Here is a 140,565-nt window from a genome sequence, read left to right on the forward strand (position 1 = left end):
TGTCCACTTCTACCTCATAGCCTGAGGTGCAGGCAGTTGAGTCCTTCGGATAGAAATGTTCCTGTTTGAAGCCTTGCACTCTCCCAGGCCTCTGGAATTTTTCTTCTTCACGAACAAAGGCTGTGTGTAGGTCACTCTCTAATCCCCGTCTGCCTCCTCGTGACCTACCCACGTGTTCGTTTCAGAAGCGGACATGCATGAATGCAGCATTTCAGGGTTAGGCTGTCCCAATTCACAGAGATGATGGCATTCAGAAGTATGTTTTTCATGCTCCCCACCGGTCTCCAGCTTCACAGGCCGGTCACATGGGGGTTTTAACTTGCTTATGTGCTTGCCTCTAGTCTGTCCAGCTTCTCAAGAGCCAGGAAGTGTTGAGGCTCAGATGAGAGGTGGTGTTGGGAGAGTCTTCCTCCCTCACCCGCTTCTGGAGGGAGTACCTGGAGGCTGCTCGGACTGCTGCACTGGGCACTGCTGGGTCTGCGAGCAGGAGGGCGTCTGAGTGAAGCCCTGGGCCCACAGGAGAGGAAGGGGCTCCACGCGAGTCAGAAGGTCTCCCGTGTTCTCTCTGGCACAGTGCAGGCTTCCTTAACTTGTGCATGTTTCTGAGAGGGACTCTTATTCTAGCAGCTTGAGAGAGAGGAGAGTTCCCTGCAAAACCTGTACGTCAGGAGTGTCTGCGACAGCGCCCTTGGGAGGGCCGGCTGCTGGCTGCTGAGAGAGCGTGGTTCTTGGGGCACTTGGAAAACAGCAGGAAGGCAGTGGCGGACCTGCCTTGTTACCAAACATTGGCCTTCCCCTTTAGCTCTCTGTGGGTTCAGGAGCAGAGATCTGGGATCTGTTTCGACACTGGCATGTTTATTAGGTGGTTGAGCCCAGCAGTGTGGGCCGGGTTGGAAGGGCTCCCACTAGACACCCTGAGTGCTTCCTGTCAGTCTCCAGTGAGAGCCCCAGGAAATCCCAGATGAAGACCCCGGGGCCCACTGTCAGGCCCAAGTGAGCTCAGTCAACTAATCCATCAGCGTGGATCCCACGCTGACCCGGAGCTCACGCTCTGATAGCCAGACTATCGCAGACTATCAGTCGGCCCTGGGAGGGCTTTCCCCTCACACTGGCTTGTCCAGCCTGCCCAGGGCCCTGTTCCTGTGACACGGCCCTGCTCTCTCTCACCAGTGTTCATAGGGCCTGAGGTGTGGCTCCTCACTCTCAGCCTGGAATGAGGACCCCAAGACCACCCACCCTCCTGGATGAACCCCCTTTATCTACTGCTCTTCCTGGTAGTAACCCTCATGCATTTTTCTTGAACCAAACCTGCTGCCACTCCCAACTTTTTCTGGCTGGCTCTCCATTGATCCTACCTGACTTTGCCGTGGCCCGCAGATGAGTCCATCTGTCCATTCCTGCCACCATGGCCACCCCAGCCCAGCACCCCAGCAGATGTATCCGGAGGATAGGCTCCTGCCATGTCCTGCTGCCCTGAAATAAATAACACCTTTGCTTCCACCCTTCCCTGAGGCCTGGCTCTCTGCAGACTGTGCCATGGGGCTGCTCCCTCCCATCCTCTGGGGGGCCAAGAGAAGGCATCCATCTCTCTCGGCCTCCATTGTCTCTCCCTGACCACTGTATCCTCGAAGAGTGGCCTTTCCCCTTGGGACGTCCAAGCCATCCATATATGCCATCCCTGCTGATGTTCTTCACTCCCCATGAGACCCCTGGGTCTCTCCCTCTGCCCATTCCACTACCTTAAAATCCTTTGTAGAAAACCTTTAACAGTCTAGCAGTTTCTTCAGCATTCATACAACAAAGCTGCTCACTTTAACTCCCCCTCTCAGCACCCAACCGTAAGTGTGCCCCTGGGAGCCAATCATCACCCAGACGCTGCTGGACCTCCCTCCTGTCACAGCCTTTGCATCCCCAGGCGCTGTGGCCCTTTGATTTCATTGCATCCCTCCACCCTGCCCTCTTCTGCTCCCTCTCTTGGGATAGCTTTACTCCCTCCCTCGCCCAGCCCAGCGTTCCTCACTGTCTGCCTCCTGGGACCTAGTCATGTGTTTCCCTTCTGCTCTGTGAGGCTCCCTAGAGTCTGTCCCACGCATCCTTCCTCTGTCTGTGCTTGGTCTTGGTGGGGGCAGCCTAAGCCCTCCCGCTCCTGGGCTGCAGATCCTGCAGGAGGTTGCTCAGCCTGTGCTGAGAGGCCAGTGCACATTGCTGCCACCCACCGGGTGGGCCCTCAGGACCTGAGTCTGGCTCTGTGCATGCCTGGCAACCCTCCTGGGAATGGGAGAAGTCCAGGGAGACTCTGGCTCTGAAATGCTGTGGTCAAGTGGCTGGAACATTCAGATCCCAGATGTATGGGCTCTGCCATCTTCCCCACAGCCCCAGGGTTCCCTAAGCCTGGGCTGAATTTGACTCAGGAAGCTGCCAACAGATATGGATCCTTGAGAGCGCTCAGGAGGCTGCAGTGCAGAGAGCTGGGAGATGACGCTGGCACCAGGATCTGTGCAGCCACTGTCCTTTACGGCCCCTCGAGAACTTCTGGGAATGAGTCCAATCTCCAGGGCCAGGCCCAGAAGGAGAGTTGGTTCTCCTTGACCCCAATTGTTCAACACACTGTTCTTGGAGAGTTACCTAGAGACCAAGAGAGGCTAGGTAAACAACACCATCCCACATCTACTGAGCACTTTAAATTTAAAAAATGCCTTTGAATATATTCTCTTCTCTCTTTAGGTCATTGTAGCCACCCTGCTTTGTGTACTAGCAGTAGCTCGGCCTGATTAAGAAGAACATGAGCCATGAGTTACCTCCATGCTTCAGTTTCCTAATCTGTGAAAGGGGTAGTCACAGTAGTGCCCTCCCAGGGTTATTGTGCATAGTAAGGGAAATAACCCATGCAAACTCCTAGAATAGCACCTGGCGGAGAGTAAGCGCTCACTAAATGTTAACTACGGAATTTATCACTGAGCACCTCGTCGGAGGGAACCCTGTGGCTTGTTCTCACAGCCTTAGTTCTCAAGTGCTTTTCTTGTCTTCTCCCTGTTATGTTCTCTCCTGCTTATAATCCCATCTCTCCTTGCCTTGCCCTTCAAGCCAAACACTTGGCAACACTTCCTAGCCATGCCACTGGCTGCCCTGCCAACAAACCGCATCTGGTTCCCCACTGCAGCTGGTCTGCCGGGGCCGCCTCAGATAACCACACCATGGATGGTGCTCCTGCAAGCTCACTCTGGGGCACCCGGTGCCACCAAGACTTTCGAAGCTGGGCCACATCCTGTGGAGTGGGCAGACAAAGTATTAATAGCCCCATATCACAGGTGAAGAAATTGAGCCCTGCAGAAATTAAGAGACTTGCTCGGGGACCACACAGACACGCAGAGACAGAACCAAAACGCAATCTGCATCTTTTGACTTCAAACCAAGTTTCTTTTCCATTCTGTGACACAAGTTTGTCTTTCTCTTAAGTAGCTGATTCTTAGATGGTCTAGAAAATCTTAGCAGGTATCAACCATAAGTCCAATCTCCATTTTAAAATATTTACTATTGTCCTGCTCTGTGCCAAGTACTGTGCTTTGTTCTGGGCATACAAAGTTGACTAAGACAAACTTTCTACCTTCCTAACAGAGCCCGGCACAGCGGCACAGCAGCCCAGAGCCAAGCTGCTGCCTCAGTTTCCATGCCCTCCCATCATCTGCTGCCCTCGTTCCCTTCATTCCTGCTAGGGCCGAGCCCTGCCCAGAAGCTAGCCCACGGAGTGACAATAATCCATTATGAGTGCTTTATTGATGTGATCTCATTTGATTTTCACACTAACACCGAAATAGAGATTATTAACCCATTCTATAGATGAAACTGATGAAACTGAAGCCAAGTGAGATGGGAATTTTCCCAACTAGAAAGTGGTATCACCACGCCTGACTACGTATTTTGCTCTTCTCAGGGTATCACAGTGGCCTCCCTGGGCCTTGGCATCCAGCCTGCTGCTTGCCAGGCTCTTCCTCCTGCCAGGGGCTGGAGCCCCACCTTGATGGCACAGCCACACACCCTTAGGAGGCTCACCTGTGTCCTTGCCTCCTGTGCAGGGCCATGTGCTGAATTGGGCATGCTCGTACCAACCCTTGTTTGGGTGGTACCTGGGCCTGCTGGGCCTGCCCAGTGCCATTTTGCAGATGGCCTTCTGCTCCATCTGTACCAGCCTTGGTGGTAAAGCCAGTGTCCCCAGCCCTGCAGTCTAGTTTCCTCCCGTCTCCTAAAGGTATTATTCTCTGGCAGCCCCTCCCCACGTGGTGGCCCACCGGGCCCTGCAGCCCCACCTGACAGTGTTACATTTAAGCAACCGCAGCAGAAAGAAGCCCCTTACTCCCAGGAGGGCCAGCCGATGCCACTGGGTGACTGCTCTTTGGTCTTATTGGCTCAATTCAGGCAACAAGCCAGTCCCCCATCTAATCCCTGTGCTCTGACTGGTCAGACCTGAGACACGTCCACACCTGATAAGAAGGTTAGATCAGTAGCACCTCAATCGTGTAGACTGAGCTTGGAAAATCAGGCCCTGTTACCTGAAACAGATGGAGTGAATGCTGGACTGGCAAAGCTGCCCGAGCACACTGTATAAAGTAGCATGTCTCCTTAAGACTGGGCAATAAGACAATAAGACACACTTCAATTTGCACCAACATTTATTTTAGGTTCACTACATGCTATGAAAACGCAGAGATCATTAAGTAACAGACCCTCCTAAGGGAGAATGAAAACCAAGGTGAAACAGAGCAGAAAGCAACCATAATCCTGTGGTTGTGATTTTTACTGAGTGAGGACTGCAGTTTTGGTGGTCTTCATGGAGGAGGTGGCATTTGAGTTACACCTTGAAAGATGGTTGAAACTGCTAATTAAAGAAGAAGGGGAAGGACCCTCCAGGCAGAGGGAACAGCACAGAAGAGGCTGGAAGTCTTGAAAGGGGAAGAGTGTGAACATAATGCAATTAGGCTAAGGTGCTGCGGGGGTGTAGGCAGAGCTGAGAAAACACCATCGCCTCCGCCCCGAGCAGGTGAAAGGGAGAGCGTGGGGCCCGAGGACGAGCGGCTGCGGCAGCGAGCCTGGTCTCTGCAGCTCATTACTCCTCCCGACCAAGGGTTTTTGTCCAGCTGGAGATGTCCTTGAATGGGAATGAGCCGATTTTCCCTCTCCCAGCCCTCCCCTCCCTTCCCTTGAAAGCATGATTTGCCCCAGATTGCCCTGCTCCAGCTTCCTAATCTTTATTCTGTTTCTAAATAGGGGAGCCTGTGGGGAGCCCCAGGTCCCTGCCAAGCGCTCCATCTGTAATCAATCCCGCCTCTGAAATCCAGCCCGTCAAAAATTCCAGCCTCACAGTAAATGTGCCGAGAGGTCCGCGGGGACTCGCGTTTACGGTGAATGAGAAGCGGGACGGCTGCCCGCACTATTGATTGAGAACAATGGGAGTCGGCGGCGGTGCTTGCGGGAGGGGCACATCCCGGCCCCAGCGGCTGGGCGCCGGCTGCCGAGCCCGCCGGCTCTGGGCCACAGCTGTCCCCTCGGCCCGCCGGGCACCATCCCCAGGCCGGCCCCCTCGCCTTAGCAGCCCTTGGTAATGGATTTTATATCTGCTCAGTGTGACCGCGGCATCTTGGCAGCCTTCAAAGACCTGCAGAATCTCCTCCCGGCCTTCCAATGAGAAGCCGCAGCCTTCGGCAGCGTGTCAGCGCCCAGGTGGCTCTCCAGCCAGCGCTTTCTTTAGCATCTAGAAGACATCCCTGGGCGGCGGGGGCTTCATGAGGACAGTCTGAGCCTGCTGTGAGGCCTCAGGCTTGCTGTCGGGGTGGGTCCTGCTGTCCTTGGCTCTGCAGGGAAGCCAGGCCTGGCAGACCCATCCCCATTCCACACTGGCGCCGAGACCCACGTGGAGCCGGCTGCAGCCCTGTGACCTGTGGCATGCGCGACAGAAGGCCACCTGGCTGTGGAGGGGACGTGAATACTGGCTTGGCTCTGCCAAAGCGTTTAATTAACTCAGATAATCGTTCACAGCTTTGGACACCGACAAGCCCCAGACTCCCCATGCACACTTAGGGGGCCTGTTTCCCATCCACACAAAGGGATGGATGAAAATAGTTCTTGCTATTTTGAAGGGTCAAGATTTCTTTAAAAATATGGAAAAAGTTCTGGCTCCTTTCCTCAGAAAGCATACACACATACACATGTACACACACCCCTATACACACATGTTGTGCACACACGGACACATACATGTAAAATGTACACGTGTGCACACCCGTGCACGTGTATACAGACATATACGTGTGACACGCACACACACATATGTACATGCACACATATTCATATGCACACACGCTTGCAGCTTCACATCCAGTGGTAGGGGTCTCACATTTCTTGGTCCAGCAGGCCTGGATGCCAGGTGAAGAAGCCCTGAAAAATCTAATTTCCCCCTCCCCAGGAACTTCTAATAACTCAGTGTGGGGAGGAGAGCAGAAATGAACCTCCCCAAGTTGAGGTTTACTGTATCGTAGGCTGAGCAGGCTTTTGTTAAATTTTATTTTCTATAGCTTGAAATAGAATTTGAAGTCTGAAAATTTTAGCAGTTCTAATTTCCCAAATGTGAAATATCATAATGTTGAAACATTAAAAACCATACAGCTTGCGGCAGCCCCAACTAAAAAGCCTCTTCAGGTATTGGTGCCATGATCTAGCCTCTTCCCGGAAGTTTCCTGCAGGGGATGCCCCAGGACCCTCATGTGGGGAGCAGTGCCAGTCCCAGATGCATTAAGAAGTGCCTCGCTCACATCCCTAAACAGCCGATAGCGGCACTTTCCTGGAGGTCTCTGGAACCCTTAACTTCGGCAGGGATTCAGGAGTGAGCTTTGGGAGGATTGCAGGGTCTCTAAGATGACACAGCTCTCAGTACTAAGTAACTTGCAATTTCACGATGCAGACTTCCATGAAAACTGTCCAGCCCTTAGAAGTGTACGACACTCCCAGAGCCCTGAGAATATAGTCCTGTGGATGTAGGGGCCCACTTCCCACAGCAAGACTCTCAGAGGCCCCTCTCCCACTCCTGGAAGCTGGGCACACCCACATGTCCCAGGCTTGGCCACTCAGGCCTGGCTGGAATAAATGGTGCAAAGATGAGGTTCCGTTAGAACCCCTTGGTGGTGGGGGTGTCTTGGTGAAGGGAGTGGCCATCAGGCCAGCGTTCTGCTACAAGATAGCTGCTGTGCTTTATGGGTCTTGGCCTTCTCGGGCTGCCTCAGTTCCTGCCTGCTCTCCAAATCCGTCCTTGCAGCCTCCTTGGAGTCCCCGAGACCCCAATCACCTGCCACTAAATTCCCTTTTTGCTTAAGAGAGCCCAAGTCTGCACCTGTTACAACAGGGAGCATCCTTGTTGCACTCACAGTGTCTGAAACTTGCTTTATTTCTGCAAGCAAATGTTGCCCATGCCCCAGCAACGTCACTGCTTCTCAAGGCAGCGAGGGGTGGAGGGACCAGGAGAAAAGAGTTGAAGGTACCCGGTGCCACAAGCCAGTGAGCCTTCCCTACACCTCCGTGTCCAGGGGAGGGGGTGAGGAGGGAGCCCTGAGCCAGGAGCCTGGAGATCCACAGTCAGCATATTCTGTGCTACCAACACCCTGTTTTTGATCCCAGTACCTGGGGCTCCACTTCTTTCTCTGTACAGTGAGGTGCTGGGTCCACTTCTAATTATTTAACTTCCTCATTGGCATAGGAAGCCCTCACCCACTTAGGAGTCGCTCCCAGGGACTTCGAATCTGAAAACAAAGAGCAACGCCTGCCCCCTGCCCAGCATCCTGTCCATCCCGTGCTTAGCGCTGCACCCAGTGTGCCTGTCCCTCCCTTCCTACATTTCAGGACTGAAAGTCCAGGCTTCCCAGGAATACTGACCTTAAACCCTCTGCTTTCCTGTCTTTGGAAAGGGATTCACATAAAATGACCAGAGGGGATTTCTAGAGCTGCCTCTCTATTCACCTGCAGCCCTCCTGGGCCAGGATGTGTTGATGGATTGCGATCAGCAGGTAATTTAATTGGCATCTGCCTGGTGAAATGTCTCCCACCGTGGTTTACCAGGAGCTGCTCCGAAAGGGATCTTTCTTCCTGAAAGGCTGCGATGCCTGGAGTCCCCAGAGTGTCCTTATACTTAGCAAATAATCTAGTATATCTTTAATAAGTGAAGTCAATTCACTTTCAAAACCCTTGTAAAATTCAGCCTTTTAGTTATTCTGACCATAAGCATTCAGATTCCAATGTGAATAGATAGTGGAGCAGCACAGGAGAGCAGCCTGAGGGGTGTTGCGTTGGCAGCTGGGAGGAGGGAGGTGTTGATGGCCCGGGGAGGCCTCTCCTGGGCCAAGGCGCAGCATCTGTGCCCTGGGGAATCCTGTGGACTTTGCTTTTCTACCTGCCAGGGCACCTTGCGTGGGGCTTTGGGAAACCAGGTCCTAGCCAAGCTGCAAACGCTTTGGGCAACTTGAGAGTGTAGTGCGGGCAAGGCGGTGCAGAGTGTGGGCAGGCGGTGAATTGCTTGAGGCTGCACCCGCAGTGAGTGGCAGAGCCTCACTTCTGGGTCTCCTGGGTCTTGTTTTTGTCTTAATTTTTCCTGTCCTCCCTCCGGTGCTTAAGGCAGGGCCCTGTGCGTCAGAAGGCTTGGGTTAGCTTACTTGCTTCACCACTTATTGGCTGTGTGCCCGAGAGAAAGATACCCAGGGTCTCTGATCCTCAGTTTCCTTATCTCTAAAATGGGAATGGTCACAATAATGCCTCCCTCGTTATGTTGCTAGAAGTAAAACATGAAAAGCACTTAAAACACTTCCAGGCACACAGTAGTCACTCAGCAAATATCTGTCACTGTCGTCGTCGTCATTGTTATTGTCTTGTTATTATCACAGGAGAGGCTAGAGCAGACCTGAGGAAGAGCTTCCCAGCCAGCCTCTCCGTAAGAGGTCTCGGGGTTTTAGCAAGGTCTGGAGGCAGGAGGCCAGAATGACCCTTCCTCAGGGGTCCCTCCCCCAGGGACTCTGTCTTGGCATTTACTCCACAGCTTCCTGAGCCCTGAGCAGTGTGGGGTCCTCTGTGGGGATCAAGGCTAACACACTGTGAGATCTGTATCAACAAGTACAGAGCTGAGCAGTGCAGGGGGGTGGGGGGGGGTGGCTGTAGCCAGAACTTTCACCACACGTGGGCAGTGGGGCCGCCAGGGGTCATTCCCGTGGTTGTACAGGAGGCCTGACGGCAGCTCAGACCTCCCACCTCCTCTGCTCTCTACTGTCCGCTGCGGAGGTTTGCGGGGGTACCATTGTGCTGGGACACGGAGGAGAGAGAGAATTTGTATCCCAGGCCAAGGTCCCGGCTCAGCGAGGCAGCAGCTGCAGGGCTGACTCGGTGGGAGACTGCCAGAGCCCCGGGAGAGGCGACGGAATGTTCTGAGCCAGCGCACCCCTGGCTGGAAGTCAGAACACTCAGGTCCTAAACTAGGGCAGAATCGCTGCCCTGCTGGGGCCTTGGCCTTGCCATCCGTCACTCACTGAGCAACCTCCCTGAGAGCAACTAGGCGATGCGTTGCTCAGGGGAAGGTGCATGTTCTGACAGCTCTGCAACCTGGTGCTGGGAGTGTGCCTCAGAGAATCCCTCCCGTGGGGATCTGAGACGCACCGGGGATGTTCGTTCAGCAGCATTTGTAGCAGTGAGGAGCTGTGAACCGAAGGGGCCATTAAAAGAAAAAAAAAAAGATGAGCTGTAATCACATTAACTGCCTAGGTTGGTGGGAGGCCTTTAGCTGAGGCGCAGGACAGTGACACCAGTGCCATTATATCCTGTTCTGTGCATCTCTGGTTAAGACAAAGTAAACAAAGAAGCTTTAGGTCTGGATGATCCTCTGGGCCTTCCCATACTATGTCCCGTGTTTCCGCGGTACCCGGCCAGCGCGGCCAGAGCTGGAAGCTCCCTGGCATCTGGAGCAAGGACGGTGCCTGAGCAGGAGGAGCGGGAGGGGAAGGCAGTACCCGAGGCAAGGTGTACAAGAGCCATGACAGGTGTAGATGGTACACTAGGCGCAGATAAAGCCAGCCTCTATTACGCAACCTGTTTACGTAATCTGGCTATGATTTCCTGCCCCTGTCCACGCTGTTGCATTAGCAATCGGGAGCCGCAGGCCATTTTCCCTGCTGATCTGTTGCTTTTTTAGCGCCTCATCATCTACAACTGTGTTTGGCTTTCTGAGTTCTGGAATCTGTCATAAATAAACAGCGCTGTGTGGGGGGCAGGAGAGGGGAGCCCGAGGCTGAGGTGAGAGCCTCTGCACCGCTCCTCCCTCCTCCAGGGAGCCCGGCTGCCGGCTGGCTGGCTGGCTGGGCGTAGCGGACAGGCCAGGGCTACCTTTGCAGCACAGTTTTGGATTTTTCACCTACTTTCTAATTCTTGTTTGGTCTAAGTATAACTTGAAGACAACGGAGCTTGCTTGGGGCCAATCTCAACAGTCTTGACATTAAACAAACGCAACACACAGCTCTTAAGGCAGAAGCTGAAGCTGGAGGAGGAGGGGGAGGTGAGTTGTCGCTGACGGCTGTGGACAGTGGAGGAGCCGTCCCACTCTCTGTTTCCCAGCAGGAACTATTTGGACAACCTCCCTCTTTAACCAGCTTGTTCCCCACGGTCCCCCTCCTTAGAGCAGCTGCTGTATGTTTCTGCTTCCACTCAACTACCCTTTGTCTTGAAAAACCTACCGCACAGCCTCTCCGGACCCTCTCCCCAAAATCCCACTGGGTAAGAGAGAAGCCAGCTGAACGGCAATCGATGAAATGAAATTCGGGCGTGGCCTCAGCTCATCTCCGCGCTCAGGTAATAAATGGAGTAACAGATGCCCACTCTGGAGGAGAGACAGAACAGACTACAGTCAAGTAAGTCTGAGGAGGTCCCGTTTAACAGGTTCTGCAAGGTGTCTCCAAGTATCTTTTGAAAACACCAAGGATATTGGCCCGTGAATGCCGCCTGGATCTCCCGGCCTTCCCTCGTGGCGCAGAGTGGGAACGCAGTCTGCATAAAGGAGAGCTTTCGGCTTGGTCTGCTGGGTGGGCGTCTGTGCTGGCTGAGGGTCCTTACACAGGGTCTGGGGATCTCCTTAGGGGTTATTTGTTGATCTTAAGGGTATCTTCCTGCCTCTGCAGGAGACCACAAATGATACTCTTGGTGACCCAGTGCCTCCTTTATTGCATCTGCTGCGAGGGTGAGCGAGGCCACATAACCGCTGAGAAGGGGCTCTTCCCAGAGGGGATTGGGACAGGCAGGGTCTTAACCCTTCTTGGGGCCGAAGGTTGAAGCACAGACTAGATACGCCCCAGTGGTGGCAAGGAAGAGAAGAACCAGCTGTGGCAATGGAAGGGCACATGCCACTCAGTGTCCCTGGGGCAGTCTGGGGCAACACGACAGTGGTGAGAACACACCAGCTCCTCTCAGAGCTAGCTATTCTGGAAGGTTCCAAAGAAAAGCATCTGTTTCTGGGGCTGCTTTTGTGATTGGAGGTGGGCCCCTCGGCAGTGGACACCAACCAAGGGGCTTTAAAGTGTGAGAACCAGTGAGGAGGGGGCCAAGAAGAGTAGAGACACTGCAGGGAGGGAGGCGTCTCCCCTGGCTCTGGTGAGAGAGAACAATGTGACCTAGGCAGAGGAAGCAGAACTTCTCTGTCGTGGTCACCTTTGCTGAAGTGCTTGACCTGGCCCAAGTCCTGCCCCAGGCCTCCTTCCGTCAGCAGTGGATAAGTCCCTTGACCCTCTATTGTCCTGCTTCTGACTCCCATGCTGCTCAGAAGGTCAGTATCAGAGAGCTGGGCAGCAGCCATGCCAGGCCCAGCCAGCATGACAATGCCAGACTCCACCTGTTGTAATGTGTCCAGAAAGAAAGGGAGTGTAGCCTGGCGTGACTGCATTCCATGGGGCCATGTTGGCTCCTAAAGACTGTCACTTACCTTTCCAAATGCTTGGATTCCACCTGTCCAGGAGCAATATCCTGGCCTCGGGTCCGTCGTGTTGAGGAGTCATCCCAGCCAGCTCCTACCACCTGCCTGGAGCCCTCCCATCTGTCCACATCTGTGCACACACCATCCCAGATAACCGGAGCACGGGCCACTGCACATTTTTGTTCCAGTTCTCAGAGCTGTAATGCTTGGCTGGGCCTGGGAGCAGTTGGCCACTCTGGAAGCAGAGCCAGAACAGACTGTGGTCAGAGGAAAGGGCCTGGGCAGCAGGTCCCGGAGATAGCATTTGGTCTGGAACCCTGACACTGTCATTCTCGTCACAGAGCTGGGAGGCCCAAGAAACACCTGCTGGCTCCTGCTTCTCTCTCCTGCAGGCAGCCAAGGTCAGCATCTCTAAATTGCTAGGTATTCTTTTCTTCAATTAAGGGCAATTCTACTGACATAGGAAGTTAACTCCCACGGCTTAATCTAATGGCCTTGAGCCCTGAAGTGTTAGCTCCCTCTGAAGGCAGGGCCAGACTTCCTCAGCAGCTGGTAATGGCCAGCACATTCAGGGGCTGCTTGGGGGCCCAGGGCCCCACATTCCCTGTCAGACTCTAGATCAGCGCAAGGGGACTACATTTCAAACAGGGTGAGGGTTGTGGTGGTTCACAGAGGGGGAGCCGTGGATTGAGTCTGGAAGTCCGTGGCCATGTGGCAAGTCCCCTCCATCTCTAGCCCATTGCCTTCCCATCTGAGAAATGACGGTGTGGAAGGGGTCTGGCTAGATGACTTCCACAATTCCCATCAACTCAGCACCTCCCCTTAACTGCTCCACCCATCCTCTCCCAAGGGTTTGTGGTGAGGGGATTGAGTGGTGGGGAGGGGTCTCAGTGCCCACCTAGGATGCATCTTCCCTGAGCAGAATGTGTTTGCCTGTGTGTGTATGTGTGAAGGCGTGCATGTGTGTGTATACACACAACTCCCCCCCCCCCCCCCCACGGAGGTGCCAGGAAATAGCAGGGCCCCTGCCAGACTGTGGGCACTATTGCTGCACCAGCCAAGGGTCCGGGGAGGTGCTCAGACCCAGGTGTGGCCCCTGTGAAGTAGCAATATTGTTCCTCTGTGAGCACTCACACCCACAGACCAGGCAGCCAAACCTGGACACTATCCAGGCAGTCAGGCCTCTGATGGTGCCCCACCTGCAGGGAAGGGCCAGGGCAGGACAAAGCACAGGCCTGAAATCTACTCCCGCTTCACCTTGAGCACCAAGCTTTCTCAGAGTCCATTTCCTTAGGTGTAAACTGGGGATGATACAATAGACCTCAGAGAGCACCTGAGGGCTAGCCCCGGGCACCCTGCTTGTCCAGTAAGTATTCATTGCTATTCCCTTCCCCACCTCACCCCAGTACTGGGGAAAGGCTGCTCTCTCAGCTGGTGACCAAGGCACACACTGGAGATCAGCTTTGCTTTCCCCCGACCTCGGAGCTTCTGAAATTCTGTCTGCTCGGGTCAACACTGCTGTCTGGTTCTGGGATCCAGAGCTCTTGGGACTGAAGGGTTTCCTGGGATGTGGGACTTTCAATACTACCAGAATGATTGGTGAAGCCACGCTAGGGCTTTTGGACAGGGCCCTTGGGGAGCTTTGGGTTTGTTGGGTGAGGCATCAGAAAAACTCCTAGGTGGGTCATAAAAGACACAGAATTCAGCTCAAATGAGGGAAAACATTCTCACGATCGGCACCACCCAAAGATGGAAGAACTCTCGCTTGAGGTACTGAGTTCCCTGTCCTTGGATGTGGCCCAAGAGCTGAAGGGCCACTTGGTGGGGAGTTTGTGGGTGGTCAGAGCCCTAGAGGGGGTGCTGGACTAAATGCCCATCGAGGCTCCTTTGTGCTCCATGTGTGCCCAGTTTCCATAGAGGGGATGAAGGAACCCTCGAATCGGGGCCACGGCTAGCCCAAGGATGGAATTATCTGATTTTCCCGGGAAGGTTGGTGGTGGGACAGGGTTGGGAGGGTAACTGGCTGCAGATTGTAACTGGGCTTTAACCATTACCAATTCCTCAGAAGGAAGTAGAGTGGGGAAGAAAAGTCATTTGAGGAGTCAACTACCCACTACCCCTTCCCAGCAGCAGGGAGCCAGGCTTCTGGCCTGGGGGACGCTGGGAGCTGCCAAAGGCTGGTCAGACATCTGTTGGGCCCACAGACCTGGTCTGGCCCTGACCAGGGAGAGGACTGCTCTCCCCTGGGATCTGCACCTGGCTACCACCCAGGCCCCACCGGAACAGCTGGCCAACTTCTGCCCCTTGTTGGGGCTGGACTGTGGATTCCTGGCTGCAGAAGCCACAACCCAAATATCCCCAGCCTCTACCAGGCCTGTTCACCAAACTGTGGGAAGCCCAGGTGTGGGAGGTGGGGGCGGGGGGTGCTCACAGCTGGGTTCCTGGCCTCCCCAAACTCTGCTCCAGCCAGGAGTCCCGGGGGGGGGATCTGCCTATGTTGTACTTGTTCCTTTAGAGGTGAGGGCATAGGAATCCCTTCCCTTCTGAGCCTCGGTCAGACCCTAGAAATGATCCAAGTTCTGGAGTGGGCGCGATGCAGGGGCCCATCTCTTGTTGCTGATCTCTGGACCCACCTCCTCCTCGGCTTCCTGGGAGCCTCCCTGGGCCCCTTCTTCCTTCCTCTCCCCTCATCTCTGCTGGCTCAGTGACACTCCGGGTGCCAGGCTCTGTGTTTCTAGGCTCTGAATTTTTATCTTAATTTCTCCCCCGCCGGCGGGTCAGCCCCGGGGTGGTGTCTCCGGCGCCGTGTCTCAGCGGCTCAGCGCCCCTGACCCCCAGACCCCGCCGCGCCCCCGCCGGGACCGCAGCATCCCGCGCCTCTCGCGCCGGCTCCGCGCCCGCCCGGGTCTCGGTCGCCGTCCGTCGCGCCCGCGCGCTGCGGTGGCCCCGCGGGCCGGGCCGAGCGGGCTGGAGCGGGGCCGCGGCGCGGGCGGGTGCGGGCCCGCGGGGGCGGGTGGGGCGCCTTCCTCCGTCAGTCCCTCCCTGGCGGCTCGGGGGGGGGGGGGGGGCGGCGCGGCGGCCGCTCGGCGCCTTTAAGGGAGCGGGAGGGAGCGGCGAGGCGGCGGCGGCTGCGGTGGCGGCTGCCGCGCGCGCGGGGTGGGGGCGCGGGGCGCGGCGCTCGGAGTCCACTCGGGCCGCAGGCGGCTCGGAGCCGGGGCCGAGCCCGGGAGCCGCGAGGAGCGGGGCAGCTCGGCCGGAGCCCGCCGCCCGGGACATGGCCAAGGCGGGCCGTGCAGGTGAGGGCAGGCGGGCGCGGGCGCGGAGGGCAGGGCCGGCGGCTCGGGGGAGGGACCCGCGCTGCCCGAGGGGGGGCCGCCGGCCCAGGTGCGCCCCTCGCGCAGGTGGGCGGAGGTTCGCGGGGGCCGCAGGGGGCGGCGGCGAGGCCGGAGGGGGCTCCGCGCGCCCCGCGTCCTTGCTGTGCCACAGTCACCTGGTGGGACACCGCGTCCCCCTGGCCACGGCCCCGCTGGAAAGGGCCAGGGCTGCGGCGCCCCGGTCCTGTCGGGCTGTGGGAGCACTCACCACCCTCCGGAGGACCTGGGCAGCCCCGGGCTCGGGGACCGAAGGGTCTGTCCCGCGGCCGCCGCTCCATCCCACGCTCCCCAAGCAGGACGCGCCCCCAAGCCCCGCCGCCGGCTCCATCCAGGACGCGACAGCGCCCCCCGCCCCCGCCCCCAGCTCAGCCGGGGGACGGAGATTTCCTCTTGGCGAGGAGGGGTGCTCCCGCCGCAGCCGCGGGTGACCGTCCCGCCCCGCCCCGCCCCGCCCCGGGGAGGCAGAGCCTCAGGTGCGGAGGTCTGAAGGTGCAGCCTCTTTGGGGTCCCGTGGGCGGGGTCCTCCCTCCGACTGGCGGTGGAGCCTGCGGTGTGAGGAAGTGGGCGTTAGTCGTTCGTTCATTCATTCAGCCAGACGTTCATTCACCAGCACCTGCTCCGTGCCAGGTCCCCAGCTGGGCGCTGGGGATCAGGACGCGGACCAGACTCGGCCCCCGTTGGCACACGGTGGGCCCGCTGGTGCCGTGGGAGGCTCGGGTTGAGGACAGTCCAAAGGGCTGGCCGTACAGTGGGGGCAGCAAGCCTGGCCTCCCGCAGGGCTTGTGAGGCTGGCATGTGTAAATTAAGCTGCCATGAACTCCTACCCAACCTGTGACGTTGGCAGGCGCCATGACATCCGCTGGGACTAGGCACTGGCCTGGCATGGACCCCACCACTCCACCCATAAGTGATGAAAGTGATGGAATGAGTGTGAATTCACAGGTACACGCCCTCGGTGTGAACACCACTCTGCTGTGTGTAAATCCACTGCCGCCCCACAAATGCTTCCCCGAACCCTGGACTGGGTTCACATCCCCCCTGTGTACCACCTGGGTGGATGATTTGGGTGCCTGAGAATATATGAATTCCCATTCTGTCCCTGAGGAGCCCTGTTGAGGTGGGGCTGGTTGTGTGTGAGACACAGCAAGTATGGAACACATTTAAACACCCCTTTTCTCACTTCCCTCCCTCCTCCCCTCCTGGGGGAGGCACGGTGAGATGACACCATTGAGGCTGGAAAAGGCTCTCTCTCTCCTTCCCCCACTGAGCTGGGTCCTTACCCACCTCTCCTCCTCGCAAAGGCACAGGACAGGGTGTGGGTCCGCCTACCGCTCCCGCTCTATGTGGGCATGTGTGTGCGTGTACATGCTCACCCAGGCACCCATCACCTGCCAGGGCAGTGCCAGCACAATAGCAGTTAATACTTGCTGCTTGTACTGTGCACCAAGCAATGTGCACGGTGATCCTGGGAAACAGGAAATGTTACTCTTCCCCCTTTAAAAATATCTGGAAACAGATACTCAGTAGTAGCTCCCTCAAGGTGGCCCAGAGAGCCTGGGCAGAGCCTGGACTAAAGAGCAGCTCTGTTGGACTCTTAGGGCTCTAAGTGGTGGGATTTCTCCATCACTACCCTGATAGGTCACTGCTCTCCTGGAATGGGGGTGCTGTCTCTGCCTTGGCCTGTGGGTCCTTTGGTCCCTAGGCTGAGAGTCCATGGGAATTTGTTCCGGCGAGAGGTGAAAAAAATTGCCCTGATTTGAGCATCAAGCAGTTTGTCTTTTGTGCTGCAATTTCACGCTTGGCCCTTTCCCTCCGGGCAGCAGACTCCCCTCTGTGGATCAAACTGTCCAGGCTCTTCCCTCCCATGCTCAGCTGCCACCCCACGCAGCCTGTTGGGATTGACCCCAGCACAATTGGATTACTCCTTTCACAGCTCTTCCAGGCCACTTTGCATTTTGCAAATGTCCCTTTTCTTTAGGCTCCTAAACCTACTGAATTGAAAACAGCACCAGTCTTGTGCATGGGAGTCACTCGTGAGCATTAGAACAGAGGGAGCCCTTGGAGGCCGAAGCCCAAGTCCCTCTCTTTACAGCGAGAGAAAATGAGGCCCAAGGGAGATGTAACCCAGAGAGGGATGGCTATTCAGGGCCATCTACCTGGCATGAACAGACTGGTGGTTAGAAATGATCAGGCATTCACTCTGGGGACAGACGACATTAGAACCAAGGAAGGCCAGGGGTGGAGGCTGTGGGAACCTGGCCTGTGAGTGAGGGGTCGGCTTCATGATTTGTGATGTATTCCCTCTAAAAACCGCCTGCTGAGGGAAGAAATAGGGGTTTGTCCCCAGGGCCACCATAGTGCCTGACTCCAGGGTCATCACAGTGTAGTCGGTGCATGGCATCCTTGGACCCGTGCAGCGCACAGCTCAGCAGCCAGCCATGGCTGTGTCAACTGTGCCAGATGTGGGCTGAAGGGAGGCAGTGAACGCTCTTCCACATGCCAAGAGGTCCCACGTCCCAGAGAACATACAATCAGGTCCCAGGCTGGATTGGATTCATCGTGGAGGGTGGATCCCAAATGGGCTATTACCAGTTCCAGATCTTTGGGGAGAGTTCAGTCATACAGAACAGGATCAATATGGTGCCCGAGTTCAGTTTTGAGAGGAAAGACAAGAGGAGAGCCCTTGTTCTTGCCCTGAGGCAGCTCTCCCTCTGTGGACAAAGGGGGAGAGAGGCCTACCTTGGGGATGAAGGGCTGCTGTAGGGAGGTGGGGGCTGGGGTGGGGAAGGACCTAGGAGGTCCATTTAGGAAATGGAGCTACCCAGGGGCAGGCCTCAGTGCAGTACAGACAGAGGAGGCCAGCGGGGGCTTGAAATGGAGAAGGCCGATTTCTCTAGGAGTTGGACCTCAGAGACTAGCAGAATTTGGACAGAAAGGTGATGAGGAGTAGGCTTCCAGGTGGGGCTTGGAATGGGACAGATGTAAGTGAGGAGGGACTGCTGCTGGGTAGGAAAGGGGTGAGTGGGCAGGAGCTGCTCAAGGGTGCAGATATCTGTCTGTCTGGGATGGCAGGTTGCTAGGGGGCCACAGAAGGTTGCAAGGAACTCTGGGGAGCATTGAAGATGGGAGCAGAACAGTGAGATTTGGGTGTTTCTACACGTCTCTTTGGCTGCTACATGAGGGCTTCTGGGAGGGTGGAGAGAGGATCTGCCAGCCTGGGGAAGATTTGTTCTGCTTCCTGCCAGCACACTGCCCCTCCCTTCCTCTCTATACCCCTGGGGCTCTCCCTCTACACCCCAGCAGGCTGGCAGGGGTGTCTGCCAGCCCCAGGGCAGGGCAAGTGGGAGGTCCCTGGCCAAGCAGGAATAGAAGGAGCAGCCAAGAGGGTCTTAGAACCTCTCAGGCTGGGTGGGGCAGGACCGTCAGGAGAGGCTGGGCTGGGGCTGCAGGGCTGGGCCTTCCAGGCTGGAGGAACCAGTTTATTTGCTTCCAGGTGTTGGCCTCTGTTCTGAGGGAAGGAGCCATGGGCTGGAGTATATTGAACCCAGTAATACCAGTCAATAAAATACTGATCCTACAGTGGCACAGCTGGAGGACGCTTCTGGATACCCATTTTCAAAGCCCTTGTCAACAGGGGTACACTGAGGTCATACAAGAAGGTGGTGGCAGAGCTGGGCCTAAAACCTGCCTTTCTGGAGTCTCAGTTTGGATCTTGCTCAGATGTCAGCTGCCTTCTCACCATCCCAAAGCCAGACCTCCTCCCAGGCCCCCTGCTCCTTGGCTTTCAGAGGGGAGGGGCGAATAACCCAATGTCTCAGAGGAGGGGATGTTTGGAAGCTAGGGGAAGGGACCAGCACTGGGATTCTTAAGATGCTGCATAGGTGCCAGGGGATTGAGGCAGGACTCTTGAGAAAGCCACAGGCTCATGGTATCAATGTTGCTTTGGGATGCATCTTGGGAAGGGCATCATGTCCTGCAAGGAGATTGCAAATTCACCTTTTCAGGTGCCCAGGGGGAAGGCTAGGGCCCAATTGGATGCCCATGTCCTGACTCAGGGCCATCCTAAAGCTCTGCCTCCAGGAAGCCTTTGTGGACGTCCTTGCAACCCGGGGAGCTCTTAGAACTTGGGCAGGTCTTTGTTCTTCGGCTGAGTTACTTGTCACAGCAGACCTGGCAGGCCCCAGCAGGCCCCAGCTTGAGACCCTTTGCTGCCTCTTAGCTCTGTGGTTACATGAGTCAGACACAGTGCAGCTCAAACAGAAGCCCCACCTCAAACCTGTGACCCTGAGCCCAGAATCCCCTGTCCCTGCTGGAGGCCCCTGTGGCCAGCTGGTATTTGGGAGGCCAGTGGAGCAAGCAGAGTGAGGACATAGCTAGATTCCCCTTGTTGGGGCCATGTCTGTGTCCCACTTGTTGGAAGGTGTGAGGTTTTCTTGTATACCTTATTATATTGTGATAGCTCATTGCTGAAAGAGGCCTGGAGGTCTTCAATCCTACCCGTTCATTGTGCAGGGTGGGAGACCTAGGCCAGAAAGGCAACGGGTTCTTCTCTGAGGTCTGGTGTCTTCAAGGACAGAGGGTGTGAACTCCCAGAGACCAGTGAGGCTTTGAGGATGAGGGACTTCCTGGTAGGACCCGACTGCCTCCCAGGAATTCTCTGAGATTCCAGGCTTGTGAGAGGGAGGACCAGGTCAGAAATTAGCATCCTGAGAACAATCTGGCTCATTTTTTTGGCAGCGGTCCTCAACAGGTTTTCTTGTCTAATGGATTGACAGGATCTCTTTGAGGTAGGGCTGATGTTATTCCCACTTTATGGGTAAGAAAACTGAGGCCCAGAAATGTTAAGTGTGTGGGTCTGGAATCACACATAAAGTTAGAGGCAGAGCTGGAATCAGCACTTGGGTCTCTTCTACTCTGGGAGTCAGCATTTCTAAGAGTTAAATTGTGTAACAGAGAAGAGACCTGGCTCTGTCACTAGTCACAACCTTGAACTACTCCTCTGGGCCCCAGTTTCCTCATCTGTAAAAGGGGAAGGGGAGGGGAAGAGCTGGGGGTAAGAATGAGCTTTAAGTCAGCTCCAGCTCTAACACCGCTCCTTCTTTTTCCAATTCCCTCCTTGCCGGCTTTACTGTGCCTCAAGGGGACCCTGTCCTCCCCTCTCTTACCCCTCAAGACCCTCCCAGAAGGGTTGTGGGGATGGGGGAACAATTAGGTTGCTGAGGACTGGGACATAGAGAGCACCTGCCTCCTGGGGAGCCCAGGCCCCAGCCTTTTACTAGATCTCCAGCCAGGAGCCATGGGGAAGGGGGTGGCCAGAGGCCCCAGGGGAAGGGCTGGGGGTAGGAAGGGGCAGGAGAGAATGCATAACAATGATTTTGGAAATCAAATGAGATCTGAGCTCCCCACCCACTCCCTCAAATCTCTCTACACTCTTGCTTTTAAAATTCTTGTTTTCTAAGGAGAAAGAAATGCTAAATTACACCCCCTTTCACAAAGGAATAGGAGCCTTAGTGAGTCACTGAGGAGGTAATACCACCTCCAGGGCCCCCACGTCTGCCTGCGGCCTGCACAGCTGTGTGGCTACCAGCCCCCTTGGAGTTCAGGTGTGGAGAGGGTGGAGAAGAGGGGGAGCCTCCTGCCTGTCAGTGGCTCTGGGTAGGAGCTGGGTCCCTGCAGCGGACCCCACCCTGCTTCCTCTGGGCTCTCTCCAGGACTGCATTTGTGAGGTTCACTTGGGGATGGGGCCCTGCCTCAGGCTGGGGCCAGGCTAAGAGCCTGTGTGGCCACATCAGGGCTTGGCTCAAGACTGGGGGTGGCATGTAGGGGCTTGGGCTATGGCCTGCCTGTGGGGGTGAATTCAGGACCCTGAGGGAAAGTTTTGTGGCCGTGGGGAGTGAGTCCAGGGCTGGCAGGGAGCAGGTGCCTGTGCATCTGGGAACCAGAGTTCTTGGGTGTTAAGCTGTCTCCCTAGGTGGCTTGGTAGGGTGACCTCCAGGGCTGGTGAGCAGGAGAGCGTGGAGCTGGTGCTCTGCCAAGGGAAGGTGCCAGGAGGCCTGGGGCCTCATCTTCTGGGCTGGTTGGCCTGTTTATTTGCAGACCTGGGGCAGGGAGGCCAGCGAGGAGGTGTTCCTCCCTCCCAGATGACCCGTTATTCTGGAGGGAGGGGAAGTAGCCGACTGTTAGCCAGGGATGCCAAACAAGGGTTGGAAGCAAAAATAGCAACGCCGGGCTCTGTCTGGGAGGGGCCCGAGTTCTGGCGGAGCTGATGAGAGACCTCTTCTGGGCGTCTGCTGCGGAGGCCTTGTTTGCTTGGCTCTCGGTGTTTGCTGAGCACACCCGCCCCACGCTCCTGACCGCTCTCCTCCGAGGGGCAGAGACCTAGGTGTGCGGGACCCAACGGGGAGCTCTCAGGGCTGCAGCTCTTCTAGGAGTCTGCTTTGCCGGGTTTGGAGCGTCTGGGCCACCCATCACTCACACACCTCTGACCTTTCCTGGACCGCTCCAGAGTGGTTCAGATCACTACCCTCCAGTGGCTTCCTTCTCGTTTCCCCACCCCCACTTCCCGCCTCTTGCCTCCCGTGAGGCTGGTCCCAGCTGAGCAACCTTGGACTCATCCCTCGTGGTAAAAACAGCTATTTTCAGCTCTCCTGTTACTGCCCAGTGGGGGGGATGGGGCTGGTGTTTATCCCTCGCTGCCTGTTTGTTTCCTTCTGTACAGTGTAATCTGAAGCAGTCATGAGAGCATATGTGGCCCCGCATCCGGGGTCCTGGCTGGCAGGGCTCAATTCTTCACGCTGCGATTTGGCACCAAATGGAGAGCTTGGGGGTAGAGGCCACCTGAGGTCCCATCTTTGCTTAATAGCAGCCTGGAGTGGCAGGTGGTAGGAATGGCCCCTGGGGAGTCACCTAGGTCCTTGTTGGGGGAAGGGCTGCTCTCCAGCTGCTTGATTCAGGCTCATGGTGGCCTTTGGTACCCTTACCAGAAAGCTGGCTCAATCATTGAGGTGGGGGTCCCTGAAAGCGGCTGGAATCTGTGACCCCGCCCTGGCCTTCCCATACCCTGGTTGGGTGCCTGGGTCCCTAGCCTCTGTTCCCCACTTCCCATGGGGTCCTGGGATGATTGGAAGGAGTGCCTTCCTGTGGATGCTGGGGGGACCCTCTTTTCCCGTTTTGGGGCTCTCCCTGCTCCCAACTGCCCTCCTGAGGAGCCTGCCGGTGGCAGAGTCATCAGTGGCAGATGCTGTGGGAGCTCCCTTTAGAGGGAGGAGAAAGTTTCTTCCTTATGGAGCACGAATCTGGAGGGACAGAGGGGGACATCTGGGGCTTGGGAGAATTGTTCCAAGTAACTCAGAACTGTTAGGAGCTGAATTGGCAGAGCAAATGAAAGTACAATAGATAGCCAAAGCTATTAATCACTAATTAGTTCCTAAATAAGGTAATTAACGGGTATTTAAATGGCATATTTATGAGATACCAGCAGGTCTTCAAAAAGCACATCTTTCCCAAAGCAACTGATTTGGCCAACTATGTCCTGCTGGGAAACCAGGATCCTAGTCCCAATCAGCCCACCCCCGGGAACAAGGAGCTGACAGCGGGCAGGTCAGCTATCTCCTCGGAGGTTCCCTTTTCTCATCTGCAAGCAGGGATCATGGCCCTTGTCTGTACTGACCTTGCTGGGCTGTTGGGGAGACAATAAGAAGTGAAGGCCACACACAGATCCCTGGCAGTGGTGGGAAAGGCTGTGCGGATTTTAGTGCTGGCCGTGAAAACACCCTTGAAGTTATTGGATACGGTCCCTTGATGGCACCTAGTCCTGTTTATGGCCCAGGTCAGGCTGAAGTTGGCGGCTGGAATCATTGCTTGGTGGGTTGCCGAATCTGTGGCAGGGTCCGTGACTAGATTCATAGTTTGGTTTGAGATTGGGGTCTGGTCTGCAGTTGGGTCTCAGCTTGTTCAGTGATCATGATTGTTCCTTGATCTGTGGCCAGCTCAAGGTTGCGACTGTGGCTAATCTCAGGATAATTCTGCAGCCTGGAGACACAGCCTCAATCCCTGAGTCCACTGCTGGACTGATGGAGCTGCCTGGTTGCCCCAGAAGTTGGATTCCTTTGGGGTCCTTCAGCATATGGCCTTCAGGTGCCGGGAACCCCAGCAGACAGGCCCTCCTGGGACTCCTGGCATGTCCCCTGAAACAGCCTAGCACACAAGCTCATCAGTGGCGCACACAGCAGTTTGGGAGATAGTTAGGAAGTGTTTCTATAGCAACCAACCCCCAACCAGCACTGGTTTCCTTCAGTAATGCCTTTTTCTGGAAGCAGCATCTCCGGGCCTCTCAGGCCTCCCTGGGTGGCCCCACAGCCCCTCAGCATGGGTTGGTTGGCCCTGGATCCACCTGATTCCCACACTCATACTGACCCAGAGAGGGGGCCTGAGGACCTGCTTTATGGGACACTTCCCTGAGGGGGCCCTCCTGAGATCTAGCCCATGCTGGGCCATGCCGAGTATAACAATAGCTCTCTCTGTGCCCATCTCTGGACTGGGAGAGGAGAGGCTATGGGCCTGGAGAAGATTCTTACCAAGTGCCTGCCCTGGGGGAACCCATAGCCTAGTGGGGCAGGCAGGCCTGGACCCGGTCTGGGGATAGATGCTCTCGCGAGCACAGGCAAAGGATATTTGGGGACATAGCTCAAGATTTGGGGGGCAGATGAGACACAGCCCCAGGAGGCTATGCTGGGGGAGGAGACCAGCCATGTACCAGGAGCACCGCATGAGCATCAGGGGACAGGTGCCCCAAGCCTCAGGAAGAGGGGGCAATTCCTGTTTGGCCCTCTGGGCTCTCATTCCAGAGGCCTCAGGAGGAGAGGGGCTCACCCTTGGGAGTTTTCACATAGGAAAGAAAGGCCCTTGGGTAATCATGATTATTTATGTTATTTAACAAACGCTCTTGTAGCACCGAGTGCCAGGCATTATTCTAGACCTTTTCCAAATATGCATTCATTTAATCCTCATAGCAACCCTATGTAAGTACTATTTTAACTCCCATTTTACAGAGGAGTGAACTGAGGCACAGGGTGGTGGATAGTGACATTTACTAAGGTCACCAGTTGATAAGTGGCAGAGCTGGGTTTGAACCAGCTCTAGGAGTGGGACAGAGAGGAGGAAGGCCAGCTCTTGGAGGAAGGCAGAGAGGAAGGGCCTTTAGAGTCACTGGCCTGTGGGAGCCACACACAGACTCTATGCATCTCACACTCTACGTCCTGTGTGTGGACCCCTGGGACCCCAGGCCAGGACTGAGAAGACATGAAGTATCGTCTAGATGTGTGTTGTAAGGTTTTGTGTGTGTATGCGTGTGAGGCTGTGTGTGTGTGAGGTCATGTGTGAGAGGCTGTGTGTGTGTGTGTGTGTGTGTGTGTGTGTGTAAGGTTGTGTGTGAGAAGCTGTGTGTGTAGAGAGGCTGTGTGTGTGTGACTGTGTGACAGAGACAGAAGAGATGGGTCCACCTGGATGAGTTGCAGCCAAGCCGCCAAGCACTTTCCCCTCAGCCCCCTCTCCTGAGGCACAGGCTGCTTGAGTCCCGCAGGCAGGCCAGGCCATGATTTCCCGTGCAGCCTCACAGGGCTGGGCACGAAACTGTGGCCACAGTCATGGGAGGCAGGTCCAGCGTGGGGCACCCGACCTTGGCCCGTTCAGAGGCACCTGTGGCTCCCTGGAGGTCTGGGAATTGGCAGGTGTCACTTGAGCACCTCAGGACTGTGGCTGTCACAGTAGACACCCATGTCCCCTCTCTTGCTCTGATGAGCCAGACTTCTTACTCTGAAGGAGAAAGTTCTAGACTCAGCTTCTCCTGGAAGTGGCCTGATTGCTTTGACCTGTGTCTGTCCCCCTTCCCACCCTGCCTCAGCCTGGCCAACCCTGCTCACCCTTTCTTTAGGCATAGCTCCCCCCCCCCCCCAGGAAGGCCCCTGGCCCCCCGGCCTACAGAGTGTCTGCCTCTGGGAGGTGCCGCCCACACCTAGGGGGTTTGGGGAATATGACATTTAGTCCAGGGGTCAGGCTGCACTTCTTGTTTGTCCTGTGCTCTGTGCAGGGTTGGTACAGGACTGGGCCTCAAGGCTGGCACCCCGGGGGCAGGGACTGATCCAGTTCAGCTTTGTCCCCAACTCCTTCCTCTTGGGCACCATCTGGTCCAAGGTCTGGCTCAAGAAGCATCAGCCAATGCCCACATCCCTCACTCTCCTGTGCCAGGGCTTTTCAGGCAGTGGAACAGTGTCCCCTCAGACCCGACTCCTGAGAGCAGGGTGGGGCTTCCCTCTGGCTGGGGATTAGGGTCCTGGTATAGAGCAGAGCACCCACAGCAGGCTCCTGTCCATCTGTCCACCTGCCTGTTCCTGTGTCCCTGGGAACCAGGGTTGAGATGGGAAAGGTGGTTGGAAGATGTGTAGCGGACAACTTGAACCAGGACCTCTAGCTATAGCCATTCTGGGGAGATCCAGCCTGTGACAAGGTGCAGGAGACTGTACTGGACCTGCCGGCACTGGGGAGATGGGCCAGGAGAGAGAGAGGTTGACTCCAGCTTGGAGCTCTGTGGGGAGATGAGGGCATCGTGAGTGGCAAAGCGTCACTTGTTTCTTTGGATTGCGGGGGCAGGATTGGGATAGTCCCCTTTCTCTTTTTTCTTGATGTAGTTTTAAACAAATGTGGTAGTCAAGGTGGGACAGAAAGACAGTCTGCTGGAGGGTGTAGGCTGGGCCTCTGAAGATACAGAGGGACTCTATAGCCTTGGGGAGGGGCCCTGGAGGCTGCTGGGGAGCCCACTGGGCATGGGCGGCTGCCAGAGCCCTGCCTAAACCTTGACCTTGTAGCCGATGAGGCCACGGTCTCCCGAGTGCCAGGCACTGCTGGACACTTTAGTGGATGCTCTTAGTTAAATCTCCTAACAGTGAGGTAAAAATTATGATACCCACATTACAGATGAGAAAAGTGAGGCTCAGAGAGGTGAATTTGCTTCAGGTCATAGACTAGTAAGTGGTAGCATTGAACCCAGGTTTGTATTTTCACCCATGACTGGGAGCTGTTGTGTGTGTGTGTGTGTGTGTGTGTGTGTGTGTGCGTGTGCGCGCGCGCGCACGTGCGGGTATGTGTGCACGCGTGGGTGTGTGTACGTGCCCGCACACATAAAAGAGTGGGGAATGAGGGAGAGAGTGCATGGGAATGTGTGCATGGATGTGTCTCAGGGATGGGCTCTGAAAGGGGAGTGGCTGGTTGGGGAGGCTCACACTCTCCAAGGCATGTGGACCCACATCTAGATGGATTTTCACACAGATGCGAGGACACGCAGACACTACTTTGCAGGCTTGGTGGTGGGCAGATGGTTCTAGAACTGGGATAGCTGCCCCCCAGAGCTAGGGCCCCCAAGAACTGCCAGGAGGAGGCCTCCAGCCCCCTGCCCAGCTGTCCAGTAGCAGGTGGGAGGATTATTTTGGTCAAGAGAGAGGAAGATACCTGGGACCCCGCTCTGAGCACCCAGCATGGTGGTCCTGAACACATACCCTGGAGCCTGGTGGACCTGGGTTCAAATTCTTACTCCTTACCTACTAGCTTTATGGCCCTGAGCAAAGCATGTCCCATCTCTGAGGCTCGATTCCCTTAGCTGTAGGATGGGGAGTCATGCTCTCCACTCCACAGGGCTTGGTTAGGATGGATCCTACCCAAGAAGCAGCTGGCAGAGTGTTTTTACTCACCAGGCCATTTTTATTAGTTCACTTCTTTGCCAAAACCACTCTTGGCCCTGTCCCTCCTGGGACCACAGACTGGACACAGACAGTGCAGAGACGGGTAGGGCAGGGACCCGCCTTGGGTCACTGAGCTACTGGGCCTTCGCCCTTGTTGTTTTGGGATCATGGTGCCCACCTTTTCTGACTCTCAAGACCGTGTGGCCTTTAGCACACCTGACCTTGCCCCGCACCCCACCCCTCAGGAGACTCCCTGACCCTCTTGGGGGCATCTGTGTTCCCTCTTCCTGAAGTGTGTGGGTGATAGACTCTGGGTGGGGGTTGGCACCTTAAAAGCCACCTGTTCCGAGCTCCCATCCAGGACAGGCCACACTTCTGGCTCCATTTCCCGTCCCGTCTCCGCTTCTGCCTGTCTCCCCCTCGATCACAGCCTCCAGCCACATGGCTTTCTTCCTGCCCCTGGCATGTGCCAAGCTCACGTGCAAAGTCGCCCTGCAGTCCCTCCTCCCCGGAGGCTCTCACCCGAGCCCCTGCCTGTGCAGCACGCACGTGCGTGTGCAGGAGCTCGCGTGCACGTGCACACCCGCACTCGGCACACCTGGCTCCTCATCATTCAAGCCTCCGCTCCTCTGACACCTCGGAAAGGTCTTCCCATACCCTTCCCGAGATATTCTGTCCAGCGCGTTTTTCTTTTTTAGAAATGTGACCTTTGCCGTTTGCTAGCAAATCTGCAAGCTGGAGGAAGAGCTGGAGGGAGTGTCTCCCCCTCAGGCCAGGGGACGGCTGCTCCCCAGCAGTATCTGTTTGTCCAGGTTCTTTTTTATATAAGGGCAGAGAGCTGAGCTACCCCCCTGCCCCCACTTTTCCAGAGATTGTTTCGGGCGGTCCCTGCCTGAGAGGAAGGAGAGACTGGTAGCACATTTAAAGAGACTTATAGTATATGTTTAAAAACCAGTTCATTTTTGCTTAGAGCGTTGGCCCTCGAACGGAAAGGTAGCAGGTTTGATTCTCGGCCTGGGGCTCATGTGGGAAGCAACCAATCGATGTGTCTCTCTCACATCGATATTTCCCTCCCTCTCTCTCTCTCCTTCCTTCCATCCTGCCTGCCCTCCTATTCTTTCTTAAAAACAAAATCCATGGAAAAAAAATATCCTCGGGTAAGGATTAACAAAAATAAAATAAAAATAAAAACTAAAAACCAGTGCATTTTGAAAACGAGGGTAATAGTAAACAAGATAAAATATGCCTTTGCAAAGAAATTCACTTATAGATTTTGGCCACAAAGGAGAGTCAACAGTCAGGTGAAGGGTCATCTGAAAGGAGAGACACAGTGTTAGTTCAGCATTTGTAACCCAAATAGGTGACACAGTTCTTTTGATGACTGGGGCCGGTTCCCTCAGCCTTCTCACTAGGTGGATGTACAGACCCGCGTTCGCTCCTGCCTACCCTTTAGGCTTGAGGCCGGAGGACATGGTTGGGATAGGAAGGGAGAGGTTTTATTTTCTTCATAGCACCTTCTGCTGCTGAAATTATCCTTGGTGTGTGCTTCTCCAGGTCTGTCTCCCTCAGCCCCCTGCAGAACGTAAGCTTTGTGAGGGCCCCGATTTGTCCCTAATGTTCCCCAAACCTGACACAGTGCCTGCGTGATGGCAGATCCCTTTGACACCCTAAACCCTTCCCTCTCTGCCCACCTCTAGCTGGGAAACCATCTCCCTCAAATGGAGCTGAACTGGCCTCCCTGCAGCCCTCCCATCTGCCCAGTTCTCCCTGATGGGACTCCTTTGATGGCCAGCACAGCACGCATGTTGCGGTGACCTAAGACAATGGTGGCCTGAAGGGATGGACGCGGTGGGGGTGGTGAGGGAGGGACAGGTTCTAGAGCTTTCCTCCTTTCTTCAGGCTCTATCTAGCACACGCTATTTGTGAGGGGGACGTTGGCAAGAATGTCCTTGTCTTTGTTCTTGAGTGGAGTGTATGCTGTGCAGGCATGAGGGCCACCATATCTAGGAACTTCTCCCTGAACCCTCACTCTTCAAACTCAGGAACCAAATAGACTCAGATAAATCTTCAGATGAACTCGTCACTGCTTAAATTCTTGCTGCTCACCACCCAAAACTCAGGAACCAAATAGGCGAGGATAATGCTACTGTCTTGACCATCCAAATTCTTGCCTCTTAGGAATGGAATAGATTTGGACAGCAAGGGATATTTGTATATTAATAAAGAATGTGTGATAGTTTTTATACCTTTAGTATCTGTTGATTGAGAAAACATATAAAATTAATGTAAATTCAGAAAGAATTTACATTTAAGCGATAGTATTTTTTGAGTCACAGAAATCTCTACATACATTTGATTTCTATCTAACACTTCTTTTTACTTTGTTGATTTTTTTTGGTGCTATTATAAATGGTATTGGCTTTTAAGTTTCAAATTCCAGTTGTTCATTTTGGATATAGGAGTGCAACTGACTTTTGTGTATCGATCTTATATCTTGGGATCTTGCTATACTCAATTATTAGCTTTAGTGGGGCTTTTAAATAGATTTTGTAGAGTTTTTATTTTCTATATAGACAATCATGCCATCTGAGAATAAAGGCAGTTTTTTCATTTTAATATGTATACTTTTTATTTCTTTTTCTTGTCTTATTGCACTAGCTAGAACTTCTTCCACAATCGTTTGGTAAATAGTCCCATATCCACATTAGAATTACTCAGTTATGCTGCCTCTGGATTCTCAAACTCCCTTACAGCAAACCCAAGGTCCAGGGGTAGAAAATTGCTGACTAGCCTGTCAAACTGTCCACACTGGTGACTGGGAATCAAAAGCTTAGATGATCCTCACAGGGAGTGGGGGACAGACCCAGCTTTGCACCCAGAGGTGACCCCTGGTCAGTGTTCCCTGTGGCTTCTGCCTTTTCTGTGTCTCCAAACATGCTTTTGCCTGGCTCCAAACCATGGAGTTCATGCTGGGTGTGTTTTGGGCAGCTTGTGGTGGGTGGGGCAGGAGGGACAGGCAGGAGGGCTATGTCCCTGGCCTGACCTGGGCTGGCCTCTTGCTTCAGGAACAGTTTATGTTCTGAAATCTGGACTCAGGGAACAGTGCTGGCATGCTGCAGGGTGACAGGGTGTGGTGAGCAGAAGCTGCAGTAGGTTCTCCAAGGACTTCAAAATAATGTGAACTGTAGCTGTGGTGAGGGGGAATGCCCACTTCTCACTTGTTTATTGTGCCAGATGGGCTCCTCAAACATCAGTCAGAGTTGAAAAGTTTCAAGGAACATTCTCTGTTAAGGTTTTCATTGTACATACGGGGAAAACTGAGACAAGGGCTTTGTTGATACAGGAACCCAGATCTCTCTGGAGACAGGACATATGTGCTTGGTGGCCAGGGCTGAAGTCCCAGAGAAGATACACCCTATGTGCCTGGTGGTTTTACTGTTTTCTATTTTAAGATGCACCAATTATAAGATACCCCAAGAAATAACAAACAATGCCAATTAAATTGCGACATACCATCATGTAAGATGCACCCCAATTTTAAAGATGTTAAAGTATGAAAAAATGTGCATCTTAGAACTGATGAGATGAATTTATAAAATCAATAATCATATAAAATTACATGTGCAGTGTAAAAACTGAGTTTTCCCTGGCTCTTCTCATTAAATTCTACTCAGTAGCGATAATCTCTATTGACATTTTGGTGCATGTCCTCCAGACATTTTAATGCATCTGTAAGTATATTTATACAGTAATTATTGTTGTGAACACTTGCAATATGCTAGGCCTTGTGTTAAGCACTTTGGTGCATTTTATTTAATCTTTACAACAGGCTCATGAGGCAGGTATGAGCTATCCTCACTTTATAGCTAAGGAAACTGAGGCACAGGGAGGTGAAGGGACTTACTCAACATCACACAGTTTCTACAAGGCAAGGCCTGAGCTTGAATCCAGGCCTCTTCAACCTCAGAGCCTGAGCTCTTAGCTAACATGCCGCATGTGTCCTCAGTATGCAGATATGAGTATGTCTGGATGGGGTCAAAAGGTACATACTGTTTTGGGATCCACCTGCAATTTTTCCCCCTAACCATACTCCATGGGCATCTTTCCATGCCAATACCTAAGGAGCTACTTTATTTTTCTAACAATTGCAAAGAATTCTCTCATGACTGTATTTGAACGTACATCCAGTTCTCTACAGCATTTCTTTCAGTTTTCTGGTATTACCAGAACACTGAGATGATCAGCTTCCACCTTTGTGTCCCTCTCTGATGATTTCCTCAGGAAAATTACCAGGCTGATTTTCATCTAACAAGTTTAGGGTTTCAATTTTTACAATTAGATCTTAATCCATCTGCAATCCCCAATATTTCATGTGTCAAGAGAGCAAGCAGAGAGGCTCATGGATGTGCTGGGCACCAGCTGGTTCCATGCGAGTCCCAAAGTGCCTAGTGGAGAGAGCTCAGAGAATGGGGGAGGGGAGAGAGGCTCCCGCCTTCAGCTCTGTCTCTGGCTTTCTTCCCTGGCCCAGGGCAGGAGGTGGGTTGGGGCAGGGCTCAGGGAAGGGGCCACATTCTCTGTGTGCCCTTGCACCTCCCTGCTCCAGAGAACCCCTCAGTCCAGGAAAGGGAAAGACCTGTGAGGAGCAGAGACAGGGCTCACGCTCAGGCCCCTCTCTTTTAGTGCGGGGTTTTTATCTACCAGAGGCTGTGGCCCTGGCTGGGCCTGCACAAGTGGCGGGTAGTGGACTGTACTAGTTAGTACACATCAGGATGCCTGCCTCTCCTTCCTCCACCCTGGTGACGTTGGGCATGGCCACGGGACTCGCTTCAGCCAGTGAAAGGTGCACAGCACCTGTGGGAAGGAGCATTCACGCCTGGCCATGCATTTATTTTCTGGGCCCTTCTCTCCAGCTTCAGCAGACTGAAGTCTCACTCTGAGATGATGATATCATAAGATGCCTGCCATGAACAGAGTCCCCTTCCAACCTATGTGTGAATGAGAAGGGAACCGGTCTTGTCTTAAGCAGCTGAGATCACTTGTTAACACAGGAAAACTTATCTTATGCTTACTGATACATGTGTCACCTTGGCCATGTCTCCTAACTGCCTCTGGGCTCGGTCTTAGCACATGATAAATGGGCACACTTGTTGCAGCCCCACTGCGCTATCTCGTAAAGGCATGGGGCTGAAATGAAGCCACAGTCGTGGGAGGGCTCCTTGAGGGCACCAGGAGGGAGAGGGCAGGGACATGCAGGACACCAACTGACCCTTGGTCCAGGGGCCATCCTGGTTTACCTCCTTCATGCTGGGACACGGTCTCTGGCTTGGTTAACAGGTGTGTTCCCTTTTACAGGTGGCCCTACCCCGGGCGGCGGTGCCCCCTGGCACTTTCAAAATGTCCTCAGTGACTCAGTGGAGAGCTCGGATGATGAATTCTTTGATGCGAGAGGTGAGTGAACCCCATCCTCCCATCATTGGCTGGCTGATCTTTCTGGAAGCCCCAAGAAGGAATCTCTGTTGGGGGTTAGCGTCTCTCCCCACTCAGACCCTGCAGTCCCACCCTTCATACTTTCCCAGCCAGGGCTTCCCGGGGCCTGGGGCTCAGCATTCACTCACTCGCTCTTTAAGGTGCTTGCTGAGTCCCTCGTGGATTGCAGGAGCTGTGCGAGGTGCTCACGATACTGCAGTAAACTGATAGGGGTGGTCACCGCCCTCACCAAGCTTACAGTCTAGTGGGAGGGACAAACACTAAACACTTACACAAGGGGAAATGCCACTGAGTAAGAGGGACCAGCTGTTAATGCAAAGAGTGACGCTGGGCACCTAAGTTAGCGAGGGCCTGGAGGTCATTCACATCCTCTCTGCAGAGCTGAGGGAAGGAGGGGGCTAGGTGAGGAGCTGGACCAAGGGCCTCCTGGACAGGGAATGGTAGGTGTGATGACCCTGAAGCAGGACAGATGGGGGCTTCCAGGAGCTGAAGGGGGCCGCATGGCAGGGAGGCAGGGAGCAAGGGGGGAGGGGAGAAAGGAGGCTGCCTGTGGTCCAGTGAGTGACTTGTGAGATTAGCCCATGGATGGGAGGGGAACTGCGATGGAGGTAGGGACCGGTGAGAAAGACTGTTGCAGCCACTCAGATGAGAGACGATGGTGGGGACACCAGCTCTGCGGCCAGGAGCTGACTGTGTGGCCAGCTCACAGGACAGCAAGGGGCTGGGTGAACATGAGGCCTTGTAAACGCTGGCTAAGAGGGCACCGAGTGGGGCGGGCGCTTCAGGCAGGGCCATCGGCCTGAGCAAAGGCTCAGAGGCGACAACGTGCAGGGCAGGCGTGAGGACCAGCGGGAGGCAGGGCCTGTCTGGAGCTCAGGAGGGAGGACCCTCCCAGCTGTGCTCACTTGCTCTGTGCCGGAGCTGGCGGAAAGAACAGGGCCTCCTCTCTGACCCAGGAGGGTCCCCAGTTCTCACTTGGCTGGGTTGGTCCCACTCTGGGAAGTCACCATATTTGGGGGGCTAACTTCCTTCTAAGACAGAGCCAACTTCGAAATGCCTGGCAAAATGGGGTCTTAAAAGAGAAAAGACTGTGCTGGGGAGACATCTGGACCCAGAGCAGCACACCTGGGGTGGGGGTGGGTGGACATGGGCTCATCCGTGCCACTGACTTGTTTTTGATCTTGGGCAAGTCTTTTACATTCTCTGGGCCTCAGTTTCCCTATTAGCTCTGTGCCTCCGGACATGAAGAATACCCTTTTAGGTGATTTTCGGGAAGCACAGCTGGGTGGTCGGATGCTGTCTGGCTCCAGCCTCTCTCATTCTGGGCTCTGGGCAGGGAACCCCTCCCTGATGCCAACCCCAATCCAGCCCATTTGGGGCTCATTTCCCGTTTCCCATTGGAATGGCTGCCAGGGCCGAGTTCCTCCATAGCAACTAAGCCACAGAGTGACAACAATGGCTTCAATATTTTGATGCTTCGAGCACATTTATTTAAAATATTTTGCAGCTCTTCGGGGCTCTGCATTCCCAGATGACAATGGAGCTTGCTGCGGGAGGCGTGTGGGCGGCGGGTCAGCTCCATCTCTATCCCTCGGGGCCCTGCTCACCTGCTTTCCCTGCAGGCAGCTGTGGACACGTCTGCTCTCCTCCCCGCTGACCGCTGCCTCCTTCAGCTCTCTCTCCCTCCCATGATCTCACCACTCAGCCTGTGGTTCCGAAACTGGCCTCATCTCTCACTCCTCTCTCATTGGAGGCCCCACCATCCCATCTCTTCCTTCCCTTCATCTCATCTCTTACCCTCTCCCCACCCCCATCTTTTCTTCCTGTCACTGTCCCAGGATTCCAGACTCTCCTGTCTCTTTCCAGGACTTCTACCTCTGGGCGCTCCCTACCAGCCTCGTGCCTGCTCCCTCCTCCCACCTCACCCTTTCCAAAGCATCCGTAGCCCTGGGCCACAGGAGCTGCTCCACAGGCTGCAGGAATCCTCTTTAGGTCAGAGTTGCCAGCTCCTGACCTCCTTCCTGTCTGTTCCAGTGGCCTCCCTGGATGAGGCCTTTGCATGTTTCCTTGGCTCAAGGCAGTAAGAGGTGAAGCCATCCTCCGACTCTGCTCCCAGGAGCTGGTCCAGGCCCCGCCCAACCTGCTCTCTCAGCATCCGGACCAGGCTGTGGGTGTCCAGCTTTCTGGGCATTCCTGGAAGCGCCACCTCCCTGGCCTCCTTTTTTCCAGCCAGGCTGAGCCCTGACCCTGACCTGGAGGGTGGTCTCTGTCCCCACCTGAGCAGGGCCCTGCATCTTGCTGCCTCTGTGGTTCCGACTCCAGCCGTGGTGGAGCTACCCTGGCAGATGTCAGCATGAAACAGGTCCCTGGGACACTGTGTCCTCCTCAGTGCACTGATGGGGAAACTGAGACCAGACAGTGGAAGGGACCTCCAAGATCACACATCAGGGTGGGGATGAAGGCGCTGGAACCCAGGAGTTGAATGGCCAGGTCAGGCCTTTTTCTTTGACTTATTACTGAAATACGGGCTTTTCCCTTCCTTTCCTCCTTAAGCTCCAGCCCATTGGCTCAGCCCCGGTTTACCTGGTGGGATGAGACAGCCCCATGGCTCATGGCCTAGTAGCAGAGGGGAGATTCTTAGGCTCTGGGGGCTCTGGTTGCATATGTAGGCATAGGAGGGACTGGGGTTAGTCAGGCAGGAGTATGGAGATGTCTGCATCTATAACAACCCCTGGGCAGCATGCCAGCTCCTTAGGCCAAGGCAGCAGGCCTGAGGCTTCAAGGGTGGCTGATGTCCCTGACTGGATGCTGCAGGGTGGGCGATGGAGTCCAGGCTCCAGACCCAGAAGAGCTGCCACCCTGTCTCCTGTCCATACATTGAAAGGATACCTGGGGAGCCATGGCCTGGTCCACCACAGTTGGAGGGCAGAGTGAGGGGATGTACCTCAAATCCAGATCATGTCAGAGCTGGGGGCTCCTCAGGCTCTTGAGTTCAATGCTCCATCCCATTATAGGCTGGGAAACAGGCCAGAGAATTGGGAAACTTTCTCAGAGTCACACAGAGTCAGAGAGAACAGGGGCTAGAATTCAGACTCATTCATTCACTCTTTTAAGTGTCAGTTACTGGGTTTCTCTGCCCATCAAGCACCAGGCAGTAGTCCAGGTGTTGGGGATACAGGAGCAAGTAGATCCTATCCCAGCCACCACGGAGCCTGGGTGGTGGGTGGTGAGACAATATACAAGCATGTAAATTATATTGACAATTACCAAAAATAAAATAACATAAAGGAACAGACCCCTCACCAAAGAAAATCCATGAATGACAAAAAAATTAAAATATGCTCAACATCATTAGTCATTAAGTGCAATTAAAACCACAATGAGATACCACTACACACCTATCAGAACAGCTCATTAAAACAGCTGATCAGGATATGGAGGAACTAGAACTTTCAAACTCTGCTGATGGGAATGGACAATGGCACAACCATTTTAGAAAGTGGACTGCAGCTTCTAAAAAAGTCAATCAAAGTTGACTATCTAATGAGCCTGCCCTTCCACTCCTAGCTAATTCACCCAAGAGGAATGAACACATCTGTTCACCTAGGACATGTCCATGAATGTTGATAGCAGCTTTAGTTATTATAGCCCCAAACTGAAAACAACTCAGATGTACATCAGCGGGTGAATGAATAGCCTGTGGTACATCCATGCAATGGGACACTACTCAGCAATAAGAAGGACTGAACCACTGCTACACACACGCTCTGGGTAAATCTCAAAACAAGCAAGTTGAGTAAAAGAAGTCAGTTGGAGAAGGAGTACATATTCCATTTACATAAAACTCTAGAAAATGCAAATGAATCTGTAGTGACAGGAGCAGCTCAGTGGTCACCTGGGGGCAGGAAGGAGGGCTAATTTTAAGGGACAGGGGAAACTTCTGAGGGCAATGGATACATAGTCACTGTCTCAATTGGGGTGATGGTTTCACTGGTGTGTACATATGCCGAAACTTGTCATATTGTACATTCTATTTTTTTATTTTATTTTTTAAATGTGAAGATCTAATTGGCTTTACTGAACAATTCATGAATTGGGCAGCATCCCATCTAATAAATAATGGAGAGGCGCTCCTTCAGATTGAAGATTTTACATGTGTACACTTAATTGAATGTTGGTCATACCTCAGGAACACTGTTTAAAACAATGGAGGAGCTCCCTCCAGGATAACATAAGGGCATGTGATAGCTCGACTCCGGGACTGTAGGAAGCCCCCAGAGGTGGCCTTGAGCTGAGAGCTGAATAACAAGAAATGTGAGTATCTGGGGGAACAGTGTTCAGACGGTGGGAACAGCCAGCTCGAAGCTTTTACCAGAGGAATGAGCAGGAAGGCGGGTGTGCCAAGAGGGAGCGAGCGGCTGCCCACTTAGTGTCCTTGGCCCACTGCCTCAGTAGGAGGCGGGAGAGTAGACCAGACCCAGTAGCCTCAGGATATGCTTTCTTGCCCAGGCTCAGAGGTGGCCCTGGGTGCCCCTCTCCTGAAGGACTCAGAGTTCAGGATCATGGGTGCAGGATGGACCCGTACCTTGGAAACCTGCCTGAGCCTTGAGTAACGTGCTCTCACTGTGGGTGATGATGCAGATACTGGGTGACAGGGGGTCTGGCCAGAAACTGTGGGTAAGAAGAGCTCAGTAGGCCAAGGAGGGACAGCCCAGATGTCACATGGTTCCTGGCCAAGAAATGCTGAGTTCCAGAGAGAAAATGAAAATGTCCTTTTTTAAAGATAGCAGTTCCCAGCTTTTCCAAATATGAAGCATTTTTAAACCAATCCATTTTTAAATTCTTAAATTCTTGACATTACAGAACTAAACTGAAATTTATTAACATTCCACATTCTCTGCTCAGCTGTTCGTGCTGGGATCCGTATTTACTTTTTTAAGCTTTCCCCTGTTTTAAGTGTTGTTTTGGGTTTTTGCTCATGGATTTTATTTCTGTTTTTAAATTCTTAGTGGATGAAATAGTTGTGTGGAAACTGAACACTGACAAATTATTTAAAACCTGGACTCGCTGACCAGAAATTACTCAGTTGGATCACAGGGAAACAGCGTACAGGGGTTACGAGTGGACCTACTGTGTTCTAGCTGCACTCCATACCCTTCTCAAAGGAAAATATCCTTTGGAGTCACCGTCCCCACAAGGGCACAGGTTGAGGCTAAAATGACGACTGTGGCATCAGATGAGTGTATTGGGTATGACAACCTGAGTTGCTTATAGCCCATTTCTACAGCAAAGTGTATGTCTTATTTAGAAATATCAGGTACACCCTTAACTTCAACCTTCTACTTAGATGCAATAGATAGTCTAATTAGAAGAATCTTGAAAGTCACCGAGTATCTGGGTACAAACAAAGGCTCCTCCTTACCATGAACTCCGCTGGTTGAAGAAGGTATTAGTGGGAAATGCCATGAGCTAGCAGGCAGGAGACCTGAATTCCTGGCTAAGACCAGCCCCCAAGAAGCTGTCAAATGAGGCTGCTGGACTTCACCTTGGTGGCTCCTTTCAGCTCTAGACATCCCAGGAGACTCCTTACTGACCTTATAAGGCCCTGTTGTTGGCAACAGTGCCCAGGACCAGTCCCTGGCTTTCATGGGAAATATTTGTTTTCTGTTGATTTTCCCCACCAGCATCTAAATAACCCCTCTCCCCACAGGGAATGGGCACAAGCAGGCCAGGCCCTGACCGTTGCTGAGGGGACATGTTCGCAGGGCTGGGGGTGAGAATAGGGGTGAGGAGGGGACTGGGAGAAGCCGGGGTTTGTTTTCCGGGCATATCTGGCCCTGGGGAGCTTGACCAAGAGCAAAGCATGGGGCTTCCTCCCTTGGTAGAGAGGGAAGCAGACTTCTTTTGTTGTCCTGTCTTGTGTGTTCTTTGTTCTCTTGCTCTCTCTGTGCTCAGCACCTCTGGCCCTCCCTCCCCTCACCCTGCCGGGGGCTGGGGCCCAGGAGCTGTTCTCTGTCTTACAGGGACTTTGCTTCTTGCTCTGACTCCCTGGTTTCTCACAGCGGCCAGGAGAGGAGGCAGCACAGGATAAATCATCCCATTTCACAGACAGAGGCACTAAGGCAGGGGCGGGCCTCAGGGAGAGTGAGGGCCACGCCTCAGGTCTCCTCCTCCTGTCTGGGCTTTTACTGTGATAACACGGCTTCTGGGGCCCCAAAGGCAGGGGAGAGAGGGGAGAGCCGTGCAGATCATCGGGGGTCAGAGGACCCAGGTTTTCTTTGGGGTCAGGCCACTGACTGGTCACTGTGTGACCTCAGGCAAGTCTTGAGTCTCTGGGCCCCGGGTCCCTCCCACAGAACCTGGGACAAGGTTGCTTGTCTTGTGGGCAGTGTAAGAGGATGTCACCATGGGAAGCTGGGCATAGGGGCGCACACAGAAGCAAACCACAGTGTGTTACTGCTCCTGGCCTGTCCTCTCGTTTGGGGAGGGAGAGTAGAAGCAGATGCCACGGAGTCAGCCCCAGAGGTTTTTGGAAGTGGGCTGAGTGGGGACCCCCCAAATGTGTGGGGGCCAAAAAACATTATTTCTTTTCCTTCTACCTTCTAAGTTCTTCCAAGCTGGGTTTACAACCAAATTAACAGAAGAAAATCAAAGTTTAATACATGCGCATGGGGAATTCACATAGACATGATCAGTCCATGAAAATTCCAAAGACAGTGAGGCAGCGTTGGACATATAAGACATTTTTGGACAAAGGAGAAATGGGAGACAGGGTGTTAGATTCCAGAAGTGAGAATGGGCCATTTGCAGGTAGTGGAGGGAGAGTGGACAGCACATGGCAGGTGAATCCTTGCTAAGAGACCCAGAGACAATGGGACAGGGGTATCTAGCTAACAAACCCCTGCCTGAAGCCCTCCAATTTACTACGCTCAATTCAAGTTAGGCCAAGGTGACATCCTAAATTCTCCTTCCTGAAGCAGGTTTGTCTGTCTGAATCTCTTGGGCAGGAAATGAGAGAGGGTCAAAGGTTCTTTCTGAGCTTTGTTTAACAGCTTAAATCAATATTGCAAAAAGCAGCTTCACGGTGGCAGAATTTGGGTCCCTTCAACTGCAACGAAGAAAGAATAGTAGTGATGGCCGTGGAGGGGATGGGCCAGTGTTAAAGAGAACCAGGGAGGGGTAGCAATCTTGTCTTCCTGAGGCCCAGAGCAATGCACATCCAGGTCCTTGGAAAAACTGATGTCAAGGGCCTGATTCAAAGGGGGATGTTTGGTATTGGGTTGGCCAGCTGCAGAAGGTGACCACACCCTCGGCTCTGAAGTCTTCCTGCTACGGGACAAGGAGATTCCCTGCTCTGAAGGCCATGGATCCAGTGGAAACAGAGGCAGAAACAGAGGCCTGGGCAGGAAGAAAGGCTTTCCTATGGCACCAGAGGTTGTGCTTAAAGGGGTGTATCCAGGCTTCAGTCAGAGGTTGAGTCGGTCTGGGGTCAAGGCCAGGGTTGTGGTGCCTCTGGGTGGGATTCAGCCTCACACCTCATCTGAGCTCAATTGGGGTGACATAGATGCAAAATCTGTGCCCACATCAGCAGTCCCTGGGGATGAGACTCTGTGTGCAGGGAACAGTTGCCAGAAGTCGAAAAGCAAAATCAATAACCAGGACATTTATCCAAAGAAGCCCTTTGTGGCCTCTGCAGCCCTGATGGGAGGCACGTACCGCAGTGAAGGCAGCAGAGCAGAGACCTAAAGCTCTGGTTTGCCTGAATGACTCTGAAAGGAGCAATCCTGTGTGTGTGTGCGTGTGCGTGTGCGTGTGTGTGTGTGCGTGTGTGCACGCGCGCTTTCTCATTGCCTCTCAGGGAACATGGTGAGAACCTGAAGGCTGAGCGTTGAGAGCAGGGGGCAGAGAGGTGGGAGGCGGGAGCAGCTGGAGAGGCAGGGATGTGGTGGAGAGGCGGGGAGCACAAGAAAATCAGGGAAAATCTGAGAAAGCACAGGGAGAGAGAGCAAGAGAGACCCAGAAAGGATTAAAGAGAGAGGGATATCCCCCACAACAGAGAACCAGAGAGAGCTGAAAGAGAGACAGTGACCCAGAAGGAGAGAGAGAGAAGACCGGAGAAAGCACGAAAGACCTGCATGGGGGGAGAGATCCTGAGGGGCAGAACCCAGAGAAAGAAAGGGGGTGAGAGAGATCAAGAAAGAGACATCCACCCAGAGAGAGGAGAGAGACAGGTGCTGGGATAGAGTACGGGAGCTCGATGGAGCCCCGCCCAGAGAGGGGCAGACATGGCTGAGAGCTCCAAGAGCCCGAGACACAGAGAAATGCAAAGGCCAAGAGGGACAGAGATCCGTGGAAAGGGGTCTGTGAGGTCAGATCGGAGTGGGACGGGCCAGACATCCAGCATAGAGGAGCACAGGAGTAGACGGAGAGGAAGGTACATTTGCTAGAAAGACGGATAAAAGACCAAAGGGAAAAATGGAGGAGGGTCACGCACAGAATTAGGAAAAGAGGGAAGAGGCCCAGCATGGTGCGGAAGTAGGCGTGGGCCGACCTCGGAGCCTGGGAGGATGGAGCCAGGGGACACAGGCACTCAAAGTGGGTCCAGCTGACCCTGGTTCCCCCACTCTGATGCTGGGCAGGGTCGTAGGGGCAGACTGCAGCGCAAGCGGGGGGTGTCGGGGCACATTCCACATGCTCTGGTGGCCGAGAGGATGGGCCAGCATCTTCATGTGCTGCTATCCACCGCTGGGCTCTTACCGTGTGCCAGTCACGCTTGTACACGCTTTCCCTTCATGGTCTCATTTAAGCCTCATAGCAATCCTATGATGCAACCATGACTATGACATCATTTTATAGATGAGGAAACTGAGGCTCAGAAAGCACAAGTTACTGTCAAAGGTCCGGTGTCTAGAAGGATTGAAAAGAGTCAACATAACACTGAGCTGAGCTCAGACCCCCTTCGTGATCCTGCTTCCCCCAGAGCAACGCTACCTGATGACTGTTCACAGCATGTTGGCCCTTGTAGCTTTCACAGATGTAGTATGTCATTGCCCTCGTGGCAGCTTGCTAGACAGAGTTGTAGAGCCAGAGTTGTTATTCCCATTTAAGAGATTAAAAAGCACACAGAGCAAAACAGGAATAGCTGAGGGATGTGTGCAAAGTACAGGCTCACATGTCGCAGACTCTGGACTGAAACCCAGTCAGGACTCTACCCAGAACACAGTGCTGCTGAGAGATGTGCACTGTGCCCGTATGGAATGCACCCCACTGCGTAAATGGTCTGGGTGCGAGTGGTGCCTGGCTGGAGTGTAGGGCAGCCCATGCAAGAGGCCCAGGGCAGGCCATCTGGAGGACAGATTTAAGGACTCTTGAGATAGCATATCTGAGTTTCAGACCTGGCTTTAGACAGTGACATTGGGCAAATTAATGAGCTAATTCATACCTAAAATGGAGATAATAACTAACTTTTTAGTATTTTATGAGAATTAAGTGAATTTATATTTTTAAAGCACTTATAATAACCCCAGTCTATACTAAGGATTGGTGTGTTATTAAGTAAATCAAATCAATAAATAAAATAGGGCAGGAATCATCATCATCATCATCATCATCATCATCCAGACCCCAGTTAGGAATGGGTCCTGGATACTGAGCGCTAGAGGAATTCAGAACTTTGGACAGCTCCCCAAGCTTCAGATCCACCATATTGGTTGCACCTGCTCTGTAAAGTTCTTGGGCAGTGAAATGGGTCTCATCCCTCTATTTTTGGTTATCATGAGCTTGAGGATTCTCCCCACCACCCTTTAATGTCTGTTCTATGAGGAAGGACACAAAGCCCTTCCAAGAGAGAGGGGGTGACATTCCTGTGGATTCGTTCTTGAGGAAATGCCCCTTTCTGGGATGAGGGACTGCACCCGATGTGCGGGACCCAGGGGCTTGTGTTCAGTGTGGGTAGGGAATGTGGCCCCGTCGATTTCTCTCAGAGTAATCACTAAGCTCAGACTGGGAAAGAGCAAGGATACAGACAGGGTTGGGGGGAGGATTAGGGATGGGGAATGGAGGCATTAATAAATTCGTAAGGTTGCAGTGTGGGCTAAGGGTTCCACACAGCTCAAGGCTTGCTTGGAGCCAGAGTCTCCTGCTCTTCCAGTTGCTCTAGAGCTGCCCCTGCCCCACTCAAATCCTGGGCCATGCAAATATTGATGGCGATTCACTTCTCGTGGGAAGAAATAACCATGACCTCTCTCATTTACGACCACCCTCTATGCACCAATACCTTTGCACCCATGATCTTTTTCAGTCCTCACAACATCTCTGTGAGTGAGACATTTCCTTAGAAGGCAAGTAACTTACCCAGAGAAAAACTGCTAGCAGCGGCAAGGTGGTTGCTGTCCCCCCAAACGCACTTCCTTTCAAGAAATATCACTTGCCCTGCTGGTGTGGCTCAGCGGCTGAGCATTGACCTAGGATCCAGGAGGTCTCGGTTCGATTTCCTGTTAGGTCATATGCCCAGGTTGCGGGCTCGATTTCCAGTAGGGAGCGTGCAGGAGGCAACCGATCAATGACTCTCTCATCATTGATGTTTCTATCTCTCCCTCTCCCTTCCTCTCTCTGAAATCAATAAAGATATATTTAAAAAAGAAATATCACTTAGGGCTAGAAACGGAGCCTTCTATGGGTTTTCAGCCTCTCTCATGACTTCCTCGCAATGAAAAATTCCTGAATGTCTCATACCTGTCATAACTACAGACACTCCAACCCAAAGGAATAAATAAGTGCTCCCTTAGACACAGCTCCTGTTAGGGTTACCTATACCCAGCCCTCCCTGCTCATGCCCATCTCTGCTCCTTCCACAGAGGAGGTGGCTGAAGGGAAGAACTCCATCCTCATTGGGATGAGCCAGTGGAATTCAAATGACCTAGTGGAGCAGATGGAGACCATGGGCAAACTGGAGGAGCATCAAGGTGAGAGTCTGCTTCTCTCTTGACCAGGATGTGTACAGATGTGCATCGCAGGGCAGGTTGAAATGCTCACAATTTGAGGCTAGGACGTGGATTATCTATGAAGAGTCATCTATCTGTCTGGGTTCCTCCCCTCCATGAACCTGTGACCCCTAAATTCCGTGACCTACAGGAACCCTCATGGGGACTTCTGTGGGGTTTTCTGTGGCAGAAAAGTTCCAGAGTACTTCAACAGAGCGTCCTTTGTCCCCAGGAGCATGGGTAACTAAGGACAGGGGGAAGGGTCCAAGCTCCTTGGACTGTCAGGCCTGTGGTGTTGGAATCTCTTTGTTAAAGTAGGGTAGCAACTGGGGGAGCCTTTGAGAGGGAACAGGGGAGAGGGGCAGGAGTGGGAGTTGTAACTTTCTGGCTGAGTTGTTGAAGGAGTATGTGGCTGGGAATTAATCCAGAAGGCTTTTTATGGAAAGGAGTTTTGACCAGGAGATTAATCAGCAGACAAAGCAGGCATATCCTTTTAGGCATCCATCCATCTGTGCATTTGACCACATTGCATCACTAACAGAATGTTTGTTAAGCATCTACTGTGTATAAAGTGCTTACAGGAGGGGCCAATGGTGATTCAACTGAGGCTTCTGACTTGTGATGTGTCTCACAGTGTAAGTCAAGACATAAGGGGGTCGGGCTTAAGCTGAGGGTGGTTGGGCTCAGAGGGGAGAGGCAGGAAGTTTAGAGGGAGGCAGAAGAGGGGGGCTCAAGGAAGAATTCCTGACAGTGAAGCTATGGAGCCAGGCTTCAAAAGGCAAGTGGAGAATGCAGCTGAGGAAGTCATAGAATCTGAGGGGAAGCTGAGGCTCAGAGAGGAGCTGTACATGTTTAAGGTGCAACGGGAGTGAAGAACAGAGCTGGGGCTGGCACCTATCCCAGATCTAGGGTGCTAACCTCTGTGTTTGCTATCCTGTTTTTTCTATCCCTTCTCCCCACCCCATATATCATTCTTCCAATTTCCCCATCTCTCCTCTTTTCTTCCTCTCCTGGCCCTGTAATTCCTCAGTTGTGGTCTGGGCCAGAGCTGCTTGACTGGGTACGGCCATCCTATCAGGAGCTGTTCAGTGAGATGGTCCTGGCCCAGCCCAAGAGAAAGACACATCTCGATGCTGGCTATCTCAGTGGTGGCTGTCTTGCCTGTAGCCTCTGCTCCTTTCCTCACCTCCATCCTGCCTCCTTGGTTTTGAGCCCTCTCCATGCCAAAGTGCCCATCCTAAGAAATGAACAGGCCTGGGATGACTGTTCCATTTGACAAATAAAGAAACCCAAGGCTCAGAGAAGCTCTGTATTGCCCCAGGTCCTCCAAGTTGGTGGCAGCATCATGCTCAGATCTCTAGTCTCTTGATTCCCAGATCAGGGCTTCATTTCTCAAATTGGACTGAGGCCAGGCACAGTCCTGGGCCCCAGCAAATTCGGGTCCATGAAACTCAGAGTCTTAAAGGAAACCCCTCCCCCCAGGCTACTGTCACATTCGTAGGAAAGCAGGCTCTGAGTCTGGTCATCAAGGCCAGTCCAGGGTCAATTTCCCAGTCTTTAGAGGCACACATTTGCAGATGGACCCTTGTCTGCTCTTTCATTCACCTCAGGAACCATGGAAGGGACCCCAAAAGGGCCGTGGGTTCCAGTTGCTTCCCCAAGACAATACTTGATAGCCACGAAAAGACAAACCCAGACTTGTATTCACCACCCATCTGGTCACCACCCCTCACTTATCTGCCAAAAGCTGTATGACTCAGACACAGAGAGAGCTAAGGAGTGGGTGAGCAAGAGGCAGTGTGACTGGGAGGGCAGGGGAGACGGCAGCAAAGGGAGAGGGGTGGGAGGGGCTGAAACGGCAGCTTGGAAATCTAAGAGGTCTGGGTCTGAATCTTGGCCCTGCCATCCTGTGGCTTTGTTGCCAGGGAAACTCACATCGCCTCTCTGAGCCTCAGTTTCTTCATCTGCAGAGTGGGGCTAGTACAAAATCTGTGAGGATCAAATAAGCGAATACTTGCAAACTTCATTGAATAACAGGTCATTAGATTGCTGGGAGAGGGGGAGAAGCGTGGAAGACGGTGCACGAGTACAATTCTAACAGATGCTCCGTAGCACTCAAGAGAGGTTGAACGAGGGGCAGTGCTTTCCTGGGTCGAGAGTTGATGCTCTTTCCTCCCGGTACAGAGTGGGGAGCAGGAGGGAGAGAGAGAAGAGGGGGAGAGGAAGAGGGAACCAGCCTTGTTTCCAGCTCCCTCTGAGTCTCCTTCCCCGGGAGTTTCATAATGAGAATTCCCACAACACGGCAGAACACACACATTCATTTCATTCATTTCAACAGTCATTGATGGAGCCACAGCAGAGGCTCAGCCCAGTGCTACAAGTGGGGAAATAAACGGGAGCAGACTGGCACTGTCACTCTTTTAGGAGCTCACAGCAGAGAGGAAGCCTGTGCAGCAAGACAGACTGAGTAGGGGGCCTTAGGAGAGGCTCGGGGGGCTTCTTTGGGAGAGGAAAGCCTGAAAAACACTTTATGGAAAGGGCTAAAGTTAAAATTGGTGGTATAAATAGATCTCTACTCCTGCCTCCTTCAAGCTTCCTTCCCTGAAACGTGGGGCTCGACCCCCTTTCAAGGCTCATGCTCCGGCCCATCACAGCTACCTTCGGTGATGAGCTCCAAGTCCCTCTCTGGCCAAGGCCTCTCTCCTGGGCTCTGCACTTAGATTTTCAGGATTTCCCTTCCTGGGTATCCTGAAGACTTTTCATGTTCTACAAGTTCCAGATGGAGCCAGGCTTCTCCCTCCTAAACCTTCACTATGTCGTAGCCCATCTTTTGTCCCCTTAGCCATTTAAAGCCTGCATTGCTTGGGCACATTCGGGCTGCCCTGTTTCCTCCGGTGTTGGAGGGATCTGATTCTGGGTGTTTGTGCATGGGTGCACACGTGAGTGCGTGCGAACCGTGTGCCTTGGGTTTTTGTGAACTCCTCTTGGTCAATCCTTTTCTGTGGGAATCTTGTGTGCCCTAGGTTGTGAAAATGTTCTTATGAGAGACGGGTTTTGTATTTCTGCTGGGCCCGAGTGCTTCATTCATCTTGGACATTTTACATGCTCAGTTTAGTTTCGTGTTTCCATTCTGGATGAGGGCTGCGCATGTAGACCCCACACCCGTATGTGGCAAAAGCTTAGGGTTTTGATTATTCACATGTGACTTTTTTCTTTTTCCCTGTGTGTGAGTGGTTTCCTGCTTCCCCAAAGGAGAGGTGTGTCTTTTTAAGAACCTTTATGGACGGAGCAGCCCTTCAACAATCCCTGCTGTGCAGGGGGCTCCACTGTAGCGTCTTACCAGCTCCCACAGCCCGAGGCCAAGTCTGTGGAGGTAGCCGTGCGGTTTCAGCCTCTAGTCCTGGAGCCTCTATCCCTCGGAGACTTCCACAGGCCTGCTCCAGGCTGCTTCTGCTTTCCTCTAGAGGGTAGCTCCCTTGTTGTTCCTGGCACTTGTGAATGATCCATCCTTTATTTTGAGCTTGGTGATATATTTCCATTTTTTTTGGTAATATATTGCTCAGTATATATGTTTTTAAATGAAGGGAATCCTTCAGCATCAGTTCAGTTCACTTATTTTTTACAATTGCATGTATGGTTATTTTATTTAACATTTTAAAAATTTGGTAAAATATACATAATATTAAACTTATCATTTTAACATTTTCCAATGTACAGTTAGTTTAGTGGCATTAAGTATATTCATATTGTGCAACTATAAATCATCCATCTCTAGAACTTTTTCATCTTTCCAAACTGAAACCCTGTACCCATTAAACAGGAATTCTCCATCCCCTACTCTCCTCCAACCCCTAGTTCCTGCCATTCCACAATCTGTCTCTATGAATTTTACTGCCCTAGGGACCTTATATGAATGGAATCATGTGGTATTTATCTTGAATACATTCTCATTGTAAACAAACAAACACAAAGAAAACCCAAGTCTCCCTTATCTCCTTCTTTCCATCGCAGACCTTATTGCAGAGTTTATCAATGCGGAGGGTATCTCTATAGAGACAGATCGTGTTATGCGTTATTGCTGCCACTTAACTTTTATTTTTCATTTAATAGTACATCTTGGAGAGCCTTTCAAATGCATGCATATAGATTCAATGCATTCTTTTTACCTGTGCTGTAGTTTCCTCCACGGTAGATGGACCATAATTTATTTAGCAGTTCTGTAGTGATAGACATTGAAAGTTTTCATTATTAAAAAAAAGCTACGTGGGTAGAAAGTATAAACATTGACAGTTGTAACAGACCTGCCAAACGTTTTCCAAAAAGAGTGCGAATTTATATTCACACCAGCAGTGGATTCGGTTACCATTTCTCTACAGCGTTACCCGACTTGATCTCATCAACCTAAAACTTTTACCTGATTGATGGGTGAAGATTTTTGTTGTTATGTTTTGTCCTGACTTGATTGCTAGTGAGATCGATCATCTTTTCATCAATGTGTTGGCCAAACCTATTTTCTTTTTTCTGTATTTCTTAAACATGCTTTTTTTGGGCTCATCTCCTGTTGGATTATTTGTCTTTTTTACTGTTTTTTAGTAGTTCTTTACATTTATTCTAGATATAAATTGTTCGTCTGCTAACTAGTTGAAATATTTGCCTCTTAAATGAGTGCCACTTGTCCGAGTTTTCTTATTGGGGCTCATAGTGTGTCCGTTGACTCTCTTGAGCCTTCTGAGCATCACATCATTCGCAGATCTTAACTGTTGTACCCTTGCCAATAGTTACACTGCTTGCGTATCCTTCTTACTAAATTACGTTGCACAGGATCTCGGGGCAGAGGCTGAGTAGCAGGAATGACAGCAGGCTGTCCTGTTTGGTCCCGATTGTAACGCTGTCATCTCCTCCCCTCCGCCTCCTGCTCCTTCTACAGTTAAGCACATCGAGGTGTGATTTACTTCCCGTAACATTCACCCTCTTTGGTGCATAGTTCTCGCCGCCGCTCCTTAAATTCCGCGAACTCCTCTTGGATTTACAGTCTCTTCACTAGAATATCGCCCCAGTGGTTCCTTCAGACAGGACTTGGGATAGAAACCTCCCAACTCCTTGCATTTCTAAACAGGTCTAAATTTTGCCTTCTCATCTGAATGCAAATTTGCCCTCGTCTGTCATCAGGTTCCCAACTGTCTTTAAAGATATTCCACGGCCTTCTTGCTTTTAGTGTTGTTGGCGAGACGTCTGAGGTACATTTGTGGGTAAACGGATTTTTTTCTCTTCTTGAAGCTTTACGTTTCAAAATATTTATTCTTTTTCCGGCGTCTCAAGCAAGGCTTGGGGGTGAGGTTCTGTAGGTTGTCACGCCTGCACTCGCTGTGCTCATTACTGCGAAGTTTTCTTTTTAGTCTTCAAGTGTTTCTTTTTGTCTCCTTGTTCTGAAACTTCCCTTAGACGCTGGCACCATGTCTCAACGTGCCCTTTCTATTTTTACGTCTCGGTCCCTGCTGGGTCCTGGAACGGTTCCTCCATTATAACCTAACTGCTCGTCAATGTTCTCGTCTTCAGCTGTTTCCATTCTTCTGGTCAGCTCTTCTACAAAGGGTTTTTTGTTTTTTTAAAACAATCATTCTTTTGCATGTGGGTAACCAGCTGAACTAACACCGTTTATTGAAAAGACGATTCTTTCATCCATTGAATTGTCTTGGCAGCCTTGTCAAAAATCAACTGATCAGAAACATATGGGTTTATAACTGGACTCTCAGTTCTATTCTACTGATATATGTGTCTATCCTCCTGTCGCTACTAACAGAGTCTTGAATTGGCTACCCTTGTAGTAAGTTTGAAGTCAGGGGGTGGGAGCCCACCAGTTTTGTTCTTCTGCAAGTTTGTTGTGGCTATTTTGCATTCCTTCCATTTCCATATGAATTTTAGAATCAGCTTGCTGCCAGCTTCTGCAAAAAAGCCACCTGGGATTTTTACAGGGATTGTGCTGAATCTGCAGATCAGTGTGGGGAGTATTGCCATCTTAACATTATTTGTCTTCCAATCCATGAACATGGAATGTCTTTCCATTTACTTAGGTCTTCTTTAATTTCGTTCAGTGATGTTTTATAGTTTTCAATGTATAAGTCTTATACTTGTTTTGTTAAATTTGTTCCCAAATATGTTATTTCTTCTTGATGCTATTGTGGTTCGAATTATTTTCTTATGGATTTTTTTTTTTTTAATTTCACAAGTGTATAAAAATACAATTGATTTTTGTATATTGATTTTGTATCCTGAAACCTTGCTAAACTCATTTATTAGGTTTTTTTTTTTTTTAGTGGGGATTCCTTAGGATTTTCTATATATAAGATCATGTCACCTCCAAATAGAGTAGTTTTACTTCTCCCCTTCCAATCTGGGTGCCTTTTATTTCCTTTATTTACCTAGTTTTCCTGGCTAGAGCCTTTGGTGTAATATTGAATAGAAATGGGGAGATCCAACATCTTGTCTTATTCCTGATTTTAGGGGGAATGTTTTCAGTCTTTAGCCATTAAATACTCTGTTAGCTGTGGGTATTTGTAGTTGTCCTCTGGTTGTTTTTAGTTTGTTGGGTGCTTAAAATTTTTTTTTTTAATCCTCACCTGAGGATATTTTTTCCGTTGCTTTTCAGAGAGAGTGAAGGGGGGTGGGAGGCACATCAATGTGAGGGAGGCACATCGATTGGTTGCCTCCCGCACATGCCTCGACCTAGGGCCGGGGATTGAGCCTGCAATGAGGTATGTGCCCTCAGCCAGAATCGAACCCAGAACTCTTCAGTCTGTGGGCTGATGCTCTAACCACTGAGCCAAAGTCGCTAGGGCTGTTGGGTGCTTTTATCATGAAAGGGTGTTTGATTTTGCCAAATGCTTTTTTCTGCATCTGTGGGTTGAGATGATCTTGTGGTTTCTGTTCTTTCTTCTTTTAATATGATGTATTGCATTGATTGATTTTGACATGTTGAACAACCTTGCATTCCTGGGATAAATTCCACTTGGTCTTTGCCATGTCACTAATCTTTTATGCTCAGGGTTTACACACCTCTTCCAGAATAATTGATACTAACAGTCTATGAGCTGTTGCTTATGGGACTATTTACAATCAGGGCTCTACTTGTTTTTAAAACAGTGTCATCAAGCCACATTCTCACTGAGAGGAAGGAAGCAGTCACTGCCTAGGTGTCCCTGAACACTTCCTCTGACTTCAGAGAGCTATTTTTTCCTACCATTCACCCCTGACTCTAGTTTATGCCCTTGTATCTAGATATGTGGTTCTCAAAGAGTGGTCCCTGGGCCAACAGCGTTAGCATCACATAGAAATGGGTAACAAATGTAAATTTTGGGGTCTCATCCCAGCATCACTGAATTAGAGACTCCGTTAGTAGGGCCCCAAATCTGTGTTTCAGCCAGTGCTTTAGTGGTTCTGGTGCTTGCTAAAATTTGACAACCATTTGTTATTATGACACTGCGTTGATTCAAAGAATCCAGAGGTCCGTTTCCCCACACTCCCTTCTTTCAGTTATTGAGTTTGTATTTTCCTTCCATGTTGTTGTTTTTCCTTTCCTACTCAGCAGTGTTTGGATGTGTGCTCCACTTAGCATTTGCTGTGCCCTCTTAGTCTGTCTCTGAGTGATGTGAGATCTGTCTACTTCACCCTCCTGTCATCCAATTGTCGGGGAGGGTAGAAAACGCTGCTGGTGAGGTGAGCTACTTGCTTCTGGTTTACCCCTCTTGGGTATGTTCAGCCTTCCAGGGCATCCTGTCCCTCAAACATTCATCCCTTCTCACCCCTGGGGACAAATACTTCTGCCTGGCACAAGCAAGGATTGGGGGAAGGACCGAAGCACCTGGTTCCTCTACCGTGGAAGTCCAGACAGTTGCAAAAGCTTCCTTTGCTCCTACATTTTCGACCTCTGAGCCTGCTGTTCCTTCCGAGCTGTCCACACCTCTGGCCACAGACCTTCCTTTGTAGGACTGAGGCTATGGCTTCCTCTCTCCTGAGCTGGCTTTATGGGCATTTGACCTTGGCAGTCACACAAGGATCCATACTTCACAGGGTCTCACACTTGTGTTTATGCTCTGCTGTTGCCATCTTAAAATTTTTAATGATTTTTAACAAGGGCCCCACATATTTTTTATGGACCCTGCAAATTATGTAGCCAGTCCTATCTCTCTCTATCGTATCTCTCTGCCTTCTGCCTTTTGGGGATGCCTTACTATTTTTGGCCTGCTAAAGACATCCTTTTTTATTTTACAATGTCACTAAAGATTAATTCATAGGAAATCTGTACTGTCATTTTCTAGGGATTTGGGGCAGGAAAGAAAGGCTGGATCATTTGCCAGTTTACCATTTTTATCCAACCCTACTGGGATGCTTCTAAAATATAAATCCGGTAATATCATTCTGTGATGGAGTTGGCAACTAGGTCTTTATTGCCTACAGAATGAGGTATAAATCCCCCAGCCAGGCATGGAAGGCCATCACAGTGGCTCTTTCTTCTAATAACTATAATTGTCTAGGGATAGTAAGTTCTCCATCACTACAAGCATCAAACAGCCCTGGAGCTGCTACCATGAGGAATATTACTAAGGGTCTGTCTGATCGTTGCTAAATCCAGTGTTCTGACTCTGGTCTTCATGACTTCTGGGGCCACACCTCTCCTCCTCTTCCGTTCGCCCTGTGTTCCAGCCAAATGCTCAGGGGTGCTTGCTAGCCCTTGAGCTCACTCGAGCTATTCCATTCCCTGCCTTCACCCTGCTTTTCTTCTGATTTCATCTCTAGCTCTTGCAATCCCACGCACCTCCTCAGGGAGCCTCCCTGGTACTGGAGCCTCTCCCAGACCAGCTCCTTCGTGCCCAGCCCAGTTTAGGGGGGCTATCCCGTGCAGCGCTGACCGGTCTGCTTGCAATCTTGTCTTTCGGGGTGTGTGTGTGTGTGCTTTGCCTCTCTTTCTGAGCCTGAAGTGGTGAGGGGCTCACGGAGCATTCTCTCCCCACTTATGCATTTGTTGCACACACACTGCTCTTTACTCTGTGTCAGACCCTGTGCTGGCCAATGTTGAGGGCACATCGATGACTCAGAAATAAGCTCACAACTGACTGACTCCCAGACCCAGGGGTGGGGCAGTTACAGTCCAGTAAGCAAGTGGTTCTAATAAGATTGGAAACAAAGGATGGAGGGGTCGGAGAGGATTTGGGCCTTGAGCTGAGATGTGAGGAGTTAGGGGAGCCTTTTGGGGCTCTGCACAGACCCACGAGGGTACAAGAGGCAGAGGGAACAGCGGATGCAGAGATGTGCAGGAAGGTATGAGAAGGCAAGGAGTTTGGTGAACCATGCAGAGTTCATCTTGATGGAAGTTGGGGTACAAGGTGTTGGGCTGGGGCGTGGTGAAAGGGGTGGGGAGATTAGGGAGAAGAGGTAGAGTGGGAGAGCTGGAGATGAGGCCTTGAATGTCAGGCTGAGATGGTCCTTCTCAGGAGCACCCCTGGAGTCCACAGAACAATAGGCAGGGGAGTGGCAAGCCATTGTTTAGAAAGATCATTCTGGAAGCCAGTGTGGAAGGTCATAGGAGGGGCACAGGGATTGAGTGTGAGGGGTTGTGATGGGTGGGGTGAGAGGTAAAGAGAGTGGACCTTGACCTTGTAACTCAGAAGAGGCTCAGTGTTTGGGGAACTCTGAGCGGGGAGGGAGCGTGTGGGTCTTCCCTTGTCAGCCCTATTCCAGGAACCGAGTTACCGGGCTGGGCCAGAGCCTGGTTGGGGTTCGGCTACTCCCATCCCTGCTCCATGCGGGCTGCCAGCACTTTCTGGAGTATCAGAAGGGGGATCCCCAGGCCTGTCTGTCGGCACTGCTCCCCCAGCAGCCACCCAACCCTCCCCTTGGAGGCAGGAGGATGCTCCTGTTACAGGTGTTTGGTGAAAGCACTTCTGATCTTAGCTACACATTTTGCTCCTCTTGCTCTTGGGTAGCTCGGCTTGTCAGAAGGGAGCTGGGAAGAAGAAACAGAAAATCGCTCAGGAAACCATTGGAGGAGATGATGTAGCTCAGATGCTCAGGGCTTTGGGAGTTTGGGACTGGCAGGATTAGTGGGCTGGGCCTGGGGTGAGTGACCAGGCCCTGCCCCTAGTTCCCAGCCCTCTCTGTGTGACCTTGAGGAGATATGGGTCAGTCAAGGCTTCAGGACAGTCCTCACCAGTACCCTGTGCACACATGCCCCTTTTCATGGCCCCTGCTCCCCACTCCTCAGAACTCTGACTTGTAGCAGCCTCTGCCTTGATGACTCCCAAGCTGCCCAAGCCGTCCCAGAAAGCCCTTGCTCTAGAAAGCTCCCCCAACCCCCACCAAATAGGGGCAGAGGTGAGGTCATGGAGAGAGCCCTCAGCAGAGTTGGGGTGTCAAAAGGACTAGATTTAAACATTGGGTAAGTGACTTCATCCTTCTGAACCTCAGTTTCCTTATTTGTGAAGTGGGCACGTTACTCACAGGGATAGAATGACAGTGATAGAACAGTGGGGAGCAGTGGGCAAGCCATACGGTCCCTGCTTGCCCAGGGACAGGCTTTCCTGCTTACATGACTGAGCCCACGCTCCTGGGCTGGTTCTTACCTTCTTTTGTAAAATTTTTCCTCCTATAGAGCACATACCCATGTGAATCCTGCACACTAACATCTCAACGGCTCCCTCCTGACTCCTCCTTTAGAGAACTGGGGTCCTTAGAGAAGCTGCAGATACATGTTTTAGGGGAACTCATAGTCAAGTTCAGAAGAGACCATCTTATCAGGCTACAGGAGCCGGACTCCAGGTCTGAAAGCTGGAGTTTTCAAGCTGGAGGTACGGCCTCTACATTGCTTTTCCGTACGCCAGACCCCAGTCCAGTCACTTCTGTGCCATCCCCCAGGCCCAGGACATCTCGCCCTAGGAAGCAGAAAAGGCAGAGCTGGGGGACCTGTCAGCATGGCAGAGTGCAACTTTCCACTGGACAGACATGAATATTCAAGGCCCCAAACACAATGCAGCAGAGGTAGGGCTAGGACTCCTGGTGCCAAGGGGCTCCTTCTGGCTGCAGAGCCTTGTGGTGCTCAGACAGAGCAGCTGACTCACTGAGCTCCCAGTGGGTGGGATCTGGTGAGCTGGGGTCTGGGGCCTCCACTTCTCAAGCTCCAGCCTCACTGTGGGTACAGGGAACCAGAGCTGACCTGTGAGGACAGAGTTCCTGAAAAGTGAGGTTTCTGAGGAGGACTTGAAACCTCCTGGAGGAGATGGCCCCAGGGTTGGTTCTCAGCTCAGCCTGCAGGTCACAGTGAGTTTGAAAGAGGAAAGTGGGAGGGAGAACAGGTCAAGGTGTGTAAGCTGTGCTGTGAGTGCAGATCCAGGAACAGTGATTTATTTGGCTGGTGAAGGGCGAGCGGGGGTGGGGTGGGATTGAGGGGGTGGAGGGAGCCTGGGGACATGGGCAGGGGCCACTTTATGGAGAGGCTTGCTTGCCAGGCTCAGGATTTGTTGATAGGATACCACTGGAGTGCTAGCTGTAGAAAGATAGATCTGGTGAAGCCAGAGGCAGAGAAATTCAACAGACCAATGCAAATGCCAGGGAGGCGAGTGTCTGTTGATAACAGCATATAACTTCTGCTGCGGGTGGGTGTACAAATCAGAAGGTACACCTCCCTGGAAAGAAATAAGGCAGTGACATCAGGAGCCTTAAGGTTTCCATCCTTTGACCCAGAATTCTCCTTCGGTGGGTGTATTTTAAGGAAATCATAGAAAATGCGGAAAAAGCTCCAACCACAAATATGTTCATTGCAGCAGTAATTACACCGTGCAATTTAGAAACTTTCCACCAATGGGGTAATTTTAAAGTCCACCATGATATATAGTCTCAGTAGCAGATTATATAGCCATTGGAATGGTGTTTCAAAGGTTTTGTAACTCTATTGGTGAACTATTTATGCTTCAACTTGAAGTACAGAGTGTGTATTTTGTGCTTTTTAAAAAATCATATACAATGCCTTCCATGAGCCAGCCATTGATCTGTTTATTGGAAATACAGACATAAATGACATAGTTCTTGTCCGCAGAGAGCTGATACGATGGGAAAAAACGGAAAGGAATGACATAAAATGGGATCAGTGGTTTTCTGTTAGTGATGGGATTATAAGGAATCTTTTTCTTATTCATGTTTGTTAGTGTTTTCCAAATTTTCAATAAGGAGCTTGTATTACTTCATAATTATAGAAAAACAGCTTCTCATTAAAAGGAGGAGGCTGTCCTGATTGCACAGGGAGACAGGATGGAGTTCTGTGTTGGGATAGTATGCTTCCGTGTATTGGGGGGGGCATGTTTCATTCATTTATTCATTCAACAAATACTGAGAAGCACTGCTCTAGGCCTGAGGACATGCCCTGAACAACCCAGAAATACCTCTCATTGTGGGGTCTCTATCTTGTGAAGAGGGAGGAGGGTTGAGGAGATTAGGAGGCAGACCCCACAGCACTTGGTGACTGATTGAATGTGGGGACAGAAGAGGGAAAGGGTTGAGGCCAACCCCCCGGCTGGGGGAAGTGGTGCCTTCATTGAGGTGGGGACTTGGGCAGAGGGGCAGCTCCAGGACCCTTGCTGTGGGCATGGTGAGTGTGCGCTGCCTAGAAGCATCCAGAGCTCACGTCCAGGGGTTAACAGCACTGGATAAAAAAGTCATGGGAGTAACCCAGGGACACAGACAATAGTGTGGTGAAGGCCTGGGGCAAGGAGTGGGTGCGGGGTGGAAGGAGTCAATGGGGAAAAGAGGGGACGCCTGTAATATTTTTAACAATAAAGATAAATTTTAAAAAAAGGCTATAGGAGAGGGCTGGACGAGAGACAGAGGCCTGGCAGTTGTCTGCAGGGATGTGGTGTTCAACGGGGCACTTTGGAGGGGAGAGTAAGTGTGTAGGGCCAGCACCAGGTAAGCAGCTGCTTTGTGAAAGTGGGCAGAGAGGGGGTGCCAGAGAAGGAGGCGAGGAGGAAGGCGCCAGTCCCCATCCCGGGCAATGGTGTCACAGTGTGTGCTTTGTCTTTCGTAAAGAACCTCGAGCTAAGGGTGGCAGGGCATGAGGGGGTGGGAGAGACAGCTGCCCACCCCCCAGCTTGGGGAGGGGGTACATTGAATGGAGGGATAGAGGCAGCCATAAGCAGCCTCCCAGGGTCCGGCCAGCAGTGATGGGAGGTTCCGCTCACGTTTCCTTCTTCTGCAGGAGAAGGGAGCACGCCGTGCACATCCAGTGTCCTCCAGGAGAAACAGAGTGAGTTCAACCCGCCCTGCTGCCCAGGGGTCTCTCCTTCCCCTTGGATGGGCCTAACCTCCATGGGCTTGGGGCTTCTGGTCCACTCAGAGCCCAGGGGGTGGTAGGATCTTCACCTCTGTGCCTCCAGGAAGGATCGGAGGGCCTGGGGCCACTCTCTGCCCCATGAGCTGAGCCCTTGGTTCCTGAGTTCCCACACACGGGACTGCTGGACATCAGAGCCAGAGTGACATCCTAAGGCTGGTGGCTGGGAGGTTGAGTCCAGCAGAGCAGATGGGACCATGTTTTTTGCATGTGGGTAAAGAGAGAGAGGGGGACAGGAATGGAGAGCAAGGCTTCCTGAGCCTTTGATACAGTCTCCTTTGGGTAACACAACTATTGGAACCACAGACGGTGATGTGGTGAGTGAGGTCAGAGGCCCCTCATGCAAGGGTTGAGCCAGGCTCTGAGCCTTACATCCCATCACTCGGAGGCCATGCCTGCAGAGCCCAGGGCCCTCCCCAGCCTTTGTCATCCCTCACAGCATACACACTTCTCCAGGTTTCCTTCTGCCTGTGTTTTCTCAGGGTGACCAGCACAGGATTCAACCCAGGAAAGACTTGATAATGATGTCAATTTGTTGACACAGTAACCTCAGGACATAGTTCCTGGAGGTTTGGGGTGAACTAGGTGGACACTGTCTTTGCCAGATGTCTTTGCTCTGGGCAGTACTGAGTTTCACACGAGGCTGGGGGCAGGGAGAGGAGACTGTGTGTGTGTTTGGGAGGGGAATGCAGGCTCAGAACTTCCCTTACTTCTCTCTCCTGCTATTTTGATCTGTGGTTGCAGCTTTGGGGGTGTGGGGGAGGAAAAATAATTCCCTTCTACCCTTCTAAGTTCTTCCAGCTGGACTAACGAAACTGACGTGAAACAGATTAACAGGAAAAAATGACCACCTTTATTACATAGGTACTCACAGGGGTTCCCTAAGAATATGGGACCTCAGGACACATTGGGCAGTTGAGGCTTATATGCTATTTTGGACTAAGGAGAGGGAGGCAGAAGCCTGGACCTCAAAGGGAAGGCAGGCAGTTGGCAGGGAGGTGAGGAAGAACAAACCCTGGTGAACTTATTCTTGCTGGGCCACCCAGCCAGGGGGACAGAGGGGACTTTGCAGGTTCCTCCCTGTCTGTTACACTTAGTTCACATTATGCTGAGGTGATAGCTCTCTTCTTTCGGGCAGGTTTTTCTACCTAAATTCCTTTAGGCAAGTAAGGGGGAGGTAGAAAGCTCTTTGTGAGTCTTTTGTTTCTTCAAAATAACCAGCTTAAAATAATATCCCAAAGGCATATTTCAGGGTGGCAAACTCTGCTTTTCCTTGGGGGATACACCCACTCTGCCCACCCCCTGCAGGCACAAGCCTTCCTTGAGGCCTCATTCCAAGCTCTCTGTCCCTCAGATGCAGGAGGGGGCACCTGCAATGCCAGCTCCCCACGGCCTGGCTCCAGCTCTGAGTAGGTGCACGGGCCTCCTGAGAAGCTTTCTGTGTGTCTAACATCCAGTGGTGATGCCAGACACAGCCCCTCAGTGGCTGGGGGGCATCAGTGTCTCTGTCAGGGGCATCCCCAAGGCACAGGCCCCTGGTGGACTGTTGGGGAGGGGAGTACAGAGAGGAGTCACTGTTTTCATAGGATGTAAGGGACTGAGCTCAGCAAAAGTTAAAACGTGCCTTGGGATTTTAATTTATAGAGGTGACTCAGTGACAAATTGGAGAGATCAATGCCATTGAAAAAATGTATTATTTATAGTTCCCAAGTGGAGGGGACACGGCATGCCATGCCATGCAGGGCCACAGGGGGAGCACAAGTTTGATCGGGAGGCAGAATGAGTGTGGGAAAGCCTGGCCCAGAACCTTCTTTGTGTTTTCGGAGGGAAAGGAAGGCAGGGCAGGGGAAACCGCTGTGGACTGGCTAGTTCCAATAATGTCGGAGGCTCTGGCCTCCAGGGGTGGTCTCTAGTTGTCTGATATCTGGCCCTGGGGTGATTTAGGGCAGGGGAAATATGGGCTTGGTGTGTGTTAGATGGAGATGGATTGGTTGGTTGGCATGTGAAAGGTGAACACCATGTTTATTGTGTCCAGGGATTGGCATGCCCTGGGTGGGGCAGGTGGCCCAAGATGTCAAAACAACATAAAAGAAAAACATGATTAATATAGGGAGAGAGACAAAGAGCCCAGATCATTCCCCCTGGGCCTCTAGGCGAGGAAACCACGCTGCATCCTCAAAGCGGAGAGCACAGCCACCTGTCCCCACGGTGCCAAACCACACTCTTTTTGCCACAGACACAACTGAGTTGACCAGCTGTTTGGTGTCCTCTAGAGCTGGCTGAAAAAATGTGTGTCTAAGTAGACAAACTGGCTTTTTCCCACCATGATCATAGATTGTAGTCAGAATTACGTTACTTAAGGGTATTATTTAGTGAAGAATAAGGCACGTGGAAGAATTCAGAGCTGAAATGGTCACTGAGGTCAGTGACTCCCAGTGTAAACCCATTTCGACAGTGAAAACACAACACTGTATGTTTTTCCACATTTTGTTCCACAAGTACACCCTGTCTACAAATTGATGTATTCAGATAGTTTCTCTTTTGTGAAATGACGGTGGTAATTGATGGTGATTTGTTTATTTTTAATCCAAAATTGGCAAAATAAAAATCTTTGCGACCTCTAATAAAGACAGAATAACAGCAATGCCTGGTGTTTATAATGTGATTTCCCATTTACAGTCACATTCATGTATATTATCGTAATTTCCACTTGGTTTTCAAAACCTCACTAAAAACAAGTGGGAGGTGGTACAAATTGCCCTGGACCAGGAGTGAGAAAATCCTAGGACAGGATTAAACCCTATAGCATCTGAGCTTTAAAGGTAATGAGCTTGGAGTTGAGGCCCACCCAGTTCCTTCATTTATTTGTTGTGCCACTTTGGACAAGTTATCTAATGTCTCTGAGCCTCAGTTTACTCAGTTGTGGAAAGATGACCATAATGGCTACTTCCTAGATTGGCTGAGAGGATAGAGATAATATATGTGGGTGCCAACATCGGCCCCTCTCACAGAGAAAGTGTCATCAGTGGGGTGGGTGCCTTTTATGTCTCTAACTGTTACCGGTGGAAGTGGAGCTCGTGGGTACCGCGGGGTAAAGAATTTCCTGAGACCCCCACAGGAGGATAGGTATTGTGGAAATCTTTATTGATGATGTTACATTAAGGGGGTACCCCTTCCAAGGTCCCATCTCCCTCCGTCTCACCATGGAAAAAGTCCAGCCCTGTCTTCAGCAAGGCAACTGCCTAGAGTTTCCGCTCCCTTTTAAAGCACAGTCCAGTCCAGCATCTGGCTAGCTTGGCTTGTGCTCCCAGCTGCAGACCATTGCGTGTGGGGTTCATGGGCCATGCGGGTGCTAAGGCCACATGGTGGGCAAGCTCATGGGTGAGTGAGGGTCACTGAGCAAGAGAGTTCAAGGAAGCAGGAGCAGAGCAGAACAAGAGAGCAAGAGAGGGAGAATTCCTTTGTCTGGGGATTATGTATCCCCAAATTTTCTCAGGCTTGCATTGGGGTCCACCCTCCTGGCCAATGGTCTTTGTTCCTGGGTTAGACTGGCAGGCTAGCGCGTTCCCTACATCACCCCAGCTTCACTACACATATGCCTATTTCCCCCTTTGTTTGATCCCTTCCCCCAGTGATCTGCAGGGAATGGACCAGTGGTTCCCTGGGGAGTGCGAAGCTGGCAGCTTCCTGGTAAAACTGCCCAGATGGCCATGCTTGTAATCTGTGGCTTCCCTTTCACCTTCTCCCTATTATTAATATTAGCTAGCTAATTACGGCGGTGACAGAAGCATTTAATGGTTCTCACTTATTATTGGCTTTCGGATGAGCCTTGGCAACTGAATACCTGGCACAGGTGTGGGGATGAATCTCATCACCTCACAGAGCTCAGTCTTTTCGACACTCTGCCGGTCCTGTGGCTGTCTTGGTTGTCACTGTCAGCGGTGTTTGTGTCCTCATGAGTCTGAGTCCCCAGGGAGCCCCCCTGAGCTGGCCACAGGAATTGTGAGTGCAGGGAAGGAGCCTGGGTCTCCCCCGCTGACTCGCTGTGCAGCCTCAGCTCCTGCCTGGGGCCCGTCTCCCATCCTGCCTCCCATCCCGCCTGTACTTGCAGTCCCTCAGCCGCTGGGTGTTCTGTTGCTGCCTTTTTGTCTCCCGGCTTCCTTGGTCTGCATGTCCTTCTGCTCAGCCCTGTCCGTGCTGCCCCAAGCCCAGCAAATGTTTACAGAGCGCTTCCGGCACGGCCGCCGCGGCACTGGGTGTGGGCACTCAGGAACGCATCACCTGCTCCTCGAACCCCACTCCTGCTCCTCCATCCAGACGAAATGGTACCGTTTTTCACAAATTCAAGCTAAAAACGTGGGGCCCTCTTAGGCTTCTCCATCTCTGACACCTTCCAGAGCCAGATCAGACCCCCGAGAGTGTCCTTTCTACCTCCAACAGAGGCCTCCACCCCTCCCTGTCCCTGTCCCTCCTCTAGAGCACCACCTTCTCTCTCAGGCCGGTCCATCCTACCATGCTGGCTTCCCCGCTTCCAGTCTCCCCTACTCCAGTCCTCCCTCCAGAGTGCCAGGGACACCTTTACAGGAGGCAGACCTGTCCTCATGGTCCCTGCTGCCCTCCTGTGACTCGTCTCCAGTAAAGGACGAGCCTCACCTCTGCTTGACCTGCCCGCTCACTCTCCCACCAGCTCTCCGCCCTCCTGTCCGCAGTGGCCTCTAGAAGGCACGTGGAGACGCTAAGCATGGTTTTCTCATAGCCAATTGGGAAGCTCGAGCATCCCATCCATCCCTGTGGAGGGGACCCAACCAGCCCCCTTTGCAGCAGATTGTAGGAAGGACTTAGGGTCCCAGAGCTATTCCTGGGGGCCCAGCACTGCCGGCCTCTGCCCTCTCTGCTCTACTCACCGCTGCCTGGGCCGGAAACTGGGCTTACCCACCCACCCCCCCACCCCCCCCCCGCCCTGCTGGTTCCTGCCTTAGTCTCGGAAGAGGCTGAGAGTGGAGCCCCTGGCTCAGTGGCGCAGGAAGTCTTTCCTCTGCCCACCAGGTCCGTCTCCAGAGAAGGCGGCTCTCCCAGGAGACACGTGGCGGCCTCGCTCCCCCTTCCCGTCCCAGGGCTTTGCAGTGTGCAGGGCGCTGTCCAGGCGGGTCTCTCTGGTCTCCACAATGACCGGGGAGCTGGGACGGGCTACAGTCATTACAAGTGCGTCATGGTGAGAAAACAACAGCCTCCTTGAGGAAGGTGCTCAAGCCCGGTCTCCTCACGCCTCCATCTCCAGGGCTTGTTCCCGTGTCTGGTTCAAGCTCCCATTTTCCTGCAATTTCTCCTTTCCCTGGTGACCCCAGGTACCTGGGGAGGTGCCCCATTGTCCCCTGTGTCACACAGATGCCCCCTCAAGAGCCAGCTCCACTCCCAAATACCTCAGGGTCCAGGATGTGCACAGGAAGGTGTGAATTGGAGGGGCCCCTCCTATCTCATCCCCACCTGATGGGAGAGATTCCAGGACAGAAGGACTGACTCTTGGGCCCTCTGGTTGGATCCAGCCAGCGTGGAGCACGTGACCTGACAACTGTGACCCATTCTCGTGGTTGTAAAATGGCTTTCCCAGGGCCAGCGCCTGGCATCAGAGACAGGTGGAGGCCGCAGGCGGCTGCCCCAGGTGTGTGTGGGGCATTGCCCATGGCCAAGCCTGCTCATTAGAGTGGGTGCTCAGTGGGACTCTGACCTCTCTCTTGTCCCCAGACCAAGACCTGACAATAGTCCAGACTGAGTCTCAGTGGTTTCAGACTGACCCTTGATCTTCCCCACCGTGGAGCTACCCTAGCCACCGATAGAGCCCTGATTTGTCCCAGGCTGTGTCGTGACTCCAGCTCCCGGTCCTGGACCGAGCTTGGCTCCTTGACCAAATTAACTGTCAGGCAAACCTGTGTGGTTGCCACAAAGGGACACAGAGAGAAGATGGGAGCTCTTAGCATCATCTACCCCATCGTGGGGATGTGGTTGGACCTGTGTCCCACTGCCTGGGGTCAGAGACCAGAGCTCTGAACACCGAGCCACTAAGGCGCTTCCCCTCCCTCAGCCCTCAGGCCTCGGCCCTCAGCCCTGCGGCCTCCACAGCTGCCCCGCGGGCGTGGCGCAAGGAGCCCCTTGCCCACAGCTGGGCTCCCCACTCCTCTGCCTGGTAACTGGCGTCTTTTTCTGGCCCGTGTGGGCAGCTTGCTGAGCACAGCTGCAGACGGGCTATATTTAGCCGGCTTTAATGAGCTCAGGATGGCAGACATCCGCCTTGGGAGCACTTTTCTTGCGTGTGTGTGCGTATGTCTATGCCGGCGTGGTCCATTCGAGTGTGTATGAGTGTGTCCGTGCATTTGTGTGTGCACTGCGTGTATGTAATGCATTGGCGCACTCATTCACACAAAGATACGTGTCTATGTGAGTCTACTCGTGTGGTGTCTGCGTGCTCTGCGGGGGACACGTACAGCTTCTGACACTTACACAGGTGCAAAATGGAGACACATTATTTGTTCAATTATTCATTTGTTTGACGCGTGTTTACTGAGTATCTTTTATATGCCAGCATCTTGATAGTCTCTGGGAACAAAATAGAGCAAAAGAGTCCCTGTCACACCACAGGAGCTGTGGCCTTCAATAGAGGGACGGGCCTCTGGTGACCTGGTGGGGAGGGAGCCTCCCTTTCCCCAGATCTCCTCTGGGTGCCTTCCCCTGGCCAATCCCTGCCCGAAGCAAGGGGGCCTCCACCTCAGACCCTCCTGGGCTGGGAGGGTGGAGGGTGGATCTCGGGGCGGGGGGGGGCAGGGGCAAATGGAGACCATACTGCATTTACATGTGAAAAACCAAGCTTTTCTTTCATTTTTCTGTCCACTATTTTATAATTTTCACTCTGCATCCCCACCTGCCGTGCTGGTGAAACTTCCCCTCTGTGATTCCAGTGGCTTCTCAGAGCCCCCAGGTGCCTTCCCCAGCACCCTGGTGGGCGCCGGTGAGTGTGAGCTCATGCACGCGTGTGAGCTCATGCACGCGTGTGCGCCAGTGCGCTGAGGCTCGGGGCCCAGCCTGCTGGTCCCTTCTGTCCTGGCCTGCAGCGCCTGGGGCAGAGGGCCAGGCCCCCTGAAGCTGCCGTCCATCCTCCTGGAGTGGCGAGGGCACCCCAAGTAGGGAGGGCACCCCGCGTTAGTCTCTGTCCTCTCCTCAGCCTGGGGGTGGGGTGGGGATTTTCAGCCTAAGAGAATTGTTTCCTCAAATCCTTTTCTTCTGGGAAATGAAGGTGCTTTGGAAACACAACCCAGGAAGCTCTGCTACAAACCTCCCCAGAGGCAACGAAGCCAGAGCCGGGAGAAAACGCAAATTAACAGCTCAGGGAAAAAATCACCCTGCTATGGCGCACATTGAAAGAATTCTGATTTTTAATCTGTCTTTTGAGTAGGTAACACAGCCATGGTATAAAATTCTAAAGGCACAAAAGGTGACGAGTGTGCCGCCTCCTCCCGGCCTGCAGCTCACCCAGTCCCTCTTCCCGGAAGCAAGTTTCTTATAGACCATTCCAGAAATAGTCTCTGCATACATGAGCATCTCCATAAATATTCATTTATCCATATTTTTTATATACCCCACTCCTGCACCTTGCTTTCCTCAGATAATAAGGTAGTGGGACTATCTTACTATCTCAATACATTTATTTATTTATTAAAAATGTGGCCCAGCCAGGCGTGGCTCAGCAGTTGAGCATCGACCTAGGATCCAGGAGATCGGGCGGGGTTCGATTCCCAGTCAGGGCACATGCCCGGGTTGTGGGCTGCAGCCAATCAATGACTCTCTCATCATTGATGTTTCTATCTCTCTCTCTCCTTCTCCTTTCCTCTCTCTAAATCAATAAAGATATATTTTTAAAAAAATGTGTTTTTATTGATTTCTAGAGAGAGAGAGGAAGGAGAGGGAAAGAAACATCAATTGTCTGCCTCCTGCATGCCCCCTGCTGGGTGGGGATCTAGCCCACAACCCAGGCATGTGCCCTGACGGGAATCGAACGGGTGACCTCTCGGTGCACGGGAGGGTGCCCAGCCAGCTGAGCGACCTGGGCCAGGGCCTATCTCAGTACACCTAGAGGCACGTGGCTTTGCAGTGGTGTGCCGTATTTCACTGTGGCACGATCTGTTTAACCAGCCGCCTCTTGGCGGGCTCTCAGGTTTGCTTTCTGTCTTTTGTCTGTACTCCAAATAGTTGGCAATGGTCAGCATTGTACATATGTCATTATGCACCTAGACTTGGACTTGCTGGGTCAAGGGCGTTTGGTATTTTGAATGACACCATCCAATTGTCCTCCACAGAGGTTGGACTGGTTCCCACTTTCACCAGCCATGAATGAGGAGGGGTTGCTTTCCCACACAGAGGGCTGCATGGGGTTGATAATAGTTAGTCTGAGGGGTAAAAAGAAGGCATTTTAGAGTAATGTCAATGAGCAGCCCTCTAGTCAAGTTTAGAGTTCTAAGGTTGAACTCTAACACAAACCTTTGTGTATGTTTAAGGGCCAGTCCCAGTCCTTTCTCTGGAACCCACAATCACTTTGAGGGGATTACCAGGGTGCGAGGGAATGTGCGGGTTGGAATGGATTGTCATATTTCTTTGTTTTTTTGCCAGTTTCCAAGCAGAGCCAGGGTGGGCTTGGCAGGGTCCCCTAGGGGGTAGGCAAAGGGTCCAAGCAGGTTCTTACTCCTGAGAGCAGACTCTCTCCTCTGTGTTCTTCTCACCAGGGTCCACTCTGAGGGGCAGGCTGTGGTGTGGAGGCATTTGAAAGAGTGATGAGAACACCCCTTTCTTATACCTCATCTTTGAGGGGCAAGGCTGCAGGGGAATGAAGGAGCCCTGGCCTAGTGACCTTCACATACCTATGGAGATAAATCACCTAACCTCTCTGAGCCTCAGTTTTCTCATCTGTAAAATGGGGAGTGCCCCTTGACCTCTCAGGATGAATGGGAAGATTGCCGGAGACACTGGATGGCGATGAGAACTTAGGACAGATCTTAGGAGGGCTGCATTTATTAATACAGGGGAGCCCCCAGGATGGGGGTGCCAAGCCCTTCTAGTGTCACGGTGTAGGGAGGCTGGGGGTTTCCTGTGGTTGAATATCTGGAACCTTCACTGGGCCTGATTCAAGATAGTGACATTCCTGATCTGAACTGGGCTCCAACAGGAGGTGCTCCCTAGAGCTGTCCTCATGCTCACCTGGGATGGCCAACAGGTTTTCAAGAGCCAGGATCTAGGGCTCAAACCCTGGCCAGGGTCAGGCCGTAGTCTGGGCTGGTGTCTCTGTGGGGGCTAGTTGGCCCACTGGGGTTTGGGCCTCATTAGCCAGGTGAATCCAGGCTGACCTGATTGGATTCTGACCCTGAAAGGGTTAAGGAGTCGGAGGAGGGCCCTCAGCTTCTAGATCCCCAGCCTGGTTGGAAACTCCTGCCCTAGCACCCTGCTAAGTGGCCGCTTACATAACTTGCTTGTATAACCTGGTGAAGGAGAAGCCCCTGCTTTCTCCAAGCCAGCGTGGGTCATGCCTGAACTGTCGTAAACATTCCTAGGCTGTGTTGAAACTTGGAACTCTCCAGAAACCGTCGCACCTCCATTCACTCTGGCTCTGCCCTCTGCTCCTGGGACCCAAGCAAGTCTCTGCAGGGATTTGCAGGCAGCCACCATGCCCCTTAGAGCCCGCACTTGTCCAGGCTGGGCCCCCTTCCACTCTTTCCTGCCCTGTTACTGGTCTCCAGAAGTGCCCTTAAAGTGGCCTGAGGTGCAGGCAGAGCAGGGATGTCCCTCCTTATTGTGAACTAAAGTCTCTAGTGCATGCAGCCTCAGAGGCTCAGAGGTCCCTCTGGTGGTCCTATTACCCAGCTCAGGCTGCAGCCTTTGGTCATGTGGTGGGCGTGGTCACAGGACCCAGGACTTGACCTTGATCATGTGACCAGGAGACTTGGGAGACCCTTGAAGTCACTGCTGTACCTGATGCATCTTGGTATTTTCAGCTCTCACACAAATTTGGGCAATAATCAATAGAATAGGGGTTGACAGGTGATGTTGATTTTTTTTTTTTTTTTTAAAGATTCCTATTGATTTTTAGAGAGAGAGGAGGGGGGCAGAGAGAGATGTGAGAGGGCAACATTGATCGGCTGCCTCCCGCACGCACCCTACCGGGGATGGAGCCTGCAACCCAGGCCCTGACCAGGAATTGAACTAGCAACCGTTCAGCGCGAGGGACGGTGACCAACAAGCTGAGCCACACCAGCCAGGGTTCGAGTTGTGAGCTGTGTTTTCTTAACCCAGACACAAGATCGTACTTCGCTCAGTGTGTTTAAAGTTTTCGTTCTTTGCACGAGCATTGCTTTTCCTTTTTTACGTTCCCTCATCACGGGTCAGCTCCCAGAGGGCAGGGCAGTTTGCTGCTTTCTTTTGTTTGTAGTGTTTGCATTTAGTGAGGTAGGGTTGTGGCTTGTTTAAAACATTCTTATCATCAATACGACATGTGCTTGTATTGTCTATTCAACGGATACATTCACGAATAATTTAAACTGCAAAAAAATATGGTCACTGGAGAAAAATTGGAAAATAGAGAAAAGTAGAAAGTATAAAAATATCACCCATTGTCCTGTCATTTAGAGAAAACCACTTAGGAACACTTGGTGGGTTTCCTTCGGATACACAGGCCCAGCCCACCCAGCCACCTCTCCACTTAGTTTGTTGTTCGTCACAAGGTGGGATGCTGGGCCCTGTGGAGGAGGGTGGCCTGGAGTTGGCTGGTGAAGGGGTGATGGCTTTTTAGTTGTGCTCTGGAGCCCCCAGGGGCAGCTTAGGGGCAGCGGTGGGTGGAGTGGGAAAGTGAGGCTCTGGGCCCCCCGCCTGCTTCAGCCAGAGCCTGTCCACTTTCATCTGTTTTGCAGATTGGGCTCCTAAAGAAAATTTCACCGGATAAAAGATTTCCTGTTTTTAAAAGTTTAAAAACTATCCCTTGAGGACCCATTCTCCCCCCCCCCCCCAGCTTCATGCTGTGCCATTCCTATCCTGCTGCGGCCCCCAGCGTGCTGAGCGTGATGCCTGGCTCAAGGCTTCCAGTGCTGGCCATTCATTAACCCGCACCCCTGCACTGTCCCTGGAGCTGAGGCTCTAACCCGCACCCCTGCACTGTCCCTGGAGCTGAGGCTCTAACCCTCACCCCTGCACTGTCCCTGGAGCTGAGGGTTCCCTTCATAGTTTGGCCTTCTCCTGGTGTCCCTGCCTCCCCAGATGCTCTAAGCCCCTGGTGCTCCTTCAAGTTTCCAGGCCAGTGACCCTACTCAGCAGGCAATGAAAGGTTGGCAAGGAGCATCGCAAGCAAACCTGTCAGAGCTCGCTCCTTCCTTTGCTAAGAGCTCCCCAAACACGTGTTTACTAATTTGCACCAGGACCTGCCTGGGCATTGACACCAAACTACCTAGCTGGAATCAATCGTTTTGAAATCCAAGTGACCTTTGCCACCTGCAGTTCCTCTTCCTTTCTCCATAGTCCCTCAGAGCACATGCCAATCACACCTGCAGGTCTTGTCAGGGCCTTAGGGGTGAATTCTGTTGGGCGTGGAGGCTTGAATTCACGAGGGGCGCCAGCTCCTCATGCTTGGAATCAGAGAATCTCTGACTACCTGACTCGTAAGAGGGAACATAGGCCAACCCCTCATTCTGCGGTGGTGTGGAGAGGGCGTCCAAGGCCACCCTCTGACTAGGGCATTCATTTCCTACCACACCACTCTTTCTGTGGCCCATGTCCTCCAGTGTGTGTGTGGGTTTACCTGAGGGCTCTGAGCCCCCTGCTTGCTGCTGAGTGAAGCTCTAGCTCTTCCCAGATCTTCCCAGGCATATCTCTTGCATCCACATCAGAGCAAGATAGCAAAGCCATTGGGCTCAAATACAAGATGTGTGTTTATGCCAGTGCCTGTGCTTCCACGTGCTCAGAGAGGACTTGATATTTTTGTCAATAATTCTCAGGACATGCCCCATGGCCTCAAGCTGGGCCCAGCTGTGCTCAGTTGACCCCAGGGGTGACTAATGGACATGGGGCCTCTGCAGGGGCTGGTAGGATGGAGGGTAAAATTGAGTGGCCAGTGTTAGCCAGGGGCACCCACGCATCCACCCCTCCTGGGTCTCAGCTGCAGGTGGCGAGAGAGAATGGAGACAGTTGGACTCCTCAGCCAAGCCTGGTGACTCTGCTCAGGGTGCTGAGTGTGTGGGTGGCGACCTTGGCTTTTGTCTCAAGAGCAGTGTGGCACATGGGTAATTGGAAGGGATGATAACGATTTGTGTCTTTCTAAGGCGGTGATTAAGCAAAAATAACCTCCACTCCTTAGCTGGCAGGAGGAGCCATAGTGAGCTGGGTGGGCCACCAGTCCTTGTGCCAAGACTGGCAGGGGTGCTGGCAGCAGGCGCTGTGGTAGCTGGCCTACCTCAAGCTTGTCACAAAGTGTTGTCACAAAAACAGCTGTGGGCTCCCCCCATCCTGTGTCTGGGCACGGCAGGGACCAGCCTGAACAGGGTCGTGCAGACAGCAATGAGCAGGAAGTGGGCCGCCAGCGTGCGGCTCCCCACCACCCAGGGCCCCTGCCAGGAGCTGTCACCAGAGACTCTAGGGAAGCCTCCAGATGCAGAGCCACAAAGCCCAGGCCGGGCTGTTCTAGAATTCCCAGAGGTTCTCCGATACGGTTTCCTTGGGGACTGTTAAAAAATGTGCTTCCCAGTGGATGGTGTTGCCCTGAACTCGATCTCCCCCCGGGGACTGGCAGCCTAGAGCTGTCTCACAGGCTGTGTGCACCCTGGATCTCCAGTTGCAATGAGTTTTCATAAAAATACCACACTAACCGTGACAACTGATACAGCCTGTTCTCAGGGACCCACAGTCTGATGGGGAAATAGGTAACCTCACAGCAATAAGCCAGGCCCAGCTCAGCATGCTCTGGGGTACCCCTGTCTGCTGAAGTAGATCTGAGAGGGCTTTTCAGAGGTGGTAACAGCTGAGCATGGTTGCGAAGGACAAGCGAGAATTTGCCGATCTGCAAAGGGACGAAGGGCTTAGCAGGCAGAGGGCTCGGATGGAGCAAGGGCATGGAGGAGTGAAAGCGTTGTGTCTTGTGGGTGAGTCAGAGCCAGTGGCCTCAATTGTTGCGGTGGGAATGTCTGGTTCTTGGAAGAGCAGAGCCCTTGTGGGCAAAGTGCAGGCTGGGGGCCTCTAGGCTGCCTTGCTGCTTGTATGCAGAGGCTTCTGCTAAGACAGGAGACTACCTTTCAGTGGGGCAACTCTGGTCCTGCTAGTCAACTCTCTGGGGACCAGAATCTGGATCTGGCAGGCTAGGTCTCCCCTCTTCCCGGTCCCAGAGCAAAGCGCCTCTGGCTTTTGTTTATTGAAAGGAAGCAAGGCTCCACCCCAAACAGCACGAGGCCAGACTCTTCCCTCTTCTAGGGAAGGGGTAAGGGGTGCCAAGGACAACCCTGCTGGTCCTCCATCCCCACTGAGCCAGGAACTGCCTCAGCAGTATTCGCAGCCAGGATACAGCACTTGTCCGCTGATTTGATGCCCAGAACATCGCGTGGAGCTGCCCACAGGCAGGTTAAGGCTGTGGGTGCTCCTCCGTCTGTGTAATCAATGAGGGTGCAGGATGCAGCCCCCACCTAAGAGAGGGCACGGTACCCGGGAAATGGCAGGACCCTCGTGTCTTCCTTCAACTTATTTATAGCCTCGCTATGGCAATTTGTGGCAATCACAGTGCTTAGTCCTGTAATCACACAGCTCGCAGGCTCCCCGGTACAAGTAGGCACCCAGCCCAGCGAGGCCTGGGAGCCTGCCAGGGCTCAGGGAGGACTTGGGGACAGGGCAGGAGAGTGTGGAGGCGGCAATGTCCCCATTTTTTATTTATTAAATATGTTCTTATTGCTTTTAGAGAGAGAGAAAGGGAGAGGGCAGGGTGAGAGAGAGAGAGAGAGAGAAACATCGATGAGAGAAATGTTGATCGGCTGCCCCCTGTACACCCCCTGCTGGTGATGGAGCCCACAACCCAGGCATGTGCCCTGACCGGGCATTGAACCGGTGACCTCTTGGTGCATGGGACAGCGCTCAACCAACTGAGCCACACTGGCCATGGCTGGCCCCATCTTATCATCTGTGGTCTTGTGTCCCCCAGTGCACCCTGGATGGCATTAATAATAATAATAATAACAACTAACACATAGTATTTACTACGTTCCAGGTCCCATTCTAAGCCCTTTCTATATGTGAGCTTATTTATAGCCTCACCCTCATTCTAGGAGGTGGCTACTATTATTCCCATATTCCAGGTGAGAAAACTGAGGTGCAGCTCACAGTGGTAAGAGCCAAGATTTGAACTCAGGCGTTCTGGCTCCAAAGTCCACAGTTTCGACTGGGTCCCTCCCAGCCCCAGAAGTCAGGGGCCTCCCAGGCTCCACACTGACGAACCCGGCCCTGCCCTGCCGGCTCCTGGTTTCTCCCGGTCCACGTGCCCTACAGCAGCACATGAGGCTGCACACGCAAAGCCGCACTCGGCTTCCCTCCTGGACACTCTCTTTCCTGCTGGCGATCTGGTCCCCGTGGCAGACCTGGGTTTCAGTCTTCGGGGTGTCACATCAATCTGTGCTCCTGTTTCTTCTGTAGAATGTCCACTTCCCCAGGAAGCTGTGGAGGTCAGATGGATGGGGGAGCACTTTGTCAAACATCGTCTTCGGTTGAGTGAGGGGCACTCTTAGCTAGGTTCACGTGCCAGCTCGCTTAGTCTTCTCAATTGTGTGGCCACGGGTGAGTGACTTAGGTTGTTTAAGCCTCAGTTTTCTCATCTGTAAAATGGAGTAATAACAAGAGGACCAAAACTCAGAGATTACTTGTGGGGACTAGATGAGATGATACCTGTACAATACATAATGCCTGGGACATATGTACTCACTGAAACGGAGCCATCTTCTATTGTCATTCATTTTAACCCTTTCCCGAGGGCAGGACTCAGGTCTCTCTTAGCCAGGTCCAGGGCAAGTCTATAGGATGTTAGAAATGAGGCATTAGGAAGTGCTGGGCAGAGCCAGGCCTCAGAACAAGTTTTTCCTTTCTCCTCTAAGCCGAAGCCCTCCATCATTTAGGAAATGATTTTCTGTCTGTGTGGGCAGCAGCTCCGAGCTCATAAAGCAGTTACCCTTAGACCAGGGTTGTGTCTGTGAGGACAGACTATTTCAGAAATGTACCTCCCTGCTGAGAAAAGCGTCTCATTTGGAATTCCTTGCAGATGCGCCCTCTCCTGGGGCCAGTAGTGGCCAAGGAGATGTTGACACAGACACACGTTGGCCAGGGCTCCCACCCACACCTGCCCACCTACTACAGGGTGGTCTGCAGAGCCCCTGGGAAGGACCGTTTCCAAATGTGCTTCCTAGGAGGGTGCAGCAGGCTCGTGGCAGGGGGTGTGGGCTACGTGAGAAGAAGGAAAGGGCCATCCTTGCCTTGACATGGCTGCTTTAAGAGATGAGTTCCCTGTCATTGAAGGCAAACAAGTGGTTCCCAGTCTAGCTGTGAGGCTCAGTCACACAGAGGAAGTAATATCCTTCTCATGGGGAGATAGAAGAGTCGAGGTCAGCTTGATGGAAGGAAGGATTCCTCACTGTCTCTTGGTGGCAGCACCATTGGGTAGGCAGTGAGGGGGCCGTTGGATGTCTTTGAGGTCTCTGTACATTCAAGTCCAAAGCAGTGATATTCAGGGATTAGATCAAGGGTCAATAAACTTTTCTTTAAAGGGCCAGACAGTAAATATTTTAGGTTTTGTGGGTTGTAAAGTCTCTGTGCCACATAAGCAGCCACAGATAATACGTAAATGAATAGGCATGGCTGCATTCCAATAAAACTTTATTTACAAAACCCGGCAGTAGGCCAGATTTGGTCTATGAGTGTACTGTCTGTGTTGGAGGAAGGAGAGCTCGGGGAGGGTTGGATGCCAAGAAGCACTTCCTGAAGGTGGAGGCGTTGAGCCCAGGCAGCTGAGAGAAGCAAGGAGAGCATTTCTGGCAGCCGGCTGGCTTCACCCCAAAGCTAAGGGTGAGGAGTGGTGATGAGTGTGGCCCCAGATGCTCGCCTTGCCTCTCTGAGGGTCCACCTTCCCCTGCGTGGGGTTCCCATAACTTAAGGCCTTGCTAGCTCTCTGATAGCTTCAAACATATTTAGTTGTGTTATGTTTTTTGTATTATTTTTAAAATCCAGCAACTGCGGTTGTTTTCAGAAGGATGCCTGGCCCAAATTTCTCTCTATTACTGGAAGTTGAAGCCATCAACAACCCTTATACTGTTGCTGTTGTTATTAGTGAAGGAAAGCAGGGTAGTTCCTTTCCAAGGTGACTCTGCTGGCCACCGGGACAGCGTCCTGATGGCCTCTCTTCCTTTGTTTAGGAGGAGAAAGGGTTTTGTGTTGTGTTGAGTTCAGAGGCAAGGGGCTGGCCAGGGTGACTCCCTAGCTCTGACCCTATCATTCCGCTGGCCATAGGCCCATGCCTCATGCCAGCTGAGCTCCCCTCTGTTCCTGCCACAGGAGAACTGTACCGGGTTTCCTTGAGAAGACAGAAGTTCCCAGCCCAGGGAAGCATTGAGATCCATGAAGACAATGAGGTACGCTGAGTGTCTGAGTGGTCTGGGCCCACCTCTGCAGTCAGGATTTTAGGAAGAGCCCTGCGCAGACAGGCTGCCCTAGTTTCCATCCAGCTCCTCATCTGACTTGCTGTGTGACCCTGGGCAGCATCCTATCCTTCTCTGGGCTTCTGGCTCCCATATGGACAAGGAGGGCCTCTTGGGACTCTTTCCACCCTGACATTGAGGGGCTTGCCCTCCTGGCAACCCGTGCCCCTCACTCTGAATGCACAGGAGGTTCCATCATATGGGGGGCTGGAGAGGTCCCCGACTTGGAGCTGAGACAGGCTGGGCACAGTGCCTGCTTCTCTGGCTACAGCTGGTGTGCGTGTGTGTGATTCACTGTGTTACCCCTCCTCCACCCTATCTCCCTGCTGCCTGTTTCTCTGTTGCCACTGCTGTCCCTTTCAGGAAGTCTGCTCACAGCGCTCCTGCAAGACCCAAGTCCTCCTGCTGGTGCTGCACGGGGGGAACGTCCTGGACACAGGCTCAGGGGACCCATCCTGTAAGGCAGCCGACATCCACACCTTCAGCTCCGTGCTGGAGAAGGTCACACGCGCCCACTTCCCTGCAGCCCTGGGCCACATCCTCATCAAGTTTGTCCCCTGTCCTGCCATCTGCTCTGAGGCTTTCTCACTGGTCTCCAAGTGAGTCCCTTTCTGCTTGTTGGGGCTGGCTGGCTCTGATGGGGGGGGGGGGCTAAGCAAAGGGGCTGCCCCTGCCATGTGGATACCAGCTGGGCGGGGAGCTACCTGCCCAGGCCTCTCTGAGATGTCAGGTCTTGACCAACCACGAGCATCACTAGGGGTAAGTGGTTAGCGGAGTTCAAAACAATTAGCACTGTCCTTCTCTGCCTGGGACCAGGCGGTGCCGGGCCCCCGTGGCAGCTCAGGTCCCCTTCCTGTGCTCAACAGGCCCTGGGCTGATGGCCCAGGTAAGGAAGCTGAGGCAGAGAGGTTAAGCAATGCAGTTTTCCCCAGAGTTACCCAGCGAAAGGGGCCAGGAGTCAAACCCAGGCAGCCTCACTCCCAGGCCACATAATTAGAGCCCAGTAGGGATGTGAACTTCAATGGAGGTAGCACAGGGCAGTGAGGACCCTCAGGAAGAGGGCCAGGGAGGCTTCCCGGAGGAGGTGACTTTGGCGTGCGCTGAGAGTAGTATAACATGGTTAAATGTGTGGGCTCTTTGGTCAGCCTGGATTTGAGTTCTGGCTGTGTGGCCTGGGGGAAGTTATTTAGCTTCTCACTGTCTGCTTCCTCACCTGTAAAATGGGGAGGCTCAGGAGAATAACCACTTTCCAGAGATTTTTGAGGATTCTGTGTGCTGGCACGTGCGAAGCAGCTAGTGTAGTGTGGGGCGCAGAAAGCGCATGGTGGGGATGCCCCATGACTTACATCATAGTCCTCCCGGGGAGAACGCGCTCTCTCCATCAGTGGACAGGGCCGGGGTGGCAGGGATGAGGCAGCATGCTCACCAGGCCTGGGTCCCCGTGGGGGATTAACAGGGAGACCAGGGGTCCCACCAGGACCAGAGGGCTCTGTTTCCCAGGTCCCTGCCCTGTTGAAATAGCCGGGAACCAGGTCAGAGCCCTGGCTACTCGCAGATAACATGGGCACAGAAGGCCTGAGCACCTGCCGAGCACCCTTCTAATAAAGCATCCCGCAAATTGTGGGGACAGGAAGCCGGGAGCTTTCTGCAGTTAGGGAGGAACGGTGGGCAGGGACACCTCTATCTTGCCCCTCGCCCCCTGTCACGTCAACTGTACCAGAACCTGAGGTTTCACAGAGAGGAGCCCTTTACCCCTCTAGGGCTTGGGGAGGGTGGACAGGGCCTCCCAGCCCCTCAATCAGGTGTGGCCTGGAACAGGCTCAGCAGCGCTGGGAGGGGCAGGAGGCCAGTGCCCAGCTTCCTGCTGTTGGGAGAGCATGTGTGCAGGGCTTCGATTTTCTGGTTTATGAGAGAAAGGAAAGTTGGCTTCTGTGTAGGGGGCAGAGACCTGTCTGATTTATCTGGGCTCCAGGACACGGGCAGGGCCGATCTCAATCAGAGTTGGAGGGAAGGAAGGAGATTAGGTCAATAGTTCCCCAACCTGGCCGAGGGCCCAAATGCCGTGAGATTCTTGTTAAACCGCGAGGCGGCAGGCCTCACCCCCAGGGTGCCTGAATCTGGCAGAGAGGGCCCTGGAATCTGCTTTTTCATCAGTCATCTGCTCTGTGTCTGCTCTGCTGCCTGGATTTGAAGAGCTGAGCTGACACGGCTTCATTCCCTTCACACTCCAACAGTTGGAGTTAATTGGGCTCATTCATAATCAATCTCAGGATCCCCCCAACCCCCTCACCCCCAGGACATCTAACCCCCAGAGCTGGGTCACCCAGCCCAGGCCTGATCACTGGGAAGATGGATGGCCTGGCCACTTGAGGGGACAGCGAGAGGGAGCATACCTCTCCCCCAGGCAGCGCCTTGCCAGGCCATCCATCAGCCCTAATCACTGCTGGGAGGGAGCTCTTTCTAGCTAATTAAAATCTCTCCGACTGCAATTGAGGCCTGTTTCCTCTAATTTGTGTTCTTTGGAGATGAGGAATGATTGTTAGGCCCGCCTTGCAAACCATGAGGTCTCTGTCACCTGCTCAGGGTCTCTGAGCCCTGTAACCTGCTCCCAGTTTCAACCTCAATCAGCCTGAACTTAGGCTATGAGGAAAGGGCAGGCTCTGGGTAGTGGCTGGGCAATCTCTCCCCCTGTGGTCCCTCCAGGTCACCTGGGCTGGTGCCCCAGGGGACAGAGGCTGTACAGGTGGGATAGGGTGGGGAAAGGGTCAGGCAGCTAGGAGCTGGGCCCAGATGGGTCTGAGCCACCCAGTGGGGAGGCAGGGAAGTGAGAGGGGGCCCATGCAGGGGTCAGACAACCCACTGGCAGTGGGGATGCAATAGGGCAGGCTCTCCTCTCCCTTCCCGGGTCATAGATCTGCCTGCAAATCCTATGAAGGATCCTTGTCCCAGAATGATGGACACACTATTGAGCATACAGCTATGTGCCCACCCCAAGCTGTGGCATGCCTGGCATACCTTCTCTCCTCCTTTCTACTTTCCCTAAAGCCTAGTTCAAACCTTGCCTTCTCTAGGAAGTCTGCTGTGATGATATGTCCCCACCCTGACCGACACCAGTGGCTTCTTCCACGATTGGGGTGTTCTTTGGTGCCATGCAGAATAGGGCAGGAGAGAGCTGCTGTTACAAGAGACTCTGGGGCCCACATCATGGGCTGGTAGGGGGGTCAGCACAGGCTCGGCTCACTCACCCACACTCCTGCCCCATTGCCTGCACTTTCTCTTGAAGAGCCAGGAGTGGCGGGCCCAGTTCCTGGCCAGCACATGCTCTCTTCTGCCCAGTCTAAAGCCTCAAACCCTCCCCCGTGCCTGGTTCCCCACTGGGCTTACCTTGGTCCCCTGTCTGCAGCCTGAATCCCTACAGCCACGATGAGGGCTGTCTCAGCAACAGCCAGGACCACGTCCCTCTGGCCGTGCTGCCCCTGTTGGCCATCTCCTCCCCACAGTACCAGGATGCGGTGGCCACCGTCATCGAGCAAGCCAACCAGGTCTACGCAGAGTTCCTCAAGTCCCCTGATGGCATTGGTTTCAGTGGGCAGGTAGGACAGCCTGTGCCCACTTCCCCGCCTTGGCCCCACCTGGAAAAGAGCTTGAATCTGCCCAAAGGATCCAGACCAGGCTGTACAGGAGCCATAGTTTCTGAAGTCCAAGGAGTCTTTTGAGATCTTTGGGCTTGACCTCATTTTACAGAATGAGGTCAACATCTGAGTTCTGATTGCGAGCCCGTGCTGATCCCTGGTCCAAGTCTGATCCCTGACCCCAGCCAGATTCCTATCCTCAGGCTCACCCTGCCTAAATTTGACTCCTGACTCCAGCCTGGCTCCTGTTCTCAGGCCTACCTGGCCTAAATTTGACCCCTGTCCTTAGGCTGACCCTGGCCTCTGACCCCTGACCCTAACCTGGTCCTGTCCTCAGGCTGACCTTTGGACCAGAATGAGCACCCTTCTCCAGGCTTCCCTGGGACAGGTTCCTTGTTATCCAGGTGACCTGCACTCTGGATGGGTGTGGGGGTAAGGGGTCAGCAGTGGCCAGGCCTGTAGTCTCAGCTGTGCCTTCTGCAGGTGTGTCTCATCGGGGACTGTGTGGGGGGCCTCCTGGCCTTCGATGCCATCTGCTACAGTGCGGGGCCCTCGGGTGACAGCCCTGGCAGCAGCAGCCGGAAGGGGAGCACCAGCAGCACACAGGTGCGGGCCAGAGGGTGGGAATGGTGGAGGGGTCTGTCCTGGGGAGCAGGGGCCTCTCTGAGGGCAGTAGTGTTACCCTTGACGTGTGTACCATGAAACCTAGGTTATAAAGTATGTATTGTATCACAGTCTTACAAAAGTAGCAAGAGATTACTACCATAGGCAAGGAAACTGAGGCCCAGAGTGGGCTAATTTAGGGTTGGGTCCCTAGGTAGCTGCCCAAAGTCACCTTAAATTGCTAATCCCTTTGGATGTGGGAGACAGCCCTGTGACTAAAGTCCCACCACTACTGCATGGTGGCTTTCGTGATCCTTTTGGAAGACGTACTGCCTCTCAAGTCTAGGAGAAAAGGGTTCCTTGTGCCTGGGGGAGGAGGCAGGGCCCCAGAGTCTCCAGTGACTGCAGCACCCTCCTGTCCTCTCTTGGTCCCAAAGGACACCCCAGTGGCAGAGGAGGAGTGCAGTCTGGCCAGCAGCAAGCGGCTCAGCAAAAGCAGCATTGACATCTCTAGCGCGTTGGAAGATGAGGAGCCCAAGAGGCCGTTGCCACGGAAACAGAGCGATTCCTCTACCTATGACTGCGAGGCCATCACCCAGCATCACGCCTTCCTATCAAGGTGACCACTCCCTGTGCCCCGCCTTCCTTCAGGCAAAGCGTCCAGGGCAGAGAGCACCTTGACTTAGAATCAGATGGGTGGCTTAGGACCAGTCATATGACCCAGGTCTTTCCATGGGGGCCCAGGGACAAGTGCTGAGACCAAGGCCACTCCCCATGGACCCTGGGCTGAGACCCTGGACCCTGCACTCCGCCTCTGCTCCACTCCAACTTTCAGAGAGAGGGGACAACCAGTCTCACATGCCTGAGCCTCAGTTTCATCTTCTGCAAATTGGTAAATGCTGCCCAGCCTACATTTCTGATGGTTTTAAGAATCTGGTGAAAGAAAAGATCATTGTAAGTGTGTTTTGTGAGCGACTTCAGGTGTGTGTTCTTCCTATTTCAGAACTTTCCTGGGATCACGCAGCCAGTGACTGAAGAGCTGGACTCAGCACTCTGGCTTCCCAATCCCCAGCACACAACACACTTTTCCATGTAGGCCGTGCAGGGCTCTCCATAGAACTGTGCACCCTCTAACCTTCTAGAAGAGTCATGTTCCTCAACACTGGCTAACCGAATTATCTGCATGTTTATTCAGGATACAAGTGGGTACAGAGCACAGACCCCAACCTGGAGGAGCGCCTCTTCCTTCCTCCCTTTCTGCTCCATTCCTTCCTCTGTCTCTCCCCCCCTTGTTTCTTATACAAGTGAGAAGTAGCAGGAGGTCAGTTCAGCATTTGGAAAATAGACCATCTCACCACCCAGAGGGAACCGCTGCTAACGCTTTGGGGTGATTTTCTTTCAGCATATTTTTGTACATGCTTTGCATTGAGTTTTACTTAAAAAAACACACAACACACCACCCCTTATACTGTGATCTTTTCCCCCATATAATTAAAAATATTTGATAGATATTCTTAATAATATTTTATTGAGTAAATGGACACATTTCCTTAATCACAGTCATTGGACACTTTGGCTTTTTCCAGTTCTTCAAAATTATAAATAGCGCCCTGGTGACGACCTTTGTGCATAAACATCTATGTACATATTAGGGTTATTTTATTCGCATGGATTCCTAGAGGAGGAATTATTAGGTCAAAGGCTCTGCATAGTTAAATCTCTGGCTATTTAAAGCCCCTCTGACAGATGATTCTTTAGAAAAGCGATTATTTTTCAAGTCTGGGTTGCAAAGTAAAATCTCCACATTTCTAGTTCATCCTTGAAAAATCCTTTAAGAAAGCCCCAAATCTGGAGAGTGACAAGAAGCCGAAGGCTTTCAGTAGCTGGTCCAACACAGGCAGCTTTCCCTCTGGTGCAGGGACAGATGGCTGTTTCTTTGGCAATTAAGTAGTTGGCGTGTGGTTAGGGACCATGCTGTACATGAAATATGTATTGTTAAACACCAGCGTCATCGTTCTCACAGGGAGATGCTCATGCCACGAGAAGCAGAGGCGTGTGGCATGCAGGACCCTCGCTCACATGCTGCTTCAATCGTGATCCCTAAAATCCCCTTTCTTCTCTGACTGGAGTATGTTGGTTGAATCTGCATTCAGTTAATTGATTCATCAATCATATAACCCCACCAGATTGTCTTAAACTCAAAGCTGTACTCAAATGCCAGCGGGAAGGCCAGGGAGGGCCCCGGTTTTCCTGCCCATCCTGGGCAGCCTGCTCAAGGCCTGTGGCTAAACATCAACTTGAACTCTTTGGGGGAAGTGAGTGCCTGGGATGCAAATGATTGAATTCTGTGTCTTGTCATTTTCTCTCTAAGCTCTGCTTCATCTGCAGGCTGGAGGGGAGGGAAGACCAAGATGTGTGCATCTGTGTCTGCAGGTTGCCTAGAACATGAGTTACAGCGAAAGCCCTAGTTCTGGCAGGACTGACATCAGCCAGCTGGTCTGTATATTGGCCAGCTGGGCTTCCCTAGTAGATGGTGCAGGAACTTGCCTTGTGGCCATCACAAAACCAGCACGATGGGGCAGGCCTGCCAGTGCGTAGGAGGCTTGGGTGTTCTCAGGGTCTTGGCTGGTTTTAGTGCATCAGGTTTCACTGGCCACATGCATTTGTTTAGGTGCCACCTACGGCTGCTTGCACGCTACACGGCGGAGTGAAGTAGATGTGATGGAGACCATATGGTCCTCAAAGTCTAAAATACTTACCATCTGGCCCTTTACGGAAAAAGTTGGCTGATGACCCCTGCCTTAGCTAAGTGGTGGCCAGGCCTCAGTGGCCAGTGCTGAGATGGTTGCCAACTTGTGTTGATGGCGTCCAATGAGTGGACTCTGGTTCTGAGCCCTGCCCCAGAGATGGAGGGCTGGGCTCTCCACACCCAGACTTCAACTGTCCTGCTAAGTGAGTGCTTCACTCTAACCCTAACTTCATTTCTCTTCCCCCCCACCCCCCGGCAGCATCCACTCGAACATGATGAAGGATGAGGCGGAGCTCCCTGTGGCAGGGGCATCCCAGCTCCCGGAGGTCAGCCTGGGCCGGTTGGACTTCGACGTGTCTGACTTCTTTCTCTTTGGCTCGCCCCTCGGCCTGGTCCTGGCCATGCGGAGGACGGTGCTGCCCGGGCTGGACGGTGAGTGTGGCACGGTCTGGGGGCTGAGAGGCCTTTGTGTCACTAGCCCACTGTGTCAGGTCCTCAAATTGGGGAGAGTGGGGGGTGGGGGCAGGGGCGGGGAAGGTCATAAAGTTGGGGAAAGTGGACAGAGAAGAGAAGAACGGGGGAGGGGAGGGGAGGAAGAATGGGGTAGTTTCCTTAGATGGAGCAAAGGTGAGGTAGCCTCTGGTGGACTTTCCATGTCACATGCCCCTGGCCGATTCGTGGCCCTGTTGTTCAGTTGTCATGCTCCATAGGAAGAGAAACCATAAATATTTGCCCTGTTGCACCCACTCCTTCCTTCCCCAGAGCCCAGGCAGACCCACTGCAGCCAGGTCCGTCTTAGTGATCCCTATTTATAGCCAGGCCCCCCTCAGTGCCTTTGCTCTTCCAGTACACAGCCTTGAATGTCACCCACCCCCCGCCTTCCTCTAAAATACATGCCAAGGCGATTTGCACCAGCAGGTGGTTAAACCATGATTCTGAAGATGCAGGAGGCTGGAGACACCTTGGAGATGGACAGACCAGGGCTTCTCAAACTTCTTTTGTCCCAAAGCTCACTGACGACCTACAATACAGGACAGAGAAGCAGGGAGGGGCTCTGCATGAAGCGGGGAGAGGAGGCAGAGTCCCACTGCTGCCCTGATGTCACTAAGGAACCCTAGGCCTCCCTGGATGTGGACAGTCCTGCACCCTGACACAGAGAGACAGGGAGACGCACTGAGGAGGAGGAGCCTCGGTGGAAACACCTGCTGGTCTGTGGGAGACGTACTGCTGGCCCTGGCAAACCAAGAACTCTACCCCAGGCCAAGGAATTGAGTGGGGGCCGGAGGAAGGGGCAGCTGATCTTGACTGAAAGACCCTGGATTGGCTTCACAGGTCAGATAGCAACTAAGTGAAAACTGGAAGAATTTAAAGGACTTTGACCAGTGGAGATAGTGGGGAAAGGGCCTGCTAGGAAGGGGTGGCTTGAGCCAAGGCTCAGAGAAAGGCACCCAGCAGGACTGACTGGGAGTTTCCCATGGCCACCGTGGCTGCCGTGCTGGGCGCCTATAGCAGGGCTCCCAGGTGGGGCAGACTGGCAAGACCCTGAATGCCAAACTGAGCATAATGGCTGTGATCCTGCTCGTAGCAGGGAGCTGTGGCATTCCTTGAGCAGAGGAGCAGGCTACTCAAAGCTGCACTCAAGCTGCACTTAGAAGTCTTCTAAGGCCAAGTGAGCAGGTGCTAGCAAGGGGCTTCCCTGTGTGTTCCCCCAGGGTTCCAGGTGCGTCCTGCCTGCAGCCAGGTCTACAGCTTCTTCCACTGCGCAGACCCCTCTGCCTCACGGCTTGAGCCGCTGCTGGAGCCCAAGTTCCACCTGGTGCCGCCCGTCAGCGTGCCCCGCTACCAGAGATTCCCACTGGGCGACGGACAGTCCCTCCTCCTCGGTAGGCTCTTGGGGAGTGTGAGAGAGTGTGCTGAGCCAGAGGCTGGCCCAGCCAGGTGGCACTCCAGGGTCGCCATCTCAAGTCCAGCCTCTCCAGGCTGTCAGCTGATGGAGCGACTAGACCCAACTGAGCAGGGGCTGTATGCTCTTGGGGAATAAAACAGGCAAACAGCTGACTCACTTGCTTTCCAAACAGCCCACTTGGGCGAGCACCTGCTCTGTTGGAGGCATCTGGGGGCTCAGAGACCCAAGCTCTGCTCCCTGATAAACGCCTGTCTAAGCTCCTGAGTCTGGGGCCAGCATAAGACTCGAGCTGTCAGACCTGATGGAAAGTCCCGGGGCCCAGCTGAGGGCTGTTGCCCAGTGCCCAGCCCGGACTCTGAGGCTCAGAGCAGGGAGTATCTCATCCTGGTAGGCTTCACAAAGAGGCGGCTTCTGACCAAGGCATTTGGACAGGTGGAGAAGAGCTGGAGGATGGGGTTGGAGGAGAGAACAGCGGAAGCAAGGGCAGGTGGGTTTGGGGGAGGGCCAGTGACCTCCAGGGCTCAAGTGGGGTGAGCTGGGCATAAACTGGAGTGAGGTCAAGGGGAGGCCTGTAGTGGACAGTCGGGGCTTAGAGATGTGAGCCTTGGCTCCATACCCCAGAGCCTGTTCAGAGGTGTGGGGCAGACTGAGGGGGGAGTGCTGTGGATGTGGCTCATTCAGGATTTAAAACTAACCCCACCTCGTTTCAATGAAAACTCAATTTCCAAAGCTCTGCTTTGTCAGAATCTTCCACAGACAAAAGAGGCTCTAAAACCTCCTTCCCCCCTCCCTCTTTGGTCAGGACATACCCCCACCACCAGGGAGCACCCTAGCTCCCAGGCTGCGGTCCCCATTTATTTCTGGGCTCAGCCACAGTCCCTTGTAGCTCAGGAGAGAAGCTGGATACAAAAGCACATGGTTATGGGTCACCCGTGACCTCAGCTGGTGCTTGGAGGGCACTCCCCAGAGGCCTCCTCGGCGGTTCTATTAAGGGAGAGGTGATGGTTGGGACCCTGACCTGTGCTGCGTAACCCACAGCTTAGAGGACTTGAGGCCCAGCAATGCACTGTGGGAAAGGAGTCAAAACCAGGTTCAGGAGGCCGAGGGATGCAGGTTGCCCGTCGGGCAGGCGAGAGAGCAGGGCCGGGGTGGGTGAGCTCTGAGCACCCAGACTCCCACCCAGCATGGGCTGGCACAGCATGGGTGGCTCCATTGGAAACATGCTGCTCGGCCCTGACTGTGAAATTCTCCCTCCAGCTGATGCCCTGCACACCCACAGCGCCCTCTTCCTGGAGGGCAGCTCCCAGGGAAGCCCGCCTCTTGTGGATGCCCCCGCCTCGCCCACCCAGGCCCGGAGGTCCCAGTCCCTGGGGCGGAGGGTGAGCCAGGGCAGCTCGAACAGCGAGAGCTCAGAGTCCTCGGACAGCCTGGCCCCCGTTGGCATCTCCTGCAGTGAGTGAGGGTCTTCTGGGGCCCTCCTTGGGTTCAGGGGAGCGAGACCTTCCCCTGGGTGGCTGCTGGTCCACTGCCAGAGCTGCTGAGGGCAGGGGAGGGGTAATGGAAACCCAGACTGAACTGTGACCTCAGAGAGAACTTTGACCCCTGTCTGTGCACTGAGCTGTGACCTCTCCAGGCATAGACTGAGCTCTGACCACAGCCAGAGCCCTGATCCAACGTTCAGTTTCCACTGGGAACCCTGCTGACCAGCAGCCCTGGGGTGGGGCTGTGGACGCCTCCATGGGTCCCCATTCCTGGGGACCAGTCTGCAGCACGTGTCCTAGAGGATGGGAGGGCGAGAGGTGGGAAGAGAAGCAGCGTAAGTCCCAGAGCTAGTTTTGATCTGGGTGCTGGCCTCAAACTTGTGCCCCCAGTGGGACGCCCACCACTGTGTCTGTGCAACAGGGTGTCACACTGCCCCTTGGGTCAAGGCCCCAGGTGGTCTACTCTGTCCTCACCTTCCTCTCGACCCCACAGTCACGGCCAAGTGGTGGGGTGCCAAGCGCATCGACTATGCCCTGTACTGCCCGGAGGTCCTCACAGCCTTCCCCACTGTGGCGCTTCCCCACCTCTTCCACGCCAGCTACTGGGAGTCCACGGACGTGGTGGCCTTCATCCTGAGACAGGTACTGCGCCCCTTGTCTGGGCTCCGCCTGCAGGGCCCTCTGGAGGGTCCCATCCTTCTGTGTCTGGAGAAGAGGTGTACCCTGCAGGCCACGTCGGCCATCGGGAAGTCATTGGAGCACCCAGCCAAGTGGGAGGGTGGCATAGCCAGACCGTGGGCTTCATAAAGAGAGCTGGCTTCTGGCTAACGGTCGGGTGCTTTCTAGAAAATCAAATAGAAACTACACAGGAAAATGTACCCCAGTTTCAACTTGGAGACTGGAGTTATAGATGTCTGCTCCCTGTGGTCTCATTGTCCTCACCTGTAGACAGGCAGGCGGAGCAGAGGGAAAGCCTTGTGTGTGTGTGTGGGGGGGGGTTAGGTCACCTGTAGACTCCATGGCCAAGGTCAGGAGTTTGATGTTATGCGGGGTCCAACCAGAGACTATTGTAGAGTTCTGAGCAAGGGACAGATATCCACTGACTTGTGTTTTTAGAAGAAAGGCCTGCTGCTGTTTGGGGGTGAGAAAGCATGAGGCCCTTCATGAGGTGAGCATAGGAGCCCGGCTTCAAGAGGGCGGCTTGGGCTAAGGTGCTGGTAGTAGAGGTGCTGAGGGTTTGAGCTGGGCTGAGGGGCTGAGTTGTGAGGGTTTGAGTTGTGCTGAGGGTCTGAGTTGTGGGGAGCAATTGAGTTGTGGTGAGGGTTTGAGTGTGGTGAGGGTCTGAGTTGCGGTGAGGGTCTGAGTTGCGGTGAGGGTTTGAGATGTGCTGAGAGTTTGAGTTGTGCTGAAGGTTTGAGCTGTGGTGACAGGACTTGCTGGCGTCTGAGCTGTGAGGGAGAAGGCAGGCCAACAGCTCTTGCTCCACCTGAACACTTCCAGTAGTGCCATCCCTTAGGGTTGGGAAGAGCAGGACTGGGGGTGGGGTGGGGACTGAGTCTTGGATCTGGGCCTGGGAGGGTGAGATGCCTGCTAGATGTTGAGAGGGAAGGTGAGTGGAAAGTCTGGAGTTTAGGGAGATGTTAGATAAAATGTGGATGATCAGTCCAGCCGGTGTGGCTCAGTGGTTGAGCATTGACCTATGGTCCAGGAGACTGAGGTTTGATTCTTGGTCAGGGCACATGCCTGGGTTTCAGACTCGATCCTCAGCAGGGGGCATGCAGGAGGCAGCTGATCAATGACTCCCTCATCATTGATGTTTCTGTCCCTCTCTCCCTCTCCCTTCCTGTCTCTCTGAAATCAATAAAAATATATTTTAAAAATAATGTGGGTGATCAGAGCTTGGATGGCATTTAAGGCCAGTGATGGCTACATGCTTTGGTTCTGACACCAATTCCAGTCCATGGTTTCTTCCCACACCAAGCAGATCTCCAACACCAGCCAGTGTCTTACACAACTCAGCTCCGACACTGCTTACCTGGAAATAGCTCAGCTCCCTCAGGGTAGTGGTTCAGTCCCACACGTCTGACCCTCAATCCCCTCAGATGCCAATCACAAGTCCAGGGTGTCACCTTGGCTTCTGAGGGACTGATCAAGGTTCCAGTGACCTCTCCTTGGGTTTGATGACTGTAATTTGCCAGAGGGGCTCACAGGACTCAGAGACACATTTTCCTTACTAGATTACTGGTTTATTTTGTTAAAAGGATGTAACTCAGGAACAGCCAGATGGAAGGGACGCATAGGGCAAGGTGTGGGGAAGTGGTGGGAGCTTCCCTGCCCTCACCAGGGGCAATGCTCTTCCCAAATCTCCGAGTGCTTACCAAGCCGGCAGCTCTGCGAACCTATTTGGAGGTTGTTATGGAGGCTTTATTAATAGGCAGCAGTGATTAAATCATTGGCCACTGGCCATCGATCCAGCCTCCAGCCCCTCTCCCCCCTTTGGAGGTTAAGAGTTGGGACTGAAAGTTCAAACCTTCTATTCACAAGGTTCATTTTCCTGGCAACCAGCCCCCAAAGTCACCTCACTAACAAAAGACACCTTTGTTGCTCTCTCATGATTTTGGAAATTACAAAGGTTTTAGGAGTTCCAGGCCATAAATGGGGATAAAAAACAAATATATATTTCTTACGATAAATCACACCACCACAGAACTGAGGGAGTTTCCATAGATGGAGAAGTTCCAGGCTGAGTCCTGCAGCTCCATGGGGGAGAGAGGAGGCCCCGAAGGAGACAACCCCTGAGGTCAGAGGAGAGCTGAGAGCGGATGGGTGAGAGCGGACCTTTGAGTCGGGCAGAATGGAAGTCACCACTGGTGGCTTTGGTGAGAATGGCTTCCACGGAGCCATGGGACAGAGGCCTGATTGGATTGGGCAGAGGGAAGAGGCGGGCAGGGAGGGGAGACAGAGCATAGGGTAAGGGAGAGCAGAGACGTGTGATGGACACTGGAGAGACACAGGGGTCCTAGGGAGTGTGTTTTTTCCTTTTTTAAAAGTGATCATAGTTACAGTATATTTATGTGAAAAAGAGATTGATGGTTCAGCAGGGAGGGACTAACCAGTTTCTTAGCACTGAGAGGGAGTGGGCAGGAGCAATGACCTTGAGTAGGCAGGAGGGCCTGGGATCAGGGCTTCAGGGGCCTTAGGTGAAGGCCACCTACGAAACAGGAGGGAAGGCAGAGAGTGGGTGCAGATGCAGGGAGCTGTTAAGTTTGTGTGTGGAGGGTAGAGACTGCTCCCAGGCCTGAGAGCATTTGGGTCCTGGGTCTCCAGCCTCCAGAGGGTTCCAAGCTGGGAGGGCAGGAGGCCTGGGGGTGGGCCCTCTGCCTGACACCTGGGAAGGAGGGGAGGCCTTGCAATGGCCTGACCTGGAGCCCTGCTTGGTGTCTATCAGGTGATGCGCTATGAGAGTGTGACCGTCAAGGAGAGCACTGGCTTGGATCCTGCTGCCCTGAGCCCCGCTAACCCCCGGGAGAAGTGGCTTCGTAAGAGGACCCAGGTCAAGCTGCGGGTATGTGCTTGTTAGAGTGACACACTGGTTGGGATGTGGCCTCAGGGAGGTGGGGCTGCCTTGGGGGCTGGGGCATCCACATGGCAGGTAAGGCCTTTGATTTGCCCTTCAGGGCTGAGCGCTCACACATGCAGGACTTCATGCTTAGATGAGGTTCATAGTGCTGCAGTGGGGGGTGGGGTAAATGTGAGGTGGGAGAGCCAGTTCCAGGTGGCCTGACTCCACAGGAGCCCCAAGAATAAGGGTCCTGGTCACTGGGGCTGGTGAGATGCCAATTATGGAGTGACTGCTCTATGCCAGGCCTCTGTAGGTGCGGATGTGAATTGGAAAGATTCCTGCCCATGGTCACGGGGCTCACAGTCTGACTCACCAAATATGGTCTGGAGAGATATTTGCTGTGACAGAGGGAGACAAAGATTAGGAGGAAGATAGAAAAAAGAATTGCAGGGCAGGCCATGCATGGCTTCCATGAAGAGTCACCTCTATAGGGTATTGAAGTATAAATAGGAGTTTGGTGTGTATACAACATTCATTTGTTTACTCAGTAAACAATCATCAGTGCCCTCTTTTAGGGAGTGAGTGGAGAATAGGCATTTACAGAAACAGCCACTGCTATGGGGGCACTTCCAGTCTGGTGGGACGATCAGACATAGACTCCACAAACTGTCCTGAAAGGTAGAAGGTGATCAGTGCTCCATGAATTGACTTTTTAGACATATTTATTGAGATATAACTCAGGTATCATACAATTTGCCCACTTAAAATTCAATAGATTTTAGTGTTTACAGATGAATGCAACCTTACACCTACAGTCAATTTTAGAATATTTTCATTAGCTCAAAAAGTAGCCCCTTACCCTTTAGCTATCATCCCCCTACTCCCATCTCCCCGCCCTAAGCGATCAGTAGTCTACTTTCTGTCTCTATAGATTTGCCTGTTCTGGACATTTCCCACAAACGGAACAATACGATATGTTGTCTTTTGTGTCTGGTTTCTTTCACCTAGCATAATGTTTCCAAAGTTCTTCCATGTTATAACATGTACCAGTACTTCATTCCTTTTTATGGCTGAATAATATTTCATTATATGGATATACCACATTTTTGTTTATCCATTTATCAGTTTTTGGACATTTGGGTTGTTTCTCCCTCTTGTCTACTATGAATAATGCTGCTATAAATATTTGTGTGCAGGTTTTTATGTGAACAGATGTTTTCATTTTTCCTGGGCATATGCCTAGGAGTGGAATTGCTGGGTCAAACGGTAACTCTAGTTTAATGATTTGAGGAACTGCCAAACTTGTCTGAAGCAGTGACATCATTTTACATTCCCCTCAGCAGTGTATGAGGGTCCCGGCATCTCCACATCCTCGCCAACACTTGTTATTATCTGTCTCTTTGCCTCTAGTCATCCTAGTGGGTATGACTTGCATTTCCCTGATGACTAGTGAGGTCGAGCATCTTTCCATATGTTTGTTTCCATGAATCAACTCTTCTCCCTCCTGTGTTTTGCACTGACAGAGTGTTCCCAGGCCAGGGTTAGCTTCCTCTTTGTGTCCACAAATCCCAGCTAAGGGACCTGTGCAGACGAGGTGACTGCAAATGTTTGTTGAATTGAATTAAAATTCCATGGGAATTGAGAAGAGGTAGAGACCATATTTGGGAGGTCGAAGCAGTGTTTCTGGGACAGGACAAAGTTGAGTCGGGTCATAGTGGGTGGGCTGGAATATGGGGGCAGAGGGCCAGTGATAACATGTAGAGTGGGAGGCCCAGTGTGAGCAAAAGCCTGGAGACCACTGCAGAGCCCACCTGGAAGGGCCGTAGGGGTCTGGAAGGGGAGCAGCAGGAAAGAAGACTGAAAAGCTTGCCCAGGCCAGGCTTCAATGCTGAGCTCAGGATTTGGACTTCATCCAGAGGGCAATGGTGTTAACAGACTTGTGCTTTATAAAGCTGATGGATCTGCCAGGGGATTATTCTTGAATAAGGAGCTTCATTAAGAAGCTATTAGCAGAGCCCAGGCGAGAGGTAACATGGGTGTGGGGAGAGATGCCACATGGGCAGGCATGTAAGGGAAGGGCCACCAGACCGAGCGACTTGGGTGTTGAAGCCAGGCCTAGAGTGGGGGGTGGGGGGTGGGTGGGGTGTTTGGGCCAAGGAAATGAGCTGTGGAATGAATTGAAACCGGAGGGCAGAAAGGTGGGGATGTTGGGATGATTACAGATAAAATGATGCAATGTCGGGGATGGCTCCAAAGTCATCTGGGTGGGGTCGGGTGGGGATTCAGCAAGGGAAGGACAGTGGAGTGGCTGCGAGGGGGTAAGCGGAGGAGCTGGGGTCAGGCACACGAGACTTTGTTGCCCGATTCTCTCTACTCCTGTACGTTTGAAATCTTCCACTAAGAAAGGACGGTGGTATTGGCTGTCGACTGTGAGCAGAGATGTGGAAGGAAGCGGAGAAGCTGCCCCGCAGTTCCCAGCTTAGGGACTAGGAGGATGACCAGCTGCGAGGACTGGCGGTTCCTCGGGGCATGGGGAGAATCGAGAGCTGAGAATGCTCATCTCCAGGGACCCCGGGGCTCCTGGGAGGTGGCATTAGGGTCTAAGGGGCTGGTTTTCTTGTGGGTTCCATGGGAACGCGTCTCGGAAGCTCTAATGGGGGTTGATGGGGAGGCAGGACGTGGCAGGTCCAAGTCCCTCCAGCGAATCCTAAGGACAATGCAATGAAAACGCAAGGCCCAGCCCCACTTGCAGAGGCTGAGCTGTTTTCTGTCCTTCCAGAATGTCACCGCTAACCACCGGGCCAATGACGTCATTGCTGCCGAGGACGGCCCCCAGGTCCTGGTGGGACGGTTCATGTACGGGCCCCTGGATATGGTGGCTCTGACGGGAGAGAAGGTAAGGAGGCTGGGCCATCCCTGCTTTGACTGACCACACGAGCACCAAGGGCCTCGTGGCACCTCATGGCACGTGGGGTGAGGGCTCTGGGGGCGCTGAGCTGGCAGACACTCACCTGCCGGGGAGGTCAGGGAGGGTGAGCCAGGAGCCAGGGCTGAACTGGGTGCATCTGAGAGGCCAGTGTGGCTGCAGTGGAGGGAGAGGGTGGTAGGAGCCAGGAAGCGTCAGGCAGGAGCCCAAGCTCCGGAGCCTGCTGTCTTGGCAGAGCGCTCCTGGCCGAGCCCCTGAGCCAAGCCTGCAGCACCCCCAGCCTTCAGTGAATTCCCTGGCCCCCTTGCTGCCTGCAGGTGGACATCCTGGTGATGGCAGAACCGTCCTCAGGCCGCTGGGTGCACCTGGACACGGAGATCACCAACAGCAGTGGCCGGATCACGTACAGCGTGCCGCGGCCCCGGCGCCTGGGTGTCGGCGTCTACCCCGTGAAGATGGTCGTCAGGTGAGACCCAGGAAGCACTCTCACGGTGGTGCACCCGTTGTCATGACCCTTCCAGCCAAGTCTATCCAGAAGATGGGGCCCTCGGTGCTCTCTTTCGGGCCTCAGCCCTGTCTGTGGGGAGAGAGAAAAATGGACAAGGTCACCATCAGATTCTCTTTGACCCTGGCCCCAGACTGAGCTCTGACCCAGTGGCTCTGACCTCTGGCCTCAGGCTAACCCCTGACCTTGAGCACATAGCTGACCACAGGTGGCACTTTTCAGAGGCGACCAGACCTGTGCGATGAGCTACCTCACGGTGCTGCCCCGCGGCATGGAGTGCGTGGTATTCAGCATCGACGGGTCCTTTGCGGCCAGCGTGTCCATCATGGGAAGTGACCCCAAGGTCCGGCCGGGGGCAGTGGACGTTGTTCGGTGAGTGCCACCCCTGTGCAAGGGACATGTCCTCCCCGCGCAGGAGCCAGCAGGCCTGGGGGAGGTGGGTGTTTTTCCCGGTTTCCTCTAGGAATGCCGCTGGCCTCCGGGCCAGGAGCCGGGAGCCCTGGCTTCACCTCCAGTATTAATTCACCCAGCGTCCTTGAACTCTCCCTGCCACTTTCTAGACCCCAGGCCCTCTCTCCCCCGCCTGCCTGTCCTCCCTCCTCCGCTTATCCTAACACTGTCTGAGCATTCTTGGCAGGGAATCAGGCCCGGCGTCTCACATTCCCACCCCAATCAGGATGAATTCCGGTGTTCTGATGATCTCTTGCTGTGTCACAAATGGCTCCAAACATAGCTGCTTAAAATCATAATTTATTATTGTCTCATGGTTCTTCGGATTGACTGCGTTCTTTCGAAAGGTTCTCATGTGGGTCTCTTAGCGATTTTGGTCAGAAGGTGGTCTGGGCTGGGGGTCATCTGAAGGCTCCACGGGGCTGGATGTTCACGAGGGCTGGCTCCTGAATGCATATGTTGTTCCTCATCTGGGTGGCTCTGTTTCCCCATGTGGCTGCTCCCCGTGGCTAGCCTGGGAGGTCTCAGGCTATTCAGACCTTGTACAAGGTGCTCAGCTTCCCCTGGTTCCTAGACACCCAGGTGGAAGCTGCGAGCCTTCTTCTGACCCAGCCTTGGGAGTCACAGTGTCCTTTCCACTGCTTTCTATTGGTTATAAGCTACTCGCAGGATCAGTCCAGATTCAGGGGGACAGGGCCACATAAAGGTGTGAATACTGGGACCTATGGCTCACTGAGGGGCCATCTTTCTAACCTAGCTAACATACAGTGCTAGTTGAGAGATGGGAGCTATTCCAGCTGATTGGAGAAAGCATAGTAGGCTTCCTGAGAGAGGCAGTATTTGAGATAGCTGCTGAAGGATGTATGTATATATTTTTTCAAACCATGCCATTGTACAAATATTGATTGATTTAGGCCAAGAAGGAGGTTGCAAGGTGACAGGGACAGGGAAGAGCAGAGCATGTGTGGGGAACAGGTGGGACAGGTTAGGGTACTTGGAATTTAGAGACCAGATTTGGAAGGGGCAGGAGGGTGGCTGGAAACACAGGCCCCCAGGGCTATTGTTTTGCTGAGACACGGGCAGAGGGTTTTGCCAATAGAAAAGCAAAAGAGGCTCCACTTCAGTTCTTCCAGCCCTCCTTGGCTCCCTCCACCCCTGCCTCCATCTACCCTTTCTTAAGTCAGGCTCTGTTGTGGGCACCGATGCAGAGAGAGGTCCTAGTAGGAGGAATCTCACAGTCCTGTGGGGAAAACAAGTCAGGGGCATGAGAAACTGATCCAGGACTCCAAGTGGTCAGAACCCTAAGAGTGGAACAGACCCTGGGTCCTGGGAGCTCTTAGTGTTGGGGTAGGGACTTTCCTGTCTCACCCCAGGAGCAGTGATCACTTTGGGGAGAGAATACTGGCCTGGCTCAGGGACTCCTAGGAGACTGCTGACCTCACGATGCCTACTGGCCCTGCGGGAACAGGTCAAGGACAGCCTCAATGTCATCTCAGGGGTCAACCTCTCCCGTATAAGGCTGGGCCATTTATTCCCATAACAACATCTTCTCCACTGTCACCCTGTCCCCCACCGCACTCAGCATCCCACAGCTGGGAAGGGGAGGCTGTGGTTGGTCCCTCCTCTCTGAGGGTCCTTCCGGTGCTCTCACCTCCTTCCCCCGGGCTCCTGGGCCACTGTTGTGTCCTGCAAACCTTGCTGCTCATCAGAAGCTGCTTTTTGTCATCACAGGCCACTGGACCCCACCTCAGGACTAACCAGACTCCCTGGGGGTGACACTGGGGCCTGTGCATTGTTATAAAACCTCTTCAAATTTCTTAGATCATCTTCTAGGCCTGGAAACCCCCATCTATAGTAGCCAGTGGGTGGCTAGTGCCACAGAAGCTCCCAGACAAGTCTGCACTAATCTGACTTCTTACAGCCAGGATGCCTTGTGAAGGCAGCGGGGACACTACCCACTGTGCTGTGAGAGCACAGAGAAGAGACGCTGATTTCAGCTTGGGAAGCAGGGAGGCCTTTCTGGAGGAGGGGGCCTGGAAAGATGGGAGGATGGGCATGTAAGGAAATGGAGCCATGAGGCCCTCTAGAGGAGGGGCGTGCAGTAGGAGAGCGCCAGGCTGGTCCGGGGCAGCCAAGCAGCTCCGTGTGACTGGGGGGAGGCCAGGCTCAAGGGCACAGCATGGAGGGACACTAGTGAGGAGAGGGCTGTGACCTCAGGGCACGGGGGAACCAGGAATGGCTTTAGGCAAAGAAGTAATCAGGTTAGATTTGTGATTTACAAACATCACCGTGGTAACAGTACAGGGGATAATAGTACTGCAATTGTGTAGAGCACAGCAGGCCTGGAACGTTTGGGATTAATTCATTTCACCCTTAGGATGACCTGCACAGTAGTTGCTAATATTATCCCCATTTTGCAGAAGTGGAAACTGAAACCCTGGGGGTTAAGTAACCTGCCTAAGGTTGCACAGCCCAGGTTAGATTGAAGTGGGGGGAGTGGAGGCAAAGAGGCCTGCTAGGAGGCTCCTTAGTGGCCCCGGCAAGGCATGAGGCCTGAGCTAAGGATGAGACGTGGCCTGAAGTGAGAACGTGCAGTAAAGATCCTGCCTGGTGGCATGAACGGCTGGCTCACTGATTGGAGGAGGAAGGAGAGGAAGGGGAGGAATCAAAAGTGCTTGTCTCTGGCTCCAGAAACTTGAACTACATTGCCAGCACCACAGAGAAGGGGACATGAGCAGCGGGGGCAGAAGTGGGGGATCGGTTGGCTGTGACCATGCGGTGCCTTTGGACCATTCAAGAGAGACGTTCAGGACTCATGGGGGGCTCAACTGGGAGTGTGGGTTTGGGGTCCCCCTGGTTTTCCTGAGCACTCCTCGGAGCAGCCAACTCTGGTTTCTCAGGGAGGCAGCAGGTGGGGCAGGCCGCTGGGCAGCACGGGCTGGGTGTGGGCTGGACGCTGCGACGAATGCCCTCTCGCCAGGCACTGGCAGGACCTGGGCTACATGATCCTCTACATCACCGGGCGGCCGGACATGCAGAAGCAGCGCGTGGTTTCCTGGCTGTCCCAGCACAACTTCCCGCAGGGCATGATCTTTTTCTCCGACGGGCTGGTGCACGACCCGCTGCGACAGAAGGCCATCTTCCTCCGCAACCTCGTGCAGGAGGTGAGCGGCCAGCCCCGGGCTGGGCTGTGGCCTGGGAGGGGGTGAGACCTCCAGGGCCCTCCTCCATACTCCCTCGACCCCAGTGGGCCCTCATCCGTTTACCCCACCACCTCCTGTTGTGCACGCGGATGGCCAGTTTGCAAAGCACACAAGCGTGGATCTCGGTGGTTCCTTTTATAGCCTTTCCAGGTAGGTGTTGTTATCCTCAGTGACAGCTGAGAAAGGTGAGGCTCACAGACTTGCCCAAGATCTCAGAGTCAGGCTTTCACCCTTTTCATCTCCTCACCCTAAAGCCTGCACTCTCGTGTCTGCACTTGGTTGTTCATTCAACAGACACTTAGGGTCTACTGTGCTTCTTACCTGTCCTCAGCCTTGGGGCCACCCAGAGACAAACAGAATGTGGGCTGTGCTCTTCGGAGCTTTGACCCAGAGCTGCGGTTTGGTCCTCACATTCTGTTCCCAGGACCCAAGGCACAGAATCCTGGGAGCTTATTAGAAATGCAGATTCTCTATCCTTCCCTCAGATCTACTGGATCAAAAACTCTGGAGAGGGGCCCAGCAATCTGTGTTTTAACAAACCCTCCATGGGATCCTGCTGCTTACAAAATTTTGAGACCCACTGATCTAGACCAGTGGTTGACAAACTGTGACTCAGGGGCTAAATCTCGCCAGCAGCCTATTTTATTTGACCTATGAGCTTATACTTTTAAATGGTTGAGGGGGACATCAAGTGGAGAGTAATATTTCCTGACATGTGAAAGATATATGAAGCTCAGATTTCAGTGTCCATAAATAGTTTTATTCCAACGTAGCCAAGCTCATGAGCTGTGTTGTTGATGGCTGCTTCGAGATATAATGGAACAGTTGAGAAGCTGCAATACAGTGCTGGGACTGAAATATTTACTATCTGGTCTTTCATATAAAAAGTCTCCCAATCCCTGATCTAGAGGACTGAGAGCCTGCAAATCCCCCATTTACTGGTATGTAAGTAGAAAAGGCCCTAATGGCAAACAGAGAAAGGACCTTGTGTTGCTTGGGGAGGGCAGGGAAGGCTTCTAGGAGGTGGGAACTTTTGAGCTGAGTATTGAAGCATGAGTATGAGTTCGTCAGGTGCCCAAAGAAACAGCATGTGCAAAGGCACTGTGGTAGGAAGAGCCTGGGATGTTCTCAGAGCTGCAGGATGGGATGCAGTGGCAGACCGAGGCCAGTTGGGAGCTGAGGCACCAGAGGTCATCAGGGGCTTCAGGTTGGTAGGTCTTGAAAACCTCAGAAGCCAGGCCCAGACCATGAACTCTGCTGAGGGCAATGGGGAGCTATGGAAACGCTTAAAGTGGCAGTGTCTAATTTGGGCTATAGAAAGATCCCTCTGGCAGCTGTGTGGAGAACAGATTAGTGGGAGAAGCAAGAGGTGGGGAGGACAGTTAGGAAGCTGCCCAAGCAAGGGACAGGGAGATCAGAGTCTAGGTGGTAGCCATGGGACGGAGCGAAAGGCATGGGCAGATCAGGAGGTAGAATCGTCAGGGCTCAGTGATGGTTTCATGGAGGGAGCAAGGAGCTCTCAGATATCCGTCTTGAGTAACCAGGAGAAACCCAGGGGCTGCTAATCTGACCTGACTGTAGTCTCCACGGAGGCAGATCTCGTGTCCGTTTGTCACCAATATATCTCCAGCATCGGAGACAATGATGACAGGATAGGCACCCAGTAAGTGTTAGTGGGGTGAGTGAGGGAATGAATGAAATGAAAGGGGACCAGGCTGGAGGAAGATGAGCTCATTTGTGGACACATGGAGGCTGGTATGGCCACTGGACACGAGCTGTGTCAGTCCCAGCAGGTCAATGAAGCCAAGGGAAGGGGTGAGAAGGGGTCGTGCTGAGCCCCCAAGAGCAGGAAGGGGAGCCAGCCAAGGAACCAGAGGCAGCCAGATGGGGAGGAGGCCAGGAGAGAGAAGCTTCCTGGGATCGGGGAGGAGGAGTTTTCAGGAAGGACACTCTCCTTGGGAAGAGGTGCGTTTGGTGAGAAAGGTCCTCATGATGAAGACTGGACACCGATGACCTCGGTGTAGAAGGGACGCCTCAGAGGGGCCGAGGGGCAGGAGCAGTGGGGTGAGAGCAGAGAAGGGGGTCTCGGCTCAGAAGGGTCATGGTGTGGGTGGGAATAGACTCTCTGGACTGAAGTCACAGGAGTGAGCTGGGGCCCATCAGGAGGTGGGACAGGGCGGGGCAAAGAGGCTGCTCCTTCACTGGGCTAAAGGCAGATTGGGGGATAAACCAATGAAGGGGGAGAGGGCCAGTGGGCTGGGGAGGGCCCCTCTTTGGTTCAACATCCAGGACTGGGTAGCAGCTCGGGGAGGGAAGTAAAAATCGCAAGTGTTTTCTAGGGTGGGGGAGCAGAAAGACTCTGTGGGGCTAGAGCTGGGTGGTTGTGTGTCTCTCTGGAAGCTCTCAGCAGCCAGCACACAGAAAGGGCAGATGTGGAGCAGGCCCAGCGAGGCCACGGGGAGGCCACGGGGAGCCCGGGCAGGTGGGGAGGGTGAGGCAGGAGAGCTGTGTGGAGAATGCAGGTGGACAAGGCCAGAGAGGCTGGAGGCAGCAGAGGTGGGAGGAGCGGGGTCCCGTGGGAAAGCGAGAGATCAGAGTCCAGAGGGGGCAATTCCGGGCTCAGTCTTGGAGGTGATGGCCACGACCGTAAAGAGGACCAGTCCCGGCTCTCACCCAAGAGGCTCAGGTGGTGGGTGGGTCATCCACGAGGACAGGGGTTCATCCCAGTGACAGTCGGACTTAGGAGGAAGAAAAGCTGTGACCTGGGACCAAAAGTCTCTGGTGAACTTGGGGGGAGGGTGGGTGGGAGAGAAGAAGATGACACTGGTGGGGGGGCTCAAAGTGAGGAGCAGTGAGACAGTGAGCGCCTGAAAAGAGGTGGGGTTTCATCCCCGGGGGGCAGGCGAGGATCTGGAGGCGATGCTGGAATGAGGAGGAGCTGGGCTGTTTTCTGAACTGGGATGAGGCTCCTGGGTAGGACATCAGACCAGCCAGACAAGGCAGTGGCCACAGTCCGGTGTGGTGGGGATGGCACAGGGACAGAGGCCATGCAGGACTGACTCCAGTCCCGGCCCTTTGATATGTCAACCTGGCCCTCAGTGTCCTTGTCCACAAAGGAGTGCTTTGCCCCATTGATACACAACCTGGTGCTGCGCAGCTCATGGTGTGGTCCTCACTTCACCAGGCAGAACCCTGTATTGGGCCTGGGGTGCAGGGTGGGGGGCAGAGAGGGAAGGCCACTGCAGGGTAGGCCCATGACTTGGCTTCCAACAGTGTGCAGATAAAGGGTCCCCAGCAGGAGTTTCCTGGTGGGGGAGGGTTGTCTAGGAATCCTTGGGGGGAGGCTTGGCTGGGCCTCTCTCCCCCCATGAGCTGCTCTGTGTTTCAGTGCTTCATCAAAATCAGTGCTGCCTACGGCTCCACAAAGGACATCTCCGTCTACAGCGTGCTGGGCCTGCCACCTTCCCAGATCTTCATCGTGGGCAGGCCCACCAAGAAGTACCAAACCCAGTGCCAGGTGGGTGGAGGCTGGGCTGGGGCTGGGGGCTGGGGAGGGGGCGAGGGAAAGAGTGAGGGGGAGGAGGTGGTTATTCCTTTAATTGTTCTTTCCTTCGTCTGCTCATTCATTCATTCATTCATTCAACAAATACTACCGGGCACCTGCCTCAAAACACCCTGTGTTGGGAGCAGGGGAGAGTCCCCAGTGGAATCGGACGTCATGTCATCCAGTCTAGCAGGGAGATGGAAAAATTTCCAGACAATGCCAGTACAGTGGGGCAAGAGCCATAATAAAAGATGAGGGAGCACAGAGAATGGTGGGGCCCCGAAAGGAATAGCTAAGCTGGACTCAGGGCAAGGTTGGTTTTCAGGAGTGTGAGGAATTGTCCTAGAAGGGACAATTCTAGGAGCCTGGAGGAGCATTTGTGACCGAGGCAGCAGCAGAAGCAAAGGTCAGGAGGTGACAGAGAACATGTATATTCTGGGAACTGCCAGCGACAGCCTGGCTGAGCGTGACGGGGGGCGGAGCTGGCGAGGGGGCTGCCGTGGCAGTGCCAGGGCCTGTGCGCCTTGGCGGGCTGGGACTCTGTCTTTGGAGTGTTTATGATTTAGAGAAGTCCCTCGGGCTCCAGGTGGGAGGTGGGTGGGAGGAAGTGGCAGGGCAGTGGGAGGGAGGAGAGAAGGCGGAGGGTCTGAGAGGCCTTTTTAGGCAGGATGGGCTGGATTTGGTAACGAATGGATCAGATGTGTGGGATGAAGGAAAGGGAAAGGCGAGGATGACACCCCGTTTCTGGCTTGGTGAGAGGCAGGTTGAGGGAGCAGATTGAAGGGAAGGCGACAATCTTTTGGGGCATGTTGAGTGTGAACCCTGAGAGTGACCAGCAGGTGGAGGGTCAGAAGTTGGAGGGGCTGCCGAGTGGGGACCCCTAGAGCAGCACTGATCTCAAACTAAATGCGCTGGTGGCTCCTGCGGGGATCTTGTTTTAAGGCGGGTTCTGATTCTGTAGGTGTGTGGGGCCTGAGGTCCTGCCTACCTAGGGCCCGGGCGCTGCTGCTGTGAGCAGGCCGCACGTCCAGTAGCGAGCTGAGAACACAGTGGTAAGGATTGGCAAGAAGGGCAGTTACAGGGGCCAGAAAACGACCAGGTTCCACGGGGCAGAAGGTGGACTATGGGAGAGACATATAGTTTGGGATTTTAGTGAAAGTGACCAGGATGGGAGTTTCACCCCCATCAAGAATCCAGAGAATTCCGGAATGACCTACAGGTACAGATAGACGTGCTCAGCTGTCCAAAGCAGGTCCAGGAGCCTTGAATGACAGTGAGCTTCCAGTTTTCCACGGAGGAGCTGGAGGCCCACGGTAGGGTGTTGCAGAGAAGGTGACAGTGGGGGTGGGGTGGGGTGGGGTGGGGTGGGAGGCAGGCCCGGGGCCGGCCCCGCCCCGCCGCCCTGACTCCCGCCCCTCCGCAGTTCCTGAGCGAGGGCTACGCCGCGCACCTGGCCGCGCTGGAGGCCAGCCACCGCGCGCGCCCCAAGAAGAACAGCTCGCGGATGATCCTGCGCAAGGGCAGCTTCGGCCTCCACGCGCAGCCGGACTTCCTTCGGAAGCGCAACCACCTGCGCAGGACCATGTCGGTGCAGCAGCCCGACCCGCCCGCCAACCCCAAGCCCGAGCGGGCGCAGAGCCAGCCCGAGTCCGACAAGGACCACGAGCGCCCCCTGCCGGCGCTCAGCTGGGCGCGCGGGCCCCCCAAGTTCGAGTCGGTGCCCTGAGGGCCGGGCTGGGCGCCGAGCAGGGGGGCCTTACCAGGCTGCCCGCGGGGACCGGAGGGGCTGCCTTCTCCCCAACAGAGGCCTTTTCCTGCTTTTTCCCTCCCGTGTCTGTCCAGCAGCGTCCGACCACAGAAGGGGGGAGGAGAGGAACCCTACCCGTCCTTGAGGGGGCTCCCTAGGCTGCAAGGGCATGAGACTCCCCCCTCCCGGGTCTCAGTGCAGCCACTGCGGCCTCCCCCGTGCCTGCGGCTTCAAGCCCAAGTCAGGGTTGATGTCTGTGTAATCCGGGGTGCAGGCCTGCCCCCCCAGCTGGAGTGTTTGACCAAGTCGACCATCTTTCTGAGTTCTCTAGGCTTCCGGGGTAACGACAGGCAGGCCCAAAGGGAGAAGCCCCCAGACCAGGGATCCACAGCCACTGGCAGGAACGGCTTCGTGTCTGTCTGGTGGAGAGGCGAGTGAGTGGCATTGTGCCCGCCTGCCCTCCCTGTGACTTTCTGAGTTACCATCTTGGGCCTGGCTCTCCTATGGCAAAGTGGCCACTTTCTGGGAGTGAGAGGATGCCCCCTGGGCTCATCCTTTGTTCAGGTGTCTGTCCCCTGGCCCTGGGGGGAGGGGTCTGGTGCTGACAGCCTGTTCTGCTGCAGCTGTTCATGTCCCGCCTTCTTGTCCTCAGTATCTTTACCACTCTCCTGTGGCCCTTGAGGACAGTTGTTCCTCTTTCCGGAGTCCTGCCTGGTGCCCTCCCCTGTGAGGCTGCGGCCTTGGGCTCCGGCCTAGCTGGGCTAGCTGTGAGCCCTGGAGCCAGCTGCTTGCCCTCTCTGGGCCCTGCCTTCCTTACGTAATTGAGGGATCTCCCCAGCTGAGATTAGAGGGATGCGAGTTTTGACTCCTAGGCTGTCCTGCACTTCTGTTCCGTGAGGCTTTTCAGGCCCAAGAGCTCCTCGGAGGGCTCAGTGATCTACACTGTGGCCACAACCTGAGAGCGGGGCTCTGGGTGGGCTGGGAGGGAGCAGCTATTGCTCCATCACTTCAAAGGAAGGCCCTGGGGTGGGGGGGGGAAGGGGTCCCTCCTCCATGGAGAGATTTGTTTTGCAACAATGCCCAAACCCTGATGCCCAAACCTGGTGTCCCAGGAACAGACATCTTCCCAGAGGGCACTGATCTGGCTCCTCCCCAGCACTACCCAGACTCATTGCTCCCTTTTGACTCCTGGAAGGCATAGAGCTGAGAGCCCGGAGTTCTGGGAGTTCATGTAGTTTTGGCTCAAACTGTTGTATTCTCTGTCCTTCCCTTTGCCACTCAGCTTGGTCTGGTGCCCATAACTTCCTCTTGGGTCATCCCCTGAGATTGGTAGGGCTTAGCTCTTCTGGGGCCCCTTAAAGCCTGTCCAGGTCCTCATGCTGCTGGGCCCCTGGCCTGGGCATTGGTCCCCTGCAGCCCAGGCCAGCCTCTGAGCCCCTCGTGCTGTCACTGAGATGGTCCAGTTCTTTCAGCCAGGGCTCCGTGTCATGGGCCAGGCGGCCTTGGGGCCCAGACATCTGTGTCAGCCCAGTGTCGCTTCTGCTCAATGTCTACCTCTTGCAGTTCCCATGTGTCCGGTGTACTCCCCGACAGCCGCTGCTGGGGGGTGGGCAGCTGGCACCACTGGCAAATGGGGCACCCTGCTGGGGCTGGAGGGGTCCTGCTTCCAGCCCCTAACCCTGCTCTCTACGAGAAACGTGTCTTCTCCAGTCTGCCCGATCTCTGCCACACCTCTGCCAGCTCTCTGCTTCACTTTCAGTCCCCCACCTGCATTTCAGCAGCAGGAGCTGCCAGCAAGTCTGTTGGGGAGGGACGATCACCCGGGCTTCCTCTTTCGTCCTGCCTCCTGGCAGTTCACATTCCTCCTTCACATGGCATTTTTCTCGGCTCCCCCATAAAGCACCAGCTCATGTGGCTTAGCCACCTCAACCCCAGTCCTTCCCTTCCTTTCCAAAATATACCCTAAATTAAACTTGGGCAGGCTGACTCTGATTCTCTGAAACTCCATCTCCTTTTTGCAGAAGCCACTGATGTATTACTCTCATGTGAGCAGGATTCTGTGATTGTGGGGGTCTGAGCTGGGATGTGGAACCTAGCAGGGGAGCCACCCCTCTTCTTCCTGGAGCTCTGGATTGGGGCTCCGAAGCTGATGCTGAAGGTGTACAGTGAGCTTGTGAACATGCACTCACGGGGCTTTAGTGAGTGTGACTGTGTCTGTGTGATTCTGTGTAGTGACCAGACTCAGACAATGTAGGTTTCAGTTCTGATTTCTCAGCAACTGTAACCAATATGCACTTTCTCCGCTAGTGGTTTGTTCAATTTTGTTCGTCCAGTTAATGTTGGAGAAAAACAAAGAACCAAGTGGTGTTGTTCTCTGGAGGGGGCTGCTGCCTCCCCCAGAGTAGTTGTGACCCATTCGGCTGTTTTCTAGAAAATCCTTCCAGCTTCCGGTGTGCCTGACCCTCGGGAGCCGGAAAACAGATCTTCCTGCCTGACCAAAGCTCCCTGTTTCTGACGTGGCATGTTTGTTTCTCCCAGTTCGGTGGCCATCCCGCTGGAGGGCCTGCCTGCTGCCTTCCTCTCCATTTGCCCTGTTGGGGGTTCAGGGTGTACCCCACAGCCAGGGCCTGCTTGTCTGACATCATGGTTTTTTCCTAAAGAGCACGACTCCTTCTTTAGGCTCCGCAAAATATTAAAAAATAAAAATAGGAGGCTTTTCATGCATTGGATGAATGGCTCTCCTGCCTGGACACTGGCCAGAGAAAACAAACATGCCTGAACCCCAGTATTCAGAGATTACTGGGGGGGAGGGTGGGCTCTCTGAAAGAGGGGAGGCTGTGTCTCATGGCTTTTTAACTCCTTTTACCACTCTGGACCCCATACCCGCCCAGAAGTGTCCTGCAGACAAAGCGTGGCACCAATTTTCCAATGAGAGCTGGGCCCGTGGCAGCGTGCAGCTGGCCAGGGTTCTGCTTGGACACCCCCACCCAGCCCAGGCGCAGCCCACCCGGGAGGGGCGCCAGGCTGCAAAGGAGCCTCATAGCTGACCCCGCCTTAAACAACCAACTTTCCCACTGAACCTGGGGGTTTGGGTGCCAAGTGCTCTGGAAACCTAACCTCTTTGGCTCCGACACAGGAAGTCACCTCCCTCCTGCTCCCCCTGGGCTTGGAGGAACTTTCTTAAAAATTATACTTAGGGTTAAGTCCAGGCAGCGGAGCCTGGTCTGGGTCCTGCTCTTTTTGCTGAGAAACCAAGAGGGTGGTTGGGATAAATATCAGTTGGACTCCACTCTGGTGGGGACAAGGGGCAGGTGACACCAAAGAGGGGCAGGACAGGAGGGCGGCTGGCTCATGGGGACCCCCACGCTCGGACCCCAGCGTCCTTTCTATTTGTTTACTTGGTGGTGGCAGCCTGTCTGGTCTTGTCCCTGGTCTGACTGTTCCTAAGTGTGTAACTCTCAGTATTATCCGTGGTGGGTGGTTCTGTGGTGAAAAGGTTTCTATCCCTCATGGCTGCCTTGTACAAAATCCGTTAGAAAAGAAAATGTAAAATATCAGATTTCTAACAAGACAAAAACAGTATTATGGAGTTCAAAGATTTTTACAACTGGTCTTGATTTTGATGTGAACTGGTTTTTAACTCTCCAACGTTGTCACTTAAATAAAAACCTTACTTGCCTTTAAAATGTGCTTTGCTCTGAGTGAAGCCCAGAAACCTTTCCCGTTACTCCTGTGCTCCCTGCGCCGGAGGTGGGCTGGCTTGGAGTGGGGGTGAGTGAGGGGACAAAGCCTGATACCAGAACATAGACCAGAGTGGCACAGGGGTGGCAGTGACAGAGAAGAGATGTCAAATACGGAAAGAATCTTTATTATGGAAAAGCAACGTTATCAAAGGAAGTTACACCCTGATTTCTTTCTAATAAAATGACAAAGCAGATTTCTTAAATAATTTACAAAGGGCAGAAATTGCTACTGAGCAATACTACACCTCCCTGCCACCCACAGCGTCCGGAGCTGAGAATAGAAATAGGTACCCATGGGCCCTGGGTCTCACAGCCTGGAAACCTCTCCCATCCCTTTCTTTGGAGCAGGCATGGGAGCTGGTTCCCAATAGCCTGGGCACTGGTGACACAGGTGACTCCTTGCAGCCCCTGTTCCTGGGTGCACAGCTCAGTGCTCTCAGATACCTCCTGGAGCCTGCACTTCACGATGCAAAAGAGGCAACCACAAGGCTCAAGTGTGAGGTGTGTTTCAAAGCCCAAAAGGGGAGTAGAATGAACAATCCCCTTCCCTCTCCCAGGTCTTCCCCAGTCACTCTTGGGCTGTGGCAGGTGGTCTCTGCTGGGCTCAGATGTGGTTGCAGCAGAGCAGGAGAGCCGATGCCCCCAAGCAGCCCTCATCTGGGCCTATGTTAGTCAGGTCTTTCTTAGCAGTAGCTCAGGGGCAGTGCCAACTCCTGGGGGCTTCCTCCAGAAACTCAAGGGGAGGCATGGATCCTAGGTGTGGGGGTGTGGGCATCAGATATGATTCAATTCCTGCAAGACAGAGCTCCCATTGTGCCTCTTGCTGTGCTCTTGACAGGGGAGTGAGGACACCAGAGCCTCCCCCCAGAATGCGAGGCTAGAAGGCGATGGGGTAAGTAAGGTCAGCAGCTCTGGTTTGAGCTGGTAGGAAGACTGCACGCTTCCTACTCTGGGGGGCATCAGTTATGGGTTGTTCCAGAAGACTTAGTTCTTTAACATGTCTCCAAAGATGCACCTGTGCTCATGGGGGAGGAGGAGAGGAGGAGGGAGAAGATGCTGAGCAGGATGCTTGGGAGGAGGGCTTTACCCGAAGGGCACTGTCCTCAGTCACGAAGGAGAGAAACGGTCATGTCACCACTAGAAATGGGAAAGCAGGAGAGAGATGCCATCGGGTGCTGCAGGCTCTGAGGGCCCCTCCCAGTTTGGACTAGGTAGGACCAGACCTGGTAACAAGGTGGGAACTTGGCACACTCGGCACATAGTCAAAGCTGGCAGGGCCCCACCTGTGAGCTCATCACGACCATGTACAAATGGCCCCACCTTAGGGCAGCTCCAGACCCAGGCCCTGCCCTCAGGATGGGGTCCTGAGCAGACAGACCAGGAACTCCAAGCAGCTATGCAGCATTTCCCAATTCTATGGGGGGTGGGCAGGGCATAAGGGAGCCATGGGGAGTGTTAGAGGCAGGACAGGTCTTTCAGGAGCCTGGTGAAGTTCCAGGTGATGGACAAGTGTGGGGGCCCAAGACCCAGAGGGCCACATATATCCAGGGTGCACCCTTAACCACTGCCCCAATCTAGTCTTTCATCCGTCTCATGCTGCAGACGAAGAGACTGAGGCTCAGAGAAGGGGGGGGGGGGGGGGCTCGCCAGGGTCATACAGTGGGCTGGAGCCAGAAACAGAGGCCTGCCTAAAAAGGGGACCCTCCCAGCCACTTTGATTTGAAACATGGGACACCAGCTTACCTCTCTTCAGCCACAATGGCCTCATCCAGCTCTCGGGACAGCTTCTGGAGATGCTGGATTCCTGCCCCTACAGGCTCTAGGTCGCTGTCAGATTCACTGAGCAGAAAGAAAAGCCACAGGCACCAGTGACTAGTTGGAAACCTGTGGCCAGAGCCCCTCCCAACCCAGCATTGCAGCCTGGGGTCGGTGGGGGCTGGTCATCCTCCCAGACCCTCATTCTAGGAATTGACATCAGAGCAACTTTGAGCAGCTGGCAGAGAACAGATGGATCAAGGCTCATAAGGTCAAGGGCAGGTGATCCTGCAAAAAGGTAAGCCTTGCTGTTCCCCACTGAGCCTCAGCCTCCAGATGGCTTCAAAACGGGCTTTTAGGCTCATTAGGAGGCTTGGGAGACTGTGACACAAGCAGAGCTAAGCTCACCTCTTCTTTTTATAGATGAGGAAACTAAGGTGCTGAAAGACTTCCCCAGATCCCTGGCTAGTGTGGCGCAGAGCTGGGCCAGAACATGGATGTGACTCAGCTCAGGGTGCCCCTGGCTCTAGGGAGCCCCTGGGGCCCGTTAGTGTTTTGGGGATAAGGCATTCTTCCACTTACCTGGGGGAGCAAAGGGGCTCTGTAGAGGAGTAGGGGCTCCGGAAGGCAGCCTCCCTCCTGGACCTCCGCAGTGGGTGGGCATGTGGGCCCTTTTGGGTTGAGAGGCGGTGACGCTCCCTCTCCCAGGGGCCCAGAGTTGAGCGGGTAGGGGTGGTTCCAGACAGCCGGGTGCTCCTCTGGCTCAGGCTGCGAGCTGGGGGGCTACTGCCCTTCTGGGTCTCTCTCTTCCTCCTCCTGGCTTTCACCTGGGTTTCCACCAGCCACTTGGTGCCACTTTGGCAGGACTCCTGGATTCTCTGACAGGTACATGGAAATGTGAGCACAGAGCAGTCAAGGGTGAGCCACCCTGGTCTCTAAGCCATACCTCCGACCCCTCCACCTATCAGCTGTCCTACACACACAGACAGCTTTCAGTCTCAAGGGTGAGGGATATGGTTGATGCCATGTGACATGGGTCCACTGCAGGGACCCAGCTCGGGGCCCCCAGGGTATGAGTGCAGTGGTCAGCAGCAGAACCACTCTGGTGCATAGAGCCTCCATTCACCTAAGTCCAAACTCTCCTTCAGACACAGACTGATCCAGGGACTCAAGAGCAAAGCCTGCCCCCCAGGATACTGCAACATAATGTGTCCTCCTGCTTCTGGTGTCACTCTGTTCCATACTCCAGACCGACGCACAGAAATCCTTCTCAAGGCGACTCCTGATCATGACACTCAGCTGCTCAAGACCCTTCTAAGGCTGCTCATTGCCCACAGGGCCAAGCCCTAACTCTTGGGCTTTCCACACCGCTGGGGGACGGCTGTGGAAGCTCTTCCTCAGCTAGACTGCCTTTGCCTCGGCAAACCAGAGTCCAGGGTCGTTAGAGCGAGACCCGAGTTACATTTGGTGAGTGCTGTGCCCTTGGGCAGGCTATCTCGGTTCACTTCTGATCCCCGGGGACAAAGCAACCAGGGTTCTTCTATACAAGGACTAACATTTGGCTCAGAGGCCTCTCTACAAAGGGTCCACAAACATCTTCCTTCTCCCATATCTTCAGATTCCCAATCAGATACCGAGGAGCACCCCCTCCTACCCTCAGTTCTCTCCCTGGAGGTCTATTCACTCTCATGGCCTCTGTCCTTCCTAGGTGACACCTCCATACATCTCCAACTGCAGGTCTGAAGACACATCTACTTGGAAGGCCCATGGGCACCTCACACCCAACATAAGTGACATCTTCCTGCCCATACATCTCATCTGACACCAAACCCTCTCAAATCTACCTTCTGAGCAGCTCATGAAATTGTTCACTCGTTTGCAAGGCCAGACGCTCAGATCCCCCTCGTGGGAGAATCTGCTTCTACCCCCTTTTCCACCAAGTAGCTAAAGATCAAGGTCTAATATGCTAATTAGATCTGATTCCCACCCCATTGTAAATTCTTCCCACTGGCTCCTGAGACTACCAGTCTCTCTGGGGAGTGTCTAATCACCTTTAGCATACTGGACCCCCTTCTCACTACCCTACCTTGCTCTCTGGCGATACCCAGACTAAGCTCCTGCCAGCTCTCTTCAGCTTTTGCTCAGGATCTGGACTCATACCATTTCACCTGTCTTATACGCTCCTTTCTTCCTCTTTCGTGGGTGAATTCCATGGAATCACCTCCTCCAGGAAGCCTTCACTGACTAAGCTTGTTTTTGGTGTCCTCCCATCATTAGCTACTACCTTGTGGTTTCCATCACAACACAGCTCTATCATCTTGTATTGTGAGGATGTTTCCTCCATGACACTTTCCATTCACTCACTCAACTATTTGTGGAGCACCTACTATGTGCCAGGAACTGTTTGGGTGGTGCTGGGGACACAGCAATGAACAAATCAAAGCCCTTGTCTTCGTGGAGTCTATATTCTTGGGGGCTCCTTAGGGCAGCAGCTGACCAGGACATGGTTGGCATTACCTGGGACATGGCGCCCAAGGCGGTCTTAGCTGAGCGAGCTGCAGCCTGGAGGCCCTGCTGCCCTGGCTCTGGGGTTTCTAGGCGTTTCCAGGAAGGGCCTGCCCCTAGGTTGAGGCTGACTGCTCTCAGGGGCAGCCTCCTTTGGAACTGTCTGCAGAGGGAGCCCAGGGCTCCGCTGGAGGCCTCCAGTTGGCCAATTGCAGGCTGCAGCACCTCGCTCTCCTCCAGCTGCTCCTGGTCCTGGAGAGATCTCCTGCGCATGGAGGCGCTCACGCCAGGCCACCGAGAGGCCATCTGCCAGGCCAAGAGTCTATTCTGTCCACCAGACCCTGCGAAGGATGTCAAAAGGCAAGTCAGTCGGTAAAGAATAAGTTCTAATATGCTAATTAGACCTGATCCTACATCCCATTCCCAGGCTCCACAGAGACCCTGGGTACAAGGGAAGAGATGGGATGGTGGTCCATGGGGGGGGGGGGGGGCTGGGAAGGGGTGCACTTGGCAACTGTGAGTGCCAGGAGGAGTATGCTCCCTGAAAGTAGGGCGTGGGGCCAGCGAGGCCCAGAAGAAGGCAGAGGCTGATCAGGCTGGTCAGCATTTCCTGCGGTCCCTTGCCCTAAGTGTCTAAAGCAGCTGTCTTTCCATCCCAGCCTCAGGCGGGGAGGGGGGAGGAGTCGGAGCGGCCTCGTGGGCAAAGGGCCCCGCGCGACCAGCGCCTCCTGCACAACTCGCCCGGACCCAGCGCGCTCCCACCGAGACCCTGGCCGGCTGGCCAGAGCCCCCCGCGATACCCGGACGCCCCACCTGCGTGCCTGCCCTAACTAGTCGCCCCCTCGCCCCCTCTCCCCAGGTCTCTTCCGAACAGAAGCCCCCTACGCCCCGGCCTGCACTCACCCACAGCGCCCACCTCGACCAGAAGCCCAGCAGAGATGCGCCTCGCCCACCCCAGCCGATTTGAAACTCCGCGCGGGTCCGCCCCCTGGCCCTGTCCTCACAGCTGATTGGCTCCGTCTCCGCCTCGCTGTCGCACCGCGGATCTTATTGGCTCTCTGCTCTCGCGGCCGCGAATCCTGCTCTCCGATTGGCCGGGTCGTCCCCCATTCATCCCTCTGGACCCCCGCGGGGCTGGGCTCCGCCTGACGCCGCCTGACCCTTTGTATCTGCGGGTCCCGCCCGCAACGCCGCGGGAACCCGCCCGTGGACGCCCGCGGGCCCCCGCGCCACCTCCCGGAGCCTAGCCCCGGGCCACCCGGGTCCCTCCACGGACTGAAGAGGGCTGGTCTTACCGGGCGGGGCGGGGCGGGGCGGGGCGGGGCGGGGCACCCCGCCCATTCTGCCTTGAGGTCCCAGTGGATTTGTCACCAAGAACTCGGGCCTGAGTTCCCGTGGAGGTTTTGTTTCAAACTTCCCTGTGGACCCTCTGCCTTCCTGAGACAGAGCACCGCGCTTCGGCGTTCCCCACATTCTGCCCCTCACCCGTCCTGAAAGGGGGGACAGGTGCGAGATACCTCCCCTCCCTCCTCCAGTTACGCACTGCCTTCACCCCAGCTCACTGACCCCTTCCCTCCCTTCCCTTAGCTTCCAAAAGATGCTAAAATGAGCTAAAATATACCGTTCAGAAAGCCCCCCTCCCCTCCTTTACCGGACCTCAACGCCGCGCTGGCTACCCCACCCCTCAGTTTTCTTAGTTATCACCTGGTCTCCCCCACTCCTCGCCCATGGGCCCCGTGAAGCTCTGCCCTTAGCCTCCTCTGCATCTCTGGCTGATCACACCCACTTCTCTGGCCTCAGCTACACCCCCTATTCCCCCCCCCCCCATGGTGAGAACCATAAACACATAAACACATAAGGGGCAAGTAACTCACTACGCACCAAGTACCTGTGTTCGGAGCACTTTATATAATGAACCCATCTGACCCTCCTTGCAGCCTCCAGCTAGTAGGTAGAGGGCCAAGGATACACACTCTGCTAGCCTGGGGCCAGGGTCCGGGGGCCTCCCCACCACACCACACTGCCTCTTCTCAGCCCGCACCTCTCCCAGGCAGGGTATTTAACCACGTCCTGGACACCCAGCTCCTCCGGGGCACCGCAGGCAGCTTAAACCAAAGCCCCAACAAATATCACCCCCGCCTCTCCCAGCCGCCCTCCTCCTTCCCCATGTCCCCTCGCTCCGGTCTTTCCAAACACCTACTGGTGTCTGAAAGATTAAATACTGTGCTAAAAATGGGCCACTGCCCTGGCAGGTGGGGCTCAGTGGGCTGGCACTAAACGGAGCCAGTTGGATTCCCGGTCAGAGCACATGCCCCGGTTGTGGGCTAGATCCCCAGTAGGTGGCATGCAGGAGACAGCCGATCGATGTTCCGCTATCATATCAATGTTTCTCCCTCTTTCCCTCTCCCTTCCTCTCTCTGTAAAAATCAATAAAAATATTAGAAAAGAAAAGGGCCACGAAGTCAATGAAACGGATGCATCTTTACCCCAAATGGAGCTCAAATCTAGTGTGTGGGGGAGACAGACATTCATGAAGCAAGCTATCGATAACCAATTAATCAAAGAAAATTATGACACAAAAATTATGTCATTTAAAGCTGAGACCTAGAGAATGAGTTAACCAAGCAAAGGATGTGTGTGCTTGAGTGTGTGAGTGTGGGCTAGAGTGTGTGTTTGAGTATGTGCTTTGTGAGTGTGTGCTTTGAGTGTGTGTTTGTGCAAGGGGGGTCTCCTTGCACAGGGAATATCATGTTAACGGGACCAGTATCCAGCACACACATACAACTGAAGCACATGTTTCCTGAAACAATACTTGACTATGTGAGATGTCCTTGGATATTTTATTTATTTTATTTTTTAAAATACTGGTGACAGCTCATTACATTGATTTTACAGTGACTCACCGCTCTAGTTGGCCTGCTCCTCTTGTTTCCCTAGACGAACTGTTTCCCCAGCATCAGAAGTGTTTGTTCCAAAGCCTGTTTGTGCCACTAGTATTTCTTATTGTAATTAAGGAATTTAATTCATGCCTTTTACCAATAAAATATGAGCGGAAGGGAGCAAGAATTGTTATTTTTAGGAAAACTAAGCTGAAAGTGTGGGAAAGACTAGTGGGAGTGAAACACTTGGGAACCAGTCTCTCAGATTGGAGTGACTGCCACAATTGTCTGTCAGCACCTGTCACAACGCCTGGCACTTCATGGTCATCCATACAACAGCTTAGCTCTGTCCAGCCCTTACCTTGGCACGTGAGTGTGCCAAGTGCGTTTCTTTATTCTTTCTTAATCCTCGTGGCAGCTCTCTAACGTAGTTACTGCCTTTATTCCCATCACAGATGACAAAACTGAGATTCAGATGGGTGATGTATCTTGCTCAGGATGGGACGAGTCAGAGTGGAAACTTAGACCCCGAGCGTCTGACTCTAACACCTGGATTGTCACACGGTCGCCTCAGACACCAGGAAGGAGTAAGCGGACACCCTCCCTGCCTGGGGTTTTTCACCCCCTTCCCTCACAACCCCAACTGGCAGGCGAGGTGAAGGAAGAGCAGTTTCCATGGCAACGAGCAAAGGAGGGAGAAACAGTTTCTTCTGAATGAAAAGCTCTTTCCTGCTGCCTCATGGGTGAGGGGATGTAAAGGGGGGCGGGGGGGCACACCTGCATACGGTGCTGTGGCTATAGGATTAGGGGGACAAAGCGAGGGGATGAGCCCATGCCGGCGGCCAGAGCACGGCCAGGTCCCAGGACCAGGGAAGGCTGAGCGAGGCCCAGAGGGCAGGAGTCTGAGGGCAGGAGCCAGGAGCTGCAGGGCCCCTTGGCGGGAAAGGAGCTTAGAATTTATCCTGAGGGCAGTGGGGGGCCCCTGCTGAATTTGAAGAGGGGAGCAGGGTCACTGGAGTTGCATTTTAATGAAGTCCACTGAGGGGCTAGTTTGGGGGCCTGTCTGGAGGCCGAGGCCTGAGTACTTCATTTGTCTCAGCAGTGGAACGGAAAGCACTGGCGACACCTTCAACACCCCCTTCCCCTCATGCCCCCCACCTCCCACCCCTGCCACCCAGGGGCCGATCTATCAGTTCCACCTCCTTTGGGCAACTCTGCAACCCTGGTGTGTGCCCTTCGACCCTTCTACAGAGGGAAGCAATTGAAACAGTGGGACAGGATTGGATCTTTTTCCTCCACTGTGAATTATATCACGGGCAGAAAAATGCTAAAAACGTGAAGCTTTGTATGATGAATTCTGATAAAGCAAACACCCATGTGACTGTCACTTAGGTGAAGAAATGGAACATGGCCTGGACCCCAGAGCAGCCCTGCCTCTGCTGTGTGTCCCCCGCTCTCCCTCCTCCAGCCCTGGGCTTTATGGTAATCAATTTTATTTTTTCTTTGTACTTTTTCATCTAAATATTAGTCTGACCTCCTGTGCACACAGACAGGTTAGGTTGCTGTGTGGCTGGAGAAAGGATGGGACAGAAGAGGAGGACCACCCTGATTCCCTGCCCCCAGACATGACCGGAGCTGGGCCCTCAGGAAGGGGGGGCTCTGAGCACTCAGGGAGGGGTCCTGGAGGGGCCTGACTTGCTGCCCCAGTTTGGGTTTCTGGACCAGTTGGCCCAGGCTGGCCCCCCTCTATGCCAACCGCTCCTCATGGAAGACTTTCAGGGGTGCTGGGTTTTGGGGTCCCATTCACTGCTCCAGGGAGGCCTCTCAGCTTCCAGGAGAGGAAGGCAGGAAAGACTGATTTTCCCTTTTCAGTTGGGAAAATGGAGTTAAGGATAGGAGATGCCTAAGGCCGCAAGGTCAGGAAATAAGAGGCGGGATCAGCCCTTTAAGCGCAGCCCTGTCTGGCTCCTCCAGCATTCTCATCTCTCCCTGAGGCAGGGTCCTGTATCCCCTCTGTAGGAAAGGAGTCAGGGTCCTGTGTCCCCTCTGTAGGAAAGGAGTCAGGGTCCTGTGTCCCCTCTGTAGGAAAGGAGTCAGGGTCCTGTGTCCCCTCTGTAGGAAAGGAGTCAGGGTCCTGTGTCCCCTCTGTAGGAAAGGAGTCAGGGTCCTGTGTCCCCTCTGTAGGAAAGGAGTCAGGGTCCTGTGTCCCCTCTGTAGGAAAGGAGTCAGGGTCCTGTGTCCCCTCTGTAGGAAAGGAGTCAGGGTCCTGTGTCCCCTCTGTAGGAAAGGAGTCAGGGTCCTGTGTCCCCTCTGTAGGAAAGGAGTCAGGGTCCTGTGTCCCCTCTGTAGGAAAGGAGTCAGGGTCCTGTGTCCCCTCTGTAGGAAAGGAGTCAGGGTCCTGTGTCCCCTCTGTAGGAAAGGAGTCAGGGTCCTGTGTCCCCTCTGTAGGAAAGGAGTCAGGGTCCTGTGTCCCCTCTGTAGGAAAGGAGTCAGGGTCCTGTGTCCCCTCTGTAGGAAAGGAGTCAGGGTCCTGTGTCCCCTCTGTAGGAAAGGAGTCAGGGTCCTGTGTCCCCTCTGTAGGAAAGGAGTCAGGGTCCTGTGTCCCCTCTCTAGGAAAGGAGTCAGAGGTCCCGAAGAGAGAGGTTTTGTGCTGCTCAGAATCCTCACCGCCCTTGGGACCTTGGAAAGCCCAGGCACACCAATGTGAACTTGCCACGGGGTGGCGCCAAACACCAACCCTTCACAGGATTTTTCACTTTAGACCAGAAAGGGCATCCGGGATGGTCTGAAAAAGCTCTGCCTGGGTTCCAGGGTCTGGAGCAGTGACCCTCCAAAGAGGATGGGAGAGCCCCACTGCCCCCAGCCAGGCCTTGTAGGGGAGACTGGACTGGGGCTGGGGAGGGCTCCTCAGCTTTCTCCAAGGTGCCCCCTTCTCATATCCCGTTTTAGTGTTCTCCGGAGCTAGAAACCTGCCCATCTTCCTTCCCTCCACAATGTCACACCCTCCTGTGGGTGGATAGAGGAAATAGGAGAGGGAAGGCAGGGACCACAAGGGCCACAGAGCCCTGGCCTGGGGTTCAAAGGGACTAAGAGTCCCTTTCTCTTCTGGACCCCTGACTCCTTTCCCAGACTGAGAGTCTGAGACCAGGGCCAGCCCCGGGGGCCAGGCAGGACAGAAGGGCTCCGGGTTGGCCTTCCCTCCTTTTCTCCTGCGGTGGCCTGAGGCCTCTCTCCCTGAGGTGGGCAGAAGCAAAGCTGATGCAATAATGTCAGGCAGGGGCCTCGAGTCCTGGAGAAGCCATGGGTGGGTGATGGGGCAGAAAGCTAGGTTGCTGGGAGTGGCCCTGATGAGCAGCCTTGGGCCAGCTTGGGGCACTACTGAGCCTCACTTCTCTAATTCACACCCCGCCCGGCAGGGCAAATCCTCAGCCTGGGTGCCTCCCCCCCCCCCAAGATTATCTCCCCCTGGGCTGGACAGCTCCCTCCACCCAGCTCCCTCCACTCAGAGCCATGGACACTGCTCTGCTCCTGAATGTGGAAGGGATCAAGAAAACCATTCTGCACGGGGGCGCAGGGGAGCTCCCAGACTTCATCACCGGATCACGAGTGAGTGGCCTCAGCCCCCCAGACCAGATGGGGGCCCCCACGGCAGCCTCTGCGCTCCCACTGGGCCACACGGCTCTGCAGACAGGTTTCAGCTTTGCCAAAAACTGGCCGGCCAGGCCCTTCCTGGAGTTATCAACCCCGAGGCATCTGGGAAGCTCTGAATTGGTGTCTAGTCACGGGGCATTTTTGATACTTTGCAAATTATACTGCAGGATGGGATGGGGGAAGGGCTTTGGGAATTTTCTGGAGCCCCAAATATTGAGGGAGAAAGAAGGGCCCTCAGGGGTCATGGTGTTTGGCCACAAATCTCTGGTGGGCTTCTCTAGGTGAAGGAGTGGCTGTGTCTGTGGCCTCAGACCTAGGGCTTATTTAAGGAAGGACATCGCGACCCACAGAGCTGTCAACTGTGGGACGTGTCATTTAGGAGGGAGTGCAGGCAGGGCGGGGGTGCGGTGGGGTCTGAGGCATCTGATTGGGGTTGGGTGAGCCGGCCCTTGAGGACAGCCCTGAGAGCCGGTGATGGTGGGGTGCCTCCCGCTGGGCCTTGGGAGGTGCCTAGACGAGGGTCCACTCTCTCGGGCACCAGGTGACCTTTCATTTCCGCACCGTGAAATGCGACGAGGAGCGGACGGTGATTGATGACAGCAAGCGGGTGGGCCAGCCCATGCACATTGTCATCGGGAACATGTTCAAGCTGGAGGTCTGGGAAATCCTGCTGACGTCCATGCGGGTCAGCGAGGTGGCCGAGTTCTGGTGCGACACCATCGTAAGTAGGCCGTGCTGGCCCACTCCCTGTGCTGATTTCCGCAGGGCCCAGCCACCCACCCTGCGGGCTGCTGGGTTTCAGGAAAGTAGGGATAGAACAAAACTCACTCCCTGCCACTGTAAAGACGGAGATGGCTTCATTCCAAAGAACAAGGCCCTGAAGTGACAGTCAGTATAGCGGCTGGCTGGTGGGATGGAGGAGCAGGGCCATGCCCCCCAGGCTGAGTCTGCCCACCCCACAGTCCTCACTTTTACAGGGTTATTAGATCCTGGACACTTTTGGCCCTTGGTCACTTTTCTGCCCTCCTCCCCACTTTTATCAACATTGCAAAACTGGTTTCACATTTATGGCACTCTTGTCACTCACCCACACAAGTTAGTCTCCTTGCTCTGTGGCTCAGATAGAAATGGCAAAACTCACTGATCTTTAAACACACATTTCTTATGGAAACTTTCAAACATATAGAAAAGTTGGCAAAAGGATACTGAACTCCCAAGAACCCATCATCCAGTGCCAGCCGCCATCACCCCGCGGCCAGTCTCACTTCATCTCTCCCCACCCATTTCCCTTCCTCATCCCATATGGTTAAAGCACATCATTTCATCTTTAAATACTGCACTTATATCTCTAAAAAGAAGGCTATAAAAACATAGCCTCAATACCCTTATTACATCTTCTAAAACCCCCAATAATTCCTTAATGCCAACTACTCTCCAGTCACTGTTCAGATTTCTCCAGTTGGGGCCTCATTTGCTCTTTACAGTTGATTTGTTCATATCAAGATCTAGACAAAGTCCATGCATAGAGCTTTGTTGATATGTCTCTTAAGTCTCTTTTTAAAAATATGTTTTTATTGATTTTAGAGAGAGAGGAAGGGAGAGGGAGAGAGAGAGAAACATCGATGTGAAAGAAACATCTATAGGCTGCTTCCTGCGTGTCCTCTACTGAGGACTGAGCCCACATCCCGGACTTGTGCCCTGATCGGGAATTGAACTCGCGACCTGTTAGTGCATGGGATGACACTCAGCCAACTGAGCCACCCAGCCAGTGCTCTGAGGTCTCTTTTTATCTATGGATACTCTTCCTTCTTTTCTTTTTACCTATGGATACTCTTCCCTTTTTCCCCCCTTTACATGGATTTGTTGGAGGAAGAGGGTCACTCTTCCTGTAGTTCTCATATTCTGATTTTGTTGGTTGCTTTGCCATGAAATAATTGTCTAAGATGGTCTTCTACTGGCACGTATTTTCTAGAAATAGTGCTGTGTGCTTCGCATTGGGAGGTACTCCGTGTCTGCTGTCTGTCTTCTTGTGATGGTAGGACAGATTGATGGGTTCAGCTGCTGACAGCTTGATCCAGCCATTACAAAGCTCCCCTTTGACTGTCACCTCCTGGATTTAGCATGGTGGATGCCCAGACTCATTATTTCACCAGGATCACTGACCTTGCAAACAATCAATTTAGGCCCTAGCCAGTTTGGCTCAGTGGTTGGAGCATTGGCCCTCAGACTGAAGGGTCTTGGGTTCAATTCTGGTTAAGGGCCTGCACCACTGTTGCAAGCTTGATGCCCCGCCCCGGTCGGGGTCCATGCGGGAGGCCACCAATCGATGTGTCCCTCTCACATCGATGTTCCTCTCTCTCTCTCCCCATCCTTCCACTCTCTCTGAAAAGCAATCCTCAGACAAGGATTACAAAAACAAAAAAGCAATTTGAGAGAGACAGAGAGAGCCGAGTTTGAACTCTGCTCTGTCTTTATTAGCTGTGTGACTCTGGGGAAGTCCTTTCTCCCTTCTGGAAATCTCATTATTCATTTATAAATAAAGAAATTCCTATGTTGAGGGGCTGTTGTAGGGATTACAAGATACGATGTATACCAGGGCTAATCATCGAATGGGGCAATTGAAAAGTAGGAGCAATTATACTGAACTAGAACATTTTTAGAGACTAACTCCCCCATTTTACTGATGAGGAAACTTAAGGCTCAGAGAAGGAAAGTAACTTGCTCTGGGTGGAACAGTAAGGGACAGAATCAGGGTGGGGACGCTGGTCCCTTCACTCCTTATCTGTGCCTTTGTCCTTACAACGCCTAATAGAGTCAGGCCGCAGTGCCGTCCTCTGCATCTAGGGGATCATTTCTTCTGATATTAGTTTAATATTTTCCCCTCGTACCACTAGTCCCTGTGTTAGTCTTCATTCTGATGTTTTAAATTTTTAAAAAGATCTTTTATTTTTAACAAGCCGAGTCTTCAGAAAATTGGCTTCTTTGTGGTTTCAGTTTTAAATGCTGAGTCTTGACTTTGCTGACAACGAGGAGCTCCTGCGCTTTTTCAACATTTATGTGCCTGTGATCTCGGCCAGATGTTAGAGGCGTGGCCACCACAGGGCCCCCTATCCTGTGCATATTTACTAATACAGGACAGCTGAGGCACAGAAGGCTGTCCGGAGGTCCGTGATTGGTTGATTGATTTGTTGTTTGCAAAACCGCAAGCTGCTGTCATTCCTGCAATGTAGGTGTGACTCTACAATTCCCGTGGTGTCTGTGTTTTTTTGGCCACATTGATAGTCATATGAATGCATTGCCCATCTCACAGGCTGGGAACTTTAAGACCACATTGACTTGGTTTTTACAGTAGCACCCCCCTCCCCCAGCTCTTCTGAGCCCACAGCTGCCATGACTGTGCACACACGGCGGACAGACACACACCTCTTCCTGAGTCATATACCTATTTGCACACCCACCTTTTATCCACCCTTCTATCCATCCACCCAGGTATCAATTCATCCGTCCCTTCTTTCAACCACTATTATTCATAATCTAGTCTTCCATCACTAAGCATCCACCCATCATCTATGTATGTATGTATGTATGATCTATCTATCTATCATCTATCTATCTATCTATCTATCTATCTATCTATCTATCTATCTATCTATCTATCTATCTATCTATCTATCTATCATCTATCATCATCTATCTATCTATCATCTATCTATCTATCATCTATCATTATCTATCTATCTATCTATCTATCTATCTATCTATCTATCTATCTATCTATCATCTATCTATCTATCTATCTATCTATCTATCTATCTATCTATCATCTATGTATCATCTATCTATCTATCTATCTATCTATCTATCTATCTATCATCTATCTATCATCTATCTATCTATCTATCTATCTATCTATCTATCTATCTATCATCTATCTATCTATCTATCATCTATCTATCTATCTATCTATCTATCTATCATCTATCATTATCTATCTATCTATCTATCATCTATCTATCTATCATCTATCTATCTATCTATCTATCTATCTATCTATCTATCTATCTATCTATCATCTATCTATCTATCTATCTATCTATCTATCTATCTATCTATCTATCATCTATCATCTATAGAAAATAGTCACTGAGCACTGGATTTGTGCTGTTCTGGGTGTTAGGAATAAAACAGGCAAAGTCCCTGGCCTTCAAGGAACTTGAATTCTGAAGGAGGAGCAGACACCTGAGCAAATACAGTGCAGGGCAGCGAGTGCCAAGGCATAATTCAGCAAGGGCAGAGTGCTTTAGGGCTGCAGGAGAGGGACAACTAACTGCTCTGGGGCCTTAGGGGGACTTCCTCAAGAAGATTACATGGAGTTGGGTCTTGAAGAATGAATAGGAGTTCACCAGGTTTAAAAGTGGGATGAGAGGCAGCACCCAGGCCGGGGAGTGTGAAAAGGCATGGCAGGTTTCATTTAGTTGGCCTCTCTCTTTTATGGGGCATCTCTTCACTTCAAAATCTAGTTTTGGAAAGACTAAGCAGTCAGTGGGGCAAGGATGTCTGTTTGACAAAGGACTTAAGAGGCCTGGTTTTTCCACAGCAGTTCCTGGTCATCACTCCCTGCAGAACCCTTTTCTTGGACAGTCCTCCCTGGATCACCTTGAAGTTTAGGTCTTTGCAGGAGCAGGGGCCTCCCTCCCTCCCCTCCCCCCCCTCCCCTCATCCAGAGGGGCTCAGGAGCTTCCCTCACTGTTCCCCCCTGGCTCCCACCCCTTAGGGAGGATGCTGGTCTCTATGAGGGAATTTTTCCTGGTGCCGTCTTATGAGGCCAGGGGTTGCAAACTAAAGTTCCACAGGGGCTGGGAACCCTGGCTGACTGGAGGTCATCTGCCCCCCAGCTCCCACTGGACCGGTACTGCGTGAAAGGGGCAGGCCTAGTGGAGCCGGATGTTCTGAGTTTTTGAAACAAGCCAGACGCCTTCATTAGCATGTAAACTCTCTCAATGCTTAAATGTTGGCAATGAAATAGCAAAAACCCTCACAATATGAGGGATGAAACATTCAGTTTGAGAGCTGAATAAGGCCTGTAGCATGTCAGTGTGCGGCCTCAGTGCAAATATAGCCCCTCAGACAGAGCCAGGCTCTGTCCCTGAGCCCCAGGGAGGGGCAGTGGTCCTGGTGCTCTCTGCCTGTCACAGCCCCGTGGGCTGAGTGAGTCCCAGGCCTGGAGTCTAGCTCCACAGAGTCTCTTGTGACTCTGGCTGCCCTGCTGGCCTGCAGAGTGGCACAGAGTTGGGGTCTCCACCCTCCTTCCTCCCTCTGTGGTGCTGCCCCGTGGGGGTGGGATTCTGGAACTCTGCCCCCTCTCTGACCTTTATCTTCTTTCCTGAGATTTGATGCCACTCTTTTGGTGGCATCCCATAGCCCAATATGCTGACCGGGCCCTGGCAGTGCTTGGACAGCAGGTGTCCGGTGGGACAAGGCCTTTGAGGTCATGGCCAAAATGCCATCTGACCTTGGGGTCCACAGCTCACAGGTGACTTGCTGGCAGTAGGATCCTATGAGCTGGGGCTGCTGTGTCCAGGCTGAGAGGCCTCCTCCCTGCAGCAAGCTGATCCTGGGGCCTCTCCCTCCCACAGTCCAGCCCTAATCCCAACAGGCTTAACCGCCATCTGGTCACCTCTCTCACAGAAAAGCCGAGGGCATTCAGGGCTGATCCTGGCTGGTGGGGGCAGGGAGAGGGTGACCTTCATCCTCATGCTGGTGACTCGGAGGCCGAGTTGAACCTTTTCTGCCCCTTAAATTGCCAACGGTATGTCTTTACTGGAGTTGCTACATGGAAGCCTGAAATGGGCCGTGTCAGGGAGAAGGGCTCTCAGAAATCATGTGGAGCTTTCCAGCTCACAGATGGGGCAGCTGAGGTCCAGCATGGCACAAGCCTGGCCTGAGGCTGGGTTTCTCAGGCTTCCTCTACCTCCCAGGTGGCAATCCCAGCTCCCGCAGCTGGCTGAGCCTGTGGTGAGCTGGACCTGTATCTGCACCATCTAATTTATTCCTACAACCGCCCTACTACTGGGCAGGTGCAACCTGGGGGGACTGGAGCTCTGGGCTGGGGTGACCTGGGCTCACTGCTAATCAGAGCACTGTCAGGAAGCTGACCCAACCCTCTTGGACCCCAGAGCCCAGCTCCTCCCACTGCTCTCCTCACTTCCCTCCCTGTGAGTCACAGGCTTGATGGACTCAGGGTGTCCTTGGGAGGGGAACTCATTAGAGTTGACTATAGGGGCCAGCCAGAGGCAGCAGGGCATCGTGGCCACAGCATGGCCTCTGGAGCTGGGCTTGAATCACTGCTCTGTCATTTCCCAGCTGTGCGACCTTAAGCAAGTTGCTTAATCTTTCTGGGCTCTAGTTTCCTCCTCTGTAAAAGGTGGTTAATAGTGGTGCCCCCCTTGTTGGGTTACCTTAAAGACTGGAGGAGCTAACAGATGTACAGAGCTTTGCCTGCACAGTTCCCCCCAGCTATTAGTGGGGGGGGGTCTTGGGGGCAATAGGTGGCCATAGCCACAGGGCAGGTGTAGAGGAGCAGCAGGGTACTGCTGGGGGGCTCAAAGTGGGGGCTCTGTGAGGCCCAGCTAGCTCTGAGCGGAGGGCCCCAATGCCAGCCGCCTGTCTTTCCCACAGCACACGGGGGTCTACCCCATCCTGTCCCGGAGCTTGCGGCAGATGGCCCAGGGCAAGGACCCCACCGAGTGGCACGTGCACACGTGTGGGCTGGCCAACATGTTCGCCTACCACACGCTGGGCTACGAGGACCTGGACGAGCTGCAGAAGGAGCCGCAGCCTCTGATCTTCATAATCGAGCTGCTGCAGGTGGGGCCTGGGGGTGGGAGGTGGGGGGAAGGGCTGTCCCAGCATCAGAGAGCGACAGGGGTCAGTGGGCACCACGGGAGCCTGACCCCACTGTTCACTGGCCATCACTCAGAAAGGGTTCATAAACCACAGGAGAACTGGAAATTGAACACCTTCCCCCTTTCCAAAAAAGGTACTTTGCCTTTTCTAAGGGAAAAGCTCATTGGGACCAATTTTTTAAAAATGTCATCTGTTTTCATTTTGGGGATGTTTTACTTCTATGGGTCCTTTACTTCCATGTTTGTCTTCAAAATTTAGAATTCTACCTGCATCCCAGTCCCTGTGGCTTGTGGGTTCAGACCAGATTTTGCCGCATTGGGAGAGGCAGGGTGGGGCCAGCTGTACCCCCATCCCAGCGCCTGGCAGCCCATGTCTATGGGTGGTGGGAGGGAGTCAAGCTGGGGGCAGGACTTGGCTCGAGGGCTTAGGACCAGGGCTGAGGCTCGGCCCAAGGATACAGGGGTGAGTGCGAATGAGGGAACTGCTCCCCACAGGCCCGTCTGAGCAGTCGCGGTGTGTGCACTGCACAGGGCATCGAGTCTAAGGCGCTCATTACGATGTACAGTTGTTCCTCTATGACGACAGTTTCCAGCTGATGGCAATACTGAGTGTTGTTCTAGTGCCTTGAACAATATGGCAACTTTCTGAACATTGGCAGTGAAGTGCTTTGACCAACAGGTGCCTCTCCCTGATTTGCAAGAAAGCGCCGATTTAGGGCGGGCCCTGGGCCTGTCACTTCTTCCCCCTGTTTGTATGTGTTTGATCAGCAAGCATGACTTCGCCGGGGGGCCTCCCTGTGGAAAATGCAGAGCCGGCTTCAGGGAGCGTGCTGGGGTCCCTACCTGCCCGGGTGCAGGCACTGGGGCCCCACCTCGCTGACCTGCAGCTCTTGGGCCAGGTGGAGGCCCCGAGCGAGTACCAGAGGGAGACCTGGAGCCTGAGCAACGCGGAGAAGATGCAGGCGGTGCCCATCCTACACGGGGAAGGAAACCGGCTCTTCAAGCTGGGCCGCTACGAGGAGGCCTCCACCAAGTACCAGGAAGCCATCGTCTGCCTGAGAAACCTGCAGACCAAGGTGGGAGGCTGCCTGCCAGCCATGGGGGGCGGGGGAGCCCTGCCCGGGCCAGGGCCGTGGGGGAAAGGGTGTCACCCAGCAGCCTGAGCTCACAGCAGCCCTTTCTCCGCGGGCAGGAGAAGCCCTGGGAGGCACCGTGGCTGAAGCTGGAGAAGATACTCAACACCCTTACCCTCAATTACTGCCAGTGCCTGCTGAAGAGGGAGGAGTACTACGAGGTGCTGGAGCACACCAGTGACATCCTCCGGCACCACCCAGGTGGGTGGCGGGCAGGTGCTGGCGGGGTCAGGGCCCGCCCAGGCTGCAGTCACCGGCAGGGACCTCCGTGCACCCTTCAGATGCCTGACCTGCCGCCGCCCAGCAGCTCCCCAGGCCTGCACCCGGTCCGCAGGGGATGGATGAGCAGCGCTTGCTGCAGAGACATTTTATTTGAATGAGCATTAGGACAAATATATAGGTCGCTCCCAACCCCGTGCTTGTGCGGAGAGGTAAACAGGCTTTTTAGAAAAGGGGCCATCCATATAGAGAACGCTGTTAAGTAAACACCGGTGTCTGCGATGCACAGACATGTTGGTGTCTCATGTTGTATGTGAAGATGGTGTTCCAACCCGCAGGAACATCAGACACTCACTGAGCGCCAGGAACTAAATTCTCAGCATTTGTCCTGTCATTTATCGGTAATAGCCTTACAGGCTAGATGCAGGGATGGGGCCTGACGTGTACACAACTGGGGAGCCTCTGACAGAAAAAGAATAGAAAGTTATGATATAAAATTAGTCACGAGGCCTTGGGAGGGTCTGCACAGGGAGTGGGGGTCACATCTGCTATAAAGACCATCTTCCCCGTTTTACAGGCTGGGGGGGTGCAGAGAAGGTAAGGGTCATGGTCAAGGTGAAGGGTTTTGTGAGCCAGTAAGGACCAGCAGGCGGGGCTGCCTCTGGGCCTGGGAGGCCAGTCCAGCTCTACCCTCCCCGCAGGCATCGTGAAGGCCTACTACGTGCGGGCCCGGGCCCATGCCGAGGTGTGGAATGAGGCGGAGGCCAAGGCAGACCTGGAGAAGGTGCTGGAGCTGGAGCCGGCCATGCGGAGGGCGGTGCAGCGGGAGCTGCGGCTGCTGGAGAGCCGCCTGGCGGAGACGCGGGAGGAGGAGCGGCTGCGCTGCCGGCACATTCTGGGCTAGGCCTGTCCTGCCCCCGCCCCTCCAGGGCGCCCGCCACGGCCAGCAGGTGGCCTGGCCGCTCTTGGTTCAGCTGGCCAGGGTTTTGGTGTCACTTTTTACTGTTTTCAATTAATTTTTAAAATCAAAATAATATGTACCCAAGGTAAAAATGAAACCCCCAAATGGATTATGAATAAAAGTGAAGTTTCCTGTCCTACGTTTCTTATTTCTAAGCCCAGAGCCAGGGGTTTGACCCTATTTTTTACTCTCTCGGTAGTTTTCTCTATCTCCAAATAATATGTTTAAATCACAATTTATGCACATGTCATTTTACCCCATGTCACTGAAAAATGAATTTAATGCTTTGATGTTTCTCACCTCTTCCTTCCCTTCTCCCGATTTTGGATAGTTATAGTTTTGGTTCTTTGCTTGTTCTTTTTATAATTGTGTCCACTTCTTCCAGAACTCTCTATGGAATCCCCAGCCCCTGGGACCCTCCCCCACCACCCATTTCCCACCTGCTCCTCCTAAGAGTCTGATACACCTTTGCTTTTCCACCCTTGGGGCTGTGAACAGCTGTGCTCTGCCTGTGACCAGGCCTCAACCTTCTGTGCTCTGCCCAGATGTTGACTCTAACATCTGAAAATCAATAAACGGTGTTTACAGGAAACAGCCACGTGAGGTGGTTCCCTGCGGGGCCCGGTGATGCTGTGATCGCATTTATTTTTGTGTGGTTCCAAATTCAAGACCCTCGGGCCACAGACCGAGGCTGCTCCTGGCATCAGAAACAGCAGCAGGTATTTTAATGGGGGAGCGTTTTAATTTTCCTCTTCTTCCTGGCTTTTGCAGAGCTAAGAGATCTGAGGTTTAAGCCCTCCCACCACGGAGGAAAGAAGGTTAATCTTTGGTTGATTCAGGCTCTGTGTCTAATGGGCCATCCGGGTATATTGAGAGAGAGAACCCAGGGGAGTTTAGAGGCGTCAAAGGAAGGGGACACTATGTGTGTGACCTGCAGAATCAGGAAGAGAGGAGTGTCCCGGGACCTTGGCTTTTGAGTGGCCAGCAGGGGGCAGCAGAGGACCTTCCCTTGTTCTTAACTGCCCTGGGGGAGAGGCCTGGATGGTGTCTGAGCCACCAGAGGCTCAGCCGTGGCTCAGTTGGAGATAAAGAGCCTGGCAAGGGGCATTATTTGGGGACCAGGAACTATGGCCTGCCGACTTCCCAGCCTCTAATGTCCTGTCCATTTCCTGTATGCAGTATTTCCACTGGCCACCCCTTTTCTGGGGACAGCAAGGATCTCACTTCATCTGCGTTTCCCCTAGTAGGACTGATACCTGACTGTGTCCCAGGACCCTACTTGGTCCTGTCCAACTCACCCTGTGGACAAGTCTCTGCTCCTGGTGCCCAGGGACATTTGTAAGCCCAAGTCAAAAGAGGGGCAGGGGCCAGGACGCCTGTGGAGTGTGTTGGCATTATTACTCGAGGTGTTGAAACAACTGGAGATGCCCTTCCCTGTCCCAAACAGGAGCAGTCGTCAAGGCCATTTCTGTTGAAAAAGCCCCAGGAATTCCTTCTTACACACCATCGGCATGTTAGAACACATTTTGGTTCACGACCTTCTTGCTCAGCTTTCCCCCAGCCTCACCTGGCCCAGCATTTCTAATTGCCAGTCTTTCTTTAGGGCGGATATGAGGAAAACTGTGCCTCTGATATGCCTTCAAGCCTATGCTGCCTCTTAACCGTGGTGTTACTGGTACAGGGGAGGTGATGCAGGAGTGGAGAGAACTGACCCAGGGCCCCACAGCAGACAGCCTCCCATCCAGGCCTCTGGTCCCTGCATTGGCTTCCTTGTGGTCTCTGGGTGGCCAGGTCTGGGCAGGAGGATGCAGGAGGTTGCCAGGGGTGTCTCCTGAGGGTCCCTTTCAATCACTTCCAGCAGATCTAGCTGGAAATCTTTGTGTGTGTTTTTTGAGTGCCCAGCAGGGGGCAGCAGAGAATAAGAAGACTGTGGTCCCTGGGCCAGGAGCTGGGGTCAGCAGGACCTCCCCGCAAAAGCTTTGGGCTCCAGATGTAGAAGCTCTCCATGAGCCCTGACCACCCTGCTCCTACAGAGTTAGCCTGGCGGGCGGCAGGAAAGGAGGTGGTTAGAACCACGGACTCGGAATGCCTGTAGACTAGGGCCTCAGCCCCATCCTCTTGTACAGGTGGGAGGACTCACCTGTACAAGGTTAGTAACTTCCTAGGTCCTACTTGAAAGCTGGGGTAGACCCAGGGTTAGTATCCAGGTTTCCAGACTTCTGGGCTGGGCTTTTATCCTACATTGTGATGTCTCCCTCCTCAGACAGTCCATACATGGGCATAATGTATTCCAAAAATAGGAAAGGAGGCAAAACATGAAACTTCAATTAGGGAGCAACTCAGAGCATGTCCTTAGCCTTTGAGAACTGTCACTAGGTAATCAAGGCGTTTGCTCTCAGGTGTGAGCCACCCTCTGCCCTCTGTCTAGCCGGAGTTTACATGGTCCTTAAGATCATAGAGGGTGGCCAGGGGGATCCCCTTGGGAACTGTGCAGGTGTCTTCGTTTCCTGTTGCTGCTTAGCAAATTACGCAAACCTAATGGCTTAAAACAGCACGGATTTATTGCCTTACAACTCTAGGGGTCAGCAGTCCTCACGAGTGTCAGCAGGGCTGAGTCCTTTCTGGAGGCTCTAGGGGAGAATCGGTTTCATTTCCCTTTCCAGCTTCTAGAGGCCACCAGCAGTCCTTGGCTTGTGGCCACTTCTCCATGTTCAAAGCCAGCAGTACGGCGTCTTCTAGTCTCTCCCGGTGTCTTTATACCCCCCCTGAGCATCTGTGACCCTCCTGCCTCCCTGTGATTACATTGGGCCACTGGATGATCCAGGATCACACCCCATCTCAGGCCCTTCACTTAATCACATGCGCAAAGGCTCTTCTGCCATGAAGTAACCTATTTCCAGGTTCTGGAGATTGGGATGTGGCACCTTTGGGGGCCATTACAGAGTCAGCCACAGCCTTTGTCCCCTGATCTGTGCTCTGGCCAGCTCTGTCCCCTGAGAGGCACCACACGTGATGTATCTCAGCTCCCCGGCCCTCCGGCTCCAGTTGGGTTTGGCAACAGGAGGCACCCACAGGAGGTCTGTGTGGAGGAGGCGAAGGCTGGGCTGAGGTTCTGCAGTGGCTGGGCTCTGGGACTGTGGTCGTGCTGGTGTCAGGCAGCCCTCCCCGTCTCTCACTGTTCCCCGGAGCAGCAGTGCCTCCTTTAGGCCTGGGCATGGCAGTGGTTCCCATCCAGCTAGTCCCTGAGTGCTCCCCATTCCTTGCTGGACCCCAGTCACCCCTGCACCTCATTCAGCTCTCCACAGCCACCGCTTCGAGTGGGCTCTGATTTCTGCCAAGACCCTGCTGACCAGATATCAGGTCTCCTCCAGGCTGGAGGGAGGAAAGGAAAGCTGAGGGAGGCGATGGGCATGGGCAGGGGTAGGATTTGAATTCAGACCCAGATGCTGCAAATGGGGACTAAAGTCAGCATTTTCCTGTCTCCTGGGGCACGGGCTCCTCTTGGGAGGTGAGGACACCCTGAGTTTCAGGCTGGGAGAGGGGCTCAGCCAGAAGTGGCGTCTAGGGACTTGGTGTGCATCCAGAGGTTGAGGCCATGGCAACCACCTGCTCATCCACGAGAAACGGCTAGGCAACCTCAGTCAGGTGCACTTAGCCAACAGTTCAACCTTCAACAGCGCGGGCTTTGCAGAGGCCTGGTGTGAGCCCCGGGTTCTAACAGGCACCCCCTTTACAGTGCCTCTCCCCCACTTCATGGTGGGCAGTGTTAGTGCCACCTGGCAGAGGACCACCAACTGGGGATGGGGGTGGAAAGGCAGCTAGCCTGGGTCACATGGCTGTGAGCTCAGAACTGACACACTCGGCTTGGATCCAAAGCTCAGGACCCTTTCGCCTGGCCGTCTAGTGCTCAGCAAGCGGCAGCCGTGAGGATGAGCCAAACCGCGCAGAGCAGAGCCGGCCTTGCTCTTAGTTTCCTGCAGGGCCATCGCTCCCATGGAGTCCTGGCAGCAGGCGAGGGTGCAGAGAGCCGGGGTGTGGGGGCCACTTGGACGTTCCCTGGCTCCCCACCTCCCCCAAGTGATCGATCCTCCATGGAAGGTGCGGGAGCCTGGCCTCTCCATGGCAACTGCCGGGTGACGACAACGCTGCAGTCCAGGTTTGGGTCCCCTCGCCGCCACTGACACCTGGACGCTGGGTGTCCCCTCTTCCTCCCTGGGCTCGCCAAGTTTCGTACCCGAGACTCGGCCTTGAATTCCCCTTGACCGCGTGGCCCGCGAGTGAGGGGCCATCCTGACCACCTCCGGGCGCCTGGCCTTAGGGAGGGGGCTGCGCCCTGCTCAGCCTCTTCCCCCATTTCTGCCCCTTCTCGGGCTTTAACGGAAAGTTTCGGTTAAGCCCCTTCTTTCTATGGTCGTCTCGATTGTTCCATTTCTTCAGGTACTCCCATCAGGGCGAGAATCTGATGAACAGAGAGTCTCGCCTTTCCTCCTGCCACCAATAAAAATATCATCTGAAGACATAGCGGTGCATTTGTCTCTCCTCAGCAGCGTTGAGCTGGCAGCTTTTACAGAAGGTGACAGTCTGGAGGACAGAGGACTTCATCTGTTTTGTTCACTATTGGGTCCCCAGCAGCAGAACCCTGTTCTGTACCAGGGGCTCAGAAATATTGGATGAATGAATCAATTTCTTAGTGACAGACATCTCAATTCTTACATGTGCAAGGGCCCTCAGAAACCATCTAGTCTCAGGTGGAGAAACCGAGGCTCAGAGATGAGAAGGGACACGTCCAGTGACTCACACGGTGAGGGGATGGGATTTGCGGACTCCCACCGGGTTTACCGGCCCACTTGAGATGTGCAGCTCTGTTTTTATCACGACTTTTTCTTTCTGCCTCACCCACTTTTCTCTCCCCTTTGGTGACACTATAGTGTCCCCTCTTTTTTTAAACTCCCACCCCCACCCTCTGATCATCTCCCACGTTCCTGATGGAGCTCCCGGTGTGGCTGCCTCCTTGCCCGCAGGCCGACCAGCCCTGGTCCCCAGCTGGGGCCATTGGTCTCAGCTCCCCCAGTTCCTGGGGAAGGATGGGGGGGATCCCACGCTCTGGCACAGCTGGTGAGCACCAGGCGGGCACGGCCATGGCCAGGCCTGCCGGCTCCTTCCTCGGGAGTTGGGAGAGAGATGCCCAGAGGCAGAGGCAGGGCGATCTCCCTCCAGATGCCAGCACGGAGGCAGTGTGTCTGGGGAGCAGTCGGCCCGTGTTTCCCCCTGGGGAGGGAGACAGGGAAGCCAGCAGGCAGGTAGAGGGGAGTGAGGGAGATACGCAGAAAGGGGGGCAAGGGAGGGACAGAGAGGAAGCAGGGGGAAGAGGGGGTGGGGGGAAGAAAGAGGGATAGAGGGAGAGAAGGGGGGGAGGAGAAAAGGGGATTTTTTTCCCCCCCGAATGCTATTTTTATTTTTTTTTACTGTTGACATTATTACAGATGCCCCCATTTTACCCCCCTTGCCCACCTCCTCCCAGCCCCCACCCCCTCCCTCTGGCCTGCACCCCACTGTTGTCCGTGTCCATGGGCTATGCATCTATGTCCTTTGTCGACTCTCTGCACCTTCTTTCACCGAGTCCCCCTTCCCCTCTGCATGTCCCATGTAGCGTCAGTTAATTTTGTTCATTAGATTCCACATGTAAGTGCGATCATATGGTATTTGTCTTTTGCTTAATATAATACTCTCCAGGTCCATCCACACTGTTCCAAAAGGTGAGCGCTCCTTCTTTTTCACAGCTGCATAGTATTCCATTGTATACATGGTTTTTGTCCACTCACCCACTGATGCTCACTCGGCCTATTTTCAGATCTTGGCTGTTGTAAATAATGCTGCTATGAACATAGGGGTACATATGTTCTTTCTGATTAGTGTTTCAGGTTTCTTAGGATATACTCCCAGAAGTGGGATCACTGGGTCAAAAGGCAGTTCCATTTTTAATTTTCTGAGGAACCTCCACACTGTTTTCCACAGCGGCTGCACCAGTCTGCATTCCCACCAGCAGTGCCCGAGGGTTCCCCTTTCTCCACACCCTCGCCAGCACTTGTTTGCTGATTTATTGATGGTAGGATCAGATTCCCCATGTGCGGCACCCTTGTATCCTAATAATAAGTCAAACCTTCTGCTGAAGCTATAAAATGTCCCAACTAAGTTCTCCCTCCAAGCGCTGTGGGCCAGCCAGCAGGCAGAGGTCCAGCTCACCATGACCTCATGCAGGGTGACCTTGAGCCGTGTTCCCATAGGGGCCCAAGCAGGAGGGGTTCAGAGCAGCGCTGTCCCATGGGAGCATAATACAAACTGCGAAGGTGATTGAAAGCTTTCTAATAATTACATTAAAAATTAAAAAGAAATAGGTGGCATTAAGTTTAAACCAATAGGCAAAAACGTTATCATTTTATCATGCAAGCAATTCAAGCTTTATTATTAATAAGATGCTCTGGCTTCTGTTTCCCACACCAAGTTTTCAAAGTGGATTCCGCACTTCCAGCCCAGCCCGATCCAGGCCAGCCACATCCAAGTGCTCCACTGTCACGGATGTAATATGGACAGTGCATCCCTTTTGCGTGCTCTTGATGCAATAGACCGTCAGCCCAATGAGTTAGTCCAGAGGCGTGTTCCCCGTGGTCTTTGCTGGGGGCCATCGATGATAGTTTTCGTGGTGGCTGGAGAGACAGACAACAAACCAAAGCAGGCCACCTGTCATCGCCATCGTTCCAGCTGTGTCGAGGGCTCTGTGAAAGGCGGCTGGGCGGCCACGTCCAGTGTGTGTGCTGTGCACTGCACTTCCAGGGGACCCCTGTCTGCCTCATTGTGGCCTTAGATACGTGTAGTTAGCACAACTTCCCAGTAGATGACAGGAGAGTGCCTTGAGGAAGGGGGACCTTTTCCTAATCCACACAGTTGCCATGTTGGCTAGCGCCAGGCTGTATGTTCCAGCCAAGTTGCCTGCGGATGTTGGTGTCCGAGGGCAGGCCTGAGGATGCCCACACCTGACGCTGGCAGTGTCAGTTGGCCAGAGCCAAGCTAGGAGATCCAGCCAGCCCAGCGGATGCCTGGGACCCGGGGCGATTCTCCCACCCAACAGAAACTCCTCCGTGGATGGCACGGCATGAGGGAGGGGTGCCAGGCCTGGGACTGGTGGGGAAGACAGGACGAGGGGTGGTGGCATCTGGGTTGATCGCCCTGCAGCCTGGCAGGAGTGGGTCCTAGACCTTGGAGGACCCACCTCCCAGGAAGCTGTGGAAGGATTTCCACCCTCCGTGGCCCAGACTGGAGCCTGTCTTCCTGGGGCCTGTTCTGAGCCGAGTGAGTCTCATTTCCCAGCTGGAAGGCGGGCGTCCTGCTCCTTCTCGGGACTCGCGTGTGGCCCCTGACTTCCAGCATCTGTGAGGCCGCCTGGAGTTTCTCCAGGTCCCCCACGGCCCTCAGATCCTCTCCCTCCCTGCTCTGCCCAGACGCCGGTCCCCATGGACACAGCCCGGCTTTCCTACGTCCAGCTGGGCTCTTCCAATGGCAGCCCCGACAGGACGCTGGGGGCTGGAGGAAGGTGAGGCTGGGGTTTTCTTGCCTCAGCTTGCTTTCTTCTTTTTAAATCCCTGCCTGAGGTTTGTTTTTATTGAGTTGAGAGGGTAGAGGGAGGGGGGAGAGAAACATCAATCAGTTGCCTCCTGCATGAGCCTGGTGTGGCATCAAACCCGCAGCCTAGATATGTGCCCTGACTGGGAATCGAACCCACAACGTTTCAGTGTACGGGTGATGTTCCCACCAACCGAGCCACCCGGCCGGGGCCTCAGCTTGCTTTCTGGGGGGTCCACAGCCCCCCGCACCCGGCTCTCACTGTACTGGTTCCTGTGGCTGCTGTAAGAAATCACCACGGGTTTGGTGGCTGGGAACGCCACCAGTTTGCTGCCTTGCAGTTCTGGAGGCCAGACGTCTGAAACGAGTCTTACGGGATGGAGGCGAAGGCGCCGGCAGGGCCGTGCTCCCGCTGGAGGCTCGAGGGAGAGTTCGTTCCTTACCTCTTCCAGCTTCAGAGGCCGCCTGCGTTCCCGGGCCTGGGCTCCGTGTCACTCCCGCCTCTGTCCTTCTGCCTCCCTCTCGTGAGGACCCGTGTGATTACACTGGGCCCACCCAACATCCCAGGACCTTCCCATCGCCAGATCACGCTTGCAGAGTTCCTGCTGCCATGTCAGGTAACACCTTGACACCTTGACAGGTTCTAGGGTCCAGGACGTGGGCAGCTTAGGAAGGCCATTACTCTGCTGACCACAGGTCTGTTCAGGGTCTGGTAATCAATCCTTTCCTTTTTCCTAGGGGTGGCAATGGCCCCGGGCTGTCAGGATAGGCCATTGCTCTATCCTGCTTTTATCTTTGTATATTCCCCTATAAAAACCTCCTCAAAGTACCCAATTTGAGGGTGCTATTGCCTTCCTGTTAAACCAGCCCAGGTAATGTAATCTCTCCAAAAACCTTTGAAGCAGATTTTCCACTTTCCCTCTCCCCAACTCCATTTTTTTCTTTGAGGAATTTGGGGGCTTGAGAGGTTGAATAACTTGTCCTAGGTTACCTGGCAAGGTCACAGCAGAACTGGGATTTGAGCCAGAGTGAACTCTGACCCCAGAGCAGAGCTCTTACCTGCTGCCACTGTCTCTGATAGCCCAGCCTGCTGGTGTCCCTTCCGCTAGGCATTCACTGGCAGAATGGTGACATTGTAGGGATTTTCAGGTGACCGTTCCTCAGGGATCCTCTTGGCCGTCCTCTTGCATCTGACATTGGGGCCAAGGTTGCCATCAGTTTTTGTCAAATTAAAGCTGACCATGGCTGTTACCTGTTTGCCATGATGGTTCCCTGGGTCCTTCAGAGATAATCTCAGTGAACTTGCTATCTCCAGGGCCACATCAGAGGTCGGCATTGAATAAAGGTTGAGAGCAGGGGCTCTGAAATTGCACAGGCTTGCATTCCTCACCCAGTTTGAGCACTGACCAGCTGTGTGATATTGTGCAGGTTACTTAACCTCTCTGAGCTGTCTCTCATTTGTATGATGGGGGCTATCATGGTTGTTACTTAACTGGGTGGTTGGGAGGATTAGATTAGTTAATGAGCACACAGCCTTAGAAGGCTGACTGTGAGTGCCCAGCACATGCTGGCTGCTTTGATTGTTGTGATTACTGTGCATGCTGTCACCTGAGTCACCTCTGTACACACGTCGGCTGCACCCCTGCAGTCCCAGCCTTACATTTGCCTTCTGAAGCCCTCTGTCTTCTGGCGGAACCCCCCTCTCTGGCTCTAGGTACGAGTGGATTTTCACAGCCTTCTTGCAGCTCCTGCCAGCATGGGAGTGAGGAATACGTAGCCTCGGGGAGCCTGCTGCCTATTTTGCGCCAATGTGAACAGTGCGACCTTTCACGGGTGTCCCTTTTTTGTAATAAATATCACAAATGGCCAACACCAGTCTTCCGTTCTTTCACAGCTACTTTTCAGGACCCCTTTGGGGACTTCTAAGCAAGAAAAGTGACACCGATCTCAAAACTTTGTATTCATCCTGCTGACAGTTTTGCATTTGTCTTTTTAGAAGTGCCCTCTCTCCTCCCAGGACTCCCCTCTCCGCTGGCCCCGCAGGGCCGCCCTGTCAGTTCACGGGGCCAGCGGCAGACAGCCTCGTCTCCAGAGTTTAGATCCGAGGAAGGAACATGAAAGACATTCTTTGGCCCCCAGGAGGGAGGCTTGGCAGTGGGGTAGGAGCGCAAGGAGGCTTCCTCTGATGTGGTGAAGCCATCGGCTGTCTTTCCAAATGCTCCTTCCCCTCCATGCCTTGTTCTGGTTAATTTAAGAACAGCTGTCCTCAGTGGGAACTAATTTCTGGCAGCGTGCAGAAGCCAGCTTCCCAGGAAAGCTGCTGGATGGGATGGGATGGGATTAGAGGTGGGGATCTCCCGGGGGAGGGGGGCTCTTCAGCCCTTTCTTCCCTTCCCAAGGAGCCTCCATTGTGCAGGAGGAGTAACTGAGCCTGGTTGTTTCTGGGGAGAGTCAGAAGCAGCTGGAGATTATAACTATGGTGGAAGGAACCTTGTGACAGAGACGATGGGTAGTCACCCAAGTCCTTTCCTTTTATCCCTGGGCACACAGCCCCTTGTTCCCCCGCTCCCTTGCAGGTAGAGGGGTTTATGTGCCTGAGCTCTGGCCTGTAGAACGGGGGTGCAGGGATGTGGGCCACTTCCAGTCTTGGCCCCTGAAACTCCTGCGTGGTCACCTTCCTATCTGTTGACCGATGAGGCCAAAATGTCACTGAGGCCCCAAATGTGATGATGGGAGACCCCAGGGCAGGGGGCATCTGGGCCCACAGAGGACTATTTGTTACGCTGTAGCATGAGTCAAGAACAAGCTGGTTCTGTTTCCAACAAGTACAGTCTTCTGGGATCTTTGGAGAAGTTTTTAGAATAGTTGGCATGGCCTGAGGAATCCAGGTGCTCACGGTCAGCAAGCCTAAGGCTTTTATTGAAGATGTGGGGGGACCAGTTGAGAGGTGGCCTTGCTATCAGGGACTGGAGTCTGGTAGCAGAAAGAATTGGCTGGGGTTGGTGACACACCCGCACAGACGATGGGCACCCACAGAATGCAAGGGGCTCTGCAGGGGTCAGACGCTTCAGAGCACTCAAAGCAGGGTCACGACTCACAGGGTCAAAGTCACGTTCAAGGAGGAAGACACCTCCCTTACATGAGGTCAGACCGTGATGACCCCAGAGACATGAGTCCCCTCCGGAGTCACATGGGCTTGCTTTGGGTAATTCGGGAGAGAGCCAGATGCATCCCTGCAGGTGGAGGGAATGACCCGGAGCCCAGAACCTGCTGTCTTCCTGTGATTTTTAAGCTTCTACTTCTGTCCCCGCTGGAACCGGTTAGAAAACATTTGACTCCTGTTTTGACCTCAGGCCACGAGGCTTTCCTTCTCGGTTGTTGGGGTCTGAACCCCAGTGCTGCCCTGAGGTGGGGCCTTCAGGTGCTGACCTCCCTCCTTCTATCCAAACCTGCTTTCCCATCACTTTCCCGTGGCTGTGACCTGGCTGAGAAGGCCTGAGGGCCTCCCTGGTGGACTCAAGCCCCCCACCCCCTAGTCAGTAGAACTCCATGGAGCCGAGGGGGCAGCTGCTACCCTTGGGGTCCTCAGGGAAAGAAGCATGAAGCCCCATGGCCAAGGTCCCTGGAAGAGTGGGGCAGGTCCTATTATTCCTGCCCCTTTCTTACAAGATCACCTCCCCACACGAGTGAGTCATTCACTGAAAGGACTTGGGGCCAGCAGGGCCAGGAGGTCTCGCTGGGGATCTCACAGAGCTGCCTACTTGGTGATCCCCTGGCTCTCCTACCAGAATGTGGGGGACCCTCCCCAGCATCTCAGTCACCGGGGGGGCCGGAGTGGAACTTCGGCAGGCAAGCATGGGCAGGGTGAACTGGCTAATGGGCTCTTTTGTGTCCCTGTTGGCGCAGGCGTTACCGAAAGCCCGCTGTGTTCTCGGTCCTCGGGCTCCGAGTACATGGAGGTGAGCGGGAGGCAGGTTGTTCCCTGGCCTCCCTGGTGTCTATGACCCAGTGGGGAGCTTGCTCGGCCTAACGCCCCAGCGTGGAGGAGAGGCGGCCTCATGCCAGGTCAGGCGAGTGGAGGGGTTAGGGAAGGTGAGAACCACAAGGCCACTGGGGACAGCCGAGTGGCCAGCAGCCTAGTTTCAGACGGGTGGTATGCTCGGGAGACAGAATGCAAACCCTGGTCAGTGAGGGCGGGGCCGTGGGTTCGAGAAGCTCACGGAGGACACACAGGGAGGGCAGGCCCTGGGGGTTCTGTGTGGGATGCGGCAAGTACATGCTTGTTTGGAGCCAGGAAAGTGGGGGGGATGAAGGTGTGTGTGAGAGAGAGAGAGAGAGAGAGAGAGAGAGAGAGAGAGAGAAGGGGGGAGAGCTGATAAGTAGAGGGATGAATCCTTTGAAAGAAGGGGCCTAGCAGAGGCAGGTGCCAGCTGCTGTCCTCTCACAGCCTGAGGTGGGGGTTGTCATTATTATCAGTTTTCAGATGAGGACACTGAGGCCCCCGTCGGTTAAGACAGACAATTAAGTCAATGACTATAATGAACACAGTGAATGGTGCACACACGCCAGACCTTCCAACCAATTGTTTTGCCTTGTTAGCTGGAGACCAGTAGTTACCCTGCTGATAACAGGTACTAGTCTCCCATGACATGGATGTGGAAACTGAGGCTCAGAGAATTCAAGGAAGAGTATAAATACGTGTCTGATGTTTTATTCCTGACGATGGGGAGACAAGGTGTTGAAGGGGGGGAAGAAGGCTTTGGGGTGGTTTAAATCCCTCTCCTGCATTTACTCTCTCTATGCGTTTACCTTTCCAGGTGCTGTTCCCTGTCTTGCTTTTCTGTTTTTATGGTAAATTCCATGGACTAGGAGCTTGATGACAGTGTCCTCTGTCCTAACAGCAGCTCTAGGCCTGGCCACCAGAAATCTTCTCCGGCTCAACGTCTGGCTCAGTCACTTCCGTGGGGGCCTAAGCCTTATTACTGAGTGAAATTGCCAGGTAGGCATGGCTCCCCCAAAGGATGTCCACATCCTAATCCCCAGAATCTGTGACTGTGTGAGGTTACATGGCAAAGGGGAATGAAATTCACAGATGGAATTAAGTTTGCAAATCAGCTGACCTTAAAATAGGGGGATTTTCCTGGATTATCTGAGTGGGCCCAACAGAATCATAAGGGTCCTTAAAAGTGAAAACCAGAGAGATGGCAGTGGGGGAGGACTTGGCCTGATGTTGCAGTCTTTGAAGACGGAGAAAGGGGTCACAAGCCAAGGACTGTGGATGTCCCTGTGAGCTAGAAAAGGCAGGGAAATGGATTCACCCCTAGAATTTCCTGGAAGAAACCCAGCCTTGCCAACGTCTTGATTTGAGCTCATTGAGACTGATGTTGGACTTCTGAACTCCAAACCTGTAAGATAATGTATTTCGTGCCATTTGATACAATAGCCATCGAGAATTAATACCGTTCACTAGTGTATATAAAGATCATGGTCTTAGGGCAAAAGGTCTTAGGAAGACAAGAATAGGTTTCAGATGGAGAGAAACATCCCTGAACTCAAGACAGCTCAGCTCCCACTTCAGCCAGAGCTCTGGGAGGTAGACACATCCAGGGCCAATGAGGGCAAAGGCTTTGGCCTGAGCTCCATCCCCTGATGACTTTCTTGTCTGGCTCCCCACTTTCTTCTATGAAATAAGTTGGCCCTTAGGTATGAGATTCCTGGCTTTCAAACGCTTCAAGACGGACACTGGGGGAGTCCGTGTACTCCTTTCCACATCGCCGAGCACTGGACCAGCAGAGCCCATTACACCCCAAGGGGAGGACCATGCTCCTAGGATGAAGAGGTATAGGTGTCGTTGGTTTTGGTAAGTTAGGGGGTAACCTGCTGATGACACTACCTTTCAGCTGCAATTCCAGGTAGTCCCTTGACGTTGTGAAAAATTAATTCCCGGTTACCTTTGGCACCACCCAGAACATTAGAAACAAAGAAATAGAAGCACAACTTCTACTTAGTATTTCTCAGTGAATTCCTCTGCATTCTGAGCATTCTGAGCTACTAGGAAGGGTGCCTTCTTGCCTGCACCCCCGCTTCACATTTTGTGGGGCTCCCTCTCCCAGCCTGCCATAAGGAAAATAAAGTTCCATAACAGCAATCAAATTCTTCAATTAGAATTTCTTCTCACTAAAACTGAGAGAGTTTGGTAAATAAATCTCAAACAGGGAAATGCATCTAATTGGATCAGGATAATACTGCTCGACTTGCTTTCCCTCATTGCACTGCATTATGCCAACCAATTTTTTTTTTTTTTTTAATTGCCAATTTAAAAATACATTCATTCAAGCCCTGGCCGGCGTGGCTCGCTTGGTTGGGCGTCGTCCTGCGCACTGAAAGGTTGCTGGTTCGATTCCTGTCAGGGCAGGTGCCTGGCCGATCAAAGTTATGCATCTCACATCGATGTTTCTCTCTCTCTCCCCTCTCCCTTCCCCTCACTCTAAACATCAGTTAAAAAAACCTTTAAAAAACACATTTATTTGAAAGGTACACAAAGGTTAGCTTTCAGCTTTCAGTTTCAGCCTCAATCTTATTTTAATGGAGCATCTTTCACCAGTGGGGGTTTGGGTTTTTCCCCCCCTGCAACTTTTAGCAGCCTTGTTAAAATGTGCTGGGAGAAGCAATACCCATCCTAGTTTCAAGTAAAAATAAAAAAGTAAAATTACTAAATAAAACACAAACTATCTAGAGGGACACATGAAGATGGAAAACAGTAATGAAGGAGTCTAGTTATCGCCTGTTCGTTATCAGTGTGGATCCACCGGGTCACAGGTCTGCGTCTCCTATGGAAAAAAATCCATCCAATAAAAGGCTTAAAATAATAAACCCCGAAACCACATATCATCCTTCCATCGCAGTGAGGGTCCAATTCATAATAGCATTTTATATCAGATGGCGCTGGAGTTTTTTCGCTTCTGTGGAACTGTTTGTTAACCTTGGAAAAGCACAGAATTACAGGAAAAAATCGTACATCTTTTAGGAACAAACCTCCTGGCAACCCGCGTGTATCGGAAGAAGGAGCCTGTTCAAAATGAAAGCATTCCTTTCAACACATTTTCCAACATTCATTCCAATTTAATTATTTAAACTACGTGTCCAATATCGCTATCAGGCAGCTGAGCAGACAGACACAGCATCTCGCGGTGGGTTGGCATCACTAGCAACGTGCACGGGGCCATTTGCTGAGCGGCGACTGTGCACGACAGTCGCAATTCCAGAAATGGGCCACTGACCAAGTTAGAGCTGCTCCGCCTGCCTCCGGGGGGGACGTCCCGCCAGACAGGCCCGGACAGGGCCCTGGGGGACAGGGAAGGGCGGCCCTTCCTTTTAGGGCCATTTCCCGTCTGCTCTGAACCAGGAGCCCCTTATACCACCAAGTCTGGATTTATAGATTTCATACGTTATCCATGTACTTCCTATGACGAATCTTAAGCTTTAACACTCTTACCTAGAGTTTAAGTGTTAAATTTTCCCAATCAGTTAAATCATAATCTTGGCCAAATCAATGTTCCGTGTTATCATGACAGTGAAGGTTCGCTGCCAAGCCAGATGCCGGGATGCGTGACGCTCCCCGCGGGCCCACGCCTGGGCTTTTGCCTTTATTGCCTTTCATGCGCCCTCGCCCTCGCCGTCTCCGTGGCTGTGGGTATCGGGGAGGTGGCGACGGCGGCCACAGTCCCAGCCCCGGCCCTGACCTCCGCCTTGAACTCCGGCCCTCTGTGTCCAATCACCTTCTCAACATCTCCTCCCGGATGTCGACAGTCTCAACCTTGATGCTTCTAAAACACAATTCTTACCTTACCTTCCGCACCCCTTACGTCCCCCTGCGCCGTCCCGTCCCAGCTACCAGCCACTCCGTCCTTCCAGTTGCTCAGGGCACGAACTTCAGGGTCCTTCCGCCCTGCCCCTCCTTCTCTCATTCTCCACAGCCAGTCTCGGCAAATTCTGTACACCCAGGATCTGTTTCTCACCACCTTTCTGCCGCCAGCCTGGCCGTGCCACCACCAGCTGCCACCCGGATGCTTACCACCCGCCCCGTGACAGGTCTCTACACCCACCCCGGTTCCCTCACAGTCTACGCAACACAGCAGCTGGAGTGACCCTTTCCCAGGTGAGTCCCATCGCGTTGTTCCTCCGCTCACAGCGTGCCACGCGGATCTCCGTCCCGGCTTCAGCCCACTCCAGCCTCACAAATCTTGTAGGTCCTCGAACACGCTGGGTGTGCTCCCTTCTCAGCGACTTTGCACTAACTGCGCTTGCGATCCCCCCGCGTGGTTCCCCACGTGGTTTCCTCCCTCGCCTGCTTCAGTTCCTTGACCTGATGCCACGGCCTCCCCGACCGCTCTGCCCAAAGCTGGATCCATCTCCACCCAGCACGCCCCTTCCCACTTCATTGTCTCCGCAGCCCTGTCACCTGTTCATCTGTGGCTTAACCCCAGCTGTCCCAGGTGGCTTATTTAATTGTCATTTTTTGTGTGAACTCATTATTGTTTTATTTCAGTATTATTTTCCTAAAGACCTGCTTCTCCCTGGGCCTGTGGAGACAGCTTTGAGCCAGGCTGATCCAATGCCAGGCATCTGTGTGAGGAAACTCAGGGTTTGGGAGGAAGCAAGCTGGAGCCAGGCGAGGCTGGAGCCCTGGAAACCGCAGACGAAAGCTGGAAGAATGCAACAGGAATGATGCCACCCTGCCAGCGAGGCCACGGCCAGAGAGACTGGCTGAGCCCCCGGCCCCAGGCCTGGCGCTCCTCTCTCCGGAGGCTCCTGGGGCTCAGAGAGAGCAGCTTGGCAATGCACCAGGACCAGTGTCTCCTGGCCCAGCTGTCTCTGCGCCCCCACTTTCTCACCACCGCCTTCCCCTGCCAGGCAACTCTCTCCAAACCCAGCTGATTCCTTCCTCCAGGAGGAAGTGGTGGCAAAAGCATGGGCTCTGGGGTCAGCTGGGTCTGAGTTTCAGTCTTGGTTCTGCTACTTCTAGTTGTGTGACCTTGGCCTGCACCTCCCCAAGCTGCAGTCTCCTCATCTGCAGAGCAGGTGTAGTGGTAACTCTTGCTGCAGGCTGTGGCGAGGGCTGGGTGAGGTCCTGCATGAGCCCAGCTCATGACACAGGGCAGTTGTTCGGTCCACTAGCCGTTGGCGCTGCTCCCCTGTTGGTGAGGGTGAGCACTGATAACCA

At 53.5% G+C, this 140,565-nt stretch overlaps 3 protein-coding genes across 3 annotated transcripts; 2 read left to right on the top strand and 1 right to left on the bottom strand.

The window, feature by feature from the left end:
* Positions 1–31,073: 31,073 nt before the first annotated feature.
* PITPNM3 (PITPNM family member 3) lies at positions 31,074–103,651 on the top strand (the record flags this gene model as incomplete). The annotated part of the gene is made up of 20 exons (XM_081162041.1): positions 31,074–31,128; positions 32,439–32,534; positions 43,430–43,537; positions 56,796–56,843; positions 73,524–73,600; positions 74,030–74,265; positions 77,070–77,259; positions 77,782–77,904; positions 78,339–78,520; positions 80,910–81,082; positions 82,363–82,533; positions 83,814–84,008; positions 84,531–84,679; positions 87,486–87,602; positions 90,379–90,495; positions 90,843–90,991; positions 91,253–91,402; positions 94,461–94,644; positions 98,072–98,200; positions 99,651–103,651. 20 exons carry the CDS (start codon positions 31,074–31,076, stop codon positions 99,951–99,953), a joined length of 2,952 nt encoding a protein of 983 aa, XP_081018167.1. The 3' UTR covers positions 99,954–103,651.
* A 170-nt stretch (positions 103,652–103,821) lies between these two features.
* PIMREG (PICALM interacting mitotic regulator) lies at positions 103,822–108,943 on the bottom strand. The gene is made up of 5 exons (XM_081162389.1): positions 108,881–108,943; positions 107,990–108,318; positions 106,055–106,350; positions 105,461–105,556; positions 103,822–104,854 (listed from the first exon to the last, which is right to left on the bottom strand). Exons 2-5 carry the CDS (start codon positions 108,281–108,283, stop codon positions 104,821–104,823), a joined length of 720 nt encoding a protein of 239 aa, XP_081018515.1. The 5' UTR covers positions 108,284–108,318; positions 108,881–108,943; the 3' UTR covers positions 103,822–104,820.
* A 5,423-nt stretch (positions 108,944–114,366) lies between these two features.
* Positions 114,367–123,668, top strand: AIPL1 (AIP like 1 HSP90 co-chaperone; the record flags this gene model as incomplete). Its single annotated transcript, XM_081161973.1, has 6 exons — positions 114,367–114,462; positions 115,049–115,228; positions 121,186–121,374; positions 122,312–122,488; positions 122,605–122,746; positions 123,466–123,668. The coding sequence occupies 6 exons, from the start codon at positions 114,367–114,369 to the stop codon at positions 123,666–123,668; spliced, it is 987 nt and encodes a 328-aa protein (XP_081018099.1).
* Positions 123,669–140,565: the final 16,897 nt, after the last annotated feature.

The sequence above is a fragment of the Miniopterus schreibersii genome, assembly GCF_964146895.1.
Source record: "Miniopterus schreibersii genome assembly, chromosome: 16".
NCBI lineage: Eukaryota > Metazoa > Chordata > Mammalia > Chiroptera > Miniopteridae > Miniopterus > Miniopterus schreibersii.

Bases quoted from the DNA above. Each gene is read 5' to 3' on its own strand.
- PIMREG (XM_081162389.1), bottom strand. From the start codon at position 108,283: ATGGCCTCTCGGTGGCCTGGCGTGAGCGCCTCCATGCGCAGGAGATCT. The intron at 106,351-107,989 runs GTAATGCCAACC...TGTACCTGTCAG, and splicing joins CCTTGGGCGCCATGTCCCAG to AGAATCCAGGAGTCCTGCCA. The intron at 105,557-106,054 runs GTAAGTGGAAGA...CTTTCTGCTCAG, and splicing joins GAGCCCCTTTGCTCCCCCAG to TGAATCTGACAGCGACCTAG.